Below are 136,050 nucleotides of genomic sequence, written 5' to 3' on the forward strand. Positions count from 1 at the left end.
GAGTGTTTCTGGGTTGTTGTTTTAAATTCCCAAATGCATTATAAATGAGTGTCACACCAAAGTGTGTATACAGTACTGAGTGATTAACCATAAGCTGTGAGACATTTGAAATAAATTCTTGAACAAGTAAAGCTGTACAATGAGTGTACAATGGTAGTTCAAGGTCAGAGGATCAGGGCACAATCTTGAAAGAAAAATTGCAGGAGGAAATCAGAGACAAACTGCTGTGGGAAGTGTTTATCATTGGTCCTTAAGTTGCTCTTATGTGTGGCAAAAATCTGAGAAGGAAAGTTTTGTCTCATCTCTCCACAGAATTTGGGAGGAAAATTGTTCTTTCACAAAAATATTATTGCCATGTGGGGTCAGAGCAGGGCTGCATCTTTCCCAATATCCCAACACTGCTCAGTTAGATGTTTCTGTGGTGCCAAAAGAGCAGCAAGCCTTCCTTATTGCTTACCTTCCAGGAACACGTGTTTCCTCTTACTTCCCAGAAGTGAAATCTGAACTGATACTTAGGTGAAACTTTAATTTAACCACATTAATAAACCAGAGGACAGAACTTTAGGACCTAAGCAACCAACAGAGATTAACTGAATGGCTGGGGTACTTTTTGGCTCAAAGGCATTTAAATATTTAGGACTATATAGAGTACATATTCCTATAACACTGGGTAAACTATATAATTTATATTAAAAGCCTTTAGTGAAAGCCATTCAAAAAATATAAAGAGGTAGGGAAAGAATAATGTATGCTGGGCAGAAATAGAATGGCAGAAATGAAACTTATTCCAATATTCCTTTATTTGTTTCCCTTTCCCCACTCCCACTATTAAGGCTAAAAATATTCAATTTTTTTCAGAGTGAAAGATCTAGAATTACCATGCATTTTGTTTTTTGTTTTTTAAGTGAATGAATGGGGAGTCTCTAATCTGGCTATATATGATGATTCATTCCATCTTCAGCAACTGTGCTACTTGGTTTTCAAAGAAGAGTAGCCATGGATAAAAATAGAATAAACAAAAACTATGGCAAAGAATCTTTATGTGTATTGTCATTCCAACCATTGTACCTCAGCAGTTTGGAATAAAATAAAATAAAAAACAATTATCAGGTGCACTTTTCAGGTCTGGAAAAACTGGCAAAGCCTCACCTCTCCAGGAATTTCTCCAACAATGCCACCTGATTATCACCCTAGATTTAAATGTGATATACCCAAAGGTAAATTAGTAAAATGGGAAGAAAATTCATATTTTAGACCTTAATATATATTCTTTACCACAGAGCTGATATTGGACAATTTTAATACACCAGTTAGAATGATGTACTCTTAAGGATGATGGCCTTGCTATTTACTGGCTTTGAAAGAATGGTAGAAGTGAACAATGTTTCTGAATGGGGGCTAATATAAAAACTAAATACACAATATTTTCTTTAACAAGCACTATGACTAGTTTAAAGATAGCATGGGAAACAAATGTGGAGCAGTCTATAGACTATTATGATTGGAAAGCTATTTGGTTAACCATGCAATCAGCTTTTGCATATAAAAAACACCTTCAACTTTTGGGATACATATACAGTATGGTATACGATTCCCATACAATTGTAGATGGGGTTTCCATAACTTGTTTGCACAACTGAATGGGGCATCTGCTACCACCTATGGTGGACCTATCTGATGAGTGTGACTTTTGGGGGGAAAGTACAACAGGAATTTACTTTGAATTTGAAAGAACCCATTAAGTTTGCATTTTAGTGAATATTATTCTCTTAGGTGAGAGGCCAGGTTTAGATATTAAAACATAAGAATTGCTTATGTTTCTTATTATAGCAGCTAGACTATCTGTTGCATAAAATGAAAATCCCTAGAAGAACTAAACATAGCATTTATAGAAACATTTAAAAGGCTGCGCTGGCTGTAAAAAATAACACAGGCTATCTGATGAGAGACACTGATAGACAAAGTGTGTTTTATATAGCATGCCATGCCTTTATTTCATATGCAAATCAGAAATATATGCGATATCCACTATCCTCAGCAGTTCTGAAAATATGGAGACTGTAAATATAAAGCAATGTTTTGAAAAGAAGCTATTTTCTGTGATACATCTACGTAATTTACTTAATTTTCAACTTGATTTTACATGGTTTTTACCACATCAGAAGGAGGAAGAGGAGAAGAAGGAGATATTTTACAAAGATTTTACAAAGAATATTCATTTACAAATAATATATTTAAAAATAATATATTATTTGCAGAGCCCAGGAACTACTAAATAATTGGTGGGTTATTATATTGGTTTCATTTTCCCTCCATTTTTGTTGTAGTAGTGCAGATTAACATACCTAAAAGATAAAGAGATGCATTTGGTTCTATGAAATCAAATTCTTCACAACAGCTTCAATTGGATCTGAAATTCATGGTTATCCTTCCACTGGGCCATTTGATGCATGAGGCTGGCCTCCCCCAGATTATTTCATGTAGCCCTGTCAGCTCCATGTTTTCCTCATCAGCCCCACTAGAACATGCTTCTGCTATAACCCTTTAACTGGTCTCTTTTCTTTCAAAGCAACAGGTGGTGGAAGGGTATTTGTCATCCTTGGAGTGACCAAAATACTACATTAAACCCTTTGGTGGCTGATAGTCATCTAGGGCACCTGAATCTGAAAACGGACAAGAGCTTGCAGGTGGTGTGGCAGCACATTCATTGCCTGTGACGCACACCCTTTTCCACCCTCAAATCATGCAGGATTGATGGTTCTTCAAACACAGGTTAGACAGATGATTGTGTTACAAAAGAAAAGGCAACATACGGCCTCTATCACACCACCACCAACGCTTTAAAATTATTGGCTGGTATCCAAATAACTAATTTAGATATGCCCAAAGACTTCTGCATGCCCAATGGGAGTTTTGCTTTTTTAACTTTGGAAGACCCAACCTGTGCATCATATCACAGCTTACTTATGAAAGTATTTTCCATTTTTATGAAGTTTTTTTTTATGTGACCGGGTGTGTGTGTGTGTGCTTATTTTGAGAAATATAATCCTGATGCTAATGTGGCTATGTATGTCACTTCAGTTATACCGGACCATATTGGCACTCCAGCCTTGGAAATGATGGAAATACGTAACAAAACCCTGTGCTTCTTGTGCACAGACATTTAAGAGGGCACTCATTTGCCTCTAATTAATTGGTCCACAGGTTTTGCGGTTTTTTAAAGCATGCAGCATACCAGAAAAAGGAATTCCTCCTCTCTCACATAAAGGAAATTGCTTTTCCAACATTATGCTCGCTGTGACACATGCATACAGAATCCAAAACATTTTTCTCCTTTGGAACCCTCCCCCCATATACTGTACATACATGACTGGTCAATCAATTACTGGTAACTTATACATTTAATTAGTTAAGATTTCTTTAATCAGATGTTGTTGGCATCTGCCTGTCTTGGGAGACTATGGAGGGGTGCACTTTCGAGGGTAAAGTCAAACCACTGGAGAGTTACAGAGTCTGCTGAGGCTGCAGAGACCTATATGGGAGAGAAATGTTTTATTGCAAGTGGGACAGAGGAAGGCATCCAGTTTTGCTGCTCCAGGGGCACCGTGGCATTTTCTCTCTCTTGAGTCCCTTCCAGCCATCAGATGTCATCTCATTTTCACACAAGAGTTAAAGTGTTCCGTTGTTTCCTTTATTCCCCACCCCCAAAGAGATTGCTTCGTAATACTGTATTACTGAACAACCTTCACTGCCTGGACCGTCTATTCAAATTACAGATTTCTCTATAGATTTAGCAATGATGAGAATCACATAAAAAGTACAGGCAGGCTTAAAAGTGATGTAAACCTCCTGTGAGAATGCTCCAAGAATTAGAAACACATTTGGATCAATTGCAGACCAAGGTCCTCCAAGAATAAGCACACAGAAGTGAGTTCTATCATACAGATGTCCAAACCGTAGCACAGTCCTGCTGGCAAGGGAAGACCAAGTCATCTCAAGCCACAGGCATGACTGGCACACTTTATAACTGCCATCTTTACACACCCATGGCACACTTGTTTTGGTCAGCAGTTTGTGGCACTCATTATTTTGATCTTCCCCTAATTTTATTATATTGGAAGCTAGTGTATTAAAAGCATTTGTGACCTGATTTCCATATTAGCTATATTGCAACAGCTACACAGCCATTTGTCTTTTTATGCTCTTTCTCTCATATTTATTGGCCCATTTTTATTTTACGGTTTTTTAATTGATCTTATACTCATTTGTGTTGTATTGCTGTTATTTTTATTGTATTTCTATGTTTAATGGTGCAATTCTATACTGTGCACACTTATATGAGAGAAAACCCATTAAAGTCACTGGGAATTACTTCTGAAGACAGGCATTGGATTGCATTGTTAACTTGGAAATCACCCTGGGGATCTATGGGAGTGAAAAGTCGGAACCAAAACATTTAGATAATTTTTACCTGTAGTTCTGTCCTACATCATTGTAGCACTGAATTGGTTGGGACCATTCTGATGACGTTGCCCTTTCCCATGCCAGAATCTAGATGGGTAGGAGTGTGTGCATGCATACCACAGATGAAACCAAACCGAGAAGGCTTGAAACTATGTAGGCCTCAAGAGTGCAAGTATGAATAACTTCAGCATAAAGTAAGCAAAACTAAAAGATAAAAGAATTAGGAATCACTGTTCCCTCCTGTTAGAGTGTCAGTGCCAAACATCAGTTTAGTTTCTGCTTATTTAAAAGCAGCTTTGTATAATTTTTTTCTGACACTACATGAAGCAGAACATGCCTCAGGCTATATCTTTTTAAAGCTTCTCAGATGCTTTTGTATATAAATTCTTAGTTGTCACAAGGTTGACCAATTCTTGGCATGCATTCTGCAAAAGGAGAAATCCGTAGCAATGTTCTACAAATTGAGATACTGTACCAAAGTTTCATTAAAATGCCTGGCTCTGCTGCTGCATCCTTTTTCTGCATATTTGAGATATGTATAGATTTGGTACATGTGCGAGATAAATTATTTCAAGGGGGGGGGAACTCTCTTCCTAATAATTTTAAAAGTCTGTGTGAAGTTTAAAGGAAACCAATTTAACTCATAGTTTCTGTGTAAACTTTTAAATAATGAGATAATCTTTTATAACACTTATGAATTATGTTGTAAAAATTAGAAGTGGTTTAGTGGAGTTTGGGCCATTTTGACAGTATGAAAATGCATAAATCAGAAAGCTGGCAGTAATTTGGCCTAATTTTGCTGCTTCATATTTAACTCTGAGTAAGACAGTAATGGGACATGATTACTCCTTGGAATCTAGATATCACAAAAACCTCATGATAAAAGCGAAGTAGACTTTCATTATGAAAGTTCAACCTTTGGTGCTGAATGGTAGGTGTATTCAGTTTTAAGTCAATCTTTTCTGCCACCATTTTGTAATCATGATTTTTTATTTTAAAAAGTTTTTATACCTCATTCAATAACAGCACCGTGATCCTTATTTGCTCTACCAAGTCAGGGGGGATAGCTAGACTTTTTGAGGCTAGCTAGTGCTGAGGGGACACAGCAGGACAGCCTCCCAAAATGATGTTACAGTGAATGCCTCAGAGGTAAATCTCAAAGGTGTTACAGTGCTGGCTCCGGAAATGTTCTATGCACATCTGGAAACTCTTCCACCTTCAGCAAATAAGTCCTTCCGCAACACAAATAGCACAGGGGTGGGATCCTTATAAAGGGAACCTTATAAAGACTGCAAGCTTGTCTTTATATTGCTGGAGGACAGGCTGCCATCTGTTTGGTGGAGCTGGCCCAGAAACTAGCACATTTATGAAACTACCTGTACACAGGATGTGTAACTTAGGGATGTCTGGGAGATGGAAAGCCTTGCAAGGCATCCAGGGGAACAACAAACACAAGAGTGCTCCCAGAAAAAGAACTTTTACTGAAAAAGTAAAACAACACTTTGTTCATGTTAACAGTTACTGAAGGCTCTCATGTACAAAGGGAGGATAATAAGGCAGACAGTGGCAAACCCAAGTGGCTCCATGGTTATGCTTTAATATTTGGAGGGGGGAAGGAGGGTGGTTGCTGACATGGAAACTGGCAGGAGAAAGAGTGTTGCATCTTTCCTTACTAGTCTTCTCTCCAAAACATGGCGTGGGGGGGGGGTTCTTCACACATGCGGATGAGAAACTGTGTACAGGTGGTCTAATGTTTGTAGACACTAACGGAATTATGAAATGCAAGCAGGGAAGCCAATATAATTAGCACCTCGTTTCTGTATGTCTCATCACAAATAGTTGTTAAGGACATGGGGCAATGTGGGATTTGGTTTGGAGAATATTACACAAATAGGTAACATGGCCATGATTACACTGTTCTGTCTTTTTCTCTTCCTCAGCAGTAGATTAAGATTTTTCATTTCATAGGCCATCTGCCTCACAAGTATGATACACCTGTTGCTCTGAAATTCTGTTAGGATGGAATGTAAATCTGCAGGTTTTTTTTTCTCAGTATGTGTTCAGATTCTTTTTAAAAAAAAATATTTTAGCAGGAAAACAACATATTGGCCAAAGTAATCTGAACAAGTGGAATTTCTCTGCCCCAACCACCAAAAAAAGATTGATGTTTGGTATGCGACACGTTTGAGAGCCTCATGGAACAAAACGATGATTGTATAAGCCTAGACTGTCAAGTAATGATTAGAAAAGGCAGATGCTCTGTTTTCAGCACAGCATCTGCCAGAGTGGTGAACTTGTTCTGCTCATTAGAGCAGGGTCTTCTGAGAGGCAGGAGTAATAATGTTGGTTCAAGTCCAGTTTTCAGTTTTTACCCTTGAATATCTCATGTCAGCGTATAGTTAAAGCCATGGTTTTCCCAGTAGTGATGTATGGAAGTGAGAGCTGGACGATAAAGAAGGCTGATCGCCGAAGAATTGATGCTTTTGAATTCTGGTGCTGGAGACTCTGGAGAGTCCCATGGACTGCAAGAAGATCAAACGTATCCATTCTTAAGGAAATCAGCCCTGAGTGCTCACTAGAAGGACAGATTGTGAAGCTGAGGCTCCAAGACTTTGGCCACCTCATGAGAAGAGAAGACTCCCTGGAAAAGACCCTGATGTTGGGAAAGATGGAGGGCACAAGGAGGACAAGATGGTTGGACAGTGTTCTTGAAGCTACAAACTGAGGGAGGCAGTGGAAGACAGGAGTGCCTGGCGTGCTCCGGTCCATGGGGTCACGAAGAGTCGGACACGACTAAACAACAACAAATCTCATGTCAGAGAGTGGAATAGAGAAACAGACGGTGTTGCTTTTCCCATTTTATTTTCCAGCTACAAGTATGGGAGAGGGTGTTGTCATATATATGCACCCCTAAGTTGCTTCCTAATTGGCCAATGGGTGGTCCTGATTCCATCCCATCCCCTCTAGTGCTCAAGGGGGACATTGGGCTGGGACATATTCCCCACGAGGGAAGCCCAAAGCAGCCTCCCCTGCCCACTCTCCCCCACCATGCGGGATGGAAATCTGGGGGAAGGGTAGTATACAAACTTTATCACATAAAATAAATAAATAAAAACAACAAGCATTTGTGTGCACTTTTTTCCCCTGGTGGGGACTCAAGACAGCGTACAGCTAAAAACAGCAATTTAACATTGATAGAATTAAAACTATATTGATAACCATATATATATATATATAGAGAGAGAGAGGTAGATATGGAGGAACCAATCATTAAATATATATATATTAAATTCTAGAATTCAAACAATATTTATTTGTTTGTGTTGAATAACTCTGTAAAACGACAGAGTTATTGTTTGTGTATAGAGAGAGATGAAGCCCGAGCTCCCTCAAAGATCTACAGGCCCAGGCGGGAGCCGAGTCAGTCTTCGGTCCCGCGCACGCGCCGAAGCCAAAGGGCAGCCAATCGGCTCAGCGATTCCCCGGCGCCTCTCCATCCAGGACTTTCTTCCTCCCTCCCTCTCCCCGGAGAGCCCCGTTTCCACCTATCAGAGAGGAGAGAGGCTCCCTGGCCATGCTCGGCGGCCTGGGATTGGCTGCGCAGAGGCGGGCAAGGCAGGGAGGGCGGGGAGTCCGTGGCGGGAAGATTCGGATGCCTGGGCTGCGAGCCAGGGCGTGGCCGGCGTTTCAACGGCCCGGGGCGCGCGGGCCAGAGGGGGCGGGGCCTCGCCAACCGCCTTCTCCTCAGCCCAGCGCGCGCCATGGAGCCGGGGGCGCCGCGGGGGAAGAAGGGCCGAGGAGGGAGCAGGATGCTCCGGGGCGACGGTGACGAGCCAGGCTGGGAGGCGGCGGCGGGCGGAGGAGGCGGCAGCAGCAGTAAAAAGCCCAAGTTTGTGAGTAGCCTGAGGCAGCTCTGGGCTCCCGGGAGCCTTTCCTTCCCTCCCCGAGGCCCGTCTCTGGAAAATACCTCTTTTTAAAAAATAACAACACGCAACTGATTTCCCTCATGGGGCGGTTGGCGACCCCCCCCCCCCCATTATGCTGCCGAGGAACTTTCCTTCGGAACTGGCTGCCTCTTGAGGCCCAGGAGGCGCCTTGCAGCTGCTGAAGAAGATAATTGGTTAGACAAGCCCACCCGTAGGCTGGGAAAGTTACACCAACTCTGATAGCTGTGCATTTTTCTGGATTTTCTTTTTGTAAACCGCTTTAAGGGTGAGGTTTTTTAATATATAAAAAGACTATAACTAGGATATTTAAACAAAAGCTCAATGAAGGCCTTTTCTTTCAGCATGAGGCCCTCGGGCAGAGGTTTTCCAACTTTTTGAGTCCCTTGATGAACCACGTTCTTTCTGCAGCTCCCCTGTGGGGAAACAGGCACCAAGCCTCCGAAGCCCAGTTTGGTCCCCCCTTGCCTGCAGAGCCAGCAGCCCCCCATCCCGTTTCAAACATCCTTCTTTTGTGGAGTGTTTCCTCAGCCTCCTCTCCCCTCTTCTTGGGGAAGCTGCCCCGGTCTCTGAGCCACCCGCACCCTGCCCCAAAGAGAGGTGCTTCCTCACGACATCCCACTGGGGCCTCAGAAGAGGATGTCCCCAGCCTTAGTAGCCCAACAGAGACTGGCTGAAAGAGAATGTGAGGCCAGCATCTTACATTGAGTGGCAGCAGCTGGCGCCGCTGGGCCTGCATGGCGGAAAGGCTGGACACTCTTCAGTGCTGGACACTCAGCTCCCAGGCAGGCACTGCACACAGCAAGCACAAGAAAGGCCAGCACTGCACCTGTCTCTGTCTGCCTGTCCGGCCTCCCACTTGTCTGTCCATTCCCAACAGCAAGGGCTGGCAGACTGGCTGGGCTCCCTCACCCACTTGCTTGCTTCCTCTGAGGCCGCCTCAGCTGCTGGCAACCAGCACCCCCTGGCCAGCCCCAGAGCCAGGGCTGCTGCAACAAACAGCCATGCAAGCCTTTGGAAGGCAGAGATGCAATAGGGCATCAGAGGAGGGAGGGAGGGAAGGAAGGAAAGAGAGATGGAGGCCAATGTTGCCCACGGCACACCTGACCATCATTCAAGGCACCCCAGGGTGCCATGGCACACTGGTTGATAACCACTGCCCTAGGGTGTTTTATTCTGATACTGATAAAAGGGGCTCTTAGCCACAAGTTCATACAGAGTTCCCAGGGAAGGGATGGTTGTCTCCTTATCTGCTAGCTTTTCTGGGCATAAGCAGGTTTAAAAAATGGGGGCAGCAGGGGCAGTTCTTCTTCACTTACTGCCACTCAAGCCAAGCCAAGCAGGCCAGGGAATTGTGGCTGTTCCATGGGATGGGTTCTTGAGGTTGTCCAGTGGGGTATCATCAGGATTACCTCCACATTTACAGAGACCAATATGATGATGGAAAGTGAAGGAATATTGCTTGCATAGTGAAATTATACCTAGAATTTCTTTGCTAATTTTTGGTAGACTATCTGAACTGCATTAAGAGCTTGTTTCTTTATTTACAGCATTTGCACATCAAGACACTGACAGATGATGTGGTAAGATTATTTTGCTTTTATTCTGCTGTGACTAACTCTATGTTTTACCACACAGATAATGGGAACTTGCTTTGTAAAATAAACACTTTTTGTCATTCAGATTTGGCACTTAACTGAAATGCAGTAACTCACTTCAGATGTAATGCCAAATAATGATTTTGTGCTACATGAACTTGCCTAAGGCTAATGTGCTGTCCCCCTGCCCATAATGCCATCTCATATTTTTTCTTTAGTTAATGGGTAAGTGAACCAATAAATGGATAAATGTGAGTAAGAAATAATAACAATAAAAACTATAACAATTTGCTGTGGCAAGTTTGCTTGTAAACTAGAATTGGGAATTAAATGTTTGGTTGTAAATAATAGTTTGCCCAGATTGGATGTAGTGATAAACTATAGTTTTTGACAAAACAAGTATAGGAGGAATAAATGGGTATCCTAAGCATTATTCATGCAAACCAAGCCAATAAGTTGAGTGTGCCATTGGTTAACTATGCTTTAACCATGCTTCCACACTTATGAAAGAGATGTCCTGTTTATTGTGTTTTGGCTGGAATTCTCCATTATCTATTCAGCTAACAACTTTCTACATCTGGGAGGTCAGAGTTATAGATGACAGTCCTGGGTCCTACCTTATTTTTAGGTATTTTGCATTGCAAGATTTTGCTGCAGGAATGTATTTAGGGGTCCTATTAACTTCTTTGGGCATGATACTAAATTATAGTTTAGAATTATGTGTATGAGCCTAAGTTTACTTCAGGCTTGCATTCCAGATCACCTTTCTAGTACTGCTGTGAGTCAACTGCTTATTTAATTATTTTAGAACCCTAAACTGTAGTTTATATTTACTATGGTTTGTTGAATAATGCTATTGCTGATTAGGTAGAGAGTTGCATAATCCCAGTATCACCATACTAATGTACAATTTTTTTGTTGAAGACTGCCACATGTGGTTGGATATGCCACAGCAGCAAATTGCAAAGTATAGGCAGGGGTATAAGGAATATGGCATTTTTTAAAGTACACTTGTGCCATGTTGTTCAGGACTTTATATACTTACCTTGATAGCATGCTTGGTAGCATGCTGACATAAAACGCAGGTGTCAGTAGCTAATGCCCAATAACATCTAGACTACAGAATTCTTCAGTGGCTGCAGCTTACAAACCAGCTTCAAGGGTGGCTCTCCAAAGGGTGAGTTACAATACTTTATATTCAGGGCTAGTGATGCTTGAACCCATGCAGCCAAACTATCCGAATCCAATAATGGTTGCAGCTGATGTACCAAACGATGCTGGTAAAATGCGGTTGTAGCTACTGAGGTAACCTGAACCTCAAGTGACAAAGCTGGGAGTACCCGTAAACTAGGTACCTGGTATATCAAGACAAAGTACAACCTGGCTCGTCCAGGCGCAGTCCTGTAATATCAAACCAAAGTTTAGTGTTTGTCTAAGCAAAGCCACAATGAGTCGGAGTCACCTAATGATGGTAGGAATGAAATAGTACAAGGTATACAACATTTTTTTAAAAAAAAAAGTTTTTGCTTTTTTGTATTTCAGTGCTACTGTAAAGAGATACTACTGATCCCATGTATAAGAAGTATTTTTAGGATGCACTGTGTATAATATGAACTTTAGACATATTTATTCTTAGTTCTTGTTCAGTTTGATAGATTTTCAAGTATACGAATTCCTGGGAGCAAAAAAGATCGACCAACTATAATGAATCTGAAACAATTGCATTCTACAACCAGCAGCTGGCCTCCATCTACAGATTTGGATGACTTCATTCCTAATCCTTTATCAGACGGGGAGATCCTATCACTATTTGAAAAAATGATGGTAAGAGAAATTGTTCAATTGGCTGTGAAGGTGTAATGATATCTTAAACAGAATACTAAAGTTCCCACTATGCTATTGGGTTTCTCTTTCTGCACAATAAAAGCACTGTTAAAGTTATATCTGCACACTCATTAAAAAATAGTTCAACTAGTTGTGTGTGAATTTTAGCAGTGGCAGACAGTATTACAGTCCATTATATGAATGGCTCTCTTCTACTATCTTGCCTGTTGATACAGCCTTGTCCACTTATGGCACCAGCTTAATTTTCATATTATTCCATAAGGGGGAATGGTACCTTTCAAAATAGTTATGGCAAAGATTATGCTAGTACCATTACTCTTGTTTTATATATGCAACAAAAATATTTTTGACTATTTTTTCTTGAAAAATCGACGAGAGCAATTTATAAATGAGCAGCAATAATGAAGGAAATGGTTACCAATAAATAATATATATTAGTAAACCCTAATTTGCATCTTTCTATAATTTCTACTAGTCCCAACTAATAATAATTAATAATAGTAATTTATTATTTGTACCCTACCCATCTGACTAGGTTGTCCTTGCCACTCTGAGTGGCTTTCAGCATATATACATTGTAAAACATAATCCTTGAAGACCTTCCCTATGTAGTGCTGCTTTCAGATGTTTCCTAAATGTTATATAATTACTCATCTCCTTAATATATGATGGGATGGCTTTCCACAGGGTGGGCGCCACTACCAAGAAGGCCCTCTGTGTGTTTCCCTGTAACTTCACTTCTTGGAGTGAGGGAACCGCCAAAAGGCCTCAGTGCTGGATCTCTGTGTCTGGGCTGAGTGATGGGGGTGGAGACGCTCCTTCAGGTATACAGGGCCAAGGCTGTTTAGGGCTTTAAATTATGCTCGGAAATGTACTAGGAGTCAATGTAGGTCTTACAGAACGGGTTTTATATGGTTCTGGTGGCCACGCCCAGTCGCCAGTCTAGCTGCCACATTCTAGATTAATTGTAGTCTCTGAGTTACCTTCAAAGGTAGTGCCGCGTAGAGTGCATTGCAGTAGTCCAAGTGGGAGATAACCAGTGCATGTACCATTCTGGTGAGACAGTGCACAGATAGGCAGGGTCTCAGCCAGCATACCAGATGGAGCTGGTAGACAGTCGCCCTAGACACAGAATTAACCTGTGACTTCATGGACAGCTGTGAGTCCAAAATGACTCCCAGGCTGCGCACCTGGTTGTTCAGAGACACAGTTACCCCATTCAGGACCAGGAAATCCCCCTTTCCTCAGAAACATTACTTCTGTCTTGTTGGGATTCAACTTCAGTCCATTAGCCACCATCCATCCTCCAACTGCCCCCAGAAACTCACACAGAACATTCCCTGCACTTCACTGGTTCCAATTTAAATGAGAGGTAGAACTTGGTATCATCGACATCTTCATTTTCACTGTAACAGAGCTGAGCTGAGCTCACAGTCCTTCAACACAAAAATCCACTCCAGGTTAATCTAATCTTTCTACATTTCAATAGTTAATAGGATCATTTTGTTGCTTTTGTTAAATAAAAAAATCCTTGCAATCTACAGCAAATAACTCAGGATTTGCCAGCATATTCTAATGAACCTTTTATTCATTCCTGGTTTATGGTAAGGTGATTTTGTTTGTAGAAGGGGGGGTAAATCATAGTATGTAATGTCTGTTTTGCCTTTTCCCCTTAGGAAGATATGAATTTAAATGAAGATCGGAAGGCACCATTGAGAGAGAAAGATTTCAGTACCAAAAAAGAAATGGTGGTGCAATATATTAGTACTGCTTCTAAAGTGGTAAGCACTCTTGAGTGGAGTGGGTGTTTGGGTGGGAGAAAAACTAACAGATATTAAGAGATTGATGCAAATCAAGGGAAACACTACTTTTATCAGCAACTGCAATCACAGCTCCCAACAAGTACAGTCCAGTTCATGCCAGATTGCATGTTATTTGGTTAAGATATTTATATACCACTTATTCACATTTCTAAGTGGTGTAAATAAAAACAAACGGGACAATAGAATGATAAGACTTTATCATGAAACCAAACATCGCCTTAAAATAAGTGCTAGAACGAGAAAGTCTGAGTCAAGTGTCTGAGGTTCAGCAAGGAAGGCGCTCAGCTGGGAGGGAGTTCACAGCCTTGGGTCCACTATACTTAATTCATAACTTTGGTTAGTTATGAGCTGCATATCTGAGCCACGGGGGACCACTGACAGAGACTCACTCAAAGATCTCAGTGTTTGGGCCTGGATATAAGGGATTATGGACTCATATTGTTACAAATTAACTTTGTAAATTAACGCACGAACCTTGAACCTGGACCGGTTAAATATGGACAGCCAGTGCTTGCTTTTAAGCACTGGAATTATGTGCTGGTACTGTTACGATATAGAACCAATGCAGCTGCAAACTGCTAGCTTGAAAAGTAAACATGATGGGAATGTTGTGACTGTCCGTGGGAAACGGGGACAGTCAGCTCACAGGGCAATGCACTGGAATTAGCTCAGAGTGTAATATGAGCTCTTCCTCTTGCTCTTGTACAGGAAGTACAGGAGGTGTTTGTCTCTCGACTGCTGGAGCTTGAAGAGAGCAGTCATGTTTTCTGTAATGATGCAAAGACAGGAATAAAAGCATGTAATTACGTTTCTGTCTATCTCCTTTTCCCTGCTGGGAGAGCAGGAGGGAGGGGTGTGTTCTTCCCACGCTGAGAAGAATCGCCTATCGAGACCTAGCCTGGATCTTGCTGGGGAATGCAGTCAGGGAGGTTAACGGGAGACCAAGCCGGGTGCCTGGGAGTGTTGCCAGTTACTCCCGATATAGGCTTGATTTCCGACAGGTACATCAACAGACTAGCCACAGCATTTTGCATCAGCTGGAGCTTCTGAACCAGGCACAGGGTAGCCCCACATAGAGAGCCTTGCAATAATCAAGTTTTGAGGTTATCAATTCATGAATTTCCACAGCTAGGCTAACCCTATTGGTACACTATAGTTGGTAAAAGGTACTCCTGGCTATTTAGGCTACTATTAAATCTCAATGTAAGTTTGTTAGTTCTGCTATTTTTAGAAAATGAAAACAGTGCCTCTTTCATTTAAATGAAGTATGAATGATTTACAACGCTTTATCTACCAAACAGGTGTGTTTCATTTTCATCTGATGAATTGCTTTAGTTTGCCCAGTAACTATCAGTCATGGCAATTTAGTTTGTTTGGGTAGGACAAGGCAGAATGAAGCAGAAAGAAGCAACTCTTGAAAGAAGAGAGGTCAAAGCTGTTCAGTACACAGGTTCCTAGGTTGCCTATTTCTACTGCCTAGGAATGGAGTGGATTCAGCCTTTAATTCCAATTTGGTCTTGCTCCCTGAAATGGTGCTCTCACAGATGTCTTAGTGGAAACCAGGGCCAAAAGTAAAGATCTCCTCTCAAAAAGAAAGGGGGGGGGGAAGAAAAGAGGCTAGATTAAGAGCTAGGGAATACCCAAGTTGTAAACCCTCCTGTGTCCAGAGACTTATTTACATGTCCTTATAGGCCCCTCCTCTCCAAAACACAGGGGATTCATAAGGTTTGAAAGACAAACCAGTATTGGTAAAGACTCTTCAATTCAGTTAGCTTCCAGAATCTTTTCAAAATGAACAACCTGTGCCTTAAAGGCATTTACATTTACCTATATTCAGAACTGCATCAGGTTCCCCTGCCGTGCAACGTCCCACTAGGACCTGGAGAATACCTTAACCTGTCTTCAACAATATGGCTTCCTGATAAACTGGCAAAAGAGCCACCTTTGCCCCTTGCTGCAGATCCAGCATCTGGAGGCTACTATAGATATAGCATCCAGGGGAAACTATAAACACAGCAACCTTTGCTCATGAAATCCATATGGCTTTTGTTGCATTTTTTAAAAGCTGCTGCAAAGGGCTGGGCATCATTCTACTGGCTTGATGCAGTTGTGGCCACAGTGTATTAGATAAGTATTCATTTTTTAAAATACAGAATTGAATATGTTTGTATTGAGATTTAATTTTAAATTGTACACTGCTCAGTATGCAGGTGGGTAATGACACGTTTCAGTTTTTTCTGTACTGCAGGTCCCCCAGCACATGCCAAGCTAGCATGTTTGGGAGGATACATTAGGGAGGCACTTGCAGATGATTAGTGTATTTGTTCTTAGAGTGAGTACCCAATCTAGTAGTTTTAAAAGTGTTAGTGACCATTATGTGTTGCTTTATGGTTAGTTGTTTTTAGTTAATTTTATGCACCTTCTGTACCCCAACCTGGAATCTATTGTAATGTAGGGCAGGCTATAAATACATTTTTTATTTTTAAAAAATACTACTTGTATAAATGTAAGGAGATAGTTAACTTTAAACATGTAATGCTCTCCAAGTAATCCTATGTACCATGTGTAATTGCTTAATTTTTATGATCAGCTAGATATAATTTTAAATTATCATTTATTTTATTGCATCTATATTCCAGCTTTCTAAGTTATACAATCTTCATATTTTATGATTTTAAACTAGCTAGAAAATTGCTTTAGTTAAATACTGAGTTTCTCTAAAAGTTAGTAGTTTAATGAGATGCTTGTGAATTGTAACTGGTAAAATGCAGTGAACTGAGATATTGAGCAAGTATTACTTTCCTTGCAGGGGTGTCTCAAGAGTAGCAAGCAGATTTCACCACAGGAGTTCATATATGAACTGAAATCAGGAACAGTAGATGAAAAACTTGTCAGTTGCTTAGAATCCCTCCGCGTGTCATTGACTAGCAATCCTGTCAGGTAATTCAAGTAGTTCAAAAGTTGTTCTTTTTTCTTTTTTTTTAAAAAGGTGTGTCGCTGTATTTCTATATGACCATCTTCCTTCAGTAAACAAAAAGCAAATTAGTAAAATTTTATAAGGTGTTGTCTTTTACCAGGTGTGTTTATAACTTTGTTTAAGGTAGAGTTTTTCCAGAATCTCGATCTCTGAATATCAGTGGCAGTCACTTTCCTCCAAATGCCTTTCCTAGATGTCTTGTTGTTTCCCCCCTGTAAATATATACAAGTGGTATTAGAAATATGAAGTTGCATGTCTAATATTTTTGCTGAAGTTGTAGGGATAGCAGAATTGGACTTTAAAGTAGGAACAAGTGACTACAGTTTGTGTTGTGATCCAGAGAAAAGATGGTGCTTTTGTTTTATAGCAGCTCAATGATTCTCCCATGTGTGCATTGCTATGCTGCTCGTGTACTTAATCTGTGTTGCTCATTCACTGGATACTAAATTAATCTCCATATCATTATGATGTTGCCAAAAGGTCTCTTGAACTAAAATTAGAATTTGATTAAATAAACAGTTTTAATACTAGCTGTAGTGTTTTATGGCAATGTCTACATATAAATTGTTTAGAGTCATTTATGAACACTAAATGTTCACACATTTCAGAACTTATTCTCTAGCATTGTCTACGCACCTTTTCAAGGCCCTTTCTGTGTCAACTGTTTGTGTCCCACAGTAGGGCTACTGAGAAGAGATGTGGAGCAGAGCTGCAATATTAATGCCGCATGATCGGCATTGTTACTATAAAGAATGCATCCTCCTTATCTATGTGCAGATAAGTACCAAACAGCAGTAAACAAGTTGGGAAATGATATATGAAACACACATCCCTCTCTCAAATATCATACAGGTTGCCGGCAAGTCTTTGCTTATTTTTGAGTTTAGATTTCGATGGGGAGTTTAGATTTTGGAATGTGTAAAGATTATCAGTGCTGTTAAAACTTCAAAGCCAAGACTAACATTCCAATCTAGAAATCAAACTGGCCTGCAAAAATCTGTGTCTCCTGGTTTGTGGGTGTCTTGCTGCCCACCACACGGAAAGGATTCTGAGCTCTTGACGCTATTTTTATATAACTATAGTAATTGCTTGAAATAAAAGGTCACCTAATGGATACAATATTCAAAATATATTTTTCACCACCTCTTAATACTTTCAGTTGGGTCGAGAACTTTGGATATGAAGGACTTGGATTACTACTGGACATCTTGGAAAGATTGGTTGAAGCAAAGCAGTAAGATTTTTTTCTACAAATATACAGTCTAGGCCTGGGTGATGTATTGATTCATCGCCCAAAACCGGTTTTGAAACCTGCATTGCAGCAATGATTTCACAATTTTAGGCCAGGCAATATACCATGAATGCCAGCAGGTGTTGCCAGCGTTTCAGGCATGGCCTCCTCAATCCTCAGCGAGCCCAGCAGGGCCACTCAAGACCCGCTCCCTCCCTCCACAGCCCAGCCAGCCACCCCCAAAGATACTGGAGTGGGGTTGGGGGTGGCAGCGTGCTTGCACCTACCTCTTGTGCTTTGTGCTGTGCTCGCTGCTTGCCCGCCCATCATTTCTTCGGCTGAGCAAGTGGGCTGCTCCCCCCTCCCTTCTGCCTCACACCTGGTGCCTCCTGCAAGCCCCTGTGATGGGAGCATGTGGGGGACAGCAGTAGCAGCAGCGCTGGCTCCTTTTCCTCATCTCCGGCCCTGTACCTTCATGGTTGATTGGTGGCGGCGGTGCCCATTTCCCTTCAAGTCGCTACTTGCAAGATGGAAGTAGTAGGGCTGGCTGTGGTGCTGGAGCTGTTGGGAACGCAGTGAGGTGGCAATGGCCATGGGGTAGGCTAGGAGGGAGCTGGTGTGTCCGCTTGGGGGCGGTGAGGTGCTTAGGCAAGGTGATGCTGTGCTGTCAGTGTATGCTGTCCCATTGGTGCAGATGGGAGCTGCATTGTGGTGTAAATGAGGAATGGCTATGGAGGGTTAACTGGCTACTCTACTAAACTAGTTCAAACCACTTTGAAGTCCTCCTTCCTCCTCATTTTCAGATATTGTGATATATCACTATGTTGTAATGCTCTGCTGGTGATGCATCACAATGTTGAAAAGCAGATATTGCCCAGCCCTAATACACTCCTCAGTAAGAGTAGAATAGCTTGCATTATGATATAAATTTCTTGTCCTTAATTTGTTTCAGACAGGAACAAATTCTGAAGAAGTTACAGCACAAGATCATACAGTGTTTGAAGGCCTTTATGAATAATAAGGTTAGCAACATCATTTGCTTAATTATTTAAGACTGCTGTCATATACAGTACTTGGTTACTTGGAAATAAGCCCTATTAAACTCAGTGACGCTTTCCTTTCAAGAAGAAATGAAGTATAAACACACATAACTGATACTGTTAACAGTTGTTAAGTGACATGCCAACCTTTGTCTCATATCCTTGATTCTACTGGCACTTACATAACTAGATACACAAATTGAAGCTGCAATCCTGTGTTCAGTTCTTGTTGGGGTCAATATCTGGTATGTTATGGTTTAACTATTTTCATGCCTAACAGAAAGCTATGCCTATGCCAGTGGCTTAAAAGTGCTGCAGTAGTAGTAGTAGTGATGATGATGATGATGATGATGATGATGATGATGGAATATTCATTTCATTTCATTTCTATACTGTTTTATATTTTTAAGACAAATGCTGCACATTTCCCTTCAATAATAGTTTCTTTTTTGCATTACATGTTAAGCATTATCTGCGAATCAAGCCAGTGAGGTGCCAAAAGATCATAGTTAATCTACAAGTTAATCTTGTAGTGTCCAATGGGGCTCCTCCCCCTTCCCCTTGTGTTTAGGATTTCAACCTCATAGTACTAATTTAGTTTCCTCGTTAGGAGGCCTTCATGCATTTTTATGAGGTGCCAATTGGAAAAAGAAGGTAGCTTAGTCCACTGGTAGAATCAAACTTCAAAATTTACACACTGAAACTCACACATTTATTTTAAATCCAAGTCCAGTTTCCTTTCTGCAGGACAGCATTGTCTCTATATAAGACCCTACGCATGTTCCAAAAGCAGCAGAAGATACTGTATCTGTTGCACTCCCTGCTAAATAAATATTCACTTAAAATTTAACTATGGCAGTTAGGAGTAAAACAGTTGACACATGCAGAATATATTTATGAAAAACTTTATGTGCTTACACAGATAGCAGATGATGCATATGAAAATGAAACATGTAAAGCCAAAGACTGGACGTGAAACAATGGGATTGTATAAAAATACTGAATGTTGCAAATTAATCATTTGCCTATGACAGTTGTTTTCAACCTTTTTGAGTCCATGGCTCCATTGACCAACCACATTCTTTCTGTGGCTCCACTGTGGGATACAGGAATTCCCACTTATATGGGGGTTTGTGCTGCCAAATACAACAGTTCTTTTCAAGGATATCAGGACAAAAGGAATGAGGTGGAGGAAGGGGAACCAGAACAGTTTTATTAACAGGCATACAAAGCATTAGCAGGCATACAAAGCATAACATAAAACATACCCGACATGGGCTACTCAATCTCCCCTTCAGCTGCCCGGAACCCCAGGTAGAGCAGCAGGAGGAGAACCCCAACCGTTGGTGTCCCATCATCAGGTCCTTTGATCTGGGCAGAAGCTCACCAGGCCCCTCCCACCTATGACTTTTATAGCCTGCCTTGATGCGTTCAAGTGCACCTGGCATTACTCATGATTAATACAGAGCGGCTGAGAGTCTCCCACTACCTGCAGCCGGCATCCAGCCAACACTTGCAACACAGAAGAACCCAATAAACTCCTGACAGGTGAGAATCCAGCAGACCTCAAACTGGGGATGTTAAAGGGAAAGGGACATGCCACCTCACTCCTCAAAATACAATTGTCTTCCGCATTTCCACTACAGGCTTGCATTCCACCCCCCTGCTTGCATCACTTGGATGTGCGTAAGTGGGGATGTCCCCCATTCCACCCCACATGTATGATAGCACACATACAATAGTCAGGTTCTTTAAAAAACTGAGCATGCAAGGCTTAGCGACAGATGTGGAAGGATGCACTGTGGCGGTATTAGGCAATTATTAGACTGCGTGTATGCCTGTAGTATAAGTTTACAGTGTGTGAGTAATGTGAAGGGTGTGTATAGTGTGGCTGAGTATTACCGTATTGGCCCGAATATAAGCTGCACCTGCAAATAAGCCACACCGTTAAAATTTGGGGGAGGGGAGAAAAGAAAACTACCCAATATAAGCCACTCCCTTAAAATTCCACAGGCTCTCCCACCCGTTCCATTTTACTATATGTTTGTTTCAGCAGTGTTATCATAAAAGCCAATTTTTGCAAGGTCGTAAATTTTAGCTGCTCTTTTAACTGTTCGTGGTCAGAATTTGGAAAAGAAGTACAACTTATATTCAGGCCAATGAGGTAAATATTCTGAGAATTGTAAGAGCCTAAGCAAATTTCCACTTGTGTATTCTTCCTTGTTATTTTATTCCTATTGTTATAGGGTTTTTGTATGAGTGCTTCAACAAAATACTACATGGTAGTTTTTCAGTCATTTGAGTAGTGTGCAGTCCTGCCTACCTGGAATATTTGTATTTTGAAAGTGGCTAGGAGAATTGGTAAACTAGAGAAGCGGACACAGAGCAATGGATCCAAACTACAAGAAAGAAGATTCCACCTAAACATTAGGAAGAACTTCCTGACAGTAGGAGCTGTTCGACAGTGGAATTTGCTGCCAAGGAGTGTGGTGGAGTCTCCTTCTTTGGAGGTCTTTAAGCAGAGGCTTGACAACCATATGTCAGGAGTGCTCTGATGGTGTTTCCTGCTTGGCAGGGGGTTGGACTCGATGGCCCTTGTGGTCTATTCCAACTCTATGATTCTATGATTCTATAAATGGATGGCACTTGCCTTCTTTCTGTTAACTATCACTTTTTGTTTTGTCTAGTATGGTTTGGAAAGAATAATGGGTGAAGAGAGAAGCTTTTCATTACTGGCCAAAGCAATTGATCCTAAACAAATCAGCATGATGACTGATATAGTTAAACTTCTTTCTGCAATATGTATTGTTGGAGAGGAAAACATGTAAGTACAGCACTGAATATCTAAGTTGGTTGGTGACTTAGAAATAAGTAGGTGAAAGTTGTTAATTGGAAATGGTTGTATTGAGACCTAAAGTTTAATCTTGAAAATACCAATACCTTGGCAGTAAGCATTTTTAAACATGCATGGAAAGCTTTTGTTGGAAAGCACACATTGTTTTGGTGGTGTTTGCAAACAAGGCTTTGCCAAGATGTACAGAATGGAGGCCTGTTTTACAAACATCTGTACAATCACAAGGGTTAAAGCTAGGGAACTGGTGCTTTGCTCTCAAAGGTGGCAGCAGCCAGAGACCACCATTGGAGGAGGTGAGCTGTTTAGCAGGCCCTCTTCCAGAACTGCTGGAATTCCTCCTTCTCTTAAGAAAGCCAGCCTTTTTGCACCTTTGGCTGGCAGAGGGAAGCCTCCCCCGTCTCACCCCCTGCTGACTGAACGATTGAGAGCCCATCTGGGCTCAATCTACCAAGGAACTGGTGGCTATATCAAGACATGGTCCAATGGGGGGGGGGGGTTGTCCCTTTGTGGGAAATGGTTTCAGGAGGAGACAAGGGCAATCACCCCCCCCCCCCCGTAACATCATCTTCTCTGGTGATCGCCTTGCTTTATTTGTTTAAAATGTTTTTTTTAATTAATTGCTTTTAAATTTGTGTGTTTTTTATTTGGGTTTGTTTGTTTATATTAAGGGAGGTAAGATGTGTATGGGAAGAGAGGAACTGCGGAGAGCAGGGGGACTCCAATTACAGTGGCTCTGGGCAAGGGGAGGTGTGGTGTAGGGGTGGGGCATGCCTGGTAAGGGGTACACTGCACAGGCAGTTAGTGCCTGTGCCTGTGCTAGCCCTCAGAGGCTGATGGATTCAGTTGGTTTCCAGAGGGCCCTGGTTGATGTGACTGGCACACTTGTTGAAGCCTGGGCTGACTTGTAGAACATCCAAATGGTTCAGGCCATTGAAACAATCACACGAGTGCACTTTCCCACTTTGTAGAGCCCACTTGTGGCTCAGGTGTTCTTGGTGGTGCAGAGTGCCTTTCATTGGCTTCGACTAGTGGCCCAGCTGTACCCCTGTCAGGGCAAGAATAGCCTTACATATGTTGTCTATGCTCTGGTAATCTAGGTTAGATTATTGGAACTTGTTATACATGGGGCTGCCTCTGAAGACGGTTTGGAAACTTCAGCTGCTGGGGAATTCTCCCAATTCTTCTAAACAATCTGGCCTTTTAAACTGTGGGTGGGTGGGTATTGTTTTTGTTTGTTACTAAATTGGGTATTTTTGTAGTGTAAACTACCCTGTGATCTTCGGATAAAGGATGGCATACAAATCGTAGTAGTAGTAGCAGTACAGTGGTACCTCGGGTTGCAGATGCTTCAGGTTACAGACTCTGCTAACCTGGAAGAAGTACCTCGGGTTAAGAACTTTGCTTCAGGATGAGAACAGAAATTGCGCGGCGGCGACAGGAGGCCCCATTAGCTAAAGTGATACCTCAGGGTAAGATCAGTTTCAGGTTAAGAACGGACCTCCACAATGAATTAAATTCTTAACCCGAGGTACCACTGTAATAGTAATTAATAATAATTAATGATGATGATGATGATAAGTAATAATAAATAGATTATAAAGATTCCATTCCAGTTGGTAATCTTTATATAGAATTCTCTATGCATAGTCCTCCTCTAACTTGCTCTAAGGACAATAAATAAAGAAATTGCTTTAAAATTAGTTTTATGCTATTATAATCCATTTATTTTTATTGGTAAATATAAATTATTTATTTGGTTTTTCATGTTATAGCCTTGAAAAAATTTTGGACGCTTTGACTACAGCAGCAGAAGAGAAAAACATTGACAGATTTTGTCCCATTGTGGAAGGTCTTCAGGGGAATTCCATCCATCTGCAAGTAAATGATAAGTTTGTGTGTGTGTTTTTTTATAGCAGAGGCAGCGTCTCAGGAAGACTAAAAATAAAGCTAGGATTGGGTATATGTACCAGTTCTATTTGCAGATGGGCAGACAGTGACATTTCTGTGCAATCAATTGTATTGATTTGTGGCTCTATTATGGCTCTATTATGATGATCACTTAGGATGTCAGAGCTTATGTGCGCAACATTAGTAACATGTTGCAATCTACTGTACCACTTGGAAAAGGTACTTTTTCCTGAGACCAAGAGTGATGGATTTTTTAAAAAGCAAAACCAGAAGTTCATATTTTCCCAAGTGTTATGGAGTTTGGGGGGTTGAAGTACTGTGGAACATGTGCACTAAAAGTCTTATAAGCCCAGATAACATACTTGGTCTGAAAAAATACATAGCTGAATAGTGGTTGGGCTTTTTATCTTAATGGCTAATGGTCTTTGGGGTGTTGGATTTAGAACTGCAAAAGCTTTTTTCTCCTGTTGTAAGAATGCTATGGTGTGTAGCTTACTGAACACCCACCTTCCCTTGCATTGGCAATTAACTTTAAGACAGCCTGTGTTGGTGCCAATGGAAGGCTGTTGTTGATGCTTATTGGCTGAGCTAACCCTCTCCTCCACAGCTGCAATATATGAATATCCCCCTCTTCCAGCAATTAGGTTTGAAATTTAATAAATTTAATAAAAAGATAGATGTTTAATATAAAAAAGAAGCCAAACTTTTTTTTTTGAAGCCTGGGTGCTTCATAAGAGAGTATGAGAAACTGCATATGGCTTGTGCTGCATTTATTTTGAAGTATTTTATCCTGCCCTTCGGCTGCAAAAAGCTCCCAGAGATCAATAGCAGCACCCTCAGACTTCTGTAACAGAAAAAGAAATGGTACTGGGGGAGGAGGAAAAAAGCAAACTTGGGCAACTGCTCTTACATGCATTTTGTAATGGGTATTTGCCTATGGGTGGGTGTGCACCAGCTCTGACCTCACCTGTTTTGGCCTTGCCCATTGCAGTCATGTGGTTCCTGGAAGGTTGGCTGTAAGAAAATGTGGCCCTTAGGTTGAAAAAGGTTCCCCACTCCTGATTTAAAGGAAACTTTGTACTAATGTGTAGGTTTACTGTGATGTGTGAAATTTATTAAGAATTTACATACATTCTATGTGTAGCATACGAGGTAAATATATATATACCATATTTTTCCGTGTAGAATGATTTTTTTTTTTTGCTGATTTTTTTTTTATTCAGAAATTGGGGGTTGTCTTATACATAGATGGTTAAGAAAAACACTACTTACGAGTAGCATAGGAAGCCTGGGGGTATTATTTAGGGGGGGGGGGAAGCACATACACACGATGTTCGACTAAAGCCTGCAAGGGAGAATTAGGAGGGTCATTTTTGCAGTGAGAGGTTTGCAAACAAACAAACAACCGAAAGGGCGAGAGTGCAATGTGGCTTGGAAAAGGCACTTGAGACAATGCACCAAAAAAGGGGGACGCCCCCCATACACACGCACATACACACAACTGAAAGGGGGCTGAGCAGGCCCTGGAGCTGAGACCTAGGTGGGCTGCAGCTGCGGTTGCCGGCCTCCGCTGCTGCCTCCTTGCTGGTCTCAGAGGGAATCAGTCCATTAAGCTGCTGCCTGCGTTGGCTATGAATGGAGATGCGACGTGGGCCAGAGAGGCAGCCAGCAGCTCCTTGTCTCTTATGCAGTGCTTCCTTCGCAGTGTCAGTGGAGCAGCACGGCTGCCCAGGCATCTCATACTTGACGTGTTGCCATTGTCACCGCTGCTGCTCCCAGTTCCTCCAGCCTCTCTTACTTTCCCCTCTTTGAATCTCTCTCACACACTCACAAACAAGACACTTCAACTCTCACCCACAGGGTCCTACTACCTGACAGGCTCCACTCCCAGTTTCCATTCAAAGGGCATGCACCTACTCGGCACAAAGAAAACCTGGACATTTTGCCAGATTAAAGAAACCCACTGCAGGCACCATGAAGGCCTGTCATTTCACTTACTACTTCTGCCAACCAGTGCAGACCACTGCGGCAAGCCAGGTTAGGCAGAGCAGGAGCTCTCCCTGGCACTCTAAATGAAAAAAAAAGTTGTTCTGTTTGATGTTTAAAATACTGATTTCTTAATTTCGGGTTAAAAAAAATACGGGGCGTCTTATACACAGAAAAATACAGTATATTTTTTGTAATATATGTATATATAGAGAGAGAGGGGACATGGGTGAAAAATTAAATTGTTTTATTCATCTTTTGTTGTTTGAACTGGTAGGTTATTGGTTTATGTTGGCATACATTTCCAGATGTGTTGGTTGTGTCCTATTGAGTCTAACATATATGCAGTAGTCATCTAAAATGATTTGGATCAAAGTGGCCCAAAGTTTCATGCCAAGTGGGCTGCAAGAGTACTTTGACACGTAACCTGTAGACCACACACTGCCTTGTCACGCAGGGGGCAGGAGCAAGGCCAAAATTTGACACCCCCCCCAGGCCTTCACACTGCCTTCCCTAAGCCAGGTGCTGAGCTTTGGGAAGGAACCACAAGACTCTGGCAGTCCTAGAGCCCTCCCACCTCCTTCCCAAAGCTGGGAAAGCACTAACTAGGCTTTGGAGTCCTCATGCCTTCTTCCTAAAGCCCAGAATCTCCTTACCTGGCTTTGGGAAGGCAGCATGAGGGCTGGGGGCGTGAGTGTGTCATGTTGTTGAGGGCTGCCAAAAACGGGCCGTCCGTTGGATCACCCTGATTTAGATAGCCTTTAGCAATATTTAACAAGTAGCACACTGGGTTGCATGTCATGGCGACTTGATACTCCTGCACTTTTAGTAATAAAATATCAAGTCATAAAATATCAAGTCATAAATGGTTGTAAGCTGAGCGCATGCAATTTACTATTGTTTGGTCTGTTTTCTTCTGAAATATTATTTTTCTTGCAGGTAGCCTGTATGCAGCTGATCAATGCACTAGTTACGTTTCCTGATGATTTGGACTTCAGACTCCACATTAGAAATGAATTCATGCGTTGTGGATTGAAAGAGCAAGTGCCAGTAAGTCCCCTATAGTGTGTGTGTGTGTGTGTGTGTGTAAGAGAGAGAGAGATAATTAATATTTAAATTAGTTTATTTTTCTTGGCTGAGGAAAAGTTGTGTTAAGCCCCTTTTGGTGTAATTTATTAAGACAGAGAATGAAAGATTACATATAAAAATTGATCCACAAATGTATAGATGAAAATGAAGTAACAATAATCTTTAGTACCAGCTTTGTTTTATGTAATGTATTCCAAATTTTAAAATATATCATTTGTTTATTTGAATAATTAATGTAAATTCTCCCAAATAAATCCCTTGCTATGTTAAAAATTGGATTTTGTTCAGAATAACTTATATTTATACACAGTCATTAATTAAGCACTATTGTATTCTCCCTTCCTGCTGCAGCAACTGAAATGCTTAAAGAATGATGCTTTGGATATTCAACTAAAAGTGTTCTGTGAACATACAGAAGAAGACATGATTGAATTTTCCCATCGTTTAGAAGATATCAGATTGGACTTTGAATATCCTTTGAAAGAGGACAGAGAACCCAAAAATTTTAGACCTGGGATTGGTAGCAAGCATCCCATTGGTGATGCCTTTCTTTTTTCCATTTTAAATGGAAGTAAGAGGTGCTGATGTAGAAAATGAGAGTGCATGTTGTTCCAGGACTATGGGTCCGGGCGAGCAGGGAAGGCAGTTTGGGCCAAACACATGAAGTAGCTGTGCACATCTCAGCTTGGTTATTTAAATGTTGAAATTATAATAAAAAATAAATTTTGCTTTGAAAGAGTAAAGTACTTGTATGGCCTAGAATATAAATTAGCTGTATCATCCTTGACCTGGATACTGAAGCAAATGATGTTTACAATGTGGTGTGGAACACTGTAAAGGACACAAGTGCAGAAAGCTATTTTCTTTCTATACTTCAGCATCTCTTGTTGATCAGAAATGACTCTTTTATAAGGTAAGGAAAACTTGCAATAGCTCCTACCTAGGTATTTATTATAAAAGATTGTATAATGTTTACCACCTGGAATTTTCCCCTGGATGTTTTTTCCCCCCTGTGAAAAGGGAATAACTTGTGAACTGATGCAAGTTACTTAGTTTGATAAGAGGAGGAATTCCAAGGGAAACTGGGCTTTTCCTAGACTAAAGTTAAAATGGGCCATATGCTTGCTGCCAGCATACCTAAGAACCAGTTCATATATTGGAACAAGCTCACTTGTAAACAACTATTCACATGATTACCCATGGTAGCAATATAATTCTGAAAGTGACATATGAGAAAACTCTGCTCCCTTCCATTATTTTATTTTTTTAGGTAGTGCTTTTTCTCATCATGAAAGAGAAGTCTTGATTTGCAGGTGTTCCCTTCTCTGGTTACATGAGTAGATTGAGTAGTTATTTGCAAGATTGAGCTGTCTCCAATGACACATGAACTGTCACTTAGATTATGATGATAATGATTGATTCAATATATATATACTACCCTTTATCAAAAGATTCCTGGGTGGTGTACAACATTTAAAATATATTCTGTGGAACATAATAATAAAAACACAATACAAAGCATAATAATAGGCAGCATAATAATAAAAAAATCATAATATCAGTCCCCCTTTAACAGACCATAAATTATTTAATGGCCAAAGGCTTGGGTAAAGAGAAATGTTTTTGCCTGGCATCTAAAGACATGTAGTGATGATGCCAGGCAAGCCTCTCTTGGGATAGTATTCCAGATGGGCCACCCCAGAAAAGGCCTGTTCTCATGTTGCTACCCTCTGAACTTCTCAGAGAGGAGGGACATAGAGAAGGCCTTGGAGGACAGGTCTGGGTTGGTTCATATGGGGAGGGGCGGTCCTTAGCTATTGAGGTCCTGAGCTGTGTAAGGCTTTATAGGTCAGCACCAGCACTTTAAATTGGGCCTGGATTGGCATCATATGCCCCCAAACTGTTCTGTTTTGGTGAGCAATTGGGCCGTTGTGCACCAGCTGAATTTTCCAAATCATCTTCAGAGGCAGCCACATGTATAACGCATTGAAGTAATCCACCAGCCGAAGTTGATGGAAGGCATTAGCAAGGCCACCTGGGCCTCAAACGACAATAATGGATCTGGGAGCACCTGCAAAGTACAAACCTGCTCCTTAAAAGGGAGTGTAACCCCCGCAAGAACGGGCCTTCTCCCATCTATTCAGCCCAGGGAACCACCACTAACAGCACCTCAGTCTTATCTGGAATAAGCTTCAGTTTATTGGCTCTTATCCAGTCCCTTCCTGAGGGGGCAAGGCATTGGTCTAGAACACCCACTGCTGCACCTGTAGATGTAAAGGAGAAATTGAGCAGATTACCATTGACAACACACTCCAAAACCCAGGCTTCGTGTAGATATAAAGTAACATAGCGGAAAGAATTGAACCCTGAGGGACCCTACATTGAAGGCCTCATGGTGCCAAAAAAACACTCCTAAAGCATCGCCCACTGCAGACGGCCATCCAAGTATGCAAAATAGTGGAACCAATGCAAAATAGTGGCCATCCACCCCCAACTCGGATAGCCTCTCCAGGAGGATACAGTGCTTGATGGTATCCCTGAAAAGTCGAGGAGGATTAACAGGAACACACTGCCCCTGTCTTTCTCCTGACAGAGGTCATCATGTTATGCAAGCAGGGTGGTTTCTGTGCCAAATCCCAATTGACAATTCTAGAAAATGAGTCTCTTCTGGACTTCCCACCCTTACCTCCACAGTGTTTATACTCAAACCCTTTCTACTGCATTATATCTTCATTACAAAAAATTTCTCTTTTACAATTTATCATTTTTCTTATACTGCTTTTATCTCGATTCCTGCCTGTGATTTCACTTGACTGTAATACTTTTTAAAATAGTCCACGAAAGTCCTCCATTCTTCTATAAAAAGTTCATCATTTCGCTCTCTTAATCTCCTTGCCATTTCTGCATAGTCCATTATTTTCAAAAGCTACTCCTCCTTTGTGGGAACTTTCTCTTCTTTCCATTTCCATGCTTATAATATTCTAGCTGCTGTTGTCACATACATAAATAATCTGGCCATCTTCTTTGGAACATACATCCCTATTATACCTATAAGAAAAGCTTCTAGTCTTTTCAGAATAGCCCATTTAAACATTTTCTTCATTTCATTACATATCATTTCCCAAAAACCTATTGCTTTTTTACATGTCCACCACATAGGGAAGAATGACGCATCTATCTGCACACATTTCCAGTATTTACATGACACATTTTTATACATATTGGCCAGTTTATTTGGCATTAAATACCACCTGTACATCATTTTAAGATACTTTCCTCTTAGTGTATAACAAAGCAGTAAATTTCATATCCTTTCCACATAACTTCTTCCAAGAAGCCATATCAATATTATGGCCTATGTCTTTAGTCTATTGTGTTATTTTTTCCTTAACCAGTTCATCTTTAGTATCCTAGTCTACTAACATTTTATACATTTTAGAAATCAGTTTTTCATTACTCTCAAGCAACCCCATTAGGAAATCAGGTCTTGGTTCCATTAAACCAGTGGTTTTCAACCAGTGTGCTGTGGAACCCTGGGGTGCTTTGAATCATATGGTCAAGGGTGCCATGGGCAACACTGGCCTCTTTCCTTCCCTCCCTCCTGATGCTCTCTCACTTCTCTGCCTCCCAAAGGCTTGCACAGCTGTTTGTTGCAGCGGCCCTGGCTACAAGCTCCCAAGGCAAATGGTGCCTCTGGGGCTGGCTAGGGCATGCTGGTTGCCAGGAGCTGAGGCGGCCTCGGAGTAAGCAAGCAAGCAAGCAAGCGGGTAAGGGAGCCCAGCCAGCCAGTCTTCCAGCCCTTGCTGTTAGGAATGGAAAGACTTGTGGCAGGGCAGACAGACAGGCGCCGTGCTGGCCTTTCTTGTGCTTGCTGTGTGCAAGACCTGCCTTAGAGCTGAGTGCCCGGTGCTGAAGGGGAGCCTTTCCTCCATGCAGGAGGAAAGGCACAAGCCTCTATGAGTGATAGCAACTATGGCGGTTTCCTTTTAAGTAGATTCTTATACCTGGAGCATACAACAAAAAAGCTTCTCTTTACAGTTTAATTTAAAAAGTCTTTATGGACCTTTGCTTTTTCATGCCACAGATATGCATGCCATATCATATCCTTACAGATCCAGCAATCTAGTATTTTTTTTTAGTATCATCCTTTCCTTTATCCATGTCAAACATGCTGCATCATAATGGATGACTATGTTGAAAAAAAAAACATGTGCATTAGAGCCTTGTTTCATGTGAACATATTATTGTTCTCTTGGCCTGATTTATGTAGTGGGACAAGACATATTATGACACTTTGGTTGTAACCAATGTAGCACTATGTAAAAGGCCCTTAGCAGTTTTCTTTTCTTCTCTGCTTTACAAATAGTCAGCTGTTACATCATTATTGCAAGTAACACTAAACAGTTTTTAAATCAGATTTTGATTGTTAAAATCAAACCACATAGGACTGGCATGTATCACATGAGGCAGAATAATGCTAGGGTCATAGAAAGTAATGTTTGATCAGGCCTCCAGGCTTCAAGAGTTCTTTTTTCTGAAATGAAGTTTCTTAAAAATAAATACAAAACCTTAACATACCACTGTGGGCTCCCTTGGCGGAAAAGCAGGATATAAATTGAATCAATATTAATAATAAACCCTGTAATATGAAACCTTTGCTTCTCAGAAGCAACATTACTTGTAGAATGAAGAACTTTCAGCTTGTTCTGCAATATGTATTTTTCTCTTTCACCTGTATAGGCCACTATATTTTAAGTTAATTGAAGAGTGCATTTCACAGATAGTCTTACATCGAAGTGGAGTAGACCCAGATTTTAGTTATCGTAAAAGACTGGATGTAGACTTCAGTCATTTAATGAGTAAGTCTTTTTATATTATTATTCTTCCTATAAAAAACATGTTTAAAAAGATTAGCTGGTATGTGGTTAAAAGCAAACCTATTCCTCTTTAAAAAACTGCTTAGAAAGCATAGCTGTGGGCCACAATAATGGGTCACAATTACCTTCCCACTTAACACTGTTTTCTGTGGTCTCTGATAGCTACTGGGCTTTCTAGCTGTCCTGATATCACAGCTGGCTATGTGTTGACATGTCTTATTATAAGAAGGGAGAGAAGTAATACTGGGCAACTGAGTCACCATTAAGCATTCTTCAATACTCATCTTCTGTTGATTGCTCTGACACTGCTGTGTGTGGAATGTGAGCCAAATAGAGCTCAGCCTTGGGGCAGGCTGGCTAGGAGCTGAAAGCTTGCTTTTCAAATTACTTTTTAAAACCCCAAACCTTGGCTTCCTATTAGATATTTGTATTGAGCAAAAGAAAATAGAAGAACTTGAAGAGAGAGCTTCAGAATTTTCAAAAAAGGTTAGTAATTTCAGGTTGTTTTATCCAGATATGCTTAACTTTAAATGTATACATTACGATGTGTTCTGAGACGTTAATAATTCATGATTTTAAAGAGCTAAAATAGGCCTGATGCCCAAGACCTGTGATTCAAATCCAACACTTTAGTTTTAACATAAAAAGTAATCAAGTGATTTCTGTTTCCTGGATTGGTGCAATCGTTTGGGAAAGGGCTGTCTAAACCTTCTTTTCCATGTCATTCTCCTGATGAAAATCCTCTCCCAACTGCTATTACAAACTCCACATGATACTTGTTCTGCGCTTGTAAGGATTTGGTCTGTCAGTGGGGCAGCACCTGCACTTTGGAACTCCCTGCCCATTGATATTATGCAGGTATATTTGCTGTACAGTAGTACCTCGGGTTAAGTACTTAATTCGTTCCGGAGGTCCGTACTTAACCTGAAACTGTTCTTAACCTGAAGCACCACTTTAGCTAATGGGGCCTCCTGCTGCTGCTGCGCTGCCGGAGCACGATTTCTGTTCTCATCCTGAAGCAGAGTTCTTAACCTGAAGCACTATTTCTGGATTAGCAGAGTCTGTAACCCAAAGCGTATGTAACCTGAAGCGTATGTAACCCGAGGTACCACTGTACTGTTTTCAGTGCCTACTAAAACTCTGTTGTCTAAGCAACCCTACCCTGACATATAATAATTGATTTATAGTGTACATTTATAAAATTGCTGGTTCTAATTTTTTTTTGGGATATCTTTTTATTATAATATTAATGTATACTTTATGTAAACTGTGAAGAGGTTTTTATGATTAACTTGTGGAATAAGTAAAGTAAAGGACCTGCTTTACCCTGCTAGGAACTAGACAGGTATTTGTACTGCATTTGTCCTTATTTCCCCAGTGTGGCTAATGGAAGATGGTAATTATCATGATTGGAAAGACAGTTTTGGGGAACACTTAAAAACAAAATAAAAAGACCAGCATGCTTGAGTGCCCCTTGAAGTCTGTGTCTGCACAACAGTACCTTGGGAAACTACCTCTTTCCGATCTTCTGAATTGCCATAATTTTTGGGAAGTGGTTGGGAACCACTTTTGGGAAGTGGTTGAAGAACATCCAAGAACATAACACACTAGAAAATGGGCATCTGTGTAGTCTGACCTTCTACCATTTTTACTCCTACTTCAAATTTAAAAGCTATTTTACATTTAACTGGCTATTTTCTACTGAAAAGAATATAGAGTGTGCTATAAAAGACCAGTTAAATATGAGCACACAGTCATGTGCATAACAGGTTATTTCTGTGGAAATTGTATGTTCTTAGTATTCAAATCTAATCATCTTAGTCATTTTTTCCACTGCTGTCACACTATTAGTGGCCATATTCTATCACTGTAGCTTAATTTTTACCTGTTCAATGGTGCAACCCTGTGTACACTACACTATGACTTACTCCCAGGTAAATATGTGCTGAACTTTAGTTTAAATGGATATAAGTAACGCTTAAGGACCGAGGAGTTATATTAAACATTGACAGAATGAATACAATGATATATAGCACTTTAATGCTTGTATTTCAGTTTGAAAATGAATTTGTAGCACATCAAGAGACAAAAGCACAACTTCAAAAAATTGAAGAAAAAATTATTCACACTGAAGCAAATGGAAAAGTTTATAAGCATAAGGTAAATTATTTTTTATTCCTAAAATTTGGTTTTTAATCAAAGTATTTGAAAACAAGTTTTCAGATAATGATACAACTAGTTACTATAATACAATTAAATAAAAGGTCTTTCATTTTTATAAATACATTTAGTTGTCTTTATATAATATGTACATGATATTTATATTTGTCAGGTCTGTAGATAGTTGCTCGTGAGTAAACAGCCAGGACTCCGACCTGTCTTTTACAGGGTTTATTAAGTGGAAACTATGTACAGTTCAGAGATTCAAAGTTAATGTCTGTCTCACTCACTTGCAGATTCCTGGAGTGGCCTTTTCCGGTCCGTCCCCCCCCAGCATAAGAACTTAGACACCCCAAATCTCTGCCTTCCCTCCTTACATTTGACCCCCCTTGCGAAAACTGGGCAACGGAAGCGGCATGTCCGTGAGCCGAGGTGCTTGGACTCACAGTAACGTCTGTGAGCCTTTGCCTCGCTTTGCCCCTCCTTTCCCCCTCTGCCTCGCTGGAGGCATGACTCTCCACTGCCTGACGAAGTGCTACTGCTCAGCAACTTTGGAGGCTCCCTGTACTCTTCTGCCCCCTCTCCCCTTTCGATGGCAGTCCCCTGGCAATATTTTTAAAACTAATTTTTAAAAAAACCATTGGGCAGAATGGTTCCAATGTGGAGATAAGAGAATCTTGAACAAGAAGCTGCTGTTACTCCATGCTAGATAGAACAGGAAGAACATTTATGCATTTCAGATAGAATTCTAATATTGGTAGTGTCTTGTGCTTTATTCATATTTTTACGTTATACTTTTATTATCTTCATAAAAGTACAGTATTTTTTTTTAAGATAGACATATTTCACGGAGGAAGCCTTTTGGGAAGGATAACTAAATGTAGCCTCCGCATGTGGAGACAATACACCTCTGAGTAGCAATTGCTGGTAGACAAACAAGGTTGGATGGGGACTTTTGCTACTGTGCCCTACTTCTAAGCTTCTTAGGAACATGTGATTGGCTGCAATTGGAAGTGGGATACTAGACTAGATGGACATTTAGTCTGATCCAACAAGGCTTCCAAGTTATTATGTTTCCTAACTGGAAACGTCTGAGAAAATTATGTGATATGAATAACATACAGCATTGTAGCATTACTAATTTGCACAATGTTGGGTCTAAGCTGCATAAGGCTTTTGTACACAATGCTAGTTCTTTGCATTGTGGTTGGTAGCAAATGGCTAAGCAACACAGTGGACCTGCATGTTATTGATGAGCTTTGCCATCAATATACTGGTTAGGGAATAGAATTGCCTCCTAAACTGTCTCATCACATTGGCATTGTATTTTACAGTTTTATGTCAAATTTGCAACAGAGTAGTTATGCTGGGTTTCATAAGTTTAACTTGATATTATTAAATGATATTTAGGGATTGTATTCATAAATTGGAAACTTGCTTTTCAGGATGGCTCAATAATGAATGGCGTAGGTGCCTGTCCAGTGACATCTTTGGAAGGACATGTGACTCCAGTCCCATTAGCTGATGCAGCACCCAAGTCATTACCACTTTCAGCTGGAGCTCTGCCGCCGCCACCACCCCCACCGCCACCCCCATTGCCACCTTCATTGACTAGTAGTTCAGGAAAGGCTCCTCCTTTTGGTGTGCCGCCACCACCACCACTACAGACATTGCCAGGAGCACAGTGTTCTCCTCCTCCTCAAGTACTGCCTTATGGATTGAAGCCTAAAAAAGAATTTAAACCTGAGGTCACTATGAAAAGACTGAACTGGTTAAAGGTAAATAAACGGAAAACATATTTTGCAAAATTCTAAGTAGAACTGAATTATTAGACACTGGTATTAGTTTATTTATTTTTATTCCTTTATTAAGAGAACAGTATCTCACATTTTAGCACAAATGTCCTCACAAGGTGGTGTATGGAATTAATAAAACATTAAAACTGGTTTAAAGTGAAAACAGAGCCCTTTAAAATGAGCCAAAAAACGGACATAGGTGACTTTACTTTTTTTTTTTTTAATCAATTGAAATAAAAATGTTTTGAGAGTCATTTTCAAAATTGCTAGGTAGGGTGCCATGCATACTTCCAAGGTGATTTTATTTCGTATGTACCACCACTGAAAAAGCCCGGCCTCTGCTTCCCATCAGCCTTCCCTGTCTCCTGTTATTGGCTAGAGAACAGGGCCACCAATGGGAAAGTTTTGGCAGGCTCATATAGGTGCAGATGGTTTTTCAGGTAATGTAGTCCTAATTAACTAGAGCTTTAAAGGTCAAGGGCAGTATTTTAAAGTGTGTCCAGAAAGAAATAGCAATATAAACTGCACATAATAGTTATAATAGACTCTGGTGGTTTAGTTTCTAAGCATTGTGTTGTACCGACTGAAGTTTCTCAATTGTTTTTAGAAATGACTCTTATGTAGAGCACAATACAGTAGATCTAGCCAGGCTATAACCAGAGCATGTGTTGTTGAGACAAGGCCTAATTTATTCAGGTAGTGTTATGGTAAAGTTCTAATAGCTGTTATACAGTAGTAAATAACTCGGGTAAGGTACCATATAGCTGGAAACATGCTATAGTAGTCCCAATCTTTAAGAGAGGCCACGCGAATGTACCCTCCAATTATAGGCCAATTAGCCTGCCCTCAATAACTGGGAAGCTGTATGCCCGATTCCTCAGTAGCAAACTGACAACTTCTCTTTTTTTTATATATTTTTATTAAGATTTTCACATAAAAGAAGAAAAAGAAAAATACAAAAATAAAAAACAAGTAAAAACAATTCAATTTTCATAGTATTTCTTACATTTGCTTGTTTCCCGGACTTCCCCACACCTCCCCTCTCTGTATTCCAGTTCAATTATTTAGTCAGCAAATCCCTTCCCTCTATCTTATCTTTATCTTTATCTTAGTATATTCTACCTTTAGTTTTTCATCTTTTTAACCTTCCATTTTTCCATACTCCTTCACCACATTATTACTAATAACCTTTTAACCTCAATCCAACATCATTCTAACATTCATTAATTTTATAATATTTCTGTAAATAGTCTTTAAATTTCTTCCAATCTTCCTCCACCAACTCTTCTCCCTGGTCTCGGATCCCAAACTGACAACTTCTCTAAATAAACATAATATACTATCTGAAGCCCAGGCAGCCTTTCCTGCTTTTTATTTATTATTTTGATAAGCATAAACTAATATGCAATTCACATAAGTGACACATTGTCAATATCACATTTTAAAAAGAAATTGTTAATACATGTTTAATTTGGCGTTTATAATAAAAATACAGTGACACCTCGTGTTACGTACCATTTCCCTTACAAATTCTGTGGGTTATGCGCTCCGCTAACCCGGAAGTAGATGCCCCTTGTTGCGACCTTTCCCCCGGGATGCGAGCGGAAGTCGAGCTCTGGTGGCGCGGCAGCCGCGGGAGTTGCCATTAGCGAAAGCACGCCTCATGTTACGAGCGGTTTCCTGTTATGAACGGACCTCCAGAATGGATTAAGTCTGTAACATGAGGTACCACTGTATTGACACCATACTTCAGTTTTCAAAACACTCTGCTCTTTATTGCTAACCTTCTTAAACATACAGTGGTACCTCGGGATGTGAACAGGATACATTCCGGAGCCCCGTTTGCATCCCGAAGCGAATGTAACCCGTGTCTGCGTGCGCGGGTCACGTTTCGACGCTTCTGCGCATGTGTGTGACGTCATTTTGACGGTCTGCACATACGTGTGCACGCGGCGACACCCAGAAGTAACGTGCTCCATTATTTCCGGGTTGCCGCAGAGCGCAACCCGAATTTGCCTAACCTGAAGCGTATTCATCCCGATGTATGACTGTATTGTCTATCCTTAACATATACTTCAAGGCTTCAAAGCACATACATTTCAGTAATCCTTGAGTGTCAGCCAGGGGCAAAAAATGGCACCCAGACTTTCTGAGGTGCTCAAAAATAGAGAATCCTTAGGTGAAATGCACCTGGCGCCCTGCTAATTTCAAACTCTGCCTCTATCCAGGATGACTTCTAAGCCATTGGAAAGAACTAATATTACTTTCTCTTCATCGTTATCAGCTATATTAATGATCAACTTCCATATTTTGTGCGTGACTTCTATTATTATATATCTGTAGCTAATGTGATATCACTCAGCAGTTATATTATTATATTTGCAGATTAGACCACAAGAAATGAATGAGAACTGTTTCTGGATTAAGGCAAATGATGGCAAATATGAGAGTGCTGATCTTTTAGGCAAGCTGGAGCTTACGTTTTGTTGTAAAAAACCCCGTAAGTAACTAATTGTTTTGTTTTAAATTCTTACTAGGTTAGAAAATGAGCCTAGTTGATTTTGATTGAAACATCAGAATTTCTTACAACTACAGTTGAATATCTACATGTGCTGTCTGAGAACCAAGTTGAATAGTACTTTGGCTTACCTAAGGCCTTTTATAAGTGTTACCATATGAACTGTAATTAGGAAGAATTAGGAAAAGGAGCATATAACATACGACAATTTTGGGTCAATGTTTTGTAATGGGATGTACAATAGTTCAAAGTTGGGAATGCAAGACACAGATCTGTGATTTTTGAGGGGCGTGTGTGCGTGTATTAAACTGATCATGACTTGATGGCCTTTATTGAAAAATGGAGAAAGTAGGGAGCACAAGAAGTGACTGCCTAGAGCTCCATGTGCTTCAGTGGTATAAGAGAAGTGCAGCTGAAATCAGAATATCACTATCTCCGTCTCCACATTAATCTTCATTGGCTTTAAATAGATAAGTGGTGCTCTGATGGTGGTTCATGCAAAGCTGCTGTTCATACTTTTGATTTTGAGTATGAAACTTGTTCAAGTTGCAGACGCTTGCTTGATAAACAACTCTTGATTGTTGATTGTGTATTAAATGCACTGTACAGTGGTACCTTGGGTTACATACGCTTCAGGTTACAGACTCCGCTAACCCAGAAATATTACCTTGGATTAAGAACTTTGCTTCAGGATGAGAACAGAAATCATGTGGCAGCGGCAGCAGGAGGCCCCATTAGCTAAAGTGGTTCTTCAGGTTAAGAAGAGTTTCAGGTTAAGAACAGACCTCCAGAACGAATTCAGTTCTTAACCTGAGGTACCACTGTATTTGGTTACAGTGATTCAAAAAATAGCTCAGCCCATAGCAGTTTGATGTTGTGTGGGCATAGCTTAATTTACATTTTTAATCTAGTTTAGCAATACTTTTCTTAGAACCAATCAAATCAAGGCAATCTACAACTGTGGATTTGGGAGTTTTTTCTTATGAGCTAACATGGCTGCCTTTCTGGTTTTTTTTTTTGGTTTTGTTTCTTTAAAGGAAATGCTGATTAAACTTGAGTAAATCGGCTTTATAGTGGTACCTTGGTTCTCAAACTTAATCCGTTCCGGAAGTCCATTCCAAAACCAAAGTGCTTTCCCATAGAAAGTAATGCAAAATAGATTAATCTGTTCCAGACTTTTAAAAACAACCCCTAAACAGCAATTTAACATGAATTTTACTATCTAACGAAACCATTGTTCCATAAAATGAAAGCAATAAACAATGTACTGCAGTCACACAATCAATCAATCAGTAGCTGAACTGGGTTCCACACAGTCATAAACAAAACAAAAAGAGCCGCAAAAACAAAAACACAAAATAAATAGCATAACAACCAAATGGAACACTTCCGGGTTTGCGGTGTTTGGGTTCCAAATTGTTTGAGTACCAAGGCGTTTGAGAATCAAGATACCACTGAATACAGTGGTACAGTGAATGCATCACTGTCCTGCATAATGCCACATTTTGGGGCCTTTTGTCACCCATACTCCACCCATTCCTAATCTCCAGCAGTGGTGTAGATTGGGGCTTAGGGTTGTGGCTTTACTGCTTACTTTTAAAATCTAGCAACATGAATCTTGTTATGTGCTTCTCATATGTAAGGAATGGAACTTTCTGCACTTGCATTGTGCTTATTTTTATTCATATTTAATTTCAAAACCACAACAAAATATGTATCGTTAGGGAAATATTTGATGCTTAACATTATTGTGTGCTAATAACGTTGTGCTTTTTGACAGTAAAAAAAGATGAAAATATTGAAGAGAGAAGTATTAAAAAACGAATCAAAGAACTCAAAATTTTGGATCCAAAGACTGCTCAAAACCTTTGTATGTAAATGCTTTACTTTGTTTAAAACATTTTAGAGAGTCAGATTTTTTTGAAAATAACAGTGTTCTACTTACTGAATTGTATTTATTATTACTATATTTAGGACTCAATGTGGCTTACAGCTAAAATAGAAACAGCTTAAAACAGAAATTTTAAACTCAATTCTCACTTTGTATTAAAGCACGGATTGTCACCATGGTGTCCTTCATATGTTGTTGAACTCCACCTCCCATCAGTCTCAAGCAGCATGATTCCAACATATGGAGGAGGTTATGTTAGCTTACCCCTGTGTAACAACAATATCAACAGTAGGTTTAACTTATGTAATGGTGAGCGTAGGATTCATTACTGTACATACCAGAGCTTTCAGACATTGGAAACTAAATTGCAAAAGTACATAAATTTCTGGAAGATTATCCATCAGAAACAAATTTAACTATCAGTAGATGGTTGTTGTTTATATTTAAACTCAGAAATTTTCTTTATTCAGTATTTGCCATCTTCAATGGGGATTTTTCTAATGAGCTTGTTTCTCTTGGCTTGTCCACACTTCAGCTTGTCCTGTACTTTCTGAGAGGTTTTTCATTTGCCCTGCTGCTTCCTCAGGGAAAACCCTCTGTTTACAGGGAATCGTAACAAATGTCAGTTTTCTGCAGATTGACATGTGAAACAATTCAGTGGTAAACAGCAGATTTCCCCAGTGTAAGCAGTGGGGCAAACAAAAAACCTCTTGCACTCTTACCTAGAAAGCATGGGACAAGCAGAAGTGTGGATGAGCTCTCAACTTGCTCCCACAGCAGAATTAGTAAGTTTCTCCAGTGGCTTAGGAGAAGAGATAGTTATTGACTAGACAATGGTGACTTCACCATCCATGCTGTTGAGGTGAGGAAATTCCTGTCATGGCACAATGTCGCATCCCCTATGGTATTCTTCTGGAGCAGCTGTTTTGAGTTTGGGGGGTGGGCAGTCAGGGGCATAGCTATCTTCTCCGGTACCTGGGGCAACCCGCCCACGAGGCCGCTGCCATGAGCCCTGCGCAGGGGCCACCATCCTCCTTCGCAGCTTTGCTGGCAGGCAGCGGCCCCAACAGCACCCGGAGCGCACTGCACCCGCCTTGCTCCGCCTCTGGGGGCAGTATTGCTTTGCAGACGTTTTGATCCTACTTGGCTGACCATCTTCAGAAAGTGGTGATTGGGGCACATGAGCCGCCTTTGTGAGGTGCTGCAGGTTTCAGAGTTCATGAGCTTAACATCTACGTGGAAATGCTGAGTGGGATTATCCAGAGTTTTGGAGTGCATTGCACTCCTTCTTTTGTTTCCTGAAACAGACAGATGCCATCCAGCCCAACCTATCAGCTCCTGGTACACAGCTCTATTCCTTCTTTACATCTGCAAGTGTGGCAGTGAGTGTGATAGCTCTGTTTCTGACCTCTCTAATGAACTGGATAAGAGCCGTTAAACTGAAGTTTGAACCACATAAGATGATAGAGTTAGTGCGTGTTTCTTTAGACTGGAGGGTGGGGTGTGATCTTCCCTGGATGGGGTTACACTCCCACTGAAGGAGCAGGTGTGTAGCTTTTGGGTACTTCTGGGTACTTTAGGCTCACGTGACTTCTGTGGTGCAGAGTGCCTTCCATCAGCTTTGTCTGGTAGCCCAGTTATTCTCCTTTTAAGAAATGATAGTCTGAACACATAACCCCAAACTTGGCATGACTGCAGTGGCTACCAGGCACGATTTGAGTTGTAAAGCCATATGCAGTTTGGGAGTCTCGTACCTCAAGGACCGCCACTCCCCACTTCAACCAACCTGAACCCTACTGTCAGGTGTTGGTGTGGTTGCTCGAGAGCAAACAGGCAAGACTCCAACCTGTCTTTTCCAGGCTTTATTATCTGTACAAAGTATTTACAGTGCAGAGCGTTGCAAGTCCATGTCTGCTCAGTCGCTAGCAGAATCTGGGAGTTGGCGGTCCTTATACCTTCCCCAGCATAACAGTCGTGTGACCCCCATCCTTCTCCTCCCCTCTCTGCGCGCAAACCTACTGCGCAAAGTGGGTGTTGGCAAAGGGGGACTTGCCTCCCCTGCACTTTGATCAGGCTTGGCGTTGAGGCTCTCCCTAGCATCTTTTGATCCCTGCGCCCCTTCCCCACTGGAGGCGGGGCTTCCCTCCTCGCCAGAGGAAGAACTGCTTCGCAAGATCTTTGGAGGCTCCCTGTAACACAACTGCCCTTCCACCTCTCGCCTCTGAGCTGATGGCAGTTTCCTGACACCTACATTCCTCATTGTGGGCCCTTCTCTGCATGCGACTTCCAAAGGAGGTGGCGACAAGACAACAGGCCTTCTCAGTAGTGACTCCCCATTTGTGGCATGCTTTTTCCTTGGGAGGCATGCCTGGCACCATTGCTTTCTGTTTTTAGATGTCAGGCAAAAGCATTTTTATTCACTCAGGCCTTTGGATCCTAATTTTATGCTTAGCTTGTAATGGGATAGGGTTCAGTTGGATCTGCTCTCTGATACGTATTATTAATTAATGTTTTAGATTGTTTGTAATGTCTGCTTTTGTAAGTAGCTTTGAGATAACTGTTGTGGGAAAGGCAACTAATAGGTTTAATAGAGAATTTTATTTACTAATTTATCTTCCATTTCTCTTTCCTTATTTAAGCTCATGTGTCTTGCTAAAGTTATTGATGTGCCACAAATTTATAAAGTGAGCAAGTGGTCACTTTAAAACTTTTGGTAGACATCTCAGCAAGCACTGTAGCTGGACAGCATTGCTTTTGCTTAGCCAAAATGTGTTCCCATTTGATAAGCATAGTTTGTGTTTGTGTGCTTTTCCTTAGCTATCTTCTTAGGTTATTTTCGGGTACCTTATGAAGAAATAAAAATGATGATACTGGAAATAGATGAAGCCCAGTTGTCGGAGTCTATGCTTCAGGTATGGTGAACTGATAAGCAGCTTTATAATCAAGTTTTTATGAATAAAAAACTGTTGGTTTAATGTTTAGCTGACTTGGCTTCTAATGCAGAAGGGCAAGATGTAAGTTTTAAAATAAAACTAGCCTGATGTAATTCCAGTGATGAAAAGAATACTCTCCTAAACGTCTCCTAAATCATCATCATCATCATCATCATTCCTTCATCTTAAGGTCCTCGGGCTGGTTACAACCATTGAAAAAGCAACAATAAAACATGGAAGGAGAAAAAGGTCATGAAGTTCAAGCTAATGCCTCAAAGCACTATTCACTGCAAAGCCAATCCAGTGCAGATGTAGTCACTTAGTAGGCTACATGATATAGCAAATAGGGATAGTTGAAGATATTGGGGATTGTCTGGAGTTTTGTTTGTTCCTGGGCTTAAAGACTTTGGGGTGGAGGGAAGAACTGGTTTTCTTGAAGTGTGGAGAGTGATGGGATGATATTCAACATTGTATAAGCAGAATTCATTTTCCTCTTCACCTGCTTCTCCATGCTCCCCACTTCTACTTTGGAAGGTCCCATCAACTCTCTGGAGTCGATTTGGGAACTGCACAGGTGGGAGGGGAAGAAGTTGTTCTGTTGTGAGAGTGTAAGCCGCTTTTGCCTGTGGATGGGCTTCACTTAATATCACTGACTATCCATATTTCAGTGATCAAGTTTTCGAAGTGACAAGGGTACTCTATTCTTGCATTCCAGTGACAAACCGCCCCAATTGCTTTAGCTTTCTAAAAACATTCAGTTTAAATATCCCAAGTGATAGGAGATGAATAAAATGGCATGAAATCTCTCTGAAGCAATACAGCAGCCAAGAATTAGAGCAAGAACTGTTGTATAAATTGTGGTATATATTGATACCCCCACCCCCAGCTGTGCTAGTGAATGTGATGATGTAAATGGAGATGGGTGTAATTAGGCCTTAACTAATGTATGGTCTCTCTTGCCAGCCATCTAGTAGCATAGGCCATTAGTGGGAGAAGGAGAATGTTCTAATGTAGGTTCTACATCATTCACTTTCTATTAGGCCATGTGTGGTATGAATATCAAACCCTCCCACCTTTAAGGTACAGGGTTTTGTTGTAAAACCTCAGGCTTTATTCTGTCAAGTGGGCTCACACAGCATTAGTTTGTTGGTTAAAACCTTTGTGCAAAGCTCTACAGAGCTACAGAATTTCCAGCCCCTTTGTTTATCTCATCTGGTACAATTTGTAGCTTGAGTTGAGTGCCATCATGCTGTAAATTTGTTATTTGTGCTGAATAATGCCATTGGTGTAGATTGAAATCCTAATGCTAAATACCTTGTCTATATCAGTGCTCCCCTGCCCTTGTCTAGATCAATTCTTAAGTTAGACTGTAATGATGTACTTTTAATAGTTTACTTTTATTTAAAGGTTATATGTTTATTGACACAAATTTTCTACGTGGTATCACTATACAAACAAAAAGCAGTTTGCCCAAATAAACAAGCATAGTAACTGATGTAAATAATAACATTTTTGTTTTGTTTTTTAAAAAAATCACACGACTTATGCAACGGTGTAATCATAGTAATAACATAGTCAATGTTTAAACTCACATAAAATTTAAGGAATGTTTATTGTAGCATAGAAATTCAACATTGGTGTTTTCTGGGAATTAGAATTGCCAGGTTGTGACTAGGAGGCCAGTCTAGTAACCCACTTAAGAGTTCACTTCTCCATGAGAAAATAATTTCCAGTTGTCAGCATTCATTAAAAAACTGTTTTCCCCCACCCCCATATTCTTGTATGGCATTTCTTTTGAAGGCTGTTTATTGACTACTACTTATGATTACAACAGTTTTCAAGTAGTGAAGAAAATGGAAACTTGGACTTTTAAAAATCAGGAATTTCCGCTTTTGCACTCAACAATTGAATTCTATTTTCTCACTGGAGTCAGTTTTAGTTTTCATTTTTTTAGTGATAAAATCCTTTTTTCTTTACATGTGTTGCTGTCTGAGCAAATTCCTTTGATTCTTTGTGAGACTGAATTGAAATTTTTTGAACTGGTTGTGTAAAATAAAACCTCATGGGAACATTTACTGAGAAAAGACTGTGAAAACTCTTAATATATTTCATATATTTTCATGATACATAGAATCTAATAAAACACCTTCCTGAACAAAAACAACTGAATGAATTGTCCAAAATGAAGAGTGAATATGAAAACTTGTCTGAACCAGAACAGTTCTGTATTGTGGTGAGTAGCACTGTTCCTTCTGCTTCATATGTGATACTAACAATATCACTATAATTTTTGAATCTTTGAGAAGTATTTTAGTATTTTACCTCAAGCTGTATTTTTGGCTCTTCTACATAAGAAATGTAGAAAACTGGACACTTGCCTTCTAGTTTCTTCTGGTTGTTCGATGGCAGTAAGGCTATGAGTGTTTGAACAGTGTCCTTGTTAGAGGCAAAACAAGTCCAAGATAATGCTGGGGTTTTGATATACTGCAGGGATTTTGCTTATGCACTTCTGCCACCTTATCCCCTGAATTTAGAATAGTGAAGCAGAAAAAGAATGAAGAGACTTGCAGTCCCAAGAACACATGTACACAAGTAATTCTCCTATAACATTTTCTGAATAATTATGCTTAGAACTATATGTGTCACTCAAACTTTATTATGGCCTGAGCAACTGCTTATGCATTAATGTACCCCAGTAGTAATGTGTGGTGCTGTGCAAACAGCTTGATAAGAAGCACCTGGAAGACTAGAAGAAATGCTAGTGGGCTTTTTGGCTTAGTATATTCACAAGTTAAATATAGCTGAGAAGGATAATTATTCACAAGTTAAATATTGCTCAAACAAGTGTTCCTCGTTCATTCATCTATTTTGGGATAGCATATAGGCATGAGGTTTGGCTTCAGTCCATTTGTCATACCTGTAAATCATCCAAGATTAAACCAACCTGCTCCATGCTAAAGCATAACATAGGTTTTAAAAGAGAACTTTTTTCCCTTTTCAATCAGATGAGCGGTGTAAAGAGGCTGAAGCCACGGCTGAGTGCTATTCTTTTTAAGCTTCAGTTTGAGGAACAGGTGAATAACATCAAACCTGACATCATGGCTGTCAGTGCTGCCTGTGAAGAGATAAAGAAGAGCAGGAGCTTCAGTAAGCTTCTGGAACTAGTATTGCTAATGGGAAACTACATGAATGCAGGATCTCGAAATGCACAGACGTTTGGATTTAACCTCTGCTCCTTATGTAAAGTGAGTCTTTTTAAAGAGCTGTGAATGCTGAGTTCAGTGCTGCAATCACTTGCTTTTCATATTTACAATGCAGTTTAAATTGCTTTCTGTTTTTTGACACCTAACATCTTCAATAATTTCAGCTTAAATGTCTATTCATTTACCCCCACCCACTTATAAAAGCAGTTAATCTGTTTTGATCTAGACAATAGTAGATATTGTAAATGTGTATGCTCGGTTTCAAGATTGCTGTACAGTTTTAAAAGCTTTGGTGTTTCAAGCCGACAGAAAGAGGTGTGACATGGTGAGCTGTTTTTGCTGCTCATTGTCTCAATTACGAATATTTTTAGTAGTACATCAAAAATGAAACTGAAAGCTTGCACTTAGTGAATTCTGTTAAGGGTTCAACGGAGCAAATAATTGGTCCCAGTTCTGCAAGTACTTCAGATTTGTACAACATGGAGTATACTCAGTCAGAGCTGAAATACATTTCTTTCAGTTTTTTCTTCTGATTTTGAAGGCTGATATTCTCCAAATATGCACTGGATATGTACATATTTGGCTACTATCTGATACTAAAGCATCAATATTATAATTGAATCTTGCAGAAAAGATAAAGGACCATTAGGTCCAGTCATGACCGACTCTGGGGTTGTGGCGCTCATCTCTCTTTATTGGCCGAGGGAGCTGGCATACAGCTTACTGGTCATGTGGCCAGCATGACTAAGCCGCTTCTGGCGAACCAGAGCAGCGCATGGAAATGCAGTTTACCATCCCACCAGAGCGGTACCCATTTATCTACTTGCACTTTGACATGCTTTTGAACTGCTAGGTTGGCAGGAGCAGGGACCGAACGGGAGCTCACCCCTTCGTGGGGATTCGAACTGCCGATCTTCTGATTGGCAAGTCCTAGGCTCTGTGGTTTAACCCATAGCGCAACCCGCATCCCTGAATCGTGCAGTATCTTCCAGTAAATGATTCCTGGTGTGCAGTCTTATTTAGAAATTTTGCAATATCTTCATCCATTAAACATTTTGGGAAACATTCCCAATAAAAAAAATTAAACTTTGATGTCAAAATCTGAAAAGCTTATTATTTTATTTTTATTTTAGACATTTTTAGCCCCCCCCCCCCCTTTTCCATCAAGGAACTCAGAGCAGATGGTCTCCCACCTACTCAGGCTAAACTTGGTCTTGCTTAATTTCAATAAGGTTGCTACATCATGTTCCTTTACAAAGCTGGTATCTTCTAGATACTTTACACTGCATCATGGGAGTTGTAGTCCAAAACATTTGGATAGCACCAAATTGGCAAGGACTGCTTTAGACCATGTCTGTGCAAATTGTAACTCTGTATTAGAAAATAGAATTTGAATAGGAAAATCAAATTTTCAATTAAAACGGCAAATTAAATGCAATTAATTTTTTTTAATCGTTCAAAACTCAGTTTTCAGATATTCTGCAGGAAAACTGATTTCAATTTCTATAGTATGTAAATCATAAAATATATGATCAAAATGTATTACTGCTTCTGACTATTCACTTACTAATTTCTAGTTAAAGGACACCAAATCAGTTGATCAGAAGACAACACTGCTTCATTTTCTGGTGGAATTGTGTGAAGAGAAGTATCCTGAAGTCCTAAGCTTTGTTGAAGACTTGCAGAGCTTAGATAAAGCAAGCAGAGGTTTGTATTAAAGAATGGGCTAATATATTTTATTCAGCTGTTGTCCAGAATGAATAATTTTTTATTTGAGTGTTGAAGTTTGTATCCACACCCAAGAATTTACATTGCAGAATTTACTACTTTTCAAGCTTCCTTGTAAGCGGAAGGTCATTTCAGGAAAGTTCATATTGAACTAAGAAAATGTCCAGAACAGAATAGTGGTGTGCAATAAGAAAGCAGCAACACAGAGTTGGAAATATTGTACATGATACTGGTATGCGTCTTTGAAAGATAAGAAGCTACAAGACTGGCACAAGAATTGTCAAGATTCCAAATCTGAAAAAGATGAGTAGTCCTGCAGTACCAGAGGCTCAAACAGATGTATATCCAAACTGACAAGCAGCAAGCCCTCAAGAATTCTTCACACTTTCAGCCATAGGGATCCTCCCTCCCCCTCCCTCCCCCTTCCCCCCCTCAGAAAGAAGAAGCCATGCTGCACTTAATGCCAGGTTATCCTGCACATCCTGCATCCTTTTGCTTTGCGCCACAGGGGTAGCAGGCCAGCATGAATGTATGGGCTGAAAAGTTGGCCACTGAAATTTGCCAGGAGTGTAAGAAACAGATTTAAAACCCCCCTGAGATCCAGAAATGAGCGCAATTATTGGCTCACGTGCTTAGTCATCAAACATGCTGGGCATTGTACCTACTGAACATTTAGTTTCACAGGCCCAGAGGCACTCTGGAGTCTTTTTTATGGTGCAACAGAATGGGGATTTGTGGATGATTCTGCTCCAAAGTGGTTCTACATATTCTGAATAAAAGAGTCAAGATGAAAATATTGAGGTCCATTCGGATAGTGCTTGAACTACAGAGTACCCAGGCACACAGAAGAAGACACACACATTCTGATATGGTGCTCATGAAAGTTCAACACTTCCCCCAGTATCTCAGCCACCTCCAGTACAGGTAGTTGCTGTTTGGGTTCATAGTCACATCCAAAGTTTCACTAAGGTACTAGTGGTGCTTGGGGCACATCTCAGGATACAAATGGTGTTTCTTTATCCCAGGGGCAGCTAATCTGTGGTCTTTCAGATATTTTTGGATTCCAGCTCCCAACAGCCAGGCAGCAAGAGAAATAGTCAGAGGTAGTGGGAGTCGTAGTCCAGCTAGAGATGGACGTTCAAAGGTTAGACACCCTGCTCTACTTAGTTGACATTTTATTTTGAACATAACTCAAGTATTCTCCGTAGAGAGGTTTATAAATTCTGGAATCCATATTTATTTGCTCTTGCTCCTTGAATCAAGTGCTTCAGCTCATTCAAATCTATCTCACCTATACTAGAGACCACAGTTTCACGGTGATCTGAGAGAAAAGTTTTCTGGAGCAAATCCTGAAACACAGGAGAGCAAAACTAGAAGTTCAAAATTTTAACATGTTTCTATCTGGAAAACAGACTGGCTGGTACATGAAGTCATGTGCACCTCATGGTTATTAGTCTACTCTTGGTAATTATATGCTTCACCAGGATACTATAAACAAGTTTTGCACCTACCACTGAACAACTTTCTCCCTTTAAGATGAGAGAGTCTGGCAGAAGCCTATGTCCCCATGAAGAGTAAGTACTATAGTATGTTTGGTAGTAATTGTATACCTATATACTGTCTCAACTGTGATCAGTATGCCCTCTCCAAATCACTCAATTGGTGCATTAACTAGTCAGAGCCTGAGTACATTTGCTGTTTCCGGTGATGTGATTGAGTAAATTTATTAAACTGATCATTCATGAAGATATTGAGTAGATGGTAGAACTCAACACATGACAAAAGTATTTCATAATGTGGACTTAGAGGAATCTTTGCAAGAAAGCATCTACTAACAGTATTCACCTTTTGATATGTGTGAGGTTTTAATTATAAATATATGCTTAGTTTCAGCAGAAAGCTTGGAGAAGAGCCTGAAGCAGATGGAAAGGCAGCTTATACAACTTGAGAAGGATTTAGAGACCTTTCCCCTTTCTGAAGATATTCATGACAAATTTGTGACAAAGATGTCCATATCCTTTTGCTGTTAAATAACTTATCTGGCTTTGTCTAAGGTTCTTTAACACTTTTAAAATTTATTTGCATAATCTTTATTAAAGTTATAGCCATCACTTCTGACAACCCTGACCTCATTTCTACCTTGAATTACTAAGAACCTAAAACGGCTTTAATGAAGATTCACCTATAATTCATAATCTGAAGGTAGTCCTGTGTCATCTCCAGTGGTTTGGCGTTTTCGTCATATAGGCATGAAAGTGCTCATTGAATGGAAAATATTACTGGAGGAAACAGTTGAGAAGTTGACTAGTTAAGCACTACAACTTAAATTGGATGGAAAACAGCTTAATTTAGCAATTAGGGAAGAGTTGCCAGCTTGGGGTATCAATTTAGATTGCCCATTTTGATTATTTTTTTAGTCTGAACTACAAACTAATTTCAGTTTTTTAAAGCTTCTTTTCTCTTACTGTTTGGAATTGTATGTGTAATTATTCCTTTGAATTTATAGGAGCTGCCATCATTCTTTTCCATAAATCCTGTGCATCTTACCTGCTAATTTTGGTTCAGGTTTTTTCCTTTCAGATGCTTTTTGATGTGATTTTTTTTTCTGTGTCTGGTTGGTAATTCACTAAGAAGCAAATAACATTAGCACAAAAGACAGCACCGGGGGGGGGGGGGGGTTCCACAAAAAGCAGATAGATGTGCTCTTGTGGGTTTCTTGTTTTTGTTGGCCTGTAGGAAGGTTTAATGAAGGTATGAAAGAACTAATTGTCTGCTGCTCTAAACCATTATGCTTCACATTCAGTTCCCATGACACTTCATGTTACTAACCAGAGTAATGTTAGCTGTTGGCCATTTGAGGCTACAGAATGTATTTTCATATTTAACACTTGGTCAGTACACTGGTATTGTACATAAATATCTATTTATTTCTTAAAATATATATACTACCTGGTTGTAAGAAACCTCAAAGAAGATTACAAAAAGAATAAAACAATAAAATTATCAATTAAAACAATTAACAACAGTTTTAATCAGCAATAAAGTAAAAACAGATTAAAACACATCAACATGCTAGGTATCTGGTAGGCCTATCTAAACAAAAATATTTTAGCACATGCCGAAAAGTGTACAGTGGGGGCACCTGTTGCATATCAATAGGCAACAAGTTCCAAAGTATAAGTGCTGCCGCAATCAAATATTGATTTCTTATAAATGTGGAACAGGTATTATGTGGCACCTTCAACAGCGCTACTTCTGCAAATTGAAGCAATCAAATGGGCGCATGTGGGGTAAAGTGTCTCTGAGGTGAACCAGTCCCAAGGGCTTTATATACTAATTGTAACACCTTGAACTTGGCCCAGTAGCAAATCTGTAACTAGTGCAAATCACTTAAGAGCACGTATTATATGCTGGCAATGCCTTATTCCTGTCAGGAAATGTGCTGCAACAATCTGCACTGACTGCAGTTTTCAGATCAAGCACAAGGGAAGCCCGACATAAAAGCGCATTGCAGTAATCTAGTCTTGAAGTAACCAGAGTGTGAAGTACTCTGACCAAGCTTTTCCTGTCTAGAAATGCTCAGAGCTGTCAAATCAATTGTAGTTCTAGACACTTCTAGCCTCTGAGCAACTGAGCCTCCATTGACACAGCTGGATCCAGAAGCACCCCCAGAATGCAAACCTGCTTAGTGTAACCCCATCCAGGATAGGCAACTGACCAATTTCTCGGACATGGAAACCACTTGTCCATAGTGTCTCTAACATGCCCAGATTCAAGCCCAGATTGTTTTCAGTCATCTTTATCACTACTGTATCCAAGCAATGGCCCACACAGTTGCATGTCTGGGCCCGAACCCAGATTGGAATGAATCTAAATAATTTTTGTCATCCAAGAATACATTTCAGCTGCCACACCACAGCCACCTCCACCACCTCCCCTCAAAGTGGGTATATTCAACTGGTGAATAGTTGTTCCAGTCTAAGGGGTCCAGAGCTGGGGGTTTTTTAGGAGCAGCCGCACTTCCTCTTTCAAGGCAGCAGGGACCACCCCTTCACATCCACTGAATGGATATAAATGCATTCCATTTTAAAACAGTCCTGCCCGAATGTCTCTTGCACCATACTGAGCGATACAGTTTCTACTGGCACAGTCATCAAGGTGTAATGACACGTCTATAGGTATTTCTGCCTTCTAGCCTATGATTGTCCAGAATCAGCAGTTGATCATCTGAATGATAAGGATTTGAAGCTCTCAGAATGGTTAGCAATTTTCTGTGCTTTCATATGTAAGCATGGCTATGCATGCACATGGTAATTTTAATTTTGTCTTTGCTATCTTAACTGCCACCTTGAAAGCATTCTAGCATATACATTGCTTGCCTGAAGGACACCACTGAACATGGAAATGTATTCATAAACCCTACTTACAGATTTACACACAGGTTACTCTTATTTATAAGAGAGTGTATTATCTGAAACTTCACAGAAATACCTCACCATTTCAACCAAATTCACATGTGACACTTAAACAGATGCTTTGATCTTTAAACACTGTTAAGATGCAATAGTTAGCTCTCTTCTGCTAACACTCCCTATAGGCAGGGAATAATTGAGGAACAGTGGAGTTACATGTGGTTTTTGGTAATGGCTGTGAGCTTTCTAATTAAAGAAACTCACTTCCAGGAAAACTGGAGTTACGATAAATTACAAACCAAAGGAGACTTGATGTAAAGGTTAGATGAACCTGCACAGCGTGAAGAAGTTGGGGCCTGTCTGAGCTCTTATTGTTATGACAGGGGAAGTTGAATGATGCTGATGTCTTTTGAAAGGCACACAGCTCGTAAAAAGCAGTCGGTGGGAAAGCTGAGACAGGAAGGATGGGGCTTTGTGAAAACTAATTTCTCACTTGCCATACAATTACGCTCTGTAGGCAACTTGGCTATTACATCCTGTCACTAAATATCATAACCCGGAGCCGGCTAATGAATTGATTAGCATTCATATTTCTTTTAGAAGTCAGATATGTGCACAGTCAGTGGGTTCTATTATTGATAGAATCTATAATTATATAAAAGACTTCCTTACTGGATTATTCTAGTTAGCTGTCCATTGCAGTTGTGTACACTACTTTACATGCAATTAAATCCCCCCACCCTTGTTTTTTTTGCTGTAGATAGGAATTCCAGAGAAATAAAGCATAGAACATTAAAACCATTTATGCAAACATTATGATGAAATGTAATTAAAATTACTTGATGGGTATAGATGTGCAAACAAGTTAAATGAAAATTGGGTCCTTGAACAGTTTTGAGAAGCTCACATTTCTCTTTGATTATAATACAGGCACACCATTATCAAAATACACGATAAGCTCTAGAGCTCTTATCTACAATAACAAATTGATAAAATACTTTTGTCAGTTTTTTCTTGCACCACTTTGTCACTTTAGAAAGCCATTTAAATATATATTACAAGAGACGACAAATCTATAAAAATAATTTTATGAACTAAATGGTATTTTGTACTTCTGTACGTTTTCAGAATAGCAGGAAAATAGTGTCTCAGTTTATCAAGAAAACGACAGTTTTGGAAATAAAGCATTTAGTACCCTGCTAAATTTTGCTTGATTAATAATAGTAATACGTTTTAATAGTGTGCTGATCATTAAAGGGATTTATATAAATTGTTCTCTGTGAGATGATAGTATTGGCTATGTATGATGATCTGTTGATGTAAAATTAAATTGCCAGTGGAACCAACTTGATATAGGCACGTAGTGAAAATGCCATCTGAATGATGACTTCCTATTATGCTTAGCAAAATAATAAGAACTGAGACTCTAGAAACACAGGAGGCGAGAAATTTAGGAATATTGGTTCAGTTGTAACAAGCACCTTTTCATGTTTGATTTTCATTGTGTATTTACTAGCATGGTTTGTTTAAATATTAAGAGGCTTTAAAGATTATCAGAAATTCAGCCAAAAAATCACAAAATGACATGTGTAGAGGAATACTATGAAGAAAAAGTAAAGGATCAGCTGAGAGTGTTGCAAGGAGATCTGTAACATTGTGGTATACTAGATAAAAGAAAAAGTGATGATTACTAATTGTGAAAAATATAGATATGTTTAAGAAAATGTTGGCAATGTTGTGTATTTTAAACCAAAAAAAGTTGCAGAGGCATGGAACAATTATGTGAGTGAACAGAAGTGAAAGTTTAATTAGAATATTAATATTCTGAACTGTTTCCCAATACTTTTCTTTATTAAAATTACTGCCAAACATTTATTTTTGAGCATTAATAAAATATTAGTTAGAGAACAGTACTTCTCATTGATTTTGAGAAGAATCAGTAAGTTTGTTACCAAAGAAGTTCACTTGTTTGAATGTTTCAGAGGACTAGCGCTTTGAGTAACTAATCTATGTATTTTTGCAGTGTTTAGTTTGTGTTGTATTGGTGCCAAGAAGAAATCCCTGAAATCTCTTACTTAGAGTATTTGCTCCCTGCTCTTCGGAGTGGGGGGGAGCAGCCTCCCAGAGCAGCTTACATGCAGTTAGTTAAAGCAAGATATTCCCACTAGTTTGTTATCTAAGTGGGACTTGGGTTGTGCAGAGGCAATTAATCTTTGAGGTATGAAAAATGTAGGAAGAATAGGGAGGAAAATTTGAAAAGTGCTGACTATGAGAAGAACTACATGCTACTGGAGAGATGTTGTTACTGCTGATAACTTGCTGTTTCCTCTTTCCTAGAAACTTAGTATTCTCTATTTATTTCGATGATTGATTGATTGAATTTATATCCCGCCCTGCTTCCTGAAGAAGCCCAGACTGGCAATACAGCAAAATAATTGTAAAACACTAAAACTTTCTAAAAACTTACTCTCTTCCATCCAGTGATCTTGCCAGGAACAATATTCTTCAGCCACCAAACACCTGAGTAAATGGGAATGTTTTCAAATTCTTCCTGAAAGTTAGTGAGAATGGAGACAGGTCCACCTCCATATGGAAGTCATTTGACAATCAGTTTTGTAACCTTAACAAACTTAATACACCTTTGTAATTCAAGCACGGGAACAGTTCCAGAAACTTTCGAGGATGCATAACAGTATGGAAACACTCTATCGGAATGTAATGGAATTTTATGCTGTCGATTGGAAGAAAGTTTCAGTGGAAGAATTTCTAACTGACTTGAACAATTTTAGGACAATGTTTATGGTAAATCTTATGACAATCTAATTCTAGACTCTGCAGCAGTAGTATAGATGAATGTGCTTTTGCTTCACAGGTTCAGCTATTCTTTACATCACTAATTACAGCTAGCCACAACCTTGAGTCTCCATATATTGTTGGACTACAATCTCAGCATGGCCAGTGGTCAGACATGTTGGAAGTTACAGTCCAACATCATCTGGTGGACTGAAGGTTGGGGAAGGCTGACTAGAAAGATGAGTATATATTTTGTTGGTAGCAGCAACCTAATACGCAAGCATGGTGGACCATTTTACCCCAAGTTACATGAGAACCAGATACATTTGAAACAGCAGCTACTAGTCTAGGTATATAACTGTGCCGCTGTCCCTTACTTCAGGTGTTCAGGGGAGAGTGCTGATCCTGATTCTTACATAGCCATAATCTCTCATATCAGTACAAGAGGCAGGTCTCTGCATGCTTGGGGTTTCCCAAGGTATGCACAAATACAAAAAATATTTGTCATAAATAAATAGAATGGGGCAACCCTTCCCTGCCACCCCTCCTCCCTAAACAAAACATAACAGTAAAAGCAGGAAGGAATAGCAAGTGGATGCACAGGTGAGAAGAGTGGTCTACAAAAATTGCCCACTCACTGCAAGAACATCATTTTTTAACATTAAGGCTAAACATCTGGGCTGACTTGGGTGTGTGCAAGAGGAAGAAGCAATAGGTTGAAGGAATGAAAGGAGGGTAGGAAAGGCAAGTGATGCCAGCTTTTTAAAACAACCCTAGTACTATAACAGATTCTACTGCTGTGGTGGTGTTTTATTGTTGAAAACTGCTTTAGGATTTATTTTCAAATGAAAAGCAGCACAGAAATGATTTTAAATAGGCATGTATACATTTTTCTAAGTCATAATTGTTTATGCTGGTGAAATTTAATATATTTTGCTAGCAAGCTGCAAAGGAGAATATGAGAAGAAAAGAAGCAGAAGAAAAGCAGAGACGTGCTAGAATTGCTAAAGAAAAAGCAGAAAGGGAAAAAATAGAAAGACAAAGAAAGAAAAAGTGTTTGTTGGAAATGAAAACAGGTAATGTGGACAGGAACCCTGTTCTTTTAGATAGTGATACTGCTTGTGTTACTAGCTCGATGACTTCTAAAAGCAGAACTGGTTGTTTCACTTCAGAAATGAGCTTAAATCTGACTAATCATTTCATGGCAATGTTTTGCTTGTGTGGAGAATTAAATTCCTATTATTTCCCGTTAATGCCAACTTTCTTTGCTTTCCACATTTTTCTTGCCCTCAAGCTAACATTGAGATGCTCGGGAAATGTGGTGCACTTTGCCCATGCTCTGCCCACTCTTACCTTATCTCTGATTGTGCTGATGTTTGCCTCTTGGCTCTTGCTATGGTATTAGGGTGCTAAGTAAGGTAAGTTCCTTGCTCACCCATGCCAGCTCACCCTTGCCAGCACTCTTTCCTTGATTCAAGATGCTGCATGCTCGTACTTTTCAGCTTTACACGGCACACCTCCCACAACACGTAGAAGTAGTGGGTAGGTACCTCCCAAACTTTAAGTGGACCTGAAATTGGAAAATGCTGTAACTATATCCTATCCTAGGCCAGCCTTTCTTGACCTTGGGTCCCCATGTGGTCTTAACTACAACTCCCATCATCCCTGACCTGGCTGGTTAGGAATGGATTGAGAACAACATCTGGGGACTTGAGGATGAAAAAGACTGCCCTAAACTAATCTGTCCATGCTGAAAATTCCATTTACTTTGTGAGCTGGAGGAGAGTTTACTGGGGACATGGTGCTCAGTTCATAATGTAGATTGTCCTAAAAGCTATCATTTTTAATCTTGATTTCTTCATCTTTTCTTCTGCTTATACAATTTTCTTAGCATAGGGGGGAAAAACTACTTACGATGTTACAGGTTCAGAGCTATGCAGCAGTACAATCAGCATATGCCTAAATTGTTAAAAGGGGGTTTGGCATTAGCTCAGTTTGTCAGCTGGCTCAGCAAGCATATCGGTTTCATTTCAGTAGGAGAAGAATAAAAATGGTAACTTATTGCTGCCTACAGATTGTCCTTTGATCGAAACATTTAAGGCAGTTTGCAATTCTGCATCCCAGCTCACCTGGGGCTCATAAAATCATAGAAGGGACCCCAAGGAAGGGAAGGGACCTTTGAAGGGACCCCGAGGGTCGTCTAGTCCACCCCCTGCAATGCAGGAACCTCAGCTAAAGCATCCATGACAGATGGCCCTCCAACTTCTGCTTAACCCCCCCCCCCCCAAGGAAAGAGAGTCCACCACCTCTTGTAGGAGTCTGTTCCACTGTCAAACAGCCCTTACTGTCAGAAAGTTCTTTCTGATGTTTAGTCAGAATCTCCTTTCTTGTAACTTGAAGCCATTGATTCAAGTCCTACCCGCCAGAGCAGAAGAAAACAAGCTTGCTACATCTTCCATGTGACAGCCCTTCAGATGTTTGAAGATGGCTATTATATTTACTCTCAGCCTCTTATCTAGGCTAAATATACCAAAATCCCTCAACTGTTCCTCATAAGACTTGCTTTCCAGAACCTTTATTATCTTGGTTGCCCTCCTCTATGCACATTTCAGCTTGTCAATATCCTTCTTAAATTGTGGTGCCCGTTGCATATCTTCTGTCTGAGAAATCAAAAACAATTTTGTGCAGATTACTTGACGTAACTTGAATTACATTTTTTTGAAACAACTGCAAAATTATTGTTGAATGGGAAGTATATGTGCATATCTGCTTTAAGTAGCTCTTTTGAAATTGTATGTAGCTGTATAAGACCCTATAGCAGAGAAACTAAACTGTGTTGGTTCAGACGTAGTACTGGCTTATGGACAGTCCTCCCAAAGGCTGCAAGCCCATGGAGGGTGCAGCCAGTGAGAGTAGGCATTACTAAAGTTGGTATGACTACTTTGTACCAGCTATCTCTGGTCTGTGTCTCTGCATATGTGTGTTTAAACACACACACACACACACACACACACACACACACACGTGTGCATAGTTTCAGATCAAACTATACTTTGAATGAATTCTGCTTTTTTAAATGCAGTGTTAAATGGTTAAAAAAATACAGAGGATCGAAGTATTTAGTAAATGAAAGTCTATTTTCATGAGTGGACATTCACAAATCCACAAATGATCCATTTAGGGAAGCAGAATCTGAACATCTAATATACTGTATGCAAATAATCATTTTCATCTTGGAAGATGATGTCCTACAAAGTAACCTGCTTCTGCAAACCCACATGGCTTTATGATGTGGCTTCATTCCGGTTTCAGAGATATTAGAAGCATATGAATGATGTTGCATTATATTTAAAGTTACTGCTCTATTTCATTTTAGGACGCAGTGGTGTGAGGTGAATCAAATGAACTTTGGTCTGCATTAGTGGACACAATATGAACACTAACAGGGCTGACTTCTTGGAGATCTGATTTATGAGTAAATTAAAGGCTTGTCTGAATTTGGAATTGCCAGCTTTTTATTGCTACGGTTTCTTCTCCAGCCCTGTAAATCCTTTGGCATTGCTATGGTAACCATGAAAGCTGAAGGAATTCCCTCCATCTCTTTTTACAGAGGGTGATGAGACAGGTGTGATGGATAGCCTACTGGAGGCCTTGCAGTCAGGTGCTGCTTTTCGAGACAGAAGAAAACGCACAACAAGGGCTAAAGGTGAATACTCCCCCCCCCTTCTTTTATAGATTTAGGGCACAGGACTATTTACTACAGAATGCATCAGTTGGTGGAGAACTACTTATAGTAACAACATTAAATGATAATTTGTAAAGTTTTCAGAGTACACCTTTGCCTCCAGGAAACTACCTTTTGGAAATACACTTTTGTGTAAATATTAAACATACTTGTTTTTTTCTTCTTTTTCCTTTAGATACAGATGTGCCACAGAATTTCAGCCCAACCTCTGAAAGACCTGTTCTGAAAGCTTGTAACCATGGTAATTCATAAATCATATGTTTTTACTGTTGATTCCTATTGATTTCCATAAGGGTCTGTTATATTCCTTGTTTACTGTCATATCTGGAATAAGCCACTGGGATTGGCTTGCCAAATGGAAGTCTCTTAGTGTCTACATTCTTAGAAGTTTTCTTCTTATCTTTACATATCTGACTTGCATTTTTACTTTGTCTAAAATCTGAAGAGTTGTTGATGCCAAATAACATAATTCAAAATACTAATATATTGTCTTATTTATAAAATAGGTCAAGTGTTACTTTGTTGTAAAATAGCATTAAAAAAGAAAAGGTTTTTTATTTATTAACTCAGTGGTTTATAAAATATCATTGTTAAGGATCTGAGTATGATTCAGGAAAGACTGTATTTCATATTATGAAGAATGTATTTCACATGTTGGGCAAAAAATAATAATATTAAATATTCAAGTTTGTGAATTTAAGCAGAGGATTTTATCTGTTTATTTCACCTACAAAGGAAAAGAATATTTTCTTTACCTTATTTTATTAAGTAATTTCTTTTATTAAATAATGCTTACTTAATATATGCACAAAAATCATGGGGGGAATATAGCTAGCCATTTTATAGTTTTAGAATATGACGCATTCCCTGTTCCCTGTGGTCCGAAGGCATGTGATACAGGAACCTTGCTGAAGTGAAGCAGGTTTAGAACTGGTCAGGACTGGGAGACTGCATAGAAGTCCTGTGTACACTGTCTTGAATTCCATGGGAAAAAATGCAGTGAAATACATTTCATTATACAGTGGTACCTTGGGTTACAGACGCTTCAGGTTACAGACTCCGCTAACCCAGAAATAGTACCTCGGGTTAAGAACTCTGCTTCAGGATGAGAACAGAAATCATGCTCTGGCAGTGCAGCGACAGCAGGAGGCCCCATTAGCTAAAGTGGTGCTTCAGGTTAAGAACAGTTTCAGGTTAAGAACGGACCTCCAGTGGTCCCTCAGGTTAAGAACTTAATTCGTTCTGGAGGTCCGTTCTTAACCTGAAACTGTTCTTAACCTGAGGTAGCACTTTAGCTAACGGGGCCTCCTGCTGCTGCCAGAGCACGATTTCTGTTCTCATCCTGAAGCAAAGTTCTTAACCCGAGGTACTATTTCTGGGTTAGCGGAGTCTGTAACCTGAAGTGTCTGTAACCCAAGGTACCACTGTATGTGTAAGCTATTTTACTTGGAGTGATCTTTGTAGAAGCAATACATGGTTTGTTTTTTGTTATGAAAATCTCCCTGTTGTGAGGTTAAAGCTGATTATTTGCTACTGCTGCTAAAAACCATTTCAAAGGCAAGCTGATTCATCTTCCTTTTTTATGATTCTGGAAATACAAAACCCTACTAGAACATATGGGTTACCTTGCTGGCTCAGTCCAAAATGCATCTAATGCAGCATCTGCTTTCAGCAGCAGTCAGCCAGATTGCTCACAAGTAAGGTGTGGTGGCCTTCTTCTTTCTGTCCCAGCATCTAGTCTTTAGAGGTATACTGCTTCTATATGTATAGAGGTTCTGTTTAGCTACTATGGGCATTGCTTGGTAGTTTATGTGGTGTCCAAACTTTTTTCAAAGAGGGCCAGATTTGATGAAGTGAAGGGCCGTGAGGACTGACCAAAGGACCAACCAAAGTTGTTAACCTTTTTTAGGATTGAAGTTGTTGGGGTTCTTTTTACCCCAGGAAATATACTACTGTGGGGGCCAGAATAAACTGACCAGCGGGCTGGATTAGGCCCCTGAAACGAACTTTGAACATGCCTGGTTATGGCCATTGCTGCACCCTGTAGCAGTGAATTCCATAATAGTATGTTGTGTGGTTCAGCACTTGTTTTTATTGGTCCCAACCCTACCGCTGATCAACTTTCTCTTGTTGGAAGATTCTTAATTTACTGTTGCAGTTGGTTGAGCCCTGAAACAGGGATGGATAAGTTCTGGCATGCCTTTAAATATGCAACCTTTCGATGTCAATCCAGTTTTAGAAACAGTTTTGAAGGACAGCAGAAGCTGATCAGACTGTAAAATGGGATCAGGTAAATCAACTTTGTGAAAAAGGGAGAAAATGTCTAATGCACCTATGTCACAACTCAATATTGTTTAAACTGTCTTTGTAAGTATTTTTAATGGCACCTGAAGAACTGAAATTTTCAGATAGTAAAGAGAAGTCTTATGAAAATTGTTTTAAAAAAGCAATTCTAGACATTGCATCTGTCACTGATCTCATTCCCTACCAACAGTGACCCTTTCCGTCTAGACTCTGACTAATGATTTTCAGAGCTTCGTTAAACCAGTTATAGAAGATTGTTGTCAGGCATTCTCCACTAAATTGCTTACCTAAGCTATGTAGACATTCTGGTCAGGAGTTTTCAAACACTGATTTGAAGTAGCAATATTCTGCAGAATAGGTTGGTGGGGGGAAAGAACATAACAGAGAGGAAACATGGCAATGTGTGTGTGTAATTTGCAAAGATCACACAATACTCCTCCTATGCAAGTAAGCCACCAATTGTCAGAGATGGATGTGTTGGCACTTCTCAATGTGTTACTTCTCCCTGTATGGGTGACTTTCTTCCATTCTCTTATATGCAGAATATGCCCCCTGTTCCTGGTGTCAATTGTTATGTGAAGGGCTAGATCTTGGTATTCTCCCAGTACAAGTGATTTGTACATAGAACTCTGTAGAGGCTACTTCAGTGCAGCTAAGGGGAAGGACCCTAAATAACTGGTGGAGACCATGTTCTGCATGCAGAAGGTCCCATGTTCAATCCCTGGCATCTCCAGGTAAGGCTGGGAAAGATTGGTCTGAAGCCCTGGATAACGATGCTGTTTGATGCTGACAATACTGAGTAGATGAATCAGTCGTCTGATTTGGATTAAGGGAACTTCCTATGTTCCTTTGTAGGACAGAAAAGCGGATTGATGGAATCTGGAGATTCAGTAACCATGGCAGCAACACTTGTTTTAGCTAGTGGGCTGCAATCACCAAGCTCACCTGCTTCAAGATATGGTAGAACTTAGGGTATCCTGGGAAGACTCCACAGTAAGAGTAATCATGAGTTTTTTACCTTTCCGGTGGCAACTCAGAGAAGAGCTCTGCTACTAGCCTTGCGAAGTTGAGCGGCTCAATAGTATGGATGCCAGATACCATTACTACAAAGCCTCGGCTGGAGTACAGGAAGAGGCATGTTGCTGGGCTGATAATGGACATTAGCCTAAGCCCCCACAATAGCATTTCTTTCTGAGTTGTGGAGCCATGTTTTCAAAACCCTTTGTCATTTATTATAGATTGAACTTCGTAGCTAAGTAATAATCTCTGAGTGGTGGCAGAAATTTCTCTCTAATAATTTTGAGGGCCCATATTTGAAAGCCTTTGCGTTAGCAATATTTCCTCCCAGCATATTTACATTGGTGATTTTTTAAAATATATATTATAGTGTATTTAAGACCATGTCTTTGCAAAAGTTTGTTTAAAAACCACCTGTCTCATAAGCATTCATTTCCAGACTCCTAGTCTTGAGAAACTTGCCTATATATCCAGAAAGTTCTTTTGTTAATACTAACACTAGGGGGTGCCATTCATCCATCGTTTAGCTCTAGATTGCTTTGGAAATGCGGGCAGCAAAATTTTCTCACGTCAGAATGAAATGAATTCTATAATGAAATAAGAATGCATAAAAAAGCTATTATGAAATTCATGTATAACGAGCTAGATATATATCGTATAAACTAAAGACGTCTGCTACCTAGCTGTTATTGCCATACTGCCTGGTAAAATAATTATTACTGTCCTGACATTTCATAAATATACATAAATGAAGAGGGTACAAGCATTAATTTTAAAGTTTGGAGAACAATATAATGGTAATATTTACTTTCATGATGCTGTATACTGCATGCACTTCATTCAGTTGAAACTAATTTTATAGTTTTTAGCTTAATCAGGTTTGTTCTTAGCCTTAGGCACATTAAGTATTTACAGCTAGCATAAACAGCACTTAAGTGGTATTATAATAATGAACAAAATTTTTGGTCATTGTTGGATAAAGTGTTAAGATAGCAAGGGAAATGTATACTTTTACAGTTGTACTGTAGGTGGTACTCTTTTACTGCTTCTTCTGAGGGTAGGGGCAGAATAAATATATATTCAATTCAGTGTGATCCATCATCAGGCAACTGTTCAAAAAGTAGCATTCTTAAATGCTCTCAAATGTCCAGTAGCAAAAATAAATGAAGGGCATAGTGCATTAAGGGATTTCCAGTGGAGTCTCTCAGGGCAGAGGAAACTGCTGCGAGAGAGAGCTCATGGGACAGATTGTGCTCTTACTGCCTTTAGCAATAGCTTCCTAACTAATCAGTCTCCAGGCTTACACCCTGCTTTAACTTGAGCTGCTTTCTGTTTGCTAGGCACTGACTGAAAACAGGACACAGCCAATTATTCTCTGCTGAGTTAACCCATTTCACTTTATCCAGTGGAAAGCATGATTGCCTCCTTATGGAAACATATTCTTCATGTGTTTTCATTTTTAGTTACACATCTTCTAAATTAGGGCAAATAACAAATTATTTCAAATAAGTTTTAATTAAAACATTCACATATTTCTGTTAGGTACTCAGAGGTTTTTTTGTTGAGCCAGTTAGCACATTGAAAAAACCAATCCTGTACATCTGAGTTACGCAAATAATGTGAAATGACACCAGAAATGGACCATCACTTATGCAGAAGTAATTGTCCAAATAAGAACATAAGCAGGGCCTGCAGGATCAGGCCAAAGGGACATCTAGGCCAACATCCTGTTCTCACAGTTGCCAACCAGATGCTTGTGGATAACCCACAAGCGGGAGCCGAGCACAAGAGCTCATTTTTCTTGTGGTTTTCAGAAGCATTACTGCCTTTGACTGTGAAGGCAGAGCTTGGCCATCCTGGCTGGTCGGCTATAAACCGTTGTGCTTTCTGGTTTTTAATTTAAAAATTTCACCCCACATTTTTGGTCTCTACTTTATTCAAAGAATACTCTGTGGCTGGTATTTAAAGCAGAATGTAAGTACATTTTCCCCTGAAGTGCTGGTAAATGATAAGTTTATGTTCCCAATTGGCAACATCATTTATTTAGAAGAATTTAAACATAAGAACAACCTGCTGGCTCACACCAGAGGTCTAGCATCCTGTTCCCACAGTGACCATCCAAATGCCTATGGGAAGCCCCCACATATAGGAGATGAGTGTGCAATAGCAGTCTCCCCACTTGTGATTCAAGCAACTGGCATTCGGAGGCAGACTGCCTGCCACAGGGGAGGTGGAAAGTAGCCACCGTGGCTGTTAGCTATCAAAAGCCTTGCCCTCCTTTAAAGCTAATCAAGTTGATGGCCATCATTACTTCTTGTGGGAACAAATGCCATTGTTCTGTGCACTGTGTTTTTTGTCTGACCTGAATCTTCCTGACTTATAGTATTATGAAAGATTGAGAAAAACTTCTTTGTAACCACATCATGCACAATTTTGCAAACCTCTGTCATCTTCCCTCTTTACTCTACTTTTCTGTAAACTAAAAAGTTCCAAGTCAACCTTTCCTCAAAGGGAAGTTGCTCCATCCCCTTGATTGTCCTGGTTGGCCTTTTCTGAACCCTTCCAGCTCTATAGTATCCATTTGTTCTCAATCAGTTTGACAACACTTAACATAAGAGAAGCCTGCTGGATCAGGCTGGTGGCCTATCATGTTCGGCATTCTGCTCTCCCAGTGGCCAGCCAGATGCCTGTGGGTAGCAGGAACCAAGTATAACCCTGCTCTTCCCTCCTGCGGTTTTTAGTCACTTGCATCAGGTCCTGGGGCACAACTTGGTCAAAAGGAAAGAGGGGAAAAACAGGGGGTCCGCAATACTTAGCTAATTTGGAACCGCTGGCATAAAGGACTTAAATGGCTGGACCATATTGCTTGTTTTCAATGTACTACTTTGTTATTTTGTTCATATGTTTATTTGTAAATCACTTTTAAGACTATTCCGCAGTTAAGTTTTGAAATAAAAAAAGGAGAGAGACAATTGCTGTGTTTGACTAAATCAGCAGTGAGCAACCTCAGTCTCTGGGACAAAATGTAGCCCTTCAGACCTCTTTATCCTTCACTCAGGACCCTCCCTAGGCCGCATCTCATTAGCCCTGCTCCATCTCTTCCTTGACTGCTTTCCCCTGGCTGGCATATGGACTTGAAATGTGACATTTGATTGCCTTGAGAGAGAGGTTAGAGGAGGGGCAGTAGAAACCTCTGTGTTTTGCATGGTTGGAATATAGCCTACTGTACAAAGGTACTAAATGTCACATCTGTTGCATCACCTACTTTGACTGTGGTCTTGCCCACCACTGGTATATCTCCACTCATCAAGCTAACCCCCCCCCCACCCCCCACTTGACTAGTTTCAACAAAGCATAGTTAAGATGAACTACAGTTTAGGGTTTGGTTGTAATACTGAGCTGTAGTTATTCAAAAGCGAACATAAAAGCTTCATATTTCATGGATATGCTGGGAGTTTCTTCTGCAGCTTGTTTCCATTATGATAAACAAAGGTTTATTGTGACATCCAAATGCAGATCAAATGAGAGGATTTTAACTGACCTTACATTTGCTTTCTGTACTAACCAGAGGAATCTAATAAGTGTGGGACACTAAATTCTGTCACCAGGGGTTACTTTAGTAGCTGATACATGAAGCTTCTTTGTCACAGTCACATGTTGTGGGTGGTATCCAACCAAACTGTTAGTGCAAGCACTTTTGACTGTGCAACTGAATTCCCTCTCCAGGAGCCCCCTGCACCCTCCCTAAATCTGCTTCAGAGGGTTGGGGGAAACCCACAGCAGATGGTGGGGAGGGGACTGGAGGGTGGTGGTTCTGTTTCACAGCCCAGAGTGTTTCATGTAGCAGAACTATTTAGTTGGATACTGCCCTTAATTTGGATGATATACTCATAAAACATAACAACCTGAAAATTAACAATAGTGGAGCAGTATCAGTTAGGTTTGCAAAATGTTCTACCAGCGAATTGGTACATAGTTGCTTGTTCCTATGTATGGTATCAAAAATGTGAATAAGGAGTGTGTTATTTGTGGACAAGTAGTGTAGAATTCAACATTTTCCTTGTTGAAGGATATATCTTGGTCTTATCCAAAGTCCTTAGCTAGACAAGTTTTATCTTGTGAGCAAACATTGAGAGCTATATTAGGTCTTCTGTAGGAGGGCTGGATGTGTAGGGAGCTGCCTCAGTAGGGTGTCATAAATAGCTGGAGAGCCATCTGGCCTCAATCTGTTAATACATATTTCCCTTTTGCAGTCAACTAGTATGGGTTTCCCCCTGCTGTATGCGGCAAAGATGAGGTGCCAAAGATGAGGCAAAGGCAGTGAGGTGCCTTCTTGGAAGGCTGATTAGATTCCATTTCAGGAGGTGTGGTACTGTTTGTTGGTGGCTGCAAAAAATGACAACACAGTAGCTTGTGCTACGTTAAAGTGCACGTTTTCATAGACTTGAGGGAACTTCACCAGATGTGTTATCCTCAGTTCACAGGTGTGCCTGTATGAAATTATAAAATTCACACAAAACCCCTAGTATATTAAAGGAAAACAGGGACAACTGGCAATAAAATGCAAAAAGTACCGTCTGTGACAATTCTGTGTAAAATTTAAGATAAGCACACACAAAAATTAATCACAATAGAAGAAATGGTGGTAGTGCAGTCATCCCAGGTTTGATATGTTAATTAACACTTGTGTTGGGACTGGACACTATTGTCTCAATTCAAGCCTAAACAAATAAATAAAACTTCTTGAATAGGTCTAATTCAACAATTTCACACCAGTCGTCCCTTTAAATTACTTCGTTAGAGAATAACAATGTTCCTGTGGGCAGTGGAGTATCCTTGGAGGCTGAAATGTTCTCCCAGTGGGTTTCTGAACAAAAAGTTATGTAGAACCATAAAAACAGAGAAAGCTATTATACGGTTCTGAGGAGTAGACTGTAGTCCACAAAAGCATAATCTTCTGGGGGGTTTTGCTGCTACAGATAATGGTGTTAGGCAACTGGGATTGTTGCAACGTCTGCTTTTGTGTTGTGTCTCCGTTATGTGGCCTGTTGTTGTTCAAACACTTTCAATCTAAATTTGATATCCTGTAGTTTAAAACCACTGTTTTTATGCTGTAGCTATGCTTAGCTATTATAGAATCAATTTGCCTCTCTCGTATTTTAATTCTTGCCTGGTAGTCATTGGCAACAAGGAATTGCATGCAACCAAGTGCATGGAATTCCACACAGATTAGTGAGCAGGTTGTCAGTGGAGGGATGTAGTAATCCTCTGCACTCAGCATAGGAACCAAGTGGGATTCTAGAAGTGAGAGGCTCCCTCCTCTACATCCAGAATGGGAATAGTTAACATTTGCACATAATTGAATAGTGGAATTCACTTACCACCAATTTGGAAGGCTTTAGAGGGGTATTAGAAAAAAAATATGACGGGTTAGTCTCTCTATCTACCTCTATAACCAGAGCATGCTAGGGAGCAACAGCAGGAACAGGCTATTGCACTCATGTCCTGCTTGGAGACATCTAGCTGGCCTTGGAGAAAACAGGTTGCTGGACTAGGTAGGTCTTTGCTCTTAATTCAGTAGTGCTCTTCTTGGCTCTTAAATGCAGTAGGCTTTTACAGGAGAGATAAAAGTTGTCCGCCTCTCGTCTGCCAGCCCACAGCAGGCTAGTAACGTTTGTGTGCTTATTTACTATGTTTAGAAATGTATATTCCTCTGTTTTGAGCTACGCAATGTATATCCAGATGTTCAAATTTGTTCTCCTAATTTTGTCATTTGAAAGCTGCTTTAGGAGCATTTTTTGTCTGGCGAGTGTGATAATAAAAAAATCCAAATAAATAGGAACAAAGGAAGTTGCTGATACTGAGTTCAGAGCATTGGTCTATGTAACACAGTATTGTCTACATTGACTGGCAGTGGCTCTCTGGGGTTTTGTATAAGGTTTTCTTCCAGCCCTACCTAGACATGCCGGTGATTGAACCAGGCACCTTCTGTGTGCAAGGCAGATGCTCTACCACTGAGCTATGGCCCTTCCCCTGGTACAGAGATGTGGGTGGTGCTGTGGTCTAAACCACTGAGCCTCTTGGGCTTGCCCATCAGAAGGTTGGTGGTTCGAATCTGTGCGACAGGGTGAGCTCCTGTTGCTCTGTCCCAGCTTCTGCCAACCTAGTTGTTCAAAAGCATGCCAGTGCAAATAGATAAATAGGTACCACTGCAGCGGGAAAGTAAACAGTGTTTCTGTGCACTCTGGTTTCTGTTGCAGTGTCCCGTTGCGCCAGAAGCAGTTTAGTCATGCTGGCCACATGACCCAGAAGCTGTCTGTGGACAAACGCCAGCTCCTTCAGCCTGAAGCGAGATGAGTGCTGCATCCCATAGTTGCCTTTGGCTGGACTTAACCGTCCAGGGTTCCTTTACCTCTTTACCTTTGCTAGATTACAGCTCCTATCATCCCTGACCAATGGCCATGCTGGATGGGGCTGAATGGGAATTGAAGTTGCAACACCTGGAGGGCTACAGGTTCCTCATTACTGATCATGGCTAAGCCCTTATAGCAGACCTTGTTTTGGATGTGCATCTTAAAAATATAAAGCAGGTTTGTTTTGAAAGCAAGTGTATTATGTATGTACACTCAAGAGGTCAGATTAGCTATGGCTCCCTATTAAGTGAAATGTATGTTATGGCCCTTGCTACTTCTCCAGTTTTAGGAAACTTTATGAGTGGTTCAGTATAAATGCATTAAGTGCCCAGATAGGTGATTTTTCCATTTTTGTTTTTTAAAATTTGTTATTTGTCTTCATTGAGCCTCAGAGGTTGGTAGGAAATAAGTTAAAATACCGTATTTTTTCATATATAAGATGCCCCCTATTTTTGCGGCAACAACCAATCGCTGGTCCACCCTTGGCACTATCCATGTATAAGACGCCCCCTAATTTTTGCCTTTTTTTAAAGGAAAAAAACCCTTATCTTATACACAGGAAAATATGGTAAATAAAAATGACTAGGCTCACTGATCTTCAGCACCCTCATAATTTTTGTCTAAATGCTTTCTAGTGTAAAGGATAAAGGGACCCCTGACCATTAGGTCCAGTTGTGGACGACTCTGGGGTTATGGCGCTCATCTCGCTTTATTGGCCAAGGGAGCTGGCGTACAGCTTCCAGGTCATGTGGCCAGCATGACTAAGCCGCTTCTGGCGAACCAGAGCAGCGCACGGAAACGCCGTTTACCTTCCCGCCAGAGCGGTACCTATTTATCTACTGGCACTTTGACGTGCTTTCGAACTGCTAGGTTGGCAGGAGCAGGGACCAAGCAATGGGAGCTCACCCTGTGGTGGGGATTTGAACTGCCAATTTTTTATTATTATTATTATTATGATGATGATGATGATGATGATGATGATGATGTTCTGTGGTTTAACCCACAGCACCACCCGCGTTATATTTATATTCTTAGTAGAACATCCTTTACTGGAACAATGTTGTTAATATAAATCAAATAGTATTGTCTTTATTGATGAAGCATTATAGTGTTGAACCATCTTCAGTTTTCATAGAATTGGAAGGAACTCCAGGGGTTATCTAGTCCAACCACCTGCACTTGTAAGTATCTCAACTAAAGCATCCATGACACTTGGTAATCCAACCTCTGGTTAAAAACCTCCAAGGAAGGAGAGTCCACCACCTTCCAAGGCAGTCCATTTCACTGTTGAACAGCTCTTACTGTCAGATAGTTCTTCCTGATGTTTGCTGGAATCTCCTTTCTCGTAACTTGAAGCCATTAGTTCAGGTCCTAGCCTCCAGAGCAGGAGAAAACGAGCTTGTTCCCTCTTCCATGTGATAGCCCTTGAGATATTTGAAGATGGCTATCATATCTCCTCTGTCTCCTCCTATCCAGGCTAAACATACCCAGCTCCCCGAACTGTTCCTCATAAGACTTGGCTTCCAGGGAGGCTCGCCTAGTTCTTTCATTACATATCTTTAGGTGAAAATGGTTCTCTATACCTCTATAACTGCATCACAGTCATTGGCTCATGTTATGTTTATGGTCTTCTAAAACCCCTAGATCCTTTTCACGTGTATTACTGGCAAGCCAAGTGTTCCCATCTTGTATTTGTGCAGCTGGTTATTCCTGCCTAAGTGTACAACCTTATATTTGTGTCTACTGAAATTTATTTTGTTAGTTTTGGCCCAGTTCTCCAATCTTTTAAGGTCATCTTAAATCTCAGTTCTGTCTCCTGTGGCATTAGCTATGCCTCCTAGTTTGGTGTCACCTGCAAATTTGATGAATATCCCCTCAATTTCTTCATCTAAGTAGTTTATAAAGACGAGCAATGGGCCTAGGGCCTCCCTCATATGAAAGCCCCCAGAGCTATTTGCAATGAACAAAAAGGAAGAAAGTCCCACTTCTTTTGGCTTTATTAAAATAATTGTGTAGGGCCAAACCATACAGTCCTTAGGGACTCAATGTGGGAAGCTCATATATTTCCATTGCCTGCCCCTCTTACTAGGGGATAAAGTCTCTCTTCATTTCTTAATGACAGTGATGATGATTCTTAATGTCACTGTTGACTGCTGTTCACTTTACACGGTTGAAATATTATTCTGATATACCGGTAGTTTATTAGTAGTTTAGTAAAACATTTGATTCAGAATAATTTTTTTCTTGTTTTCCTCCTCTAAAAAACTATGGTTGGTGCATCTTATGGTCAGGTGCGTCTTATGGAGTGAAAAATACAGCATTTCAATCTCAGTGCTGTGGTTAGTTGATACTGTTTTGAATGTGGGACCCATCCTCTAAACTGCTTACTTTATTTCCTTTATCTTTTACAAGAAAGCAGTTGCAATATGCTTGATATTTTAGAAAAATTCATTGAAGATTTCTGTTAAATGTGTGTATCCTAACAGCCTGTGTATGTGAGAGAGAAAGAGCTCTGGCTTCTTCAATTTCCATGGTTCAACAGAATTACATAGAAAACAAATGACCATTTTTATCATTTCTTCATTTCTGATAAAATCATTTTAGTTAACCTAAATTCATTTTGAATTAACAACTTGCAATGCACTCTGAAATAATTAGATTGCAGTGTGTGCTTATCTTGGTTTTCCAAACAGACTTATCCCACCGATATAGAAGTCTACTGTTTGGTCAGCTCTATTGCTTAAGAATAAATCATTTTTTTCCTTTTTACATCAGTTGCTATAAAATATTAGCCACCTGTGAGAATTTGCATATTTGGAAGAACCTTCTGTTTGATTTTTTTTTGGCTGTATTCCAAGGTTTGTATGTGTGTTTTTAAATGGTTTATAAAGGAAAGCAGAAATTGAGCCATTTCAAATCTTTCTAGTTAATTACTCTAAGAGGTACTGTATGTTAGGAAAATAAAGACACAATTTCTTAATTAATCTCGAAAAAATAAAGCAAACATTCTGAAATGCCAGTGGGCAAATGCATGGGACAGAACCATGGCTATTCTGCTTAATAGCGATTATGTTGTACACAAGCTGAAGCCAGAGCCCTGTGTCGTCTGGGCAACTCCAGTTGCCATAGCAATGGAACTCTGTTGCAGGAGCAGGGTGAATGCTAATTGTAGCCATTTGTTGTTCCCTTCTGAGTCTTCTTTAACTTAGCACGATTGCAAAGCAGTCTGAGGTGCTGGGTGAGCAATATTGAGAACCCCAAAAGTACTGTTACTCAAGGAAACTGGATGCTTGACTTGAAGTAATTATTTTAGCAGTCAACAGTGCTGACAGTGCCACTGTGTGGGCAGGGATACATCTGATAGGGATAGAGAGCTGTTTAAAAGCTGGTTTGTTATTATTTATCTACTTCCAGCATTTGTATGTCATTCCATACAGTTTACAGTTAGTAAGTAAAAATAATGCAAATATAAGAATAAAGCACAAAACTGTTTAAAAAAATGAGATGCCCATTTAAAAGACCTGGGTGTCCCAAAGGCTGCAAAGATGGTGCCAGATGAGCTTCCAGTCTGCTCCATTACCAGGGTGTCGCTAATTAAAAGGCCTTTTATCTGGTAGTTATCCACCTCACATTAGAGCCAGTGTGGCACAATGGTTAGAGTTTTGGACTAGGACTTGGGAGAGCAGGATTCGAATCCCCACTCAGCCACGAAGGTCACTGGGTAACCTTGAGCCAGTCACCATCTCTTAGCCTAACCTACCTCACAGGATTGTTGTGAGGATGAAATGGGGAAGAGGAGAACCATGTAAACCATCTTGAGATCCTTGAAAGATAAAGGTGATATATAAATGTTAATACTGCTGCTGCTGCTGCTACTACCACCACTACTACTGCTGCTGCTAATAATAATAATAATATATGGTGGGTGTGCATGGAGCAGGATGTCTGAAGACGATTTTCCTGCATTGTAGGGACTTGGAGTAGATGACCCTTGGGGTCCCTTCAAACTCTACAATTCTGTGATTCAAGATCCTTAGGGGTTTACCAGTTAAAAGCAGCAATTTAAATTTGGCCCAGAGACAGACTGAGAGTCAGTGGAGCCAACAGAACACAGAATAAATATGGTCAAATGACACAGTCCAGTTAATAATCTTGCAACCTGTTTTAGACAACTGCAATGTCCAGACCACTTTTAATGTCATTACAGCCTAAATGAGAGTTTACCATGGCACCAAATGAAGCATTTTTCTTTGTAGATTTGGCTTGAGTCTGCAAAGAAAAAATGTTCCTTTGCATAAATGACTCCACATAGGAACACAGGAAGCTGCCGTATTGGTCAACCTGGCTCAGTACTGTCTACACTGACTGGCGACATCTTTCTATGGTTTCAAACATGGACAAGTGAAACCAATTGCCTGTCTCTTTGATCCTTGCCCATGTTGGCTAATAAAAGCAAGCCCAGAAGGACTGGATGATGGGCCCCACGGGGTGGTGAATGCTTCCCCCTGTGTTGGGAGTCTTCCTAGACCCATTGAAAGAAATGGTAATTAAACTGGTTCCTAAAAAACCATCTTTGTACCAACCACTATGGCCAACTATCGTCCATTCTCCATTCTTGGGTAAGGTGATTGAGTAGGTGGGTGCTGAACAACTCCAGGCTTGCCTGGAGGATGCAGACCATTTTGATTCCCTCCAGTCGGGATTCAGGCATCATCATGGGACTGAAACTTGGTTGTACTGGTTGATGATCTCCAGCAGGCTAAGGACAAAGGTGAAAGCTGTTTCACAGTTCTGCTGGATCTCTCAGCAGCCTTTGATACCATCAACCATGGTATACTTCTGGACTGGCTAGAGGGGTTGGGAGCTGGGGGCAGTATTATAATATAATGGTTCTGCTCCTTCCTCCTGGGTCGTGTCCAGAAAGTGGTGTTGGAGGATGAGTGTTCAGATCTCTGGGCGCTCACTTGTGGAGTGCTTCAGGGCCCCCTACTCTCCCCCATGCTTTTCAACATCTACCTGAAGCCGCTGAGAGGGGTCATCAGGGGGTTTGGCCTGGGTGTTCATCAGTATGCAGATGATAACCAGCTCTCCCTCTCTTTTAAATCAGAACCAGTGAAAGTAGTGAATGTCTTGTGTGCGTGTCTGGAGGTGGTTGGAGGATGGATGGCAGCTAACAGATTGAGGCTGAATCCTGACAAGACAGAAGCACTGTTTTGGGGGGATAGGGGGCGGGGGAGTAACTGTGCCCCTAAAGGACCAGGTGCACAGCCTGGGTGTAATTTTGGACTCACAGCTGTCCATAGAGGCGCAGGTCAATTCTGTGTCCAGGACAGCTGTCTACCAGCTCCATCTGGTACACAGGTTGAAACCCTATCTGCCCGCAGACTGTCTCACCAAAGTGGTGCTTGCTCTGGTTGTCTTCCTCTTAGACTACTGCAATGCGCTTTACGTTGGGCTACTTTTGAAGGTGACTCTGAAACTACAACTTTTCCAGAATGTGGCAGCTAGACTGATGACTGGAAGTGGCCACCGAGAGCATATAACACCAGTCCTAAAGGATCTTTACTGGCTCCCAGTACATATCTGAGCGTGATTCAAAGTGTTGGTGCTGACCTGTAAAGCCCTAAACAGCCTCAGCTCAGAAAAACTGAAGGAGTGTCTTCATCCTGATCGTTCAGTCCGGACACTGACATCCTTCTCTGAGGGTCTTCTGGTTCCCTCGCTGCGAAAAGCGAAGCTACAGGGAACCAGGCAGAAGGCCTTCTCGGTAGTGGCATCCTCCCTGTACAACGCCCTCCAGATGTCAAGGAGACAAAGAACTACATACCTTCTAAAAGACATCTGAAGGTGTTTGCATTCAGCACAAGTGACCAAATGCAAATCTGCTTGCAGAGGAGCAATTAGGAATGCACTTTAAGGCTCATGGTTATTCATTTGCAGCTGCACCTTACCCTTCCCATACATTTCACCATATCACATCAGTTGTCGGAGGTTAGGGCAGCGGTTCTCAACCTGTGGGCCCCCAGATGATGTTGGACTACAACTCCCACCATCCCTGAGCTCTGGCCTTGCTAGCTATGGGTGATGGGAGTTGTAGTTCAACAGCATCTGGGGACCCACAGGTTGAGAAAGGCTGGGTTAGGGCATGGTTGGGGGGGGGGAAGGGCTTGCAGGTCCAGTTAAGATTCCAGATGGGTCTAATTTGGCCAATGGGTGAATGTCCCCTATGCATGCTTTAGGGGAAATGTAGCTCAAACTAGAAGAATCAGAACATCATTCAAGTGGATGGATGAACCAACAATACATCTGCCTGTCTGGATTTAGTCTCTGTTTAATCACTCTCCACCCAGTCCATTACTTTACCCAAGCACTATGTCAGGACAGATGAAGCCTCACTTGAATCTGATGAAAAAGAGAGATAAACTAGGTATCATCCAGATAATGGTGACATCTCAGACCAAATCTCCAAATGACTTCTTCCAGGGGTTTCATATAGGGAAAAGAATAAAACCCTGAGGAATCCCAAAATGTGACTGTCAAAGATTCAAGCAGTAATCTCCCAGCACAGCTTCCTGGAAATAGACATCCAAGGAAGAATAGAATTACCACCAAGCAATGCTTCTCACACATAATCCAGCCTATCCAGAAGAATACTATGGTCAATGGTATCAAAAATGGTTGCATTTTGCCTTTCAGCAAAGGTCTTCTCAAAGGGTGGTCAATGGTATTCTCTCCCCAAACAAGACCTGAAACTTGAATGAAATGGAACTAGGGTACTCTTGGATGAAACAGTGTCTGCAGTTGCACAGTCACTATTCTCTCAATCACCTTGTCCAGGAAGGGAATATTGACCTTAGGTCCATCATTGCCAATGTCATAGGGCATGAGGTTAGTTTTCTTCAGAAACAGCTGAATCAAGATTTATTTTGAATAAACTGCAAGTGTCCTCTTTCAGTGAGTTATTTACAACTTCCTGGATGTAGGTGGATATCTCCTCCCTGGTAGATTTAATAAGCTATTAAGGGCGCGAGTCATACAAGTGGTTGATCAGATTTGAACAATCACCTTGTCAATGTCATCAGGCTCAAATAACCAAAGGTCACCCCACAAAACTGGACTAGGTTGTTTACCTTATACTGCAGTGACTGTGAAATCAAAATCATTATGGATAAACACATTTTCCTGCTTGGCAGGGGGTTGGACTCGATGGCCCTTGTGGTCTCTTCCAACTCTATGATTCTATGATCACAGTGTTCTGAGAATTCTATTATATCTCCCACTCAGCAGATTTCAAAAGGTCCCACACCATCGGGGAAAGATCCTTTGCAAAACACTGAGGGGATGCAACAGCATCTCTATCACCGCCATATAAAGGTAAAGGGAAAAAGGACCCCTGACCATTAGGTCCAGTTGTGGCCGACTCTGGGGTTGCGGTGCTCATCTTGCTTTATTGGCCGAGGGAGCCGACGTACAGCTTCCAGGTCATGTGGCCAGCATGACTAAGCTGCTTCTGGCGAACCAGAGCAGCGCACGGAAACGTCATTTACCTTCTCGCCGGAGCGGTACCTAGTTATCTACTTGCACTTTGATGTGCTTTTGAACTGCTAGGTTGGCAGGAGCAGGGACCGAGCAATGGGAGCTCACCCCGCCGCGGGGATTTGAACCGCCGACCTTCTGATCGTCAAGTCCTAGGCTCTGTGGTTTAACCCACAGTGCCACCCGCGTCCCTCATCACCGCCATATAGTAGGCCCAATAATGAGCTTTTGCTTGTTTGTATGCATTCATCTTGAGTTTATTTATTTATTTGTTCAGTTCTTTAAAAGGCACTTCCTTGGTTAAGATCCCAGTGCACCTTACAAAACACAGATAACACAATACGTTTGATAGAAAAAAAATTGTACAGCCAACATCATATTGCTTTAAATATTCAAGATGACAGATTACTACAGATGAAGGCAGTTTCAAGACATCTGATACAAATCACAATACAGTGGTACCTCTGGTTATGGACACTTCAGGTTCTGAGCTCCGCTAACCTGGAAGTAGCTGCTCCTAGTTGTGAACTTTGCTCCAGGATGTGAATGAAAATCGCATGCATGCAGCGGGAGACCCCATTAATGAAAGCGCACCTCAGAATAAGAACGGTTTCAGCTTAAGAACGGACCTCAGGAACAAATTAAGTACTTAGCCAGAGGCACCACTGTGGTCTTTTCCAAAGGGATGAGTGAAGAGGTGGGTCTTAGGGCTCTGACAAAAACTAATGAGAGTGACAGCCATATTCCAGAGGAGGGAAATCTACAGGTGGCATGCCATATCAGGGAATACCCATCTCTGTGTCACTGCACAGCAGACAGATTTCTCCACCTATGCTCCAACCATCTTCCCTCTTCATTGCCCTTAGCTCAGGTATGGATCAAGGAGCTGCATGGGCTCTAATCAGCAGAAGGGGCACTTGTTAACCTCCACAAAGTCCTTTCTCAATTCCAGAGAGGAACTAGGGCTTCCACAGGAGCAGCAACCATACCAGCAGGAAAATTCCCAGGAACCCTTATGATTTTATCAGCTTAATGGAGGAGGGCTATTCCAGTAGCACTGCCCCGCCCCCAGCCTGTAAAGGGGAAGTGATTCGACCATGACAAAAGAGCAGGTGTCAAACCACCTACTTTCAGATCACTCTTCTCCTGTTCAGCTGAGAGAACCAAGTGGTATACTGATGATATGTTGGGATTATTGGTAGCCGTGATATCCTGATCAGCCCCAGGCGAGATGGTTTGGGCATGTTTTTATATGACGGTTACTTTGACACAGTGTGTGTATTGCCTTTAAAATAGTTTAGATAGGCCTGAACATAGCACTGGAGTTTGACACTAGGGAACAAGTTATTTCACAGAGTAGTACTTGATTATGTCATATTTCATGAGGATGTTGTTGTTGTACCATAGATGCCAGTTAGAGCACTGGCTCTCAGCCGTACTTTTATACTAAGGAATCTTAAGAGGCTTCATTATTTACTCATTCAGAAAGTTGGGTTGCAGTTAATCACCATCTACAACTGCACATCTAAATTGAAAATTACTCAGTGTTCTTTCTATACCCTTAATAGCATGTCAGTGGAATTGTTTAATAATAATAATAATAATAATAATAATAATATGCAAGAGGACTCTGTAGTACATATCTTCAAGATGAGTAAAGAGTAATATTATTGAAGTATATATTGGTGTTCAAGAGCCAATAAGAAGATGTGGCCAAATACTTTAAAAAATGCATGTCTGGTACTGGTACTAATTATAGTTGCTAAGTTGTAACTTTTCTTGAATACATAGCATATGTAGAGAATTCCAGACTGTGCAATCTACATAGAGGAATCAATTATTTGTCTACAGAAAAATATGTGCTCTGGTTGTCCACCCTTTTTTCTTTTTCTCACCATGCCTGTTTTATTGTACAACTGGTTGTACATTACTGGAGCAAGAGAACCTTCTATTACAAAGACATACCATATTTTTCCGTGTAGACTAGGGTTTTTGTTTTTTTTTAACCAAAAAATTAGGTTTAAAATTGGGGCTCATCTTATACATGGGTAGTGCTGAGTGGTGTTTTCTTAATTTGGAGTCCCCCAAAATAGGGGGGGTCTTATACACAGAAAAATACAGTATGTACCTAAAAGAATACTAAATGATCAGAGCACATCACCTACAGTAGGCCTGTATCTGACCTATACATATGGAAACATCCTAAGAGGTGGCCCAACAAGTAAAAAACTCATTGCTGGTGGAATGCTTGTACATCACAGAGAAAAGCCGCATCCCAGCTTATGTCCCTAACATTCTAGCTTTCTGCAAACATATGGTGCTTGTGGGCAAGTGTCTAACCTAATCCCCTACCTTTTGTTCTGCAGTGGTATAGTCCCAGGAAAAATGCCATGTAATGTTTCTGAATATGTGAAGATATTCTGACTTCAGCATTGAAAAATGATTCCTCAGGTTCCCAAGTTCTTTTATAGCAAGGAAACACAAAGAACTCTTGAGTGTGTTTCTAATAGTTAGCAGATGTAACATTTTGAATAGCTTGGAATATTAACTCATATGGACTTACTTTGATTAAAGTTAGTAGCACTATAATGATCATGTGATAACTGATGAAAATGTTCAGATACTATATGAAACTTACAGTTTACTGTGGATTTACAGAGTTTGAATAAAAATTAGATGGTTCTCTGATTCTGATAGTAATATGACCTTTATTCTGTGTGTATATGTTGAATTTATTTCAAATACAGCAAATGGCTTCTATCCCTTTATACTTGGGATTTATTATGTACACAGCTGCTTAAAATGAAATTGCATTACTATTTCAAAAGATGATCTCAGCCAAAAGACATTTTGATGAGGTCTTCATAATTCTCTCTTCCTCTTCCCAAATCATCTTCTTGCACTTCCATTTCATGTCAAGCTTCCTATGGATTCAAAGAGCCCTGTAAAAGCACCTAAAGCACTTATATATGTTAACAGATGTTCTCTTAATTTTTCTCCCTTTATGCAACATTCTTCTCACTTTATTCTGTTCTACTCCAAAAGGGCCCCACACTCAAGAACAGATGGGGCGTGGAAGCACATCTGAATCTTTCAGGTGTCATTGGTGGCCTTTACAATCCCCACGGTATCCGAAATAACCCCCACTCTATTTTTGTCACCTTCCTCCATCTCTTCCACGTCCCACTTCAAAAGCCACTGCTTTAACAGTGCCTTTCTTAAGGTATCCCATCCTTGAACTCAATTTCCACTGCCATCTTGCACTTTTCATTCACTTCTCCTACCCTTTATACATTTGCATTTTAAAGCTCTCTAGACTGAGACCATGTATCTTCTGAGTTCTGTGCAGCCCCTAGTACACTCTAGCTACTTTAAATAGTAGTATTAATTTCCTTTTTGTCTGTACTGCACCTGACAGTCCTCAACTTGAGTATGTCACAATTTAGTCATCATGAATAGCTTTTGAATAACATTTGTCCTTTTCTTGATTTATGTCCTAAACGATTCCTTACTTCATTATAAAATGATCAGCATATTATGAAATGGGAATGTAAAGAGAATTTATCAAGATAAACTGCAGCTAGTTATCCCATTGAAGTTATGTCACAGATATTTCAGCAAGGTCCCTGCCTCTGGCATTTACTATCTAAATGACTTGTGGCAGAAGATTATAGATCTTTCTTAGGAGGTAAAGGTTGGAGTGATTCCAACCCCCAACCCCCCCCCCCCTTATTGAAGGCAAGTCTTGGCTTATTTAAGAGTTTTTCCTTCTATGAAACCTGCATTCATTATGTAACATTTGGCAAATCTTACAGGTAAGGAAATACACATTTCTATGAGTTCATGGCCTCTTCTCATCTATGGTAAATTTGACTTATCAAGGGCAAGCCATGAGAGCACAGCTTTTCTGCAGGTCTGATGGGGAATGTCAGCTGCTATACCTTTGCAAGGATCCTTGGGGATTTTAGTAACAAGTCTGATATAACTGTAAAAAGCATCAGCTATTCTGGCTGCTTTAACCTCATACAGCATTTGTAGTAGATGGGAAGAACACCTGCGTATGGTTGCATAAATAGGCAAAATGCTTCAGGTTCTTTTACATGGTTTTATATTTCTTCCACTAAAAATATAAATGAAAAACACAATGGATTACATAGGCTGCATTATGAAAGGCATCATATAGCAAGTTTTGAGACTCGTATCATTATCTCTTGGTTCCCATCTGCAATGGCTGCCCCTCTTTTTACTCTATCCAAAATATAATCTATGAAATCCAGGCTAGGACATTGCTTTTGTGGTAAATTAAAGTGGCTACCATGGATGAGTAGTGCGAGCTAAGCTTGGCTTCCTTTCAAAAATGGCACTGCCACCGCCCAACACTAAAACACTGCCTGGAGGTCTGATGAGGAGGGTTGTAAATGGTGCTGCTACTGTTGTCGTTGTAGAAGCAGCCGCCAATCACAGGGCGGGAACACAGCCACACTGGGTCTGTGTCTATGTTGGGGGGGGGGCAGCATTAGAAGCTCATTACCTAAGCCCCCAAACTCTGATTGGTGCCAGCCTTGCCTCAAAATATATCTTCACATATATTCGGCATGGAGAAAATGCCTTTTCTCAAAATGTACTTTTAAAAAGTACTTTACAATTGTTTATATAATGCCTTAAAACTAAGTTTTTGAAGCAGTTTACGTGGTAAAATTGAGCAACAACGTACAGTAGTACCTTGGTTTAAGAACAACTTGGATTAAAAATGCTGCAAACCCGGAAGTAGGTGCTTTGGTTTGTGAACTTTGCCTTGAAAGCAGAACGTGTTCTGCTTTCTGTTGAGTGTGTTTCATTTGTAAATTGAGTCCCCTGCTGCTATGGGAAAGCATGCCTTGGTTTAAGAATGCTTTGCTTTAAGAACAGACTTCTGGAACGGATTAAGTTCGTAAACCAAGGTACCACTATAAACATCTGGAAAGTAGCATCTTAATTCTAAAGTTTTCATTATAGTTTGATAACTTCCTTAAAAGAGGATTTTAAAGTTTTGGAACAGGTTGTTGCTTGAGTCTGTTAAGCCACCTTAGAAAGATTACACCAGTGGCTGTTGGGGGAGACTGGGAGTTGCTAGGAGAGCAGTTGCATTAAAATTTCTTCTTCCCAGTCCTCTTGTTGCTGTTGACGCACCACACCCACAATGGTCACATGGGAATATGAACACACTTCCATTCAGAGACGTGTTGCTGAATACCAGGCCCAGGTACCACAAGATTCCCCAAAGGAACATCGTGTCTCATCCAGACTGAGGCTTTCATTAGCTTCTAGTTCTCAGAACTGTTTTATTCTTGTAGTTATCTAATATTTATGAGAGCCTTTTCAGTGATGAACACTTTACATGCACAGGGACATTCACCTGTACTCTTGCTGCTTTTTCGGCTGGCCTGTTCTAATCAATATGCTGCAAATCACAATAGAGAAAAAAGATCACTTTAGTTGAAATTTATTCATTTTTTATTCCACATTGCTACATTGTAATGTAGAATTTTGTATGTTTAAAGGTGTACAAGTTTAATACAAAATATATTTACCTTCAAACAAATTTGAATAAAAGCAATGTGTTGTCTATAAAGAAAAGAATTTTTAAAAACCCTAGTTATTTGCTTTTTTCTGTAAAAAAAAAGTCAGTATAGAATAATAAAAAAATCTAGATGCTGTGCACTTTTCCATAAGTGTTTGTTTTTTTCAAAAACTGGATAGCTCAGCAGATACAAATAGTCAAATAAACAACTTTAAAAGTCAGCACCAACACTTTGAATTGTGCTCAAAAATGTACTGGGAGCCAATGTAGATCTTATAGGGTCTGCATTGTTATGCAGGTGTTATATGGTCCTGGCGGCCACTCCCAATCACCAATCTGGCAGCCACATTCTGTAGTTTCTGAGTCACCTTCAAAGGTAGCCCCACATAGAGCGCATTGCAGTAGTCCAAGCAGGAGATAGTCAGAGCATGCAGCACTCTGGCGAGACAGTGCACAGACAGGTAGGGTCTCAGCCATTGTACCAAATGGAGCTGGTAGACAACTGTCCTGGACACAGAATTGACCTGTGCCTCCACGGACAGTAGTGAGTCCAATATGATTCCCAATGCTTGAACTGACCTTTGGTGGAAGCGAATCTAAGGAACTGAGACAAACACTGGTGACACGAGACAAGGTTGTAGGCCTAATGAAACAAAAACTGAAAAATCACTAGATTTTAATGGAAAGGATCATGGGGGGGGGATCCTGGATAAAGCTGTAAATGGCTACTAAGTAACCCATTTGAATATGTTCTACTGCCCCAGTTGGAGGCAATATGCTTCTGAAGACGAGTGCCACTGGCCTGAACTAGCAAGCTCATGTTCTTACATTATTACTGGCATTAAACAGTGGGGTAGGGCAAAGGAGCAGCACTGATCAGTACAGATACTAACAAAATGCAATATGCTCTTGAATTTTTTTCTCTTCTTTCTTCCATCCAGCCACTACAGAGTATCATTAATAAGTTTATTTAAGCATGAGCTATACAGTATGAGAAAAATAATATGACATCCAAATTAACATTATTTAAAAAATATATCCTAAGTTCATGTTACATTAGTCAGTTTTAATAGAATGAGATAAGGTTCTCCATCTCTGTACAATGATGTAGGCTTCTACTGGATAAATCAATGAAATGTTGCTCTTAATAGTACACAGAAGAGAACGCCTAACAAATCTGTAACATCTTAACTGCTTTTCTTTCATAAGAAATGTTAAAGTGCAGGTGATAACTTTTTAACAAAATCTTCTAAGGTTGCTATGTAGGAAATGTAAACTGCTATGACATTCTTCTTTCATCATATAGGCAAGCATGAAAATGTCATAAATTTAAGTGCTTTGCATGCTTAAAGCTTTTACTAGTGACAAATGACATAGATGTCAGGAATGGGGATAGGGGAGAGAAGCTATACATTGCCACAGCCTTTTAAGGTTGCAACACTGCACAATACTGTGAGGAAAGTGTATTAACATGATAGTCCTTATAATTTTAGTAACATTCACTTGAATAACCTTTGCTGATTTTATGGGGTTCTGTGTGTGGTTGATGGTAACATGGATAATGTCTGGCCTGGAAATAATTCACACAGACCTCCCTTCAAGAGTACTCACAGTGGCATGAAAGCTGCTTTATCTTGGTGTGATTCTACACTACATTGGAGTGTATGAATGAAGCAGTCACAGAAATGGACAAGTCTTTGCATTTAAAAGGAGAAGAAAGTACAAAAAGATGTATCAGCTTGATAGGTCATTTCACAGTTATTCACAAACTTTATAAATTACTTACGCTCTGCATGCTTCCATACTGGGCAACCTAGAGATGCCCAACTTTATTTTTTAAGATCTACTGAAATAAAATGGAAAAGCAGAGTATCCAAAACAAATTTCCTTGGTAACATACTACTATTAATTTAGAGAGCATGCCAAGTTCACAGTGTGAAAATGTCAGTTTTCTTATGCTATTCCATTCATAAAGAGGTGTAGATTATTTATCTCCATTTTCCATTCAAACACAGTATGAACAACCTGAAGGAAGTGCCTCAGCAATCATTGTCATTCTTTTGAAATACTGTGTGTACAATGTATTTTTATGGGCAATCTAAAAAACAAATAGGTAGATTGCAGCAACTAGATACTTGCAAGGTATTTATGATTTATGGATATATGAGAAACCAATTAATCATCTTTTATGGCAAAATTCTGTTATAAGTCAACGTGACTCATGTTAATGATATGACAGAATAGTTCTCATTGTCTTTCATATTCAGATATTAGCTTCAGGGTGTATTTACCAGTTTACTTGAAGGCTCACCTTGCCACATACATGCCTACTTGTCTCCTTGGCCTGAGGAACTTACACAAGTGCTATAAATTTTCCTTCCTCATCTGTGAGGAGACAATCTTTTAGGGAAGCAGCACCTGTGTTTTGGAACACCCTGTCTATTAACGTTAGGTAGGCACCCTCATCAAACTATGTTAAGACTTTTCCTTAAACATTTTTGTTCCTGCAAGCCTACCCAAACATTTAATTTAGTGTTATATTCTTGTTCTTAAATGTTTGCTGATTTTAACTGTGTAATATAAGTTGATATTATTTTATGTAATTATGTATTTTATGTAGGAAAGAACAATTCACTTTTACTCTGGTTTCACTACAATACCTAAGACCTATTGAATTTGGTAGGACTTTGTTCTTTGGGGATAGATATCTTATCTAGCTATCTGAATTAAGTTGTTGTTGTTTAGTCGTTCAGTCGTGTCCGACTCTTCGTGACCCCATGGACCAGAGCACGCCAGGCACTCCTGTCTTCCACTGCCGCCCGCAGTTTGGTCAGATTCATGTTTGTAGCTTCGAGAACACTGTCTAACCATCTCATCCTCTGTCGTCCCCTTCTCCTTGTGCCCTCCATCTTTCCCAATATCAGGGTCTTTTCCAGTGAGTCTTCTCTTCTCATGAGGTGGCCAAAGTATTGGAGCCTCAGCTTCATGATCTGTCCTTCCAGTGAGCACTCAGGGCTGATTTCCTTAAGAATGGATGCGTTTGATCTTCTTGCAGTCCATGGGACTCTCAAGAGTCTCCTCCAGCACCATAATTCAAAAGCGTCAATTCTTCGGCGATCAGCCTTCTTTATGGTCCAGCTCTCACTTCCATACATCACTACTGGGAAAACCATAGCTTTTACTATACGGACCTTTGTTGGCAAGGTGATGTCTCTACTTTTTAAAATGCTGTCTAGGTTTGCCATTGCTTTCCTCCCAAGAAGCAGGCGTCTCTTAATTTCATGGCTGCTGTCACCATCTGCAGTGATCATGGAGCCCAAGAAAGTAAAATCTCTCACTGCCTCCATTTCCTCCCCTTCTATTTGCCAGGAGGTGATGGGACCAGTGGCCATGATCTTGGTTTTTTTGATGTTGAGCTTCAGACCATATTTTGCGCTCTCCTCTTTCACCCTCAATAAAAGGTTTTTTAATTCCTCCTCACTTTCTGCCATCAAGGTTGTGTCATCTGCATATCTGAGGTTGTTGATATTTCTTCCAGCAATCTTAATTCCGGCTAGGGATTCATCCAGCCCAGCCTTTCGCATGATGAATTCTGCATATAAGTTAAATAAGCAGGGAGACAAAATACAGCCTTGTCGTACCCCTTTCCCAATCTTGAACCAATCAGTTGTTCCATATCCAGTTCTAACTGTAGCTTCTTGTCCCACATAGAGATTTCTCAGGAGACAGATGAGGTGATCAGGCACTCCCATTTCTCTAAGAACTTGCCATAGTTTGCTGTGGTCGACACAGTCAAAGGCTTTTGCATAGTCAATGAAGCAGAAGTAGATGTCTTTCTGGAACTCTCTAGCTTTCTCCATAATCCAGCGCATGTTTGCAATTTGGTCTCTGGTTCCTCTGCCTCTTCTAAATCCAGCTTGCACTTCTGGGAGTTCTCGGTCCACATACTGCTTGAGCCTTCCTTGAAGAATTTTAAGCATAACCTTGCTAGCGTGTGAAATGAGTGCAATTGTGCGGTAGTTGGAGCATTCTTTAGCACTGCCCTTCTTTGGGATTGGGATGTAGACTGACCTTCTCCAATCTTCTGGCCACTGCTGAGTTTTCCAAACTTGCTGGCATATTGAGTGTAGCACCTTAACAGCATCATCTTTTAAAATTTTAAACAGTTCAGCTGGAATACCATCACTTCCACTGGCCTTGTTATTTGCAGTGCTTTCTAAGGCCCATTTGACTTCACTCTCCAGGATGTCTGGCTCAAGGTCAGCAACCACACTACCTGGGGTGTACGAGACATCCATATCTTTCTGGTATAATTCCTCTGTGTATTCTTGCCACCTTTTCTTGATGTCTTCTGCTTCTGTTAGGTCCTTACCACAGTGCTATTATGTGTTTCCTGAAATGTTCATTTCTTGCCTTTATTCCTTTTATTTGCTATACTTTGAGTAATTAAGGGCTTGTCCACACTTCCACTTGTCCTGTGTCTAGAAACTGGGTCATTTTCCACTTGTCCAAGCAATTTTGCGTTTGCCCTGCCACTTTACCCAGGAAAACTCACTCATTAGTGAAAAATCAGAACAAACAGCAAATCCTGGAAAACCTGATTGCTGTTCACAGTCCTAAACTGGGGGTTTTCCCAGGGAAAAGCAGCAGGACAAATGGAAGTGCAGATGAGCTCTAGCTTGGGAAAGCATTGTATCAATTAAGAAAGTACCATATTTTTTGCTGCCAATGGGGCGGCTGGGGATGGAGGGATTACACGGCTCCCGCTGTGCTTGCTTTACACGGGTGTAAGTGGCTCCTGTCCTGCTTTGCTGCTTTAAAGAGAGCCACGGATGAGGGCTCTGCCTCCGCGGCTCCCTTTAAAGCAGCAAAGCTGGGCAGGAGCTGGTTACACCCATGTAAAACCACATCAAAGGTGGTTTTAAACAAATTATCAATTAATGTTAATGGTTTTTTAAATGGATAATGATAATTTCTGCTTTGGAAGTATGTGTCTCAACTTCAGATGTAATGTGGTTTCCTTTGAAATACACTTATTCCAGATTTGTAGCAAGGCTACAAGTTTGTCTATTGTAGCTGTTGCTTAACATTTCTGTTTTGTTCCATGTTGTGAAAAGCCCTTGTATGGGTATTGCCGGAATGCGTGTGCTTGAAGTAAATCTTCTACTAGCCAGTTAATACTGCATAAAAAGAAGCTATTCATTTTAATATTATGTGCAATTATTTTTTCAGTAGAAGTCAAATTAGTTCATTGAACTTTTTATAGGGGTGTAATAACACTCCTGCCTATTGGTCATTCTTGAATGGAAGATGCAATTTGTCTTATCTAAACATTTTATGTTGGACTTACATGAAAAGGGCATTTCATAGATGAAAACTTTCATTATCCTGTCTGCATACCCATAAGACAATCTCATGCAAAGTGGAGATGCTGGTATGTAGTGTAGTTATTTTAGAGACACGGTACTCTTAAAAAATCTACAGTACGCATCTCAGATCAGCCATGAGCTCTCCCTGCCCAAACGTTAGTGAGCTGCTGTAAACTAAGATAATATATGTGTTTTGCTTTAAGCACATAATTTCAACAGAAATCGAGCTTTAATTATTATTTTTCCTATAAATGTAGAAAAAAATGTGTCTTAATTCTGAATTGTTGTACTTGCATTCTTTATCATACCTTAAGAATTGGAGTCTATGCATTAATGCTGTTGAATAGTTTTAGCTAAAATTGAGACTAAAATGAAATCTGATGGACTGAACAGAGTTGACAGCACCTTTTTGAGTGATGAAATTGCTATTGATTTATGACAAATACCAGTAAAAGCAGTCAGGGGCTGTTTTGCTGCTGTCACTTGAGAACTGAAAGTAGGCAGGTTTTGTTATCAATCATCTCTTGTCGGTATAAGACAGCGGCAAGCTGTTATAATTGATTTGATAGCTACATCTGAGTTTTGCTCTAGTGGGCACCATGGATTGTGGCAGAGCAGTGGTGCAGAGAATTGACATGGAAAGGAAATGGCATTACTCCTCAAAGGCAAAGTTATATGATGATTAGAAAACATGTTGATCAAAATGCTTCTCTATGCGAAAAATTTTAGGCTGAGATGTAGCTGGGCCTGAATTTTGTGTAGAAAATGTTTACAAGGCTAAAATTTAAGAAGGAATGTTCTGGAAAATGCTGTTGACCATCAAACTATGAATACCAGGTCAGAATGTCTTTTTCCTAGCTACTTTGAGGATGACTGTTGAAGGCTACTCGCCAATTGAAACTCTTCTCTGGAGAGGGAATGTTAAAGACAAATCTAATTGCCAAACTCACGTTTTTTGGGGTAGAATATTTGATTGGGGAGGTTTATTAGGTGCAGACATAGTGCCAAACCATAATGCCTGCATGTTAACTGTTAACTGTTCCTAAGAGTTGTTCTCAGTTTTTCTACCTTCGGTAAACCTATTCCATATTGAATTATTCACATATCAACCACAAATTCCCAGTGCTCTGAAGTGGATTCTGAGCCTTTCCTGCAAGTGCCCATTTCAGGAAAAGCCAATAGTCATGGACAGGCAGCCATTCAGGAAGTTTGCTTGATACTATGGACTGATTTCTTCAACTGAAGAGCTTTGTGAACAGTTCTGTCTCTGAGGAGGAAATCCATGATGCTTCCAAGAGACTTAAGTAGAGTAAAATCATAGAATCTTAGCGTTGCAAGGGACACAAGGGTCATCTTGGGTCACAGAGATCAGGCAGGTGGGTGCATGCAGATGAGGCATGGAGATGAGGGAAAGAGCAGCTGCAGAGATTGGGGGTGGGGGGGGGGAAAGGAAGTGGAGTTTGGAGTGGGAGGGGAGGGGTGTCAATCCACTGTCAGCGGAGCAACTTGCGGTGGCAGCCAGCAAAGGTGCATGTCCACTATGGCTGTTGCTGGTTTCCTGCTGACGGAGAAAAGCTGCCTCTGCCTAAATGTCATGGGAAGGTAGTACCACAGTGATCAGCTGCACTGTTCTCCATCAGCATGAGGGGAAGGCTGCAGCATTTTCGGCTGCCTTGGTTTCTCTCAGTGTAAGGGAAGGCGGCTCAGATCAGCAGTGAGGAGCAATATATTGCTGCACATTTCCGGGTCAAAATCATTATTATGCATTTTAAAACTGATTTTGGCCAATATATTGAAAAATTGCACAGCGTTAAAACAGACCATAATTGGGAACCACTGGTTTACGTTCTCTAACTACTCTGAATTCTAAAGGCTTGGTATCCAATATTTACAAATTACAATATTTACAAATCAGGCAATGGGCCCCTTCCAGGGTCTTATGATATCCTGGAATGGTGACCTTAAATGTCAGATTGGTGAACATAAATGAGGTCAAATTTGGGTAAATGTTCCATTAAAAACTGTTATCTTTTAGGATTCAATAATCTACTCTAAAAGCAGTACTCTGGCACGCCTTTCCAAAGTCAATACAAATATCTCTTCACTATGTTGGCAAGGTTGTAATACTATTGGAACTTATACACATGTGTGTTGGGAATGTGAAATTTTAAATAATTTTTGGGTAAAGGTTTTTACCCTTATCTCTCATAGATCAATCATTAACACCAGATCCAGTATTGAACTTGCTTCCAATAGAAAGCAGTACAAATCCCAGAGTATCTCATAAGATACTGGTCTTTCTATTACTAGCAGTGGGAAGAATGTCAATAGTCAGTCAATGGACAACTTGCTCACCTCCCTTGCTTGATCATTGATTTGGTAGAGTTTGGGATGTAGCTCTCTCTGGGTATCAAAGAAAAGTAAGCATGGAAGAGTCTAAATCCGATCATTTTGATGCTATTTGGTCTAAATTTTTGATACACGGCACTGCAACATAGACCCCCAATGGTTCAATTGAGTTTGTGGAGAGAATGTATTTTATAACATTAGGATAAATGCTTTGGATTGTGATTATAAAAGATGCATCACATGTGTTGATGTAGGGTATTATCTTCCCTCCCCTCCCATTCTTTCCTTGCTTTCACCCCCCACTTTTGTATCAGTATGTTTGATTTTGTTTATATTTTGACTTTATTTTTAAAACTAAAACAATATAAAAAGTAGGATAATCCTGTCACACCTTCCTAACATAGCTCTATGGTGCTCTATATATCAAACAGCTGAAAAATAGTTTGGTGCATACAGGACTGATACTGTAATAGCAAAAATATATTTGATGAAGGAGGAATAGTATTTCTTTTTAATTGGTATATATTGTACTTAAATTTTTTAAAGAAAATATCTCTGAGAAACAATAGAAACATAGGTTAAAACAGGTGATACAGTAATAATATAGAGGTTTCAGAGCTAGTTAAGAATTTCCTTTGAATTACAAGACTGTTCTCCTAGGAAGAGCAAGCAGAATTGTTGCTAGGACTTATTCTTGAGGGACTGAAAACTCTCCATAGGGAGATAGCAGAAAACATAAGCTCTTTATATGGTGATACCTTTGTGAGCAATATGTAAAAATGTAGACTTCCTTCAAGCTGCTTGCCTCAATGTTTTTATAAATTTCATGAAGCAATATTGTTATAATGTGAATATGCAGTTTCTTCATTGTGTTTGTTTTATGTGTGTCACAAATCCCCAGTGCGCTGAAGGGGATTCTGAGTCTTTCCTGCAGATGCCCATTTTAGGAAAAGCCAAAGACTGTGGCCAGGCAGCTATTCTGGGTAGCTTGCATGACACGACTGATGTCTTCCACTTAGGATAAGCATCCACGGAACCTTGATTCTGTTGAATTGTCCTAATATGCCTGTCTTCATGATGGCTCATGATGCACAATTAGGTTACACCCCAACATAAGGTGGGTTACACCACTGGAACTGCTGCTACTGCTACTGTTGTGGATGTGGGTGTGTATGAGGGTGTGGGTGTGAGAGAGAGAGATAGGAGGAGGAGGAGGAGGAGAATGGAGTGAGATAAGAAATGAGTTTGGTGTTGAATTCTTCTGTTACACAGGATTCCAGAAGGATCAATTGAATCAAATTTCCCCATTTATTTATTTAAAGTGTTTTAGGCAGTCTTTCAGAGTAAAGGCCTCAAAAAGTCTGCTTACCTTAATCAGTGGGTGATTTTGCGGCAAGGGGCTGGGATGTGGCTGACTACCTGCCAGTGATTGGCCAGTCCAGCAGGCTTTGGGCAGGCCTCCCCTGAAGGCGGACCCGTCTGGCCAATCATTGCTGGCTGGGCCTGCTCCTGGGCAGGATAAATTGTGGCCTGGCTTGGCGGTCACTCCTTCTGCCTCTCTTCGCCAGTCATAGCCCCATCCCAGCGGTGGTTTACCCTTAGATGCACTCCCAGCAGAATGGCTAGAATGGTATTATCTGGCTTCACCCAGTGCCTATTCCCAACCACATCTGTAACCAATACAGGTTGTGGCCTATTCAAACCCATAATGCCATATACTGTTGTTTTGAACTGCAGGATCATGGGGTCTTGGCACACAAATGCCATGCATAATAGAAAAAGATACATAGGTACATTGGACAAAAAAAAATCGGCATACATTATTATTAGACAGTACTTTTGCTCCGTACTTGTCATGAACTGCCCTGTGATCTTTGGATGAAGGGTGGTAACATTTAATAAATCAATTGTAGGTAGTAGTGGCTGGCAAGGGAGCATGAGTGAGACTCTCCTTGATTTCTAATGGTTATCAGGAGTTGGTAAGTTAGTGGGGAGCTTGGTGCAGTGTGGTCATAATGTGGGGAGAATAGGATAGGCTCCAAGCTCTTCACTGCCTCTCCCCTCTCCTCTCAGTAAATGCTTGTGATATCCAGTGTTGGAAATCAGGAGAGCACATAGCCCCACCTCTGCCGCCCTGCAAGCCAGCACTAACTTCAAGGCCCTTCACCATCATAACAGATCTTACTAGTGGATGTATGAGCAAGACCTCCGAAGCTGCTCATAAGGTACAAGCAAGATTGTACGTATTGAGACCGTTTAGATCGTCTGGTTCCAAACCAATTGAAGGTTAACGTCAGCACTGTGTTAGAAGAACTTCTGTACAATTGATTCCATGTTGTGGCTTCCTAATTCCCAGCAACATCCTGCATTTTGCAGCAATTGGAAGTTTCCAAATCATTTTCAAAGCGCACTACAGTGGTACCGCTGGTTAAGAACTTAATTCGTTCTGGAGGTCCATTCTTAACCTGAAACTGTTCTTAACCTGAGGTACCACTATAGACATTTCCCCTCTTAAAGCTGAAAGTGTTTTTTTTAAGGATTATAGAAGTAGTCTCCTTTTCAAGATATCCCATAAGAAGAAGACAAAGAATCATTTCATATTGATATTGGATTGCTGTTATAGTTTACATTAATGGCAATTAAAAAATGATTTCAGGTCCAAAAACTGCTCATGAGCTTCAACTATGATAATTTATAAAATGTTCAACATTGAAGCAATACAAAAGAACCATATGTGTGATATGAATTGTAGTAGTAGTAGTAATTTATTATTTATAGCCCGTCCATCTGGCTGGGCTTCCCCAGCCACTCTGGGCGGCCTCCAACCAAATATCAAAAACACAATACAGCATCAAACATTAAAACAGGGGCGCCTTCAGTTGTCTTTTAAAAGTAAAATAGTTGCTTATTGCCTTGACATCTGCTGGGAGGCATTCCACAGGGCAGGTGCCACTACCGAGAAGGCCCTCTGCCTGGTTCTCGCAGCGAGGGAACCACCAGAAGGCCCTCAGCGCTGGACCTCAGTGTCCGGGCTGGATGATGGGGGTGGAGAGGCTTCTTCAGGTCTACTGAACCGAGGCCGTTTAGGGCTTTAAAGGTCAGCACCAACACTTTGAATCGTGCTCGGAAACGTACTGGGAGCCTATGCAGATCTCTCAGGTCCGGTGTTACATGGTCTAGCTGCCACATTCTGGATTAATTGCAGTTTCCGAGTCACCTTCAAAGGTAACCCCATGTAGAGCGCATTGCAGTAGATGCGTACCAGATGGAGCTGGGAGACAGCTGCCCTGGACACAGAATTAACCTGTACCTCCATGGACAGCTGTGAGTCCAAAATGACTCCCAGGCTATGCACCTGGTCCTTTAAGGGCACAGTTACCCCAATCTGCCATAACTTGAAATCTGATGACGAGGCCCCGCTAATAGATCCAGCTTAATGGGATCTGACCCATGACCCACCAAAGGGTCTTCCCAGTAATGGCAGCTCATTTGTCAAATTTATTCCCCTTTAAAGTTTGGCTGGCATCTAAGTTGTTTAGTTTTAGGAACCAGCTTGAAGTCTTGTTTTTGCTACCAAGTTTTTTAATGCAGAAGAAAATTGACAGAATTTCAGGAAGCTGTCAGGCTGTCTCTATTTTTTATTGTATAGCTAATATTTTATATTTTTAAATGTTGGTTGTTTTATATTTATTTTTGTAACACAATCTGTCAATTAGGATGAAGGGTGGGATAAAACTTTTAAAAATAATATTTAAAGCTATATTATACAAATTTATAACATAAGCACCCCTTTTTATTGTTAGTTGTTTGATATACAGCATTAATTTTCAAGGAGTAATTACAGAATTGTAATTTATTACTGTTGTCATTATCATTATTCATTATCTGCCCCACTTCACCTTGCCTGACTCCCATTGTGACACATCATTTTTGAGAAAGTTGCTTCAGAAAATAATATATATATACTGAAGCTTTTTCTTAGAAGCTGAAATGGGGCAGGGTGTGTGTGTGTTGAAACCACAGTTCTAACAAATGCAGAACTATATTTTCCAAGTTTCTTCTGGGCAAAATTAAGGGCTGAATGATGTCAAATGGCCTCTTCAAGTTCAGAAGCTTCTTGCATGATTATAACATGAAATTCTAATTATTTGCAATAGGAATGTAAATAAGGTGGCACCAAGCCTTATTTGCAATGACTAATGAAAGCTGTTGACTGTAATCAGAGAGATGCAGAGCAACAGGGGCAATTCATTAGGAAAAATGTGGCTGGCAAACAGCAACTGCATGCCAGTTCGGGCCTTTCTGTTTTTACATCAAATTATATACAGTATTTGTTGTTGTAAATGATAATAAATAACTCCCTTTATGAGGAGAGTAAGTAGTGATAAGACATTGCTGCACAGTTAATCCTGCCAACTCCTGCAAAATATCTACAGGGTATATGTCATACTTGGCTTTGCCATGGATAGCTAAAGATGCTTGCCATATTACATTGATTAAACACATTTTAATTGTGGATTTCTTCTGTTGGGTTGAAGTTCAATATATTAAACACGTGCTTCAAGTCTCATTGCTTCACGCAATAAGCAGTTCCTTTAACTTCTGGAATTAATCAGATATTAATGTATTGCTTGTATATCTTAGATTTATGGTGTATTTAAGTCATACATGTTATGGTGACCTTATTAAAATAATAATATGCACATTACATTCTTTTATGAATGCATGCATGTAACACTATTTTGGATTTGTAATTCTGAGTTCTGCTTCTGCATGAATATAATTGCATTTGTTTCTAGAAAATATACTACTATTTACTAGTTTTTGTATCTCTAGTTAGTACAATTTTCTAACAAAGCACTCTCATATTGCAGATAGTGATATAAGGGGCCTTTTCCTTAAAAAAGAATGAGGACCCGTTTAGCTGAGATTCCTGCACTGCAGGGGGTTGGACTAGATGACCCTCAGGGTCCCTTCCAACTCCATGAATCTGTGACCCAAGGAATAAGTCTATTTTAGACCTTGGTGGCATATGGCAAACCTATTTTTAATCTGATGTTCCTAATTCAGTATTAAAACATGTTGTGGTATTCTAATATAAACCAAATGGAGACTTTATGATTAGAGGTAGTGTATGCTCACTGGCTGATGGGGGACAAACGGCAAAGCATGGATATTAGATTATGACCTACTTATAAATTTTGACTGGAGTATGATAGTTTGAATTATTATTTTTTTATGACTATCAGCAGCAGTTTGCTATGTCCAGGGTTTTCAGAATGAGTACTGCTATTCAAAAAAAATTACCCCACTTCGCATCCTGACTTATTTTTCTAGTAGTTCAGGTGATGGTGTCTTAACCAAAGTGTCTTAACTGACAATAACTTCAGCAACTAACCTCACAGCTCTGGTAATACTTAAAGCGCCTTATTTTGGTTCAGAAGGGGTCCCTGCCCTCACCATTTCTAGTGTGTATTCATACCACAACAACCATGCGTTACTCAGCAAGAAGCCCTTGTCAAATGGTGAGCAGTTGAATGCAACCCAGCAAGTTTCATGGCTGCCTGGGTCTGATTAACTGCAATTCCACGAGCCCCAGCCAGCAAGGCCGGGGATGGGAGATGTAGCTCAGCCACAGGTCAGCCACTCTTAATATACCGTATTTATTTGAATGTAATGCACGCCTTCTTTGGCCAAATTGCATCATAAAATATTAGGGTGCGCATTAGATTTTATGGCACCAGCAAATACTGTTTTGGTTTCAAAGTTTTGAAAATTCAGGTGCACATTAGATTTGATGGCACATTGTGTAAATACAATAATAAGGTAAAGGTAAAGGTACCCCTGCCCGTACGGGCCAGTCTTGACAGACTCTAGGGTTGTGCGCCCATCTCACTCAAAGAGGCCGGGGGCCAGCGCTGTCCGCAGACACTTCCGGGTCACGTGGCCAGCGTGACATCGCTGCTCTGGCAAGCCAGAGCACACGGAAACGCCGTTTCCCTTCCCGCTAGTAAGCGGTCCCTATTTATCTACTTGCACCCAGGGGTGCTTTCGAAACTGGGTGCACCGGACCATAGGGCGCACCCAGTTTTTAGGGGGGGGAATCAAGAAGAAAAAATATTCCCCCCCCCCAGCCCCAAAGAGCAGCGTACAGGCGGCACACAACCTCTCCCTGCCAGAGGGGTTGCGCGCAGCTATGGAAGAAGGCAAGGCAGCGAGCGGGATGGATCCCGCTTGCTGTTCTGGCTTCCCCTTTAGCCCCGTGCAGCCTCTCCTTGCCGGAGGGGTTGCGCGCAGCTATGGGAGAAGGCAAGGCAGCAAGCGGGATGGATCCCGCTTGCTGTTCTGGCTTCCCCTTTAGCCCCGTGCAGCCTCTCCTTGCCGGAGGGGTTGCGCGCAGCTATGGGAGAAGGCAAGGCAGCAAGCGGGATGGATCCCGCTTGCTGTTCTGGCTTCCCCTTTAGCCCCGTGCAGCCTCTCCTTGCCGGAGGGGTTGCGCGCAGCTATGGGAGAAGGCAAGGCAGCAAGCGGGATGGATCCCGCTCGCTGTTCTGCCTTCCCCTTTAGCCCCGTGCAGCCTCTCCTTGCCGGAGGGGTTGCGCGCAGCTATGGGAGAAGGCAAGGCAGCAAGCGGGATGGATCCTGCTCGCTGTTCTGCCTTCCCCTTTAGCCCCGTGCAGCCTCTCCTTGCCGGAGGGGTTGCGCAGGGCTAAAGAATCCATAGCCCCGTGCAGCCTCTCCTTGCGGAGGCCTGCGCGCGGCTATGGCACAAGCCTGCATTCTCTCCATAGGACGCACACACATTTCCCCTCAATTTTTGGAGGGGAAAAACTGCATCCAATAGAGCGAAAAATACGGTACTTTGAAATGTAAGTGTGAAGTATCTTATCCTGGTGTTGGGAAGAGTTAATTCTAATGCACATTTCTATGGCTGAAGGGAAATGAGTTCTCTGCTGCTCATTCCTTGATTGATTGAATTTCTATGCCGTTCATTCAGATGAATCTCAAAGCTGCTTACAAACTAATGACAACAACATAATAATTATAATAGAACATCATAAATGCAGCATAAATCATATAAAATAATTAACAAATAATCATCAATCAATCTCCTTTATTGGCATAGAGAAGGTGCATTGTATGCATGACCTGGAACATAACACAGTTAACGGAACATAGTTGGAGATACATTAGGATAAAACTGTCCAGACATCATGTGGTACGAAAGTGGCTCTTAGGACCTATGGTGACGTAATTTCATGGTGTCACTCAAAAATCTTGCCACATTCTCCCACAACGTCATTCCTACAATTGATGAACAAATAATCAGTAAAACAATTGCAATCTATAAAACACTATTAATGAAACAGCAACTGAAACATAAGCTAAACACCACAATTACAGCAAATTACTTGCCATTTGAGTGAATGGTCGAAGATTCCTGAAGTATAGTTTTGATTTAACCAGACAGCTAGAAGGAAGGTCAAACTCTTAGGAATCTCAAAAGGAAAATTATACTGTTACATATGTCTACTTGACTCAACCTGGCATTTGACACCGGGTTATATGTTTGGCAAGACCCGAAGCGTTTCAGGCTCACAAAGCTTGCTTATAGCTAGCCGCAGTTACACCCATTATTGCTGCCTCTTCTCACCTATATTGCTTCTTCCTTTAAGGGAATGCGTCAGAACTCTGAACGAGACTTCTTCACAACGAGCTTTTTCTTGTTCTAGAAAACACTGGAATGACTTTCCCAACACTAAATCTGTCCTATTTACCATTATCACTATTTAGTAGGAGGAAAAGCAGCAGCAGCAGCAGTAGTAGTAGTAAAATTTATATACCATCCTTTATCTGAGGGTCACAGGACAGTTTACAATATAGAAACACAAAAATACATAACATAGTAATAAGAGCAATTACACCCCCGGCTCACCCCCACAGTTTATAAGACTATAAATTGTTCATCAAAGGCATGGGAGAAGAATGTTCTTGCCTTACAGCTAAAGATATGCAATGAAGATGCCAGGCCAGCCTCCCTGGGGAGAGCATTCGACATGCAGGGCACCACTGCAGAAAAGGCAGGTTCTCCTATTGCCGCCCTCCGAGTCTCTCGTGAAGAACACACCTGAAGACGGGCCACAGATGATGATTTCAGGGTCTGGATTGGTTCATATGGGGAGAGGCGGTCCATATGACAAGCACTCACATTGCCCACTCATATTTTTCATTAAACCAAGATATGAACCACCCTTCTCTCTGTGCATGCCTCCCCTTTGTTAAAAAAATAATTCGTATTAAGTTTTACAATTTTATATTGATTACAATGACATTATTTCATAGAAAAAGAAAAAAATACAATTCCTGTATCTCCCCCCCCCCCCCCCCCGACTTCCCTCAACTTCCTTTTCTGGTTCATTGCATATTAACTTCTCCTGCTTGTTTTATTATACCTTAATATAACATTTTTTATTTTAAATATTGTTCTGTTCTTATCCTTTTTATACCATAATTGTTTTCAAACTACCTCTTACACTTTTTTAAGTTCAACATGAATGGTTCCCACTCTTTTTTTGAAGTCTCTATTGGCTTTGTCTCTAGGTTTCCCAGTTAGTTTCCCAATTTCCGCATAGACCATCAGTTTTTATTGACATTCTTCTTTTGTTGGTATCTTGTCTTATTTCCATTTTTGGGCTAGTAATATCCTAGCCACTGTTGTGGCATACATAAATAGTTTCTTATGCTCCTTTGGCAAGTCTTGACCTATAATGCCTAGCAAAAAAGCTTCTGGTCTTTTAACAAAGGTTATTTTAAACATTATTTTCATTTCATTATAAATTATTTCCCAATTTTTAAAAATTATGTTACAGTTCCACCACATGTGATAAAACATGCCTTCCTTCTCTTTACATTTCCAACATGCCTTCCCTTTTAAGTTTACTGCATTTTGCTCTGGAAATATTCACTTTTCATTTTCTGGCCAAAATCTTCTTTTTTCCTAACAGGTTGGGATTGGTAATTGAAAACTTATATGGTTAATATTTTAGCTTTTAATAAAAGGCGTGTTGGAGAAAACTTATCAGCATAAAAAATAGAAAGGTTAAAGTGGTCAAATGCCATGAAAGGATTCACTGATTAACAGTAAAAATAATGTTTTGTTACTTCATCAACTTAGATGAAGCATGTAACTTCATTATTAGACTAATGAAACTGATATCTGTTTTGAAAATGCATATAGTGCTTGTAGGGACCATGATGGATCGGACTCCACTAGTGGGTAATAGAAGGTTTTTATCCAGCCTACCTGCTATCTCCAGGAAAATATCTCCTTAGCGAATTTAAAATATTACTTTCAAGTCTAATTACTGGAAATGTGTGTTTAGAATTGGCTACTCTACCACTGCTGTTGTAGGGTTCCTGTATGGTTGGCCAAGAGGAAGTGTAGCCCTTGGGCCAAAAAAGATGAACCACCACTTTATTATACTGTCAATATCCACAGCAAGGCTCATCTGGCACTTTTGTTACATATCTTTAGGTACCACGCAAAAACATCCCTCTTTTCCCAGGCCTTTGGCTGCTTAAACAATCTACGGCCTTGTGAAACTTGATGTTGTATACAGTTTAAGGTTGGAGGAGAAGAGAGGAGGTGATCTGTAAAAAGGATTTATGATCTGAAAATAGAGGTGATGTATGTATTTCTGTAACCCAAGAAAACCTTTAATAAAAATATATTTTTTTAAAAAAAACATGGACTTTTAAACAGGGGGTATTGCTTTTATTTGTTATTATGGTATGTATTTTTGTGTTTTACAAGAGACAGCTAGCAGACTAGTCGTCTCTCACAGCAGGAGAACTACTACTGTATCTTCCACCACTCTCACCGAGGGATGAAGCAACTCATACCGGCTGCAGTTCTAAACCAGCAGGTGAGGTATGCTCCATAGGGAGCTGTGGTGTTAGCATCTCTTCATACCTCCATTTGTTTTTATGCTTCTCGGAGGTCTCCATTTGTTTTTATGCTTCTAAATCTTCCCCCTTGTCTGCTTCACATACTTCTAAGCATCAGAGGCCTTCCAAGGAAAGAAAGATAGTTAATCCATGCCCATTCTAGTAGGAACTGCAATTGAGATTGTACTAAGTATTTTGGTTAGAAAGCAAGCAGGTCCCTACCTGTTGTTGTTGTTGAGTCGTTTAGTCATGTCCGACTCTTCGTGACCCCATGGACCAGAGCACGCCAGGCACTCCTGTCTTCCACTGCCTTCCGCAGTTTGGTCAAACTCATGCTGGTAGCTTCGAGAACACTGTCCAACCATCTCGTCCTCTGTCGTCCCCTTCTCCTTGTGCCCTCAATCTTTCCCAACATCAGGGTCTTTTCCAAGGAGTCTTCTCTTCTCATGAGGTGGCCAAAGTATTGGAGCCTCAGCTTCACGATCCGTCCTTCCAGTGAGCACTCAGGGCTGATTTTCTTCAGAATGGATAGGTTTGATCTTCTTGCAGTCAATGGGACTCTGAAGAGTCTCCTCCAGCACCATAATTCAAAAGCATCAATTCTTCGGCGATCAGCCTTCTTTATGGTCCAGCTCTCACTTCCATACATCGCTACTGGGAAAACCATAGCTTTAACTATATGGACCTTTGTTGGCAAGGTAATGTCTCTGCTTTTTAAGATGCTGTCTAGGTTTGCCATTGCTTTTCTCCCAAGAAGCAGGCGTCTTTTGATTTCGTGACTGCTGTCACCATCTGCAATGATCGTGGAGCCCAAGAAAGTAAAATCTCTCACTACCTCCATTTCTTCCTCTTCTGTTTGCCAGGAGGTGATGGGGCCCGTGGCCATGATCATTTTTTTGATGTTGAGCTTCAGACCATATTTTGCGCTTTCACCTTCATTAAAAGGTTCTTTAATTCCTCCTCACTTTCTGCCATCAAGGTTGTGTTATCTGCATATCTGAGGTTGTTGATATTTCTTCCGGCAATCTTAATTCAGGTTTCGGATTCATCCAGTCCAGCCTTTCGCATGATGAATTTTGCATATAAGTTAAATAAGCAGGGAGACAATATACAGCCTTGTACTTCTTTCCCAATTTTGAACCAATCAGTTGTTCCATATCCAGTTCTAACTGTAGCTTCTTGTCCCACATAGAGATTTCTCAGGAGACAGATGAGGTGATCAGGCACTCGCCTTTCTTTAGAAATTTGCCGTAGTTTGCTGTAGTCAACACAGTCAAAGGCTTTTGCGTAGTCAGTGAAGCGGAAGTAGATGTCTTTCTGGAACTCTCTACCTTTTTCCATAATCCAGCGCATGTTTGCAATTTGGTCTCCGGTTCCTCTGCCCCTTTGAAATCCAGATTGCACTTCTGGGAGTTCTCTGTCCACATACTGCTTAAGCCTGCCTTGAAGAATTTTAAGCATAACTTATAGAATACCTGTAAAAACATACTAGCCTATCTATGTGGTTAATACATGTTGTAGATTACTGCAGTGATAACAAAAAGCTTTTATGTTAAGTGAAATTCTGGGTTAACCCTATCCATTAGCCAAAGGGAGGTGATCCATAGTGGTGATACGAGGGGTAATATTAAACATGTTGTATCTTGAGCTGTATCTACTTGAGCAGGAGAATGTGGATTTTTCTGATTTTTTAACATGGGGGGTCTTAACTTTTGTGTGGTACCCTTGGGGTACCTAGCTTTCAGTGAGTGTTTGCTTCTGGTGCTAGGATTGTGTTTTTAAGTAATTTTTCTTTAAAATTATGCTATCTCATTCAACCATTTTCAGCCTTCATTTCAATTAACAGGATATGCTTTCAGTTAAATTTAATATAAATTCAGGAGGCTTACCTGTTTACATTGAAATTGAGAAAACAAAGAACTTTGTCAAATTCAATTTAGCATTACGGAGATTACTGCAGCGCATCAGCCTTTTATCTATAGTAGTGTATAAAAGCACTTTGAACAGTGCATCAATTTTCACAGCCATTTAGTAGATTAGAAAGCAATTGTAAGCAAAATAAAACCCACATTAACTCCTGTCAACAGCCTCCCTTTTTCTCTGTTATGGATTGGTTTGAAATAACGATGAGGTCGGAACTGATTGCATCAACAGTACAGATGTATTATAAAAATGAATGAAGCCACTGTACGAGAATTCAGAGTCATCAGTAGATATTTGTCCTATCTATGTAGCAGCTTTCATGTTTGCTTTTCTGTATAGTACTATGAGCTTTTTTGGGGTGGGGGAGAAGAAGAAGAAGAAGGTAGGCTGTATGTGAGACACGTCTAATCCCTGGATCCCGCAAGTGTTAAAATATAAGCCAGGCTAGCTTCCTGTGTTCAGGTGATAGCCTGGGTGATGGACTATTAAGGGAAACAAAGGAAATGGGCTCTGTGTGAGATGGCAGATGGGTGGGGTTAGAACATTAGAAGGGCAAAACCTGAGTTTAGAGTGGAGTTGCTGTGATGGGACCTAGAAGTAAAGCAGCAAGCTTGAGACAGTCAGAGCAACATTTGAGAGCAATGTCTGATTTCTGTTTCAATCTAAGGCTGCAGGTATGGGAGAAACAGGACCTTTTGGGGGTGTCACTGCTGTGAACCCCCCTCTATTGTATATATGTGTAAATTAACCATATATCATAAACCACTGTCTCTGCTGTGTTCCCAAAGGAAACAGAAACCCTGGGTGGGGGCCTGGAACTCCTGGAATCTTGCAGTGCTCTGAGATTAGGGTGATGTGCAGCAATGCAAAAACAAAACCAAGCTCTGACATTAAGGGAACATGTCCCTGTCACCAAGAAACAATTGCTTATGTTTTGAAACAGTAATTATATCTAGTGACAGCTTTTTAAACTGTGCTCTATTTTCTATTCTAATAGTATTGCAGTTATAGCTGTCTAGTGTTTTGTATGCAATCAACAAAATACTTACATAAATAGAATCACATATTTTATTTATTTATTTGTTCATTCATTCATTTATTTATTTTAAATGAGCACTCCTCTGAACAATTGTTCTGATCCATTTGCAACATTATTTCCTGGTGCTGTCTTAAAAGCAATTAGAGTAACTAAAAATGACATTTTATCTGAGCTTAAAAGCAATTAAAATAAAGTGTACTTTTAATCATAGATGGGAAACCACCTATAAGCTAGTGTTCACGGTCCTTTATATAATTTAAAATAAGGCTTGCTTTTTAAAAGAAAAAAATAATGTGCCCCTCTTGTTGTTCTGTGGGTGAATTTAGAATAAGAGATTTTTAGGGGGGGGGGCAATGAATTACTGAGGAGCGTACCAGTGCATATCTTTTTAATTGCCTGCCTAGGTTGGAGCAGTAATTTTCTTTCAGATAAGGAGTATTTCTATGCTGCTAATTTCTTTTTTGTTTTTTTGTAAAAAGAAAAAGCTGTCTTGACCTTCACTAAAATTTTACCTAACAAGCAGTGTCTGTCCTGCTACAGTATGAATAATCACAGATTGGTATACAGTGGTACCTTGGAAGTCGAACGGAATACGTTCCGGAAGTCCTTTCAACTTCCAAAACGTTCGGAAACCAAGGCGTGGCTTCTGATCGGCTGCAGAAATCTCCTGATGTTGGGGTTCCAAAGAATGTTTACAAACTGGAACACTCACTTCTGAGTTTGCGACATTCGGGAGCCAAAATGTTCGACTCGCAAGGCGTTCGCGAACAAGGGTACAACTGTATTTCATGAACCCAAAACACAGCATGGTAATTTTCAGTATTAACTACCTAAATCTAGTGAGAGTTGTTCAAAGAAGACTAAACAATTCTTGGCTTTTGTTTTTCAGTTCATCAGCCTTATTGCATTAACTGTATGCTGTTGCAAAAAGAAAAGAAAAAAATATTGCAAAAATATAAACTGTGAACCAGTGAAAGTAAATTGTCCTAGACACATAATAGTAATCCAAAAATTTGCCAATTATAATTCATTGGGTGTGTCATGACAATTTAACTATATTGTGCCCTTGAACCTTGTGTCACATTCTTAAGGCCACAAAGGCAATTTTAGCTACTTCCCTGGTTACACTAGCAACAAGTCTTACAAGACTCATTCAGTGAATGGGACCATATAAACGGTGGTGTGAAAGTCTGTCTTACTCTAGTGCTGCCCACAAAAAAGGCCAGATCATTGCTAGTTTTAATATAATGTCCCTTTGTCCCTCATGTCTGCAGAGGGAGTTTCAGAACCCCTTGTAAGGTCCTACTGAGGAGCAAAATGGGGCAAACTAGGCACATATACTCAAACCTTCCATGCGCTGAAGGGGGCTCTTGGAGCGCTTATATTCCATTTTGAATAAAGATGCTGCATATATTCAAATGAGGCCGTGGTTAATGGCTCATGTTGAGCAGAATTTTTGTTACTAGAATGTAGTAATGTTAATAATTATGAAGCGATGGCTGTGATTTGCTGGAAAATGAGAGGATGATTAAGGTATTTATCTTTTTATTAGCCACTGCTTTTTATGATACTTATGGAAATGCACTAAGTAAATTATTAAAACTGAATAAATTTTGCATAAAATTCTGCCAACAGCTAAAAATATTTCTGGATTAAGTCACAGATGTGTTTCTTCTTCTTCTTCTTCTTCAGGTGTTTGGCATTCCTGTCTTGATACCTTATGTGGCATGTTTCCTATCAAAAATATTTTTAAAAATTACACTGCACTTAACAGCTTGAGCTATCAGTACCAGCCATTTTGATTCTATTCTTTTCGCCCTTCCCATCTGAAAATCCCTTGCAGGGGGTTTCCGATGGTGTCCCATTCAGGCACTCATCAGGTCCACTGGGAACCTTAACACCCTGGGCTTTCCTAGGTCATGGGTTGATAACCAGTTGCTGATAATGTTGGCACGTCATATCATCCCTGATCATTGGCCACTGGCTGATGGGAGGTGTAGCCTAGCAGTGTAGGCCCACCATTTAGCCACCCCTTCATTTTAAAAATAAAAGAAATATTAGCTAGTTCTACTTAATTCATATCAGCCTTAAAACATTAATATTTTTTCAATCTACAATTTGTAACACCATCAGAGAGGGAGAGGAGGAGGAGCAAAAAAAGCACTTACATCAGGATGGAGATGCTGATGTCTTGGCAAAGTGAAGCATCTATTTACCCCATAGTAAGAAAGCAGTATTTAAAGGCAGAATTTAAATATAGCTTGGAAACACAATTTAAGCGCAGGATTCAAGTCATGCTGGTGCAGATCCAACACTAAATCAAATGAGGTAATGTACTGCAGAATGTATACCAGTGGGTGGAGGAGAGGAGGCGGAGCCACCAGGTCATGAAGTACTCCCGAATATGTCTGCAGCAGATCTTAAGGTCACTTATGAAGGTGCCCTTACATGCAGTTGAAAGTGTCCTGTTTGTTATGGGTTTACCTTTGCAATCTAAAATAAGTGGTCCAGTTTTTAAATGAAAGGCATTGATGAGGTTTTTGAGGTTTGAAGTTTTTTTCTACAATCAAGTGGTATGTAAATTTTATGAAAGAAAAAATAATAATTCATCAAGGTTTCTTTATAAAGCAGCACCTTCTCAATGCTTCCGTTCCCAGTTAATCATAAAAAGCAAAAAAAATGTTATTGACCTTCTATTAAACAAGAGTTGAGGATTGGACAGTGAAGGATGAAGTAAACTGTGTTCCCTGAACTTCCACAACCCCAGGGAAGTAACAGTAATAGTAGACTGGGAAGCAGATACATTCTAGAAGCACGGCAACTGGCTGCTAAATCCCTTAAGAGCAATTCTCTGACAGAATATATTATATGATACACCAAAGAACTGAGATGATGAAGCAGAGTTGTAGAAGAATCCTTACTACCTTGTTTTTCAGAGTTTGGGTGCTAGGTTTCACCACATAATTTCACTGTTGCCTATCATATTTTTGTGTGTTATTTTTCAGGCACTGTTCTGGTGTATTGTACTGTATAGGTCAAATGCTGCTTTTGTAACTAGAGATTCTTCAGGAATAAAAGCATCACAGCCATGTTTGTACAGTACAAGATGTGATATTTCAGTAAAAATATGTGGATTAGTTTTATATAAGTCTGTTAAGGAAGGAATAAGTTAATATCAGGCAATATGAAAAAAAACATTAAATGTTGCTTTTAAGTGCACTATTCATACTTAAATTAGTAAGACTTACTTCTGAGTAGTAGACACATAAAATTTCACTGTTGACTGCTGTGAGTAAAATCATTCTCTTGAAATCCCTTTATAAAACTTTTGTTGACTTTTTTCTCCATAATGCTTTCTATTTAATTCTGTGCTATGGTTTATATCAAATATTTATTGAAATGTGACTTGAATACCCAGACACTGTCAAGATGGTTCAGTGATTTAGTGGTGTTTCTCCTACCGCTTTCCCTGTAATCAGCAGATGCTCTGGGATTATCATAAATATTTCCTTTACACACACACACACACACACACACACACACACAAACTTACATGCTTCTGATTGAATTCAACTTGTTGCATAATAAATATCCCATGATGATCTCCAACCTTCTGTTTGTACTGTTGCCTCTTGGTCTAGACATCCACTTTTCAGGGCTGCTTAGTTAAACTGAAGCAGGCAGAGAGAAACAAAATATTGCTCTATATACACCTACTGCTGCCACCCTCACTGGAGTGTTAAAGACTACCAAAACTCTAATTTCTTTGTTGGGCTAATTTTCTGCTCTGTTTCCTAAACTATATATATAATGTTAAATTTCAGACATCAAGGTGTTCACTACAACCACAAGGTAATGGCATTCTAAGTCATAGAATCATAGAGTTGGAAGAGACCACAAGGGCCATCGAGTCCAACCCCCTGCCAAGCAGGAAACACCATCAGCCACTGTCAGTTCAAATCTCATAAGCATATGTGTGAAATTTAGATTTTTTTGTTGCCTAAATGTGCATCACCTTACACTTGTTTACATTGAACTGCATTTGGTATTTTACCTCCCATTCGCTCACTTTGAAGAGATCCTTTTGGAGCTTTCCTCACCCATCACTCTAAATTATTTAGGAACAAGTTAAAAGGCATAGGTCCCAGTACCAGTCCTTGGGGGACTCCACTTTCTATAGCCTTTCATTAGGAAAACTGACCATTTATTCCTACTCAGCTGTTTCATTACCAGTTACTGATCTGCAAGAGTTCTTCTTTTATTATTAACTTCTAAACCTATTCAGTCTTTGGTGAGCTGCTTTGTAAAACGTATTTTTGATTTAATTTATTTAATAAACTTTATTTTTATTTTTCAACACAAAAACATAGAAAGGCATCAGAGAGATGCTTATATAATAATGGTATATGTATAGCATTATTCTACATAGGTATATTAAGCTAACACATAATTTGAAGCATATTTCGTTTTTAGGTATAGATAAGGAGTTATGGAAGTCATTCGTTGAAAGCGTTTAGTACACAGTGTCAACTGAAACAACTCTCCGATCTAATAAGTTAATGAAACAAGGTCTTACCCCAGGGGTCAGCAAACATTTTTTGAGGGGGCCAGTTCACCGTCCCCCAGACCTAGTGGCGGGCCCGGACTGCACGTGGCGGAGGGGGCTTCTCTCTCTCCCCCTGCCGACCTCCTCTGCCGCTCTGCCTGCGGTTGGGAGGTGGCACCACCGCCTCTCCTTTTTGGGCCAGCTTCCCAGGCACGGGGCCAGCAGGCGCGCCAAGCTCCAGCCCACAGCGCCGCCATGGGGAGAGGCCGGCACGCGGGCCATGAGGCTTCCTATCAGAGCCCAGCCTCTTCCTCCGCAGGGCGGGGAGAAGCCAGGAAGAGGGAGGGAGGAGATGACGGCGCGGTGAGGGAGGGGAATTGCAAAAAAATGGCACCCGTAAAAATTGGGGGTGGGGAATGGTGATCGTGCCGACCCAAGCAGCGATTGCAGAACCGTTTGCGGGCTGGATCCAGAGGGCAATTGGGCTGGATCCAGCCCACAGGCCTTAGTTTGCCGACCCCTGCCTTACCCTTACAGTAGCCATGCTGGTTCCAATTCAGCAACACTTGATCTTCTATATACAGTGGTACCTTGGGTTAAGTACTTAATTCGTTCTGGAGGTCCGTTCTTAAACTGAAACTGTTCTTAACCTGAAGCACCACTTTAGCTAATGGGGCCTCCTGCTGCTGCCGCGCCACCGGAGCACAATTTCTGTTCTCATCCTGAAACAAAGTTCTTAACCCGAGGTACTATTTCTGGGTTAGCGGAGTCTGTAACCTGAAGCGTATGTAACCCGAGGTACCACTGTACTTGGTAATTTTATCCTTGATCGTGCTTTCCGCTAGTTTTCCTGGGACAGATATTGAGCTAACTGGTTAAGCATATATTTTTAAGCATATATTAAGCACTTTTTTTTTTAATGGAAACTTTCCGGTCCTCAGGTATAGAGGCTGATATTAGGGACAACTTACATATTTTTTGCTAGATTAACTATTTTGCATTTGAGATCTTTAGTGCTTTACAGTGTTTTGTCAGTTGTAATTTTGCCAATAAGGCCTCAAACCCATAAAGTCATATTCTTTGTTCCCCAGATAGAGAATGGAGCAAAGCTAATTTTCATATAAAATGTTTGCTTAGTTTTAAGCATTTAATATGTAAGATGTGCTCCCTTGAGCTGTTTCACATGAAGGCCTTGATATCCATATATTTTTGTAATCATCCCTGCAACTATGTGGTTTCAATAGACCACAGGGTGCATATCTATATATAATAAATCCATCTTGCCAGTAATTACGCTGATCTTGCTTCAGCAGATGACATTTGTAACATGCCCTTTGAGCTTCCTACCTCACCTAGGACTTTTGCAAAAGAGCTGTTGTTTCTGTGGTAGGGAACAGGTTATCTATGTCTCAAGTGAGACAACAGAATATCTGTTTCTACAAGTGTTTATATAGTCTTTTTAGTCCAATAAGCTTTCCTGCTTAGCTGGGATGTATGCTGCTCCTAGAATGCAATTCAGTACAGTTGGTGTGAGCTCAATAGGACTTACTGTTGATTAGGATCAGGACAGTGCCTGCACACTGTCTCACCAGAGTGGTGCTTGCTCTGGTTATCTCCCGCTTGGACTACTGCAATGCACTCTACATGGGTCTACCTTTAAAGGTGACTCAGAAACTTCAACTAATCCAGAATGCGGCAGCTAGACTGGTGACTGGGAGTGGCCACTGAGACCATATAACACCAGTCTTGAAAGACCTATATTGGCTCCCAGTACGTTTCTGAGCACAATTCAAAGTGTTGGTGCTGACATTTAAAACCCTAAATGGCCTCGGTCCTGTATACTTGAAGGAGCGTCTGCACCCCCATCGTTCAGCCCAGACACTGAGGTCCAGCTCCGAGGGCCTTCTGCCGGTTCCCTCGCTGTGAGAAGTGAAGTTACAGGGAACCAGGCAGAGAGCCTTCTTGGTAGTGGTGCCCACCCTGTGGAACACTCTCCCATCATATGTCAAGGAGATAAAGAACTACACAACTTTTAGATGACATCTGAAGGCAGCCTTGTATTTTTATTTACAGTGGTACCTCCAGTTGCGGACAGGATCTGTTCCGGAGGTCCGGCCAGATCCCAAGGTTTTCGCAACCAGAAAGACCACTTCTGCGCATGCACGCACGGCAAAAACCCAGAAATATACTTCCGGGTTTGCCACATGTATCCTGAAATTTATGTAACCGAAGGGATATGTAAGCAGATGTTTGGCTGTATTTATTTATTGAATTTATATTCTGCCCTATACCTGGAGGTCTCAGGGCGGCTCACAGAACAAAGCCAGAACACAAAACCACAAAATATATAATCAAAATAAAAACAACCCAATGTTGTTGTTGTTGTTTAGTCGTTTAGTCATGTCCGACCCCATGGACCAGAGCATGCCAGGCACTCCTGTCTTCCTCTGCCTCCTGCAGTTTGGTCAGACTCATGTTTGTAGCTTCGAGAACGCTGTCCAACCATCTCATCCTCTGTCGTCCCCTTCTTCTTGTGCCCTCCATCTTTCCCAACATCAGGGTCTTTTCCAGGGAGTCTTTTCTTCTCATGAGGTGGCCAAAGTATTGGAGCCTCAGCTTCACAATCTGTCCTTCCAGTGAGCACTCAGGGCTGATTTCCTTAAGAATGGATACCGGCAAGCCACTCCAGTATCCCTGCCAAGAAAACTCCATGGACAAAAACAACCCAATAACAGCCCCACAAATTTTTTTTTTATAAGGGCATAGTGTTAAATAGTGGGTAGACATAGCAGACGACGCAGAGATTTCTCCAAAGCAGCTCTTTATTTGTAAGCTGGAACAGAACTGAATAGCAAACAGCTCAGCCGGCCTGCTTTTATAGGCAGCCGGCTGTCAATATTGCAGCAACAACAACCCAGGGTTTCCCACCTAAGGTAACTGACGTGGACCTGAATGAAAACTATCTACACACGATACTCCTGGTAGCCAGGGTGAGAACTTCAATACATAACACATAGGATGTCAATCAAATCAACAAAGGCCTGGTTAAAAAGATGTTTTGCCTGGTGCCTAAAGATGTATAATGAAGGTGACAGGCAAACTTCCCTGGGGAGAGCGTTCCACAGACCAGAGTATTGGGAAGTTTTTTATGTTTGACGTTTTATTATGTTTGTATAGGTGTTGAAAGACGCCCAGAGTGGCTGGGGCAACCCAGCCAGATGGGGGGTAATAAATAATAAAAATATTATTATAGGATTAAGTAGGATTGCACTGTTGCTAATATGTGCATTCTTGTGCTATAATCTGCTTTTTATACCCAAATAGGCATATTCCCCGCTTTTCCTATTTCATTCTCTCTTCATACTTGGCAGCTGCATTACGTTTCCAAACACATTCCAAGAGCTAGCTTCACTGTCATCTCAAATCAGATATTTTGCTTTCCAACACCTTTAGGAGAAGGTGACATAGCCAGTACCTCACTGATAACCACAGCTCTTCATGGATGCCCCTCAAATACAAATGACAAGTAAAGTAAAGCTAGCCTAGAGCTGGCTTGTTCTACTTTTTAAGCTCTGCACAAGTGTTTACAACAGCCTGGCTTAATTCAGAATGTTGATGTTTTTAAAGTTAATTTGATTTCTATTCCCAAAGAACAATATTAATCTTGGGACATCAAGTACTTCCAAGAGCAAAGAAAGACTACCCTAGTAAGAGAGATTGTGGACACATGCTTTGCTGCATGCCACTAGAGCTGCATTAGACCTAGAATCTGTTCTACTCCAGATTTTGGGTGGGGGAGAACTACTACTGTACTTCCTACCTCACTGCTAGACTTTATTAACCTCTTACTACTCCTTCGGTAGCGGATCCCACACTCAAATAAAGCCTTTGCACATTTAATTTGGCTTCCTTATGTATTTACATACCATGCCAACAATAGACTTCACAAGGGGCTGCTTTCTGAAAGTGTGGTTTATAGCCATCCAAACCGTGTGCGTGGATGTCTTTGCCCATATACTAATAGGCAAAGGAGAAACCTGGAAGGCAGAAGCAACCACTTTGGGTGAGTCATTTGTAAATACCGCTTCAATTTGGAATACAGCGAGCAGCCTCTTGCAATTCAGTGTAAATGTAGCACTGTTAGCTCAGAATCTAAATGCTGATACATGCAGCATGACACTGACTTCCAATATCTAGTGAATCCACTGCCTCATTGTAAACAGCTGCTGGCAGTTGCTGAACTGCATCTCAACAAATTCTCAATAATAGATTTTAATTTTCACAATTTCTCTGGTTATTTCGGTATTAGCCCACTTTACCTCTCTTGCCTGCCTGCTGCTCCTGTTCTATACTACTTGTCCTGGAATCAATTTGTGTGAGTTCCAGCCCCCACCCTGTCCCACACACTACATCTCATCTCTCCACCACCTCAGATCTCCTGCTTTCTCTGTCAACAGCTCACAAAGCTCCTTCCTTGAAGTAGTTTGACAATTGACCTTACTCTGTCGCTTCTTCTTAGTTTAGGTGAAGGGTGATGCTGAATAATGGAGGGAGAACGTAGTGTTAGAGGAAGGGGTTCAGGCGAACATTTCAAGGTTGCATGAATTGTATAAGCTGACCTGGCATCATATTACAGCTGCAAGCGTGAAAGGGGTTGCATGAGGTTTACCTGGGTGTTACAGTCTTATACTTTGTAATCTTCAATTTTCAGTCCCAGAATTTTTAACTGTACCCTGGAACCTATTCTTAGGAGCTTTTTGTGCTTTTTTTTGTAACCATACTTTGCCAACTTCCAGCTTTTCTCTCCAGGACAAAGAGTTGTAAGAGAAGATTGAGTTTCTGTATCTTTAACGATTACATAAGAGATGGAATTTTTGTAGGCGTGGCTTGTCATATAGGGTGAGAAAAGTTCGCCTGTTAATTATTATTATTAATTTCATTTGTATACCATTTAATATTTTAAAGAAAAAAACTCATAATGGTTTACAACACATTAAAACATCAAATAAAGCAATCCAGAATAAAACATAGCTGAAGAAAGTCAAATATATAGTATAAATTCAAAGCAACGTACTGTAATTAACAGGAAAGTAAAATATTAGCTTAATAATAATAATAATAATAATATTACTTATACCCCACTCATGTGGCTTGGGTTCCCCAGCCACTCTGGGCGGCTCCCATAATAATAATAATAATAATAATAATAATAATAATAATAATAATAATAATTTGATCAAATATCAAACATTCAAAACTTTCCTAACTTCTTAAAGATTTTAAAATAAAACATTACCAAGACGTCAACTACAGAATGCACATTTAATGTAACAAAGTTAACAAAAAATATGTTGTTGTTTGTTGTTATTATTATTATTACTACTACTATTTCCCAGTCACTCTGGGCAGCTTATCTGCCTTCAGATAAAGGGCTGCCTTCAGATGTCTTCTAAATGTCGGATAGTTGTTTATTTCCCAGACGTCTGATGGGAGGGCATTCCACATGGTGGGTGCCACTACCGAGAAGGCCCTCTGCCTGGTTCCCTGTAACCTCACTTCTCGCAGTGAGGGAACCTCCAGAAGGCCCTCGGAGCTGGACCTTTGCGTCCGGGCAGAATGATGGGGGTGGAGACGCTTCTTCAGGTATACTGGGCTGAGGCCATCTAGGGTAAGGTTACCAGATTTTTTCCAATGAAAAAACTTTTCAACTTCAATGGATTTTGTAAGGGGACTGATTTGTAAATCCGGGTACTGTCCCTGAGAAACGGGGACGTCTTGTAACCTTAGTCTAGGGCTTTAAAGGTCAGCACCAAGACTTTGAATTGTGCTCGGAAACGTATTGGGAGCCAATGTTTATCTTTCAGGAAATCTTAAAGATTTGAAAAGAAAACATTGCTAAAGGAAGTCAAATACAAACTGCACATTTAAAACAGAATAATAAGAGAATAAAATATTATCATTAGCATATAACGTATTTGCCGCTCTTGCTGCCAGTGGTGGTTCATGGCCATTGGTGGTTGTGGAGGCTCAGGCCCAGCTGCGTCTGCACTAAGAGACAGCCAATAGCTTAATCCCCTTTTCCGCCTAACTCCTAACGGCACAGGCTTCCTGCTTACTTCCATGGCCTCTGGTCACCAGTAAAGGAAAAGGGGAAGGGGGTGACAGGGCCACTGCTATAACCCAGCTGAGGACCCATTGGTACACTGTGTCTCTCTCGTGACTAGTGCTGGCAGTGCACTTTCGAGTACTACTGGAGTAGTACAGTTATATAACATATATATATATATATATATATATATATATATATATATATATATATATAATTTATTTTTATATATTATCATGACCATATTGAAAAGGGGTGATGTATTCATGTTAAATTAAAAGTAAAGGAAAAGGACCCGTGGATGGTTAAGTCCAGTCAAAGACGGCTATAGGGTGCAGCGTTCATCTTGCTTTAATACAATGCCCTCACAATTCTTACATCAAAATTGAGCATTAGTTCCCTTTTAGGAATTAAAGCAGTGGCCAGACATTCCTTAAATATTCAAAAGCTTTACTTGCAGAGCAGATGATAAAAGAATATATTCGCATTCGCAAGACATGCTTATCCAAGCATAGGCTCAGTTTCACTTAAAATGTAGCTTCTTGTTTTAAATCATAACCTGTGTCTCCCTCTTACAGCTCTGCACTCGGTCTGCACTTTCCTATAGGCCTTGCAGCTCCATGAAGAGATTCACATTTCAACCTTTCTCTGTTCCATTCAGAGACCCAATAGCTGCTGCACTGCTGTGTCTCTATTCATAGAGAGCCCTCTCTGTATTCTCTATTCAGAGAAAAAACATTAACACTTTCCTTCTAGCAGTGTTCAGAGAAGCTTCTTTATACAGCCATCTCTTTATGCTGTGACATCGCAGTGAACTCACACAAAATGGAGTATGTGACTTGGTACTTCTCATGTGACCAAAGTTAACTAACCACATGAAAGCTACTTGAGCTCATGCTAGAATCAGCTAGTAACTAATCAAAACTTGAAAGTGCTTTCTGTAAACACACAGCAATATCTATTTAAGCAATCCCATTTCAGCAAATTAAATCAGTATATCTAACAGTATGGGCATTTCATATGCCTAATTGTCATATGAATCAGCTTTAGACACATTCTGCAATTATCAGATTTAAAACTGTTCAAAACAGCACACCTGTAAGTGCTCACTTAGTTCTCCTTTCTGTTACTGGGATGGACAGATGGACAGCCACTGTAAGCTTAGAAACAAGTTCCTGTGCACAGACCACATACATCTTTGATCCAAGAAAGATGAGTTCCAGTAAGCATAATCTTGAGTTTGAGACCTTTCCAAAATCTAGGATTCAAATAAGCGCGACTGTAAGCAGTGACATAAATACAGCTTCACCTCTCCTTTTTTCAACATGAAGATTAATATTCATGTAGAAAACAGCAAGTGCAAATCACAAAGTATCTGTTTTTCCCTAGGTATGCTTGTTGGATACCTATTACATTTATCTGCTTCCTGATGCATATACCCAGAGAGAAATGCTGAAAGTTCCTTGCATCTTACATTTAATGCTCTCTTCTTGACATGAGTAATTATATCCAAGTCAGAAAAAATAATGTGAATCAGCTCTGAGCCATGTAGTGAACCTGGCTTTCAAACACAATTTCCAGCAATCAAAAGTGAAGCGGCAGGAAAGAAAAAGAAACCCAAGAAAATATCTCTGAATGGAATGCGTAGAGCTAGAGGTGCTCTAAGATGCTGCTATCAACTTACCAAAGTGGAAAATGTCAGACTTTGCCACTCACCACTAAGAATTAGATTATGAAATCGAACAAATACTATTTAATACCCATAGTAGAAAGTGTATTTTTGCAGGACGTAGGGGCATATAAACATTCACTATGGTTTTATGCAATTTCACAAGGCCTTTTCAAACATTATGGGGTTGCTAATCTAGGTTTGCCCCAGGGACTTTATTGAACAGAGCTACGACCAATCCCAATTCTGATGGGTAAATCTACATTGCTTTACTGTTGTTTTTTAATGGTTAAGTGAAGGAGTATTACTAACTATTAAATGGTTTCTAATATTATTATTTATTAATTGCCTTCCACCTATGCCCCAAGGCAATGTACAAAATATAATAAAAACAGTTACAAAGCAGCACAACAAATAAGTTGAGTTTAAAACAATTCAAAATGAGCAGCTGTGGCAGAGCCCTATTGCTCTACCCGGGAATACATGTTAGAACAAAAATGTCTTCTCTTGTTTCCATGGGTATCTGTTGTAGCTCAGTGAGCATGCTGTTTCACAGAACAGGGGAAGCCTTACAGAGAACCTACTTCTGAATCACTGTAGAGTGGACTTCTAATATTTTGGTGCAACCGGTTTAGAATTTCAACAGCCAGGTTGCTCACCAGGGCAAGGCAGTTTGAGTATTTTATACCAATCCCGGTTCAACTGCACTGGTTACCAGTTAGCTTCCAGGCCCAATTCAGAGTGCTGGTTTTGACCTACGTATAAAGCCTGAAAGGGCTCAGGACCACAATACCTCAAAGTCCGCCTCTCCCCATATAAACCATCCCAGACTCTGTGTTTATCATCTGAGGCTCCTCCACGTGAGGTCCAAAGGGCGGCAACATAAGAATGGGCTCCCCGTTTGTGGAATGCTCTCCCCAGGGAAATTCATCTGGCACCTTCATTATACGTCTTTAGGCACCAGGCAAAAATGTTCTCTTCAACCAAGCCTCTGGCTGATTAATATTCTACGGCCTATTCTACGGTGCCCGTGTATTTTGGGGGGGGGGGTTGGTTTTGTTTTAACTATTTCTTTTGTGCTCTTATCCTGTATTTTTATCTTGTAAACCACCCTAACATCTTCAGATGAAGGGTGGTATATGTTTTTTAACAATAACAGCAGCAACAACAACAACAACAGGACCTTGAAGGAGACTCTCTCCTACAGAACATAGTGACCTGATGTGTATAGAAGGGGCAAGGTGGTCTCCAAAATAACCTGGTCCCAAGCTGTATAGGGCTGGGTGTGTTAGTACCAAAACTTGAACTTGGATTGGGAGCAGATTGGCACTCATCGCAAATACCACAAACAAGGTGCTGTATGCTGATGGTCGTTTGCCCTCACAAGCAACCTGGCCACTGCATTCTAGCCACCACATTCAGTACTAGCTGCAGCCTCCAGACCAATCTCGTGGGTAGCCCCACACAGAGCACATTGCAGGAATATAACATTGAGGTTAGCAATGCATGGGCAATGTGGTCAGGCTGTCCCAGTTCAGAAATGGCATAGGCAACTTCCTGTACATGGGAGCTGCTCAAAGTGTCCAGCTTGTCAGATTCAGTTTATTAAACCTGATCCAGCCCACCTCTGCCTCTAGACACCAGTACAGGACCTGCACAGCCATCTCAATTGTTACCGAAAAATAGAGTTGAGTAGCATCACTGTAATAATGCCCCCTCACTTCATATGTCCTGTTGACTTGCTCCCAAAGGCTTCATATAGAGGTTGAATAGCATTGGAGACAAGAGGCATCTCATAACTCAAGAGCCAGGGAACGGAGGGACACCCTTCCAGTGGTATCTTCTGGAGCTGTCCCTAGAGATAATCACTGAGACAACCCAGGAACTACTGCAGAACAGTGGCCCCTGATACCTCTTCTCCTATTGAAAGCCCAAGAGTAAGAAGACCCAGTTCAAACGCCAACCCAGCTAGGAAGCTCACTGGCTGATCTGGGTCTAGCCTACCCTACAGGCTTGTCTTGAGGATATAAACAGGATGGGAATATGTACTGCCTTAGACTCCTTGAAAGGACTGTCACATAAAAGGACTAAGATGTACTTGAATCCGGGCTTTTGTTCATATCCAGAGCTGCTTCACAAAACGCACTTCTCACTAACAACAATCAAAACAATCTACAGTAGTTATGCACCCTCATGGCAATTGCTACTGCTTAAGATGGCACAAACATTGGATATGAATGTAATACATCCATAAGAATTATTATCTTCTCAGACCCCCTGATGCTTATTCATACATTTTTGTTTGAAGCTGAAAACCACATGCAGTTTTGGAGCTACTCGTATATGCAATAAAGAGCTAAGACTACTGTTCATCAGTGCAAGGATTTCCCCCTGCATCCTGGAACCACTCTATTCCCGCCCCCTCCGCCCCACACCACCTACGTCTGTTAAGAGGTTTCCCCTAAACTGCACTGGGCATCTAAAGAGTTAATTAAAGTTACCGTATTTTTGCACCATAACACTCACTTTTTTCCTCCTAGAAAGTAAGGGGAAATGTCTGTGCGTGTTATGGAGGGAATGCCTATGGGTCGCAGGGGGGATCTGCTGCAGTCGTGAGCAGAGGATCCATGGTTCCCCTTCCTTCCCTCCTCCGGGGCTCGCTTTGAAACAGCAAAGCGGGAGAAGAGCCGCTGAGTAGGGAGGAGAGAGGGGCAGAGAGCCTGCTTCTTTAAAGGAGCAAAGCGGGAGAGGAGAGGAGCCACTTACACAAGTGTAAGCGGCTCCTGTCCGGTTGGTTCCTTTAAAGCAAGCAGGCTCTCTGTCCCTCTCTCCTCCCCACTCAGCTAGCTAAATAGCAGCAAAGTTTTTCAGCTCGCTAAGCCGGGGATGAGCGGGGAGGAGGGAGAAAAGCAGAGCCTGCTTGCTTTAAAAGGAGCAAAGCGGGAGAGGAGAGGAGCCTTCTCCCGTTATACCCCTCTTCTTCATTATTAGCAGCACCCTTCTCCACCCACCCCACGCATGCTCCTTGTCCCTTGAGTGCTTTTCCTTCCCTTCCCTCTTAAAACGTGGTTACAAAGGATCCTCAGGATTTTTGCATTGGGCTACTCCAAACTCACTGTCAGATCACATGTCTGTGGCCACAGCATGAACCACAAAAATCATACATCCACTGTTTCGTTTAGAATATTTTTTTTCTTGTTTTCCTCCTCTAAAAACTACGTGCGTGTTATGGTCAGGTGCGTGTTATAGAGCGAAAAATACGGTAATTTGCATGTGTTAACTGTTGCATCAACAAAAAAAGGTCTCTCACCATGTTGATGCCCTTTTAAGAAACTTTAAAATTAAAATACACAAATATATATAGACAGAATGGGGAGGGGAGTTTCAGTACCACAGGACAGCCAATTCCTGTACTTTAAGGAAATAGCAAGCGGTCTTAAGTGGAGTAGGCTAGTTTTGCATGTTTTAGGGTGAGTTATGACCCCAAATGTGTAAAAAGGTTAAAATGCCCTCATATCAAAGTCTAGCTGCACATGTGAATTTCTACAAATTGCACGATAGGAAGAAAATAGTTTTCTTGTTCAAGAGCCATACCTGGAGCCTTTATTAAGTTTTGAATTGTCTCCAATATGGCTATTCTTCTTTTTCAGGCTAGTATAATCATTCCAGTATTTATCTCTTTTGCAGTTGCATATTTAAATTCATACTATGTAAATTCAAAAAGGCACAATCATCTTACATGCTTAGTGCTGTTCCTTTGAGTCTTGTGTGTATCTAATTCTGGTTATATGTTTGTGCAATTTTCTCATACAGTAAATGAAGCTAAGTGAAAATTGCTTCTCTTTTATTGGATTTTAAGTAACAATTGTCCCCCTGATGCAGGAGATAGAAGAGGTTATTTTATTTTCTCCTAACAGCCAAAAGGTGATCATACTTCTAAAATTCGTTGAGATTGCCCAAGAAACTGTGTAAAAAACTCATCCATCATTGTGAGCCCCTGGTCAGGGAATGACAGTGCAGTAAATATCTTCAGCAGCAGCCTTTTAATGTACAAGCTGTTTTCGGTTGGGATTTTCAGCACTCACATAAAACACACTGTCATGAGTGACTGCCTGTGCTCCAAAGTCATTACTATTGGGATGATGGAACATCTTTCAGCGAATAACCAAAAAACTCTAAATGTCATGTCAAGTTTGTTGAAACCATTTTCAAGCCTTGTTCAAGGTTACATGAATATTGAATATGCCTTTTTTAAAAGAAAAAAGTATAGGATCTATCAGAAGGTTTGTTTAGACAGGTAAATTGAAGAGTATATTGATTTTTTATAATTGCCTTATGTATTGTTTAAGGCCCCAAGTGAATCTACACTTCATTTTGCCTCTTTAATAGATCAAATTACGGGGACAATAATGAACTATGATATTCCCAACTGCATCTGGTTAGGGAGTTTTGAAGTCAGAATACTAGAGTAGATGGCCTGATCCAGCCAAGGGACCTTCTCAATGAGATTTTTGGTGTGTACAGGGAAAGGAGAGGAAGATGAGATCCCCACATTATTGGATACAACCCTGTGTATCTGGAAGCTGCTATGTTCACTTTCATGAATTTACAAATGTAAAAACGCCCTATATTAGTTTTATTGACAAGGGTACTCATCTGAGCTAAACTGTTACTTGGGGGTGGGGGGTGAGGCTCACCATTCTCTTGTTTCCTCTGGGACTAATTCTTTGTTTAGAAGATTCCAAGATGTTATTGGTTTCAATGTGAGGGATGAGTGTTCAGCATTTGAGAAGCGCGCCTGCTTTATATTTATGAAATGTCAGGCTAGGATTCCAAAGACCATCCTACCATTTCCATGTACCCAAGCGTGCCTTGGAAAGTTTAAACATCCCACTGGGCTTGCTTACAGTATGTGGCTCTTTGGAACCTAGCCATACAATTTAACTTGTCCATGGGTAGACTTCGTCATTTTCATTAACAGTTTTTCTTCAATGTTTTTTCGTTAGATCACAGTTTAAACTTTGCTACTCGGTTCTTTCAGTTCGTTAACCAAACGCCCGCTCTTCTCTTTAGAATGTAGAATTGCACAGCTTTGCCAGTTTTCAGCAGTTGGGGTGCTTGAGTAAAAAATAATTGTAATTTGTCTGTTTTCTACCTTACAGAAAACCAGAAAGCACCAACAGAAAAGTTACATTTGCACCACAATATGAACACAACATCAACAAGGAATCCAATGAGCAAGGACCTTAATTTCAAGATGGAAACTAATTCATCTGTAGAAAAGAGAGCAGCTGTTGGGAAGAAGGGTATTAGTAATGGAGGAAGTAGAGGGAAAGAAATGGAGCTTGCTGGCTTTGTTTCTAAAGGAGAAGCAATTCCTGAAGTAGAAGCTCTGCTAGCAAGATTACGAGCACTGTAATCTTTGACTTCACCGATCAAAGCAAAAACTGAGTCCCTTAAGATGTTCAAGAAAAATGTATGTCTATAACAGAATATACAACTTCAGAAATGCAGGTGGACCAATTCTCCAAATCAGAAATACCTGCAAGTAAAAAATTATATGTTCCTCTCTTTCAGAAAGACTAATTCATTAGCTTTTCACATGCTGTGAGTATTTGATGTAAATGAGCTTTTGAGCAACTGATCTCCATTAGCTTTCTGAAGCAATAAATGTTTATTTTCTGATTGGCACCATAAAGAAGCTTTTCATGGCTGTTACATGTTTTGCATGTAAATCCATTTGTATGGATTTATAATGTTTTGTGCCTGAATACAAAATTGTTCTTTGTATTCCTGTAATATGGCATTGATGTCTTGCGTAGTTGGAAGACAATTCAAGGATAATGAAAGGGGGGAAAGTTTGGTTCACAGATCTGTTGACTGTTGATTAACACTCATTCCCCCCATGTGCTCCACTTTAAAACAATTGTAAGCTATTGACTTAAATTTTAAAAAATGCAAATCAAGCTATGTACATCCTGGGTATTGTGCATTGCAGAGTCTGAAATTTTAGTAGAAAAAAGTGCAATACAATATTACATAAGTTATAAATAAGTTTTATAGTATAGCTTGATTCTTCATCAGGTAAGTGCTAAAATGCATTCATTTATTGTTAATCTACAGACAACACTGCGTATCTATGCATAAAGTAATATCAAATGTATGATAAGATGTATATGCAACATATAGCTGTTACTCAAACTTGAATTATAAACACAATTTTGCCTTAGCACAAATTTATGATTATTAAAGGAACTTAGTTACTCTTTGACTGTGACTGATCTTAATTTTTCTGTTGTGCACAGAAAGACACCTAAGGAAATATTTGCCAGAATTGGCTTTTTAAATCGCTTTGTTACAATGCATGCTGTTGGATTTGGTAGAGATTTCTCGCATAATTAATCAATATTGGTGTATTTTAAATTCATTTGTAAATTGCACATCACTGCAGTGTAGACTAATTAATTACTCTTGCAATAGTATATTGCTTCTGGTTTTAATTGGGTTGGAAAACTGGATCCATTTATGAGATCCTTATAAGAGCGTACCTGCAGATTATTTGGACACACCGATTACCGGTAATAATTTTCTTCAAAATGTTGTGTAGGAGCTATTTTTAAAAAATCCATTGCCTTAATTATTTTTGAACAAATAAAAGCAGAATGTTGAAACAGATCAAACTTCAAATTCCTCACCAAAATGGTTTAGGGATTATTGAATTTAGTATATTTCTTTGTTACACATCTTCTTTATTCTTTACACATCTTTATAAATACATGTACTGTATTTATTTGCTCCTTTAAAAATCGGACAAATATGCCTTTGGAAGATGTGAATTGCTTTTTAATGTAAAGAACTCAGATCACTTTTCATTATTAAATATAGATCATTTCTGTGTCTTCCTAGCATTAAGAACCAAAGTGGACTTTGTTGTTGTTGTTGTTACCATTACCTATTGCAGTTATACCCAGATTTCCTCCAATGGCTTAAGATGGTATACACAGGTCTCTAGCTTCCCCATTTTATTCAGGCAGTCCTTGATTTGCACTGTGGGGCAGTGCCAGGAGGCACCTCTCTGTGGGGCAGGGGGGCAGCTCAGAGACCAGGGGTGGCAGCAGTGGCTGGCCAGAGGACTCCCAAGGAGAAGGGAGGGGGGAGAGGAGGCTGAAGGAACGCTCCACAAGGGAGGGTGAGAGACTGCTAGGCAAGGAGGGAATATAACTGGGCTCCTGAGCCCCACAGGGGTGCCACAGAAATGGACACAAAAGGTTGAAAACCTGCCATAGTGGCTTTCTTTGATTACCACAATGGTGCTCAAAGCAAAGCCAAATCCCAGTTCAAATTGCACTGAACTACTCAGTTACATCTTCCCACAGGGCAGTTGGTGATAGACAACCTTGTGGGGAACAGAGGGGAATGCCAGTTGTAGGAGGCTCTGTTTGCCTGCACTTTCTTCTTAAACTTACATTTGCAAACAATGCTGATAGAAAAAATCCAGTTCTTTGAAATATCACAGCATGTTCTATGGTCTGAAACCTTTTGCAGTAACTTCGGCAAGATATTATTAGTAGTTGTAGTGTTTAGGTGTGTAAAGGTAGTTTCTTTCCCCACTATTGCAATCATTTATGAGGTGTGTGGTCTTATATTTAGACAGATTCTAAAGTGATGTGTGGTCTTACGATTATAGAACAAGAATACCTTCAGTTAGGTCAATATTGTTTCAACTGCTTCAGCATACTATGAGAACTGTTATGCTTGAACGTAAATCTTCTAAAAGGCTGAAAAAGCATTTCATCATCAAAATTGGTTTTCTTCCCTACATCTAAACAGGCTTATCCTGATGATGATGTAAGAATGAAATGTGTTTTGAAAGGCCAGGATCTTCATGCTTCTTGAATGTATGTTGCACCTGACATATAACGGCACAGAAACAGGGAGGTTAGGAAACAGATCTGATAAATGTGCTACTTGATTTCACTTTGGGGACCTGAAATTGCATCTTGCACAGAATGAAGCAACTGGAAATGAAATAGTTTCAAATGACATCTTTAAAGGTCATGAAGGAAATGATGGTAGGTGATCCAGACTTTCTATGGCCACAGGTGTCTTGTCTATTCAAAGAAATATACCAGAACACACCTATTTTATGGCACTATTTTCAGACTGTTCAAAATGAACAAGAGGATAGAGAAAGGACCCCATGAAATCTAAGCAAAACCCTAATATTCTTCAAATTTATTTTTTAAAGTGCAGGGGGTTGTGACCCTGAAGTGATATTCTTATTTATTCCAATAAAGGGAGCACCAAAATGTCTGAGATGGTTCTATAACTGAAGCCTGGTTTAGAGAACCTGGTGGTTGTGGTTAAAACTGTTCCTGACCCATAACATTTCAGAATGCAAAAGGGGGTTGAGTGTCATAATGTCTACCTTTCCATACTTACACATGCACATTTCACAGCATGGGGAAAACTTGGGTCAAAGAGTACTAATCTAGCCTTCTATCTAAAATGCTAGTTTTTCTACATACCGTATTGGCCCGAATATAAACTGCACTTTTTTTCCAAATTCTGACCATGAAAAGTTAAAGTGCGCCTTAAATTCGCGACCTTACAAAAATTGGCTTCCATGATATGAAACAGCTCTCCTACACCGGCTGAGAGGAGGAAGGTGGGAAGGCTGCCAGCAAAGCAGCATGGCTCCCCCCCCCTCCCCCGGAAGCAGACCTGGCGCGCGGGGGAATGGTACCCGTAAGATTTTCTTCTACATTTGCCATTTACAGGTGTGAGTGGCTGCGGAATTTTAAAGGAGTGGCTTATATTCAGGTATTGCCTCCCCCCCCCCCACGGCTTATTTGCGGGTGCAGTTTATATTCGGGCCAATACAGTACAGAGCTCCCCGTCCCCTTATTGGGGAGTATTCAGCTATCCTATCCCTCAACTCCTGTCTGAAGAGATGTGGTCCAATATACCACAATATCTGTGTTTTATATAAACCAACTGAATAGTTGGTGGTTTATAGATGCTATGTTGGTTTGGGCATGTCCTCTTGGCATTCTGTTACATCTTTAAGTTCAACCAAAAGTAAAATATATGCGGACAAAAATAACTCCAGTTTTCTTTATTTGAAAAGAATAATGAATTGGCAACACTCCCTAGTATACGTGAGTACTATGTTGAGCATGTAAATGACCTTAATGAGTCATCTTTTGCTAGTGAGATTGCATCTATTTGCAATCTTCAATGCATACATAGAGACACTGAATGTTCTTTGTTGGGCCAGCTGGAAGGTTTCCAACCATGGTAGAGGCCCACTACTTTTGGGGGGGGGGGGAGCAGGAGATGACACGCCTCTACTGCCCCTGAAATTGGTGCAAGTGATGGTTGCAAAGGCTCCCTCATTCCACCCAGGAACATCTTCATCAGCAGAAGGCAGAGAAGAGCCAGTTCCAATCGGCCTCAAGGGCAGGATATGGTTCATAGGTTTGGCTTGAGCCCGGTTACCACTTTAAATTTTGACACTTTGTTGCCAAAAGGGAGGGGTCGCAAGGGAGGGGTGATAATTGGGCGCTTCAAGGGGTGTGTCTACTTGGTCCTAAGTTGCTCCCATGCCCCCTTGCTTTGTGTAACTTCATGGGGCAAGAGCTGTAGCTCCACTGAGATTATTGTGAGGGTAAAGGGGATCCTGAGCCATGCATATAAAAGCAGTGTTTACCAACTCGGGGCCATTTGGCCCCCTGCCATAGCTGTCAACGTTTCCCTTTTTTTATTCCAAATAGGATTCCTCGCAAGAAAAGGGAAAAGTTGACAGCTATGCCCCCTGCCCCCCCCCCGATATTCCAAGGGGGGCACAGGTAAAAATCATGTAAATGGGGGGGGGTAATAGCACAAGGCTAGATGGCTAAAGGGGGAAGTGAGAAGTGAAGAAAAAGAATCTTTGTATTGGTTTTTATTGGGGGGGGCACCTCCCATGGGGGAACCACAGGAAGGAAACAAGGTCAGAAGGGGAGATGGTTGGGAAAAGGTTGGGAAACACTGATTAAAGGATATTCAGTGAAACTGCTTTACCCATTTTTTTAAAGTTTCAGCATGCCAATTTTCCTGAATATGATGCAAAATGCATTTGACAAGGAGTTTGTCACAGTTGCAACATTGAAAAGTGGTCTATCCACATGATCAATGCAAGCGTCATCTTAAATATCAACTAAAGCAGTTGATTTCCAAATTGTGAGGGTGGGAAAAACTTCTGGGTGGGTCGGTCCTTTTGCTGGTGCGCTAACTGACATTTATTGGACTGACAGCATTTGCAAGCACTTGATCTTCATCATGCTGATGAGCAGATCCATGCTGGGTTTTATTTACACTCCCAACTTGATATTTGCCCCTGAGAAAAAAATGGTATGTTTGTCAGTTTCAATTTCAAGAACTTTCTGACACTTTGGTGGTTTGAGAGAATGTACTGATAGCACGAGCACACTCTTCAGTCAAGAGGTAGGTACTTCTTTATTTAATCTGTTCCTGTTCAGTTACATAGCCCTAAACATGATGAATATGACAATTCTAAAATAAGGACATAAACATTTGATAAACAGTATTGCAGAATGTGAAGTGTGTTGCGTTCAGCCAGCCTGTTGCTAAATAGCATGGACACAATTTAGTCAGTGATGGGTGCAGTGTCCAGGAACGCAGAATTTCTACTGCCACTCGATTGTACGCACAGGCATGCCTCCAGACAGCTGTGGAGGCTATTATGGTGAATGGCAGAGCTGCATCCTTCACCATATCCCCTTCTAGCTTTCCCCTCTGCTTGATGCAAGTTCATGCCTGCTGTGGAACACAGTTAACTTGCGTTGAGGCAGGTGAAGGGACTTTGGAAGTCCTATTTACCTTTATACCCCCCACTCACTGCCTCTGGGCCCAGTCTAAAAACCAATGTGGGAAATGGTTTTGTTGAGTCCATGGGCATCATCTGCATGTAGGTGCAGCACCCATAGTTGGCTAGGTTATGCCCCATGGTAGTAAATCCTGGATTCCTAGGTCATGTGGCAGACCAGTCTGATCAGCAACAGAAGCTCATTTCTTATTGCAATCCCAGGAGCAGTGAGCATGGCTTGGGGGGGGGGCAGACACTAGCTCCAGACAAAACTTTTTCCGTGGACTTCTTTACCCTAAACCCTAAACACTTTGTTCCAGTTTTGACTAAGGATCCAACCCAGTGTCTTTCCCCCACAAAGTTGTGACTGGTGCGATGAGGTAGGCAAAACCTCCAGACAGGCCCAATTTGTCTGCAGGCAAGTTCGTCCCTGGCGACTGATTAATTCCCAAGCAAGGTTGTGCTAGCTAGAACAACTGTCCACTTACCTTCTGACAGGGCTGAATTGCACAGGATGGGTAGGTTGGATGTCTGACCGACTTCGCTGCCCACTCACAGTGCAGTCATAATTCAAGCCACAGAGGTGGACTGAGTGGAAACTGGCTCCCCCAGGTCTATCTCCAAAACCTCACCCGCTAGTCTGGCCATGATTGGCAAGTATGAATTTTAATGCTTTGCAGGACATCCCAGAAGACCCCTTGACCAGCAGAGGCTGTTAATGCTGCCAGCGGTCACATGGGTGAGGATTTCGCCCCCCCCCCCAGCTCCCCAATGGCTGCGTCACATCACACCATCCATCAAAAGGTAAGCAGTCTATATCGATTTCTAATTGGCAGGTCTACAATGCTGGATTATCCTGTTGAAACAACATGAACCACATTGCAGAGTTTCTCTGCCTCTAACAAAACCGCAACAGGAGCGTTCTGCTCTATATAATAAAGCAGAGTGACCTCCCATTAACTCCACCTCTGAAATACAGGAACCTTTTTCCTTTGTGATTGCCAAGTCCCCCAAGAAGGATCAGAGCATTTTACTCTTTTTCTTTCTTTCTTTTTTCCCTTGGAAGATCTGCAGTGCAGTAAATCTTTTGACTCTGACAAACTGCAGAAACCAGTAAACAGCTTCAGCATAACACTGCTTGGATAAAGCATCAAATATCAGACAGGTTCAAAAATGAAGCTCTCATTGGAAAACATTATGCAGTTGTCATTGCTCATCCTTCTGCTATCTAAGGCTGAATCTTGTTCAGATAAACCTCACCCTTGCTTAAGCAGCTAGGTACAGGGAAATGTCAGTATTTCAGCATTCCCAATTTAGCTTGTGTTAGGCTAGTCCGAAATCAGAGCTTAGATTTGGTAGGTAAACACATATAGCTGATCCTTAAAGGTTCAGTGCCTCAGCTGCATTTAGTACTTCAACTGCTTGGGGGAACATGAGCACAGAGGCATCGAAAATGAATAACTATAAACATTTTAAATGTAATAGAAGGTGGTGAGTGAAATGTGTCCCTGATGGGCTGACTAATAGTAAATTGTGCCTTTTGGAGCAAGCTCATTCTTTATGCCCTTGATAAAATAAACAGAATATTTCTGCCTTCCCACTTTATCTTTGTTCCTCTATGTATTCTAATTTCCCATAACTCTCGCTCTCTCTGTGTGTATGTTCATAGAGATGGAATTTGTTTCCATGATTCTTGTGTGGTAGATGTGGTGTTGAGCTGTACTGGTTTTGACGCAGGTGCATGTCTAACTGTCTTCATCAGGCTTCCTCAGCCTCAGCCCTCCAGATGTTTTTGGCCTACAACTCCTATGATCCCCAGCTAGCAAGACCAGTGGTCAGGGATGATGGGAATTGTAATCTCAAAACATCTGGAGGACCGAGGTGGAGGAAGCCTGGTCCTCATGCTTCTTCCGCACAAAATACTTCCTAGATGTACCAAAAGACAAGCCCGTGAGCTGCTCTATAGCATTCTGCTTTTGTATGCAAGGGTTATGTTTAAGACCATTCAAAAATCCATTCCCCACCTGAATGAAGGCTGAACTGGTAGGGTTTCTGCTATTCTATTTCCCTTGGGGAACTGCAGCCTTGAGTGGGATGTGCAGGTGCTGGCTGGGCTTTGCAGATAAGCACCTGATCAAATCTCACTGGCTGCCTTTTAAGTAAATGGCTTCAGCAAAAATTACATTTTGCCATTTTGCCTGTGTATGCCCGACACCTTCCCTTAAAAGACCTAAATATTTAAGCCTGTTTTTAATTGATACTGATTTTATATTTTACATTTATGATTTTTGATTAAAATTTGAATGTTATTTTAATGCTGTTGGTTTAGTAAATTGATTTTAAATATATCTTCCTCTTAGTCACTTTGAGAAGGTTTCTACCACTAAAGGCAATTTTTATTTACACACACACACAAATAATACTAGTTTTTACATAATATCAATGCTTTTTTCTTAAAAAATGTTTAGGGGTACTCTCATTTTGACTCAAGAAAATCACCATTTTATAGTTCAAATCAGGAAAAAATAAATACAGTAAATGGACAAAAGTACAAAGATTCACAAAATGTTTAGGGGTATGCATACCCCTGAATCCCCCCACAAAAAAGTCACTGCATAGTATCAAAATATTTTGGTCAATACGTCATATTCTACCATATTATATCAATTTCAAAATGAGTGTGTGTGTGTGTGGACGTGGGTGGCGCTGTGGGTTAAACCACAGAGCCTAGGACTTGCCGATCAGAAGGTCGGCGGTTCGAATACCCGTGACAGGGTGAGCTCCCGTTGTTCGGTCCCTGCTCCTGCCAGCCTAGCAGTTCGAAAGCACATCAAAGTGCAAGTAGATAAATAGGTACCGTTCTGGCGGAAAGTAAACGGCGTTTCCATGCGCTGCTCTGGTTCTCCAGAAGCAGCTTAGTCATGCTGGCCACATGACCTGGAAGCTGTCTGCAGACAAATGCTGGCTCCCTCGGCCAGTAAAGCGAGATGAGTGCCGCAACCCCAGAGTCGGTCATGACTGGACCTAATGATCAGGCGTCCCTTTACCTTTACTATATATATATATAATCAACCTAAAAATAATCAACCTAAAAACAATGGGCCACGGTCTTATTCATAAATATTTCAGGTCTCTGCCTTCTTTACCAGGCTCTGGGAGGCAGAGATTAAGTTTGCTGAAGCCAGTAGTAGTAGCACTGGCCTAAAAACAGAAGCCGGGGGCGGGGGCGGGCAGAGGAAACTATTTTTCCTCATTTGTTTTTTATAGCCTCAGATATATTTTCTAACATATAAGATTATTAGAATATGTATCCTTGCCTGTTCTTAAAACAGAAACCTGTAGTATTACAATTCTGGATATGCCCTTGCTCCTATTCAGGAGTGGGACGAGGCAGAGTAGTTCCCCAGTGAAAATATATTTAAGAAATACAGGGAGAAAATGTCTCCATGTGCAGTATTATAAACTACATCCGCACAACTTACTTATTGGTGGACTGTAAACCTTGAAGAAGCACATCAAAGAGCTTCTTTTGTTACCAGAATTCTGACATAAAAAGTACGTCTCGACATATTACGTTTTCTCTGTTTGATGTCCTTTAAGGGAAAGAGTTCTTGGTTGGTAGTGAAAGTAGTCATAAATAGTGTTTATGGAGGCCTGAATGGGGCGAGGAAGAACTGAGTCTCTTGCAGGAATGATTTCTTGTAAATATCCTTTAGGCTACATAGTGTGGGCATGGAAATATTTGCTTTTAGTCTTTGGAAAGTTGAGTTCTTCACTTCACTATAATGAACCATTTTCTGAGGCTTATTCTTTTGTCATTGGCTTAAATTAGGAGACTCCAAACGCTGACTTTGTGTGCTTTCCAAAGGGAGTCCATAGCTCATTTGTGCAACAAAGGCCTTTGCCGTAAGCCTAGGAGAGCCTTTGCCAATCAGAGTGAAAAATACCAGGTTCGATGGAGCAAAGATCTAAGCCAGTACAAGGCTGTTCTATATGTTCAAAGTCAGTGGGGGGAGGGGGGAGCACTTGCTTAGCGGCAAAAACCTTGACATAATGGTGCGAATGCAGTTAACATGTGTGTGTGTGTGTGTGTGTGTGTGTGTGTGTGTGTGTGTGTGTTTTAATGCAGATAGTACCATAGCTGTCAACTTTCGGATTTGAAAATAAGGGATCAGCAGCCTCACCTGTCCTGGACAGTCTACGGTTCAACTTTGTAACCAGAGGTTCAACTGAATAGAATCTGAATCCCATGCACCACAAGGCCTATGCAGCCTCAACTTAAGATGGCTCCCCAGCCTGGCTTTGCAGCAGCACGTGCAACCAAACAGCGTCCAGTGTTCAAAAACCCCCTCTGCTTGCATTAACTAGCCACACACACCAAATAGTATGGGAAACAGCCCTACTAGAAAAATTAACTAATAAACTGAAACTGACACGGGGACAAACAGAAGAAGACGCCTTCACCCCGGTATGGCTCCCCTTTATCACATACACAGCCCAACAGGACAATGACAATAATCCACCAACAGCATACAAATCAATATGGCTAACCTGATCCCAAACACCCACCCACCTCACTCACACACGAAAACAAAGATCACCACAGCCAATCACAAACAAACAACCACACCCTAGGCCAACCCCAACCTCTCTCACCACTAAAGGAACACAAGTGAACAACACAAGCAACGCTGACACCAAACTCTACAAACATTAAACATAATAGAAACACCGCCACCCGACCCCACCCCCATCCATCTTCCCTCTCTCCACCCCCCCTTTTTCTTTTTTCCTTTCTTCTCCCCCTAATGCCTCAACAAATGAAATGGATTTGTAGAAATGTTACATGGAAAAACAACAACGAGGCTTTACACTTACTTCTGTAAAACAAGAAAATCCTTAATAAAATATCAAAGATAAAAAAAAACTAGCCACACACACATGAGGCGGTGGCAGCCTCCTGCCTGCCATTGTACTCAACCAGCTCCTTTCCTTTCCCCCCACCATGTGCCCCCCCTCCAGACAGACCTTATCCCCGGCAAGGGTGAGTGGGCCGTCGGTGATGTACCCATCCGATTCTGAGCACAGGTACATTCCGAGCCCCTCTGAGCCAAGGCCCAAAGGCCCAGCCAGCAGCCAAACGAAGCCTCAAGCGGTGGTTCCCACAGCGCAGCAACCCGGCAAAGGGATACAGCAGCAAGGAAAACCACACTGTCACCTCTCCACTGGGAAGCGCTGAAGCAAAGGCGAGTCCCCAGGCAACGTGGCTGATTTTATCTGGACAAGGCATGCGAGCTCCACCCCCCAGTTGTTCTCAGACTCCTTATTGGTGAGCAACGCAGCCGAGCAACACAGTTGAGGAGCCTCCCTGGCCGGCAGGGAGCCAGGAGGGAGAGGAGCTTCTTCCTTTGAAATCCGGGAAATTTACAGGATATCAACAATCTGGGACAGCAGCGGGAAACGGCGCTGGAATAAGGGAGTTTCCGGCCAAAGAAGGGAAGGTTGACAGCTATGGATAGCACCCACTGGGAAGGAGGAGCAAGGAGAGAGAGCTGAAGACCTTTCCTCCTGCCGACAGAGGCTTCCCTCCCAATGAAGGCTTCTTTGTGATGTGTGTGAAGGACTGGACTGGACTGTTCCTCCCCACCCCTGTAGTTCCTCCCCACCCCTGCTCAAACCCCACTCTGTGGCTGTTAAAAATGTGCACATTGTAAGAACTTAAATAATTGCCATCACATCTAGTTCATTCCTTTGTTTAAACCAGGGCTGGGCAACTGCCTCCTCCCCGTCAAAGGGGGGATTTCTGGGGGGGGGGATCACATCCTGACAGCAGCGCATTTCCCCCCCCCCAACTTCTCTCTCTGCCACCACACTCCTTCCCTTCCTTCCATCTTTCTCTCCACCAAGTCTGCTGCCAGGAGTGGGACAAAGTCAAAGGTCTGAGCCTACTTGCTGAAATAGAGGGATCTGTCTGCTCTCAGCTGGGTGAGAGTTCCACAGAGTCTGGTCCACAAGCTATCTCCTGGTAGAAACGAGCCGTGCAACTGAGCCAAGTGGGGAATTCACTGAAGATCTTGTTAACTGGGCAGAGATAGAAGGAATCAGGAGGACTGTAAAGTATCCTGGACCAAAGTCATTGAAGGCCTTGCAGATTAATTGGCCCAGTAACATATAAGCAGATGCAGACATGGAAATTCCCCGTTTGCATTTTTGCTTCAGTGTTCAGGGCCAGGAAGGGGCTGTACTGCTTTTCAAATTTAATTTGAATGCTAATTTTTAAAGCCCTACAGGTCTGGGCCCCTGGATATCTGAAGGGCTATCTGCTCCAGTATGGATCTCCATGTGCTTTTAGATCACCTGCGGCGCTCCTGCTGTGACAGAAGTCAGTAAGATCTAGAGCATTCGCATTAGTAGTGTCCCAGTTATGAAACTGCTCAGGAAGGATTTCCTAACTTTCTTAACATTTGCTGCTTTTAGGCTGATAGCCAGCACAACTCCTTTCTGGAGGGCATTTGGCCTCCAGGAGATCTAAACCAAGAGCAGCAGTTTCAGTATCTGCTTCTTAGTGCTCCATCACATCGAGATGATTGTTATATGCTGGATGTTTTAACTCTGATTTTACGGATGTTTTTACATGCTTATATTCTGTTCTAAACATACTGCTTTAAGAATAAGTTACTTACTAGTTCATCCTAAATTATAAATAAATTGATTTTATTGAAATTTCTTGCCAGATCTTCATACATTATGATTTCCAGGCTGTGCACACATTATACCTTTAAAGCAGATTAGAAACACACTCTTTCTCTCAAAGAATTCTGGGGCCAGTAGTTTACCCCTCACAGATTTATGATTCCCAGCAACCTTTAACTTGGGTTGCCATACATCCTCTTTTTCCTGGACACGTCCTCTTTTCCATGGGTAAAACGCCAAACCGGGAGTGGTGGTTGTTGTTGTTTTTAAAAAAGCCAAAATGTCCGGGTGTTTTGTTTTTTGTGTGTGTGTGTTGTCAGCAAACTTTTTCATTGGGGGCCAGTCCACGGTCCCTCAGACCTTGTGAGGAGCCGGACTATACTGGGGGGGGGGGGGGAGTGAACAAATTCCTATGCCCCACAAATAACCCAGAGGTACATTTTGAATAAAAGCACACATTCCATTCATGTAAAAACACACTGATTCCCGGGCCGTCTGTGGGCCGGATTGAGAAGGCGATTGGGCCGGCTCCGGCCTCCGGGCCTTAGTTTTCCTATCCATGTTCTATAGCCTACATATAGTAGGGATATTTAGAATGAGAGTTGTAATAGCAATCCATAGTTAAAGGTAGAAGTCAGCAAACGTGTCCTCGTTTTTGCTCTTCAGAACATGGTACCCCTACTCAGTGCCCAGAATTCTTGAGGGAAAGAAAGTTATTCCAGTGTTCTTAAAGCTTTATGCCTAGATTCAAGGAAACAGTTGGGGGGCTAGGAGGCTTTCTCTCCTCTCTTATTTTTCATTGCAGACAAAACCTCGGCCTGTCCACACAATTTTCCAATTTTGTTCCTGTTTATAAGGTTACAATATAGGTGTATATTTGGATTACTTGAAAACAGTTTGTGTGACCTGAGGAAAAGTCACCACTCAGCTGAAAGATCTATAAAATTCATTCACAGGTATCTCACTTCCTGATTCTGTAGCAGCCGCATAGGCAAAAACTGACAAAACGGGACAAGGTTTTTTTCAGAAGGCTTGCAAAGAATAATGTAGAGGTGGCAAAAGAATTGATTCAAAATCACTGTAGAAGATTAATTGTGTGACATGTGGGCAATTGGTTAATGGGATTGGGCCGGTTCCCATTGACTGATGCTTTGACAAAAAGAAGCTTTGCATTGCATTTCAAATGATGGAAGAGATTCGTTTTTCTACGCTTGTTTACCTCAGTGTAGTGAAAAATGTAATGTGTGAAGCAGCCCTCAGAATGCAGTTGCTGTTATTTGAAAAGGGACTTTACAAGCCAAGAGATTCTCCGCTCTGTAGCTTCCATGCTCTGAAAAATGAAACAAATCTAAATGGAAATTACAGGCTTAGCTGACAAACTTTGCTTTGGAAATTGACATTTGTACGCTCTATGCATGAAACCATTGTCACATATGAACTGTATCAAACACACCAGGGGGGGGATGGTCAAAGCAAATAAACCTTGTATATGATTGGTCCACTTTTGCAGCCTCTGACACATTCCAGCCACTTCTCTATTAAGCTTGCCAAATTACTCGAAAAAAGTAGCCTAGCCTGCTCTTGTGCCTTTAACAGCAGCTTAATGTACAAAAATCAGCAGGTGAGTTTATCTCTCAGGACAGAGATAAATATGAGCTAATGCCTGCAGTTCAAGCCACTGCTAAACATGCAGCTACAGTGGTCTCTGAACAGTCAGCAGTCCCATTTTCTGTTGCAGCCAAAGCCTGTTTACTCAGAGGAGACCTTAATCTTATGCTCCTCTCTCAACAAGTGTGTCAAGAGGACAGATTCCATGATGGCCAGTCGCCCCCCATGTAAGAAGCTCTGCTATAAAAGGATGGATCACTGGATACGAGGAAGAATTGATTGGTTTGGCAACACTTTTTGAATGATTTTAATGGACTAGCATTTTGGCAGCACACTCAGGTACTAATAATCAAGTTTCTAGATCCAAATGGATGCAGAAGGGGTTATTGACTGTGGCTTTTCTTAACAGGGACAGATGGTCAGTGGAAGATGGCTGGCAGCCACAGTATGCATCTGGAGTTTAGAAGATACCACCCTTTCAACAGTTTTCCACTACTGTGAGCAAAGATGTTGTTATCACAGTTGGGGGAGGGGAGCCAAGGGTAGTCCTAAGCACATATATATGGCAAGGATTCAGCTCCAGGCTTCAACTCTTGATTGATTGAAGCTAAGCTCCAGAAATTGTGCAGGAGCCTTTCACTATTGCTTCATCACAGGAGGCTCTCAAAATCTTGCTGGGCTACGTAGTGCTATCCCTGACTGTTGTTTCTGCTGGTTAGGGCTGATAGCAATTGTTATCCAACAACTTCTGAAGGGCCACAGGCTCCCTGTCTCTGATACATCAAGCTCTGCTGACAACATCTGGGCTGCCTCTGCCATGAAAAGAGAGCAAGTTATCTTAACTTATCAGACTAATAGATTATAATTAACTGCAGCTAGAGAATACCATGTTTGCAGGGCTTTTCAATTTACTGCCTGCCAGTTCCTTCTTATTTTCACTGTGTTGGTGGCAGATGATTCCTTAGCTTCTTCTCTTTTTGCTACAAAGTTGATGAAACAGTTACAGAATCCAAGTCTTTCTGAACAGTGGTGTTTGCCAAGTAGAAGAAAATGGCCTTTGGCAGATGTGGTGCCACAGAGTCCATCTTCTCGTAAATTCTTTTTAAACATCTATTCTGCATGAATTTGCTGAAGGAAGTCACCCAGAGGTTTGGGCTGAAGTGTCAGCAATATACTGATGAAATGCAGCCCCGTCTGTTTTCCATCTACACATCTCAGGAGGGCTACAGAAATCTTGAATGGTGCCTAAAGGAGGATGCAATGTGGATGCTATGGGTAGGGAAACCAGCTGATTTGAGTAAAAGGGTGCGACTAGTTTTGAATAGGATTGGACTCCCTCTAAAGAACCAAATTCACAGTTTGGGGGTTCTTCGGGACTTGGCACCTGTGGATGCACAAGTGCTGGCACTGCCCAGGAGTGTCTTCTGCCAGCTTAGGGTGGCATGCAAGTTGTGATGCTGCTTGATTGCAATAAAACCTCCTAGCGGTTTACAAGAAATATTAAAATTGTCATTAAAAACAGTTTAAAGATTAAACATAATTAAAATTAACAATAAAATATTAAAACGCACCAACATCTACAGGTCTGGATAGGCTTGCCGAAACAAAGATGTTTTAAGCAGGTACCAAACAGAGAACAATAAAGGTGCCTTCCTGAGGCCAATATTCAGAGAATTCTAAAGCATAAGGGCTGCCACATTAAAATATTTGTTACAACTGGGGGGGGGGTATTCTTCACATTAAAACGATCAGCTAGGCACATCTGGGGCAAGGCAAACCTGCAAGTAAGCTGGTCCTGAGCTATTAAGGTGCAGATCATGAGCAGAGGTGTTATATGCTGTCAGGGTCTCACGCCTCTCAGCAACTGTGCGGCAGCATTCTATACTACCTATAGTTTCAAGGGAAGCCCCACTGAAGGGTACATTGCAGTAACCCAATCTTGAAAGTCACCTAAGCCTGACCTGTTGTGGTCAAGGTCTCGCAGTCCAGGCATGGCCAGAGTTGTACCAAGTGCAGCTGGTAAAAGTCATGCATGCACAATGTACCTCTAGAGTAAACTACTATAATGCACGCTTTGTGGGGCTGCCTTTGATGATGACTCAGAAACTTCAGCTGGTTCAAAATGCGGCTGCTGGCTGGGGCCAGATAGTCATATCATATTGCACTTGGAAGGAAGTATTGGTAACCATCTATTTGAAGGGCTACACCCCTTTTTAGAAGAGTTGTCCTTTTCAAGCCCAGTCTAGCCTGGATAGAATGTGTATGTATCACAGTAAGGGGGATTC

General features: G+C 40.8%; 1 protein-coding gene and 2 long non-coding RNA genes across 4 annotated transcripts; 1 reads left to right on the forward strand and 2 right to left on the reverse strand.

Moving 5' to 3' along the window:
• The first annotated feature begins 8,184 nt into the window (after window positions 1-8,184).
• DIAPH3 (diaphanous related formin 3) lies at window positions 8,185-120,865 on the forward strand. Of its 2 annotated transcripts, none has more exons than XM_083435808.1 (28): window positions 8,185-8,357; window positions 9,959-9,991; window positions 11,654-11,830; window positions 13,528-13,632; window positions 16,484-16,614; window positions 17,811-17,885; window positions 18,835-18,904; window positions 21,610-21,746; window positions 23,549-23,654; window positions 26,610-26,720; window positions 27,111-27,229; window positions 27,556-27,672; window positions 31,500-31,618; window positions 32,058-32,122; window positions 33,692-33,796; window positions 35,242-35,574; window positions 37,978-38,092; window positions 39,891-39,980; window positions 42,819-42,913; window positions 45,066-45,167; window positions 45,940-46,179; window positions 47,715-47,844; window positions 49,753-49,877; window positions 54,915-55,079; window positions 56,011-56,146; window positions 58,681-58,776; window positions 58,991-59,056; window positions 119,757-120,865. In XM_083435808.1, exons 1-28 carry the CDS (start codon window positions 8,226-8,228, stop codon window positions 120,011-120,013), a joined length of 3,552 nt encoding a protein of 1,183 aa, XP_083291934.1. In that variant the 5' UTR covers window positions 8,185-8,225; the 3' UTR covers window positions 120,014-120,865. The 2 variants fall into 2 exon arrangements, with proteins under 2 accessions (XP_083291934.1, XP_083291935.1); XM_083435809.1 differs by lacking the exon at window positions 8,185-8,357 and adding an exon at window positions 8,526-8,676.
• Window positions 78,774-84,251, reverse strand: LOC310675404. Its single transcript, XR_014510115.1, has 2 exons — window positions 83,432-84,251; window positions 78,774-81,525 (listed from the first exon to the last, which is right to left on the reverse strand). It is a non-coding gene; the product is annotated as an uncharacterized lncRNA (long non-coding RNA).
• Window positions 96,458-97,699, reverse strand: LOC310675410. The gene is made up of 2 exons (XR_014510121.1): window positions 97,365-97,699; window positions 96,458-96,668 (listed from the first exon to the last, which is right to left on the reverse strand). It is a non-coding gene; the product is annotated as an uncharacterized lncRNA (long non-coding RNA).
• Window positions 120,866-136,050: the final 15,185 nt, after the last annotated feature.

The sequence above is a fragment of the Podarcis tiliguerta genome (genome assembly GCF_965153285.1).
Source record: "Podarcis tiliguerta genome assembly, chromosome: 4".
NCBI classification, from domain to species: Eukaryota; Metazoa; Chordata; class Lepidosauria; order Squamata; family Lacertidae; genus Podarcis; species Podarcis tiliguerta.

Excerpts from the sequence above, each read along its gene's own strand:
- DIAPH3 (XM_083435808.1), top strand. The coding sequence starts at position 8,226 with ATGGAGCCGGGGGCGCCGCGGGGGAAGAAGGGCCGAGGAGGGAGCAGG. Across the intron at positions 16,615-17,810 it reads TTGACTAGCAATCCTGTCAG|TTGGGTCGAGAACTTTGGAT; the intron begins GTAATTCAAGTA and ends TAATACTTTCAG. Across the intron at positions 31,619-32,057 it reads AGACTTCAGTCATTTAATGA|ATATTTGTATTGAGCAAAAG; the intron begins GTAAGTCTTTTT and ends GCTTCCTATTAG.